We start from the raw sequence: 144,179 nt of genomic DNA, 5'->3' as shown, positions 1-144,179 counted from the left end.
AACTCCTCTACCTTGTGGGATCTTTTCAGGAGAAGAAAAGTCTAAGGAGTAAACTATATACATATCTGGAGTAGAGTCCCTAAGACAGTTGGATGGTGCCTTGTACACCTCCTTTCAGCAACTCCTGCAATCAAGCTGGTGCCCAACATATTGTTCTGCTTGCCTTTGGACCACAGTAAGGACAGGGATGAGGGATCTTGTTGTCTGGGCAGCCCTGAACATAGCTGTCAACTTACAGATTAGAAAATAAGGGACCAGCAGCCTTGAAAATAAGGGATCAGCAGCCAAAATAAGGGATTTTCGGAGCTCGGGTATGTTCAGCTTCTGAGCCCCTTCGAGCCAAAGGCAGAAAGTCCAGCCAGCAGCCAAATGAAGCCTCAAGCAGTGGTTCCCACAGCGCAGCAACCCGGCAAAGGGGATCCAGCAAGGAAACCCACCATCACCTCTCCGCTGGGAAGCGCTGAGCAAAGGCAAGTCCCCAGGCAATGCAGCCGATTTGATCGGCACAAGGCATGTAAGCTCCACCCCCCAGTCGTTCTTAGACTCCTTATTGGGTGAGCAACACAGCCAAGCAACACAGTTGGAGCCTCCCTCCTCCGTGGCCAGCAGGGAGGGAGGGAGAGGAGCTGCTTCCTTTGAAACCCGGGAAATTTAAGGGACATCATCAATAAGGGACAGCAGCGGGACATGGCACTGGGATAAGGGACTTTCCCACCAACTAAGGGACGGTTGACAGCTATGGCCCAGAATCTCCATGTACACTGCCCAGGCTTTCACCCTGGGAAGGTCACTTCAGTGTTGCTAACGCAGCAGTTTGACTTTACCCCCAGAGATACACTCCACTGTCTCTCGAGACAGATGGGATGCCAACGATCCACATGTATGATTGCATACACTTTTATCATTTTAGCCTTGGAGGGCCACAAGTTCCCTGCCCCTGCTACAGAACATGTTTGTGCAAACAAAACCACGAGTGAATTGGCTCCGAGGTGCTGGGATCTTGAAAGCAAGAAAATAGCCTGCCTTAACTTCATCATGCTTTAAAGAAATCCTAATTTAAAATGTCTTGCTTAATTAAATGAACTTGTGGACAGGCAATATTGCACTGGCATGATAAAGGAACTGTAATAACAAAAATATTTGTAACTGCAATTGAAGCTCATCTTTTTCCGGTGCTTCATGCAGCTCACACAATTCATCTGTTTATGCTTCTCCCCCAATCGCCTGCTGTCAGAACGAATTTGAATATTATCCATCAGCTTGGGCTTCATTAAATGGAACGAATTTGTTAAAGTAGCTTCATCAGTTCACAGGTTGATCTCCAAGGTGAGAGGCGTGATGGAAGAACAGGAGACCTGTGGCCTTCCAGTCTCCATCATCCCTGCCTACTGGCCCTGACGAGAGTTGGAAACTAGCAACATCTGGAGGACTAAAGATTTGCCACCCCTGGCCTAATGATTCAGACACGTTGCTCCAAATCCCTCTGCACAGCCCCCTCTTGAAATAACTGGCAGCAGAAGGAGTAAGAACAACAGCAATGTGCAATGTGCAGCCAACTAGTCGGTTTGCTTAGTGGAGCTAAAATATCTTCATTAACTAAGTTTTTATTCAATTTGATTTATGATTATATTTCTATGCTGCTTTACATTCAAATGAAGCCTGAAGAGGCTTACAAAAATAAATAACAATAGCATGATAGAACAAATGCAGCACAAATCATGTAGAATAATTAGCAAGTCATCGGTAAAACAGCATGGCAGCCTAAGTGGGAAGAGCAGTTTTTCACGAATTTCATTAAAAATACAGCGGAACCTCGGGTTGCGAACGTGATCCACACGGGGCAACATGAGAATGGGCCTTCTCTGCAGTTGCTCCCTGTTTGTGGAATGCTCTCCCCAGGGAAGTTTGCCTGGCGCCTTCATTACACACCATTTGTTGTTGTTGTTTAGTCGTTCAGTCGTGTCCGACTCTTCGTGACCCCCTGGACCAGAGCACGCCAGGCACTTCTGTCTTCCACTGCCACCCGCAGTTTGGTCAGATTCATGTTTGTAGCTTCGAGAACACTGTCTAACCATCTCGTCCTCTGTCGTCCTCTTCTCCTTGTGCCCTCCATCTTTCCCAACATCAGGGTCTTTTCCAGTGAGTCTTCTCTTCTCATGAGGTGGCCAAAGTATTGGAGCCTCAGCTTCACGATCTGTCCTTCCAGTGAGCACTGAGGGCTGATTTCCTTAAGAATGGATGCGTTTGATCTTCTTGCAGTCCATGGGACTCTCAAGAGTCTCCTCCAGCACCATAATTCAAAAGCGTCAATTCTTCGGCGATCAGCCTTCTTTATGGTCCAGCTCTCACTTCCATACATCACTACTGGGAAAACCATAGCTTTTACTATACGGACCTTTGTTGGCAAGGTGATGTCTCTACTTTTTAAAATGCTATCTAGGTTTGCCATTGCTTTCCTCCCAAGAAGCAGGCGTCTCTTAATTTCGTGGCTGCTGTCACCATCTGCAGTGATCATGGAGCCCAAGAAAGTAAAATCTCTCACTGCCTCCATTTCCTCCCCTTCTATTTGCCAGGAGGTGATGGGACCAGTGGCCATGATCTTCGTTTTTTTGATGTTGAGCTTCAGACCATATTTTGTGCTCTCCTCTTTCACCCTCAATAAAAGGTTTTTTAAATCCTCCTCACTTTCTGCCATCAAGGTTGTGTCATCTGCATATCTGAGGTTGTTGATATTTCTTCCAGCAATCTTAATTCCGGCTAGGGATTCATCCAGCCCAGCCTTTCGCATGATGAATTCTGCATATAAGTTAAATAAGCAGGGAGACAAAATACAGCCTTGTCGTACTCCTTTCCCAATTTTGAACCAATCAGCTGTTCCATATCCAGTTCTAACTGTAGCTTCTTGTCCCACATAGAGATTTCTCAGGAGACAGATGAGGTGATCAGGCACTCCCATTTCTTTAAGAACTTGCCATAGTTTGCTGTGGTCGACACAGTCAAAGGCTTTTGCATAGTCAATGAAGCAGAAGTAGATGTCTTTCTGGAACTCTCTAGCTTTCTCCATAATCCAGCGCATGTTTGCAATTTGGTCTCTGGTTCCCCTGCCTCTTCTAAATCCAGCTTGCACTTCTGGGAGTTCTCGGTCCACATACTGCTTGAGCCTTCCTTGAAGAATTTTAAGCATAACCTTTAAGCATATATTTTAAGCATAAACACACCATTTGGCGCAAGGCAAAAACATTCCTTTTTAACCAGGCCTTTGGTTGACCTGATCGACATCCCATACACTTAAAAATTTGTGGCTTTTGGGGGAGGGGGGTATTATTGGGTTATTGCTTTTATTTTTATTTTATATACCGTAACCTTTTTATGTGAACTACCCTGAGACCACTGGGTATAGGGTGGTATATAAAACAATGAATGAATGAATGAGTTTTTCTATATGTTGGAAGCTGGGCAGAAGCTGGGGCAACCCAGTCAAATGGATGGGGTATAAATAATAAAATTATTGTTGTTACTGTTATGGAATAGGACTCCCCTATTTTCCTTGCAGAAATGTTGGAGAGTATGCAAACACATGCACACACATCATGAAAAATGAGCCTAAATTTAACAAATAAGAGTGGCAATGCCACAGGGAGATACAAATGCGGGAAACTGGAAGGACGCAGTGGCTCCAATCCAGCAAAGCTCTTAAGGAAGCAGTGGGCCCTGGGTCCATCGGTAGCTCTGCTTAAGGTCTACATTAATCAAGCATGTATGGAGTCATTCCAGTAGGGCAGGGGTCAGCAAACCTTTTCAGCAGGGGGCCGGTCCACTGTCCCTCAGACCTTGTGGGGGCCGGACTGTATTTTTTGGGGGGGAAATGAACGAATTCCTATGCCCCACAAATAACCCAGAGATGCATTTTAAATAAAAGGACACATTCTACTCATGTAAAAACACGCTGATTCCCGGACCGTCCGCGGGCCGGATTTAGAAGGCGATTGGGCCACATCTGGCCCCCGGGCCTTAGTTTGTCTACCTATGCAGTAGGGCCTATTTTCATAAGCAGCACAGTGCATCAGATTTCCTCAATAGGAAAGGGAGCCCTACTCGAAAGTGGAGGGGGAAAGAAGGCAACTTGCTGCTGCTGCCACGGGTGCCGAGATTTATTACTGCGGGGTGTCTCAGAACAGCTGCTTGGGAAGAGCAAGTGAGTAAACCAGCTGCGCGTTTTGCATAAATCCCCAACATTTCGGCATGCTGCAGCCAATCCTCTTGGCCAGGGACCATCTATATTTCCTGGTCCCTGTCCGTGGTAAATCATTATACCAACAGGCAGGGACAGGCAAACCTGTCAATTTCGGTTTCTCTCCATGTCTCGTTTTTCCATTCTTATGTTCAGCTCCCCACATTTCCACATCAGTCTGCTACTTTAAAAAATAAAGAAATCCTTGTGCAGATCCATCAGCATTTCCGTGTGAATTTCCCCCTTTTATATGCAGTTTCCTCTCATATACACATTTTCGAAAAAGCCATTTCCTCCTAATACAACGCATTCTTGTATGCTATTTTCACATATGCATTTGCTTTGGTGGAGAATTGCAATGCAAAATTTGGAGGGCAGTTGTGTGTCTTGTTTTGAAAAGGGAGATTAGGTGTGTTTCCCTTTAAACACAAACTGAATCAAACTATGCCCACCCGCCAGCCCCACCAACATTGCAATATGGAGTGCACCCTGTTCAGGATCCTAGCTACAGTCATTTACAATCCCTTTCCCCTCACCCCCAAATAAAACAGTCAGTGTTTCACAGCCACTGGAAGCACATGGCCCTGAATGGGCTGTTTCACAGACCCTTTAAGGGCTTAAATCTTGTGGTTCCTCAACGCCTCTCATCAGCTTCTTCTTGTGCCTGGGTGGTGCTGCTACAGAAGGAATATTGTCTCTTATTTTTGCCTTTGGTGCATGTGCATCTGTACAATTTTTTCTGGGGTGGAGTGGGAGAGTAAAATGCAGAAACAACAGTGGCATAGCATGGGGGGTGCAGGGGGTGCCGGCCGCACCGGGCGCAACATCTGGGGGTTAGGGTTAGGGGGCGCAAATTCACGGGTTAGGGGCGCAAATCCACGGGTTAGGGGGCGCAAATTACTTGCCTTGCCCCGGGTGCTGACAACCCACGCTACGCCACTGAGAAACAAAAGCAAACTAATTTCTCACAAACAAACAAAAAACAAAAGAATACTCCCCTTACATTTTGCCTCATATATTAGGTTCTACAAATGCTAGAATCTTGCTCTATTTATTTATTTTTTAGCTGGGGATATGGAGATTATGGTTCATCCAGAGGGCAACTGCCTCCTTCCTTGACCACCACGTACCCCCATGCCTTGGGAGAAACCAAAAGCTTTGAACAGCCCATGTTAAAAAAAGGAGAGCTAGAACATATGGCTTAGTTGGTTCTCCAATATTCATCTCTTGACAGGGTGGACTTTGCTTTTATTCAGCCATAGGCATGAGCTGGGGGTGTGCTGGATGTGCCCAGACATAGCCTAATGTTTTAAAAACTGGGGAATATGGTGAGGAGGAGAGCATATGGAGCCACAATCTAGTTTTCTCAGCTGCCGCAACCTGCAAGGAAATAGCAGGGGGAGAGACAAAGGTGGAAGGGAGGAGAAGAGAAGCAGACAGAGAGGGGCACAAGCAGAATTAAAAGGTTGTGATGGATTTGCAGTGGAACCTCTGTTTCTGGAAGAAGCTGCACAGTGATTGGCTGCAACAGGGGCAGGAACTCCCACCTCCTCCCTTGCTGGTGCCGCTGGAGCCCATCACCCCACCATCGCTTCCAGAAGCAGATGCAAGCAGAAGCTGCAGGTCCATTGCAGCCTTTTTCTTCTGCCTGCAGCTGCCTCTGTGTCATGGTTCTTCTGAGCTCTGCTTGCTACCCTTTGTGGAGAGAGATCTGTAGAGATAAGGGACTGCTTTCGTAGCACACAAGCAAGGAGGAGGAGTAGCCTGCCCTTGGTCCTACAAAACTCCTCGGCCTTTGGTCAGCTGGGCATGGGTCTTTTCCTCTGCAGAGAGAATCTCTTGTTTCGTATTCTTGGCCACTCTTCTTGTGATTGTTTTGTTAGCTTTATGCCTCCTTGCCTTTTCCTTGTCCTTATTTGTTTGTCTTGTCATTTCCCTCCTGCCTGCCTTCCTTTGTTGAAAATAGTAATACAGTGGTACCTCGGGTTAAGTACTTAATTCATTCCGGAGGTCTGTTCTTAACCTGAAACTGTTCTTAACTTGAAGCACCACTTTAGCTAATGGGGCCTCCCGCTGCTGCCGTGCCGCTGGAGCACGATGTCTGTTCTCATCCTGAAGCAAAGTTCTTAACCCGAGGTACTATTTCTGGGTTAGCGGAGTCTGTAACCTGAAGCGTATGTAACCCAAGGTATCACAGTAGTAGTAGTAATTCCAAGGGTGGGGTGCACACCCTAATGTGCTCAGCACAGAGATTTTGCTCCTCCAGTCCTAGCACAAACAGTCAGAAGGGTGGGAGTGGTGGAGCAATAAATAAATAAAACACACACACACATTGCCATGTACTTCTGGTGTCATTGTGCTTCTGTGGCTGCATGACAAACATTCACGTCAGAAACTGCTCTTCCATTCCCTTCCTAATTACCTATGGTGGCTGCTGATTCTTAGAAGAATAATGAGGAGGATTTTGCCGATGTGCATTGCCAAGGCTGCAAAGTCTCATATTTTGCCTAGAGAGAGATTTTGGGTTATTAAAAATGAAACATAAGAGAATGATTTGTGATGATGGGGAAAACTTTATTTTTCTCGCTCTCTGCCTCACATTAACTTGAACGGTGTGTGGCAGGGCTGGGGAACCTGTGGCCCTCCAGCTATTTCCAGACTCCAACTCCCATCATCCCAATGGTTGTGTTGGCCGAGGCTGATGGGAGTTGGAGTCCGGCAACAGCTGAAGGGCCACTGGTTGCTGTGCCATGGTCTAAAAGTTACCTAACTGCACCACTGGATAGGAGAGGCTGATTTCTGAATAGGAACAAGTGGGAAGATATGCCTTCTGTCCTAGAAGCTTCGCCTGCAATCCCTGTTAGCTATGGTTACCCAGTGGGAACTTAAAGGCACTTTCCCCATGCTCAGGTTCCCTTCTAATTGCTAGAGCCAATTTGTTTATACAGGAGAACCACGAGCTGCAGCACTTCCTAATGGCATAAGCGTTTTCTTAAATTCACTAAAGTGCTTGCTTGACACATTCTTATCCTGGTGTCAGCGTTCCATCTTGTATTCTTTCCCTCCCTCCCTTCGTACCTCTGATCCACTGGGGAGAAAATGTAGAATGAGGCATGACCTTTTTTTGTCCTGAACCAGAGTGAAAAGGATAGAGAAAGCTGGTGAGGCCAATTATGGAAAGCTCTTGTTCCAGCAAATTTCTGGGGCTCTGTGCATATCTATACTGTCTCATGCTCAGCCAGAATGTGGGTTTAACAAGGGCGAGTTCACTGCTGCCGCACAAAGCAGGTGCAGGGCTATTTGCACAGTGCCAAAAAATCAGAGTCTATTGCACCTCTTCTGTACACCATTCATACTACCTGCTTGTTGCAGGAGCCAATTTCAAGTGCTGGTTTGGGCACTGAACCAGTGTTTCCCAACCTGCGACTTGCTGGACTCCAGCCTCCATCAGCCTCAGACCTCATGGCTGATGGCCACAAAGAACAGAAGTTGGTGTCATGCCGAGCCCTGATCTGGTTCCAGACACTGAGTCCTTGGAGGATGAACCAGACACCACACAGATTTGGGATCTTGAGGAACAGGCAGGGTCCCCTGGCACCACCTCTGAAGATCCCAAGATTCTTTGCCTGAAGCTGAGATGTTTTTTTTTTTATGAATAATTTTTATTAATTTACAACAAAACAAAACAAAACAAAACATACATTATTTTCACACTTCACATTTCAATTTCCAAATCTTTGTTTTGGACTTCCTTCAGCTTTTCCGTAAATCTTTCGTAGTCATTATTAGTTTCCGCATTTCTTTTTTACCATTGTCATTAATTATATCTTTTTTCCCTCTCATTGCTTTTGGCAATGTCTCTCGCATATTCACAGTGCTCTTTTAAAACCTTCTAGCGTTATTTGACCATCACTTATATTCTCCAGATATTTAACAAATTTCCCCCAGTTTCCTGTAAACTTTTGGTCTCTTAGGTATCTAATCTTTCCAGTCATCTTATCCAATTCAGCATAATCTAACAACTTAGATCTCCAATCTTCTATTGTCGGTATTTCCTGTTGTTTCCATTTTTGTGCCAGTAACACTCTTGCGGCAGTCACTGCATATTGGAGAAACTTACTAGCCTTTCTCTTAATCTCCTTTCCTAAAATACCTAACAGCTGAGACGGTTTAAAGTGGGACCACCATGCTTTAAATGTATGGTTTGAACTGATGCAAAAAGTATGTATATCCAAGTCTATATTAAGAAAAAAAATTGATCTAATTATTAATTACAGGAGTGTATGCAGTATATATATCATCATGTGCCATCTCAGTCTAAAGCAGCAGGAGAAAGATCTTCTGTAGGTTTCTAGATTATTTCTCAAAAAGGAGCTGGTGATGTCTTAACGGCAAGTAATAAGGCATCACAATGTTCTTTATGTATTAATGTTCTGTTTGAACTTTCTTTAGGCTTACGGTCTGAAGACTCATGATGCATCCACCTTGCTGAAGCTAAACAAGCAGTGAAGGTTGGTCAATTAGCGCAAATAGGGGACAACCTCAGCCTTGCTTACAAACCAGTCCAGGGGGTGACCTGTCAGCTTTTTTCTTAGACTCATTGTTGCCCCTTAAAGAACTCAGCAGGCAAGAGGATGGGGACGAAATTAGAATTGGCTGGATCTAGCTAACCATCCAAGATGGAATTAAGATTGCCAGAAGAAATATCAACAACCTCAGATATGCAGATGATACAACTTTAATGGCAGAAAGTGAGGAATTAAAGAACATCTCGATGAGGGTGAAAGAGGAGCGTGCAAAATATGGTCTGAAGCTCAACATCAAAAAAACAAAGATCATGGCCACTGGGCCCATCACCTCCAGGCAAATAGAAGGGGAAGAAATGGAGGCAGTGAGAGATTTTACTTTCTTGGGCTCCATGATCACTGCAGATGGTGACAGCAGTCATGAAATTAAAAGACGCCTGCTTCTTGGGAGAAAAGCAATGACAATCCTGGACAGCATCATAAAAAGCAGAATCATCACCTTGCCAACAAAGGTCCGTATAGTTAAAGCTATGGTTTTCCCAGTAGTGATGTATGGAAGTGAGAGCTGGACCATTAAGAAGGCTGGTGGCCAAAGAATTGATGCTTTTGAAATATGGTGCTGGAGGAGACTCTTGAGAGTCCCATGGACTGCAAGAAGATCAAACCTATACATTCTGAAGGAAATCAGCCCTGAGTGCTCACTGGAAGGACTGATCATGAAGCTGAGGCTCCAATACTTTGGCCCCTTCTAGAGAAGAGAAGACTCCCTGGAAAAGACCCTGATGTTGGGAAAGATTGAGGGCACAAGGAGAAGGGGACAACAGAGGATGAGATGGTTGGACAGTGTTCTCGAAGCTACGAACAGGAGTTTGACCAAACTGCGGGAGGCAGTGGAAGACAGGAGTGCCTGGCGTGCTCTGGTCCATGGGGTCACGAAGAGTCAGACATGACTAAACAACAACATCTACCCATGGCTACTCCATTTACCACTAGGCTCCCTGGATTCCACCCTACCAATCCAGAAGTGATAGGGATAGAAGGATAAGCCTTATCTCCCATGACCTCTCCTCTCAGGGAGCTACCTTGGAACTTCCTGCTAAGGAAAGCAGGACTGCTAGGCACGAAAAGATATGTCTTTGGTTGTTGCAAAAGTGGCATTGAACTATTCATGTTAATGGCACACAGTGCTGATTCAAATCAGCAAAAGGACAAGCATCTGAAATTGCAATATGCAGCAGCTGAAACCAAAGATGAACAAATGCCAGCGAGAAAGGGTGCTGAATAGGTCAGATCATATTAAAAGACAGAACATAAATCAAAGATCAGGGTGAGGGGAGAGAAAAAGGAAAGAGACATCAAGGAAATTACTCCCCCCCCCCCCCCTTGATGGAAGAATGAAATCTAAAATCTCACAGAGCAATTTTGTTTGAAGCAGCAAGCCTCCCTTTCTCGTAGTCCAGTCCAGATAAATCGGTGCTCTTTGATTTAAGACTCATGTTGATCCCGTGATTAAATGAGCCTGCAAGCCTGGCTTAGATGTGAAGATAGACTAAGGTACATTCATGAGAACCGCAATTGTTTTACGGTTTTAACCATGCCCCCAAAGCAGGGATGGAGCGAGCAATTGATTGCAGGCTGGGGCATGGAAAATGATAAGCCCTTCCCAATTCAAAGAAGCATGACCCATATCGAGTTGATCCAGAGCCACACAGGTCAGGATCCTTCCTTGAAGTGCATCAATATGTTGGGACTTGAAACAAATCAAGGGCGACTTTACAGTCTGAAGCTGGTGAAGACTGGATGTTTTCATCCCCCCCAAAAAACGTTTTGATTTGAGTTTACATTGAAATGAGGCTGCATTTTAATGTTTTAATGCTGTATTTTAATCTTGTATTTTAAGTTGTATTTCAATCAATTTGTTTTTATATCGGTTGTTAGCCGCCCTGAGCCCGGTCTTGGCTGGGGAGGGTGGAGTATAAATAAAAATTATTATTATTACTATTATTAGGGAAGGGCATAGCTCAGCGAAAGAGCATCTGTATGTTGAGAGCCCCAGGTTCAACCCTGGCATCTCTAGGTAAAGGCAAAAGGTAAAGGATCCTGAACGGTTAAGTCCAGTCAAAGGTGACTATGGTGTTGCGGTGCTCATCTTGCTTTCAGGCTAAGGGAGCCAGCATTTGTCTACAGATAGCTTTCTGGGTCATGTGGCCAGCATGCCTGAACCACTTCTGGCGCAATGGGACACCAAGTGCCAGAGCACACGGAAACACCATTTACCTTCCCGCTGCAGCGATACCTATTTACCTACTTGCACTGGCATGCTTTTGAACTGCTAGGTTGGCAGGAGCAGGGACCGAGCAACGGGAGCTCACTCCGTCGTGGGGATTCGAACCGCCAACCTTCTGATCGGCAACCCCAATAGGCTCAGTGGTTTAGACCACAGCACCACCTGCATCCAGTCCGGGCAGCACTGGGGCACAAGCCCTGCCTAAACTCCCATAGAGCTGCTGCCAGTGTAGGTGACACTGAGCTAGATGGCCAATGGTCTGACTCCATGTAAGGCAGTTTCTTATATTCCTAGCAAGTCTCAAACTTCTGTACGCACAATAGGTCAGTTGGTAGAGCATGAGGCTCTTAATCTCAGGGTTGTGGGTTTGAGCCCCATGTTGGGCAAAAGATTCCTGCATTGCAGGGGGCTTGGCTAGGTCAGGGGGGTCCAACACATGGCCCCATGGCTGCCTGCAGCCCTTGAGGCCTTTATGGTAGCCCTCAGCAACATTTGACACCCCATAGACTAGCCCCCATGCGGCGTACCCAAAGCTGGGCAAGTGAGGTTCTGGGCTTTGGGGAGGAGATGCAAGACTCTGACAGAGTCCTCGAGTCCTCCCACCTCCTTACCAAAGTGTATTTTGCACTTACCCAGCTTTGGGAATAAAGCGGAAGGGCTCTGGGACCATGCCAGAGCCTTGCACCTCCTTAGCAAAGCTCGGCTCCTTGCTTAACTGGCTTTGGGATGTCAGCAAAATGGAGGTGGGTCATCAAATTTTGGCCTGGCTCCATCTCCCTGGCACGACAGAACCCATGGCCTGCACAAGGCAGTGTGCAGGCCATGGGTTCTGTTCCAAAGTACTGTTGTGGCCCACTTGGTATGAGAAGTTGCACTGCCCACGACTAGATGGTTCCTCGTGGTTCCTTCCAACTCTGCAACTCTCTGATTTTATGAAAGCATACACAAGGCATGGCAAACAGCCCATATGATAGGTGCCCTGTCTATTCTTCCCTCCCACCCTTTCTTCTACAGGTGCCACACAATACCACTCTGCATTTGTAAGAACTCAGTTTTTTAGTGTGGCAGCAGCTACCCTTCAGAACTCCCTGCCTATTGATATCAGGCAGACATCTTCACTGAACTCTTCTCAGCACTTGCCAGAAGACAGAGTTTATGCTTTACTTAATACCTGGGTGGAATCTAGACACATGGCGGGGGGGAGGAATCATGGAAACGTTTTTTTAAAAAAAGAAAGTTTTGGAAAATATATATTGAATTTGCCATAGCTCATTATTGCCATCTAGTGTCACGTTTGTATAATGCAATTTACAACACACTTAATACTTTTTACTTGCAGCTGTATAGTCCCAGGCATGAGGAACACTTCTCAGCCTGAGGGCCACATTTTCTTCCAAGCAACCTTCCAGGGGCCACATGCCAGTGGTGGGCAGTTCCCAATAAAAAAATTGGGAGAACAACAAATGTAAATGTTACTGTGGTACAGCAGGCTAATTTCTACAAACATCCATTCCCCCAAGCCCTGCATTCCCCTTTTCTATCTTCCATCCAGACAAGCAAGAAGTATTAAAATAGTTTAAGGATGCATTCTAGCCAAGCAAAAAGACTGGGGGTGAAAAGCAAGGACAGGTGTGGCCTTAGAACAGTTACAGGGACCAGATAGAACGGTCTGGTGGGCCAGATTCAGCCTGAGGTTCCCTACCCCTTCTTTACACTGAGGAATAGTCTAATTAAACATTCCTGGCAGGGCCAGATTTAGGTTTCATGAGGCCATAAGCTACTGAAAGTAATGGGGCCATTTATTTGTCCAGCTGTCCTTTGTCAACAACAAATTGTCACTGTTTTTTTTGTGTGTGAGTTGAATACAGTGGTACCTCTGGATGTGACCGGGATCCGTTCCGGAGCCCCGTTCACATCCTGAAGCGAACGCAACCCACGTCTGCATGTCTGTGGGTTGCGATTCGCCACTTCCGCACGTGTGAGTGATGTCATTTTGAGTGTCTGCGCATGTGCAAGCGGCGAAACCCAGAAGTAATGCGCTCCATTACTTCCGGGTCGCCACGGAGCGCAACCCGAAAATATTCATCCCAAAGCTACTTCAACCCGAGGTATGTATTTTATCAAAGTAATTGTTGAACTGAAATACAATTAAAAAGAAGTATATTAATAGCGAATTTTGGGGGGGCAAGAGAGTGGGGCCCTAAGCTATAGCTCGTTTAGCTTCTATGTAAATCCAGCACTGATTGGGTCCACTCACTCATGCCTCTCTCAAAATAAGAAAGGACAATTGAGAAATGATTGGCTATGGTGAATCCACAAGAGATCATGGTTGCATTCTCCCACAACTAAAGCAGAGTGAGAAAGAGGAAGATGGGAATACTTGTTTCCATAAAAGCTTTCATCAGTTAAACAGCTTTAACAAAAAGGAATCATAGCCAATACCTTGTTACTAGGGAACAGGCACATTCAACAACGTGCTAACCTCCTTCTGTTGCAGTGATATGTTTCCATTGTGATGTGTGCAGAAATCACTGTCCTTTTGCAAAATGTGGGGTTTAACTGTGAGAAGTTTCCCACAGCAGAGAAAGCCAGCTAAAAAAAACCGCCCCCACAAAACCATCTAATCTAACACATTGTCAAGGCACTTTGCAATGCTCTGTTCTTCCTTTCTTTATGGAAGAACCATGAAGCGGAAGCAGGGTCCCCCAGCCCTGTCCTTCAATCTTCCTGCCACACTTGTCGCGCCAGTGTGGGACGCCACACCCTTTGAGAACCACTGAGCTAACTTCTTATGAAATTAAAGTCAGAAAGCAACATTATTGTTCCATGCATAACATGGTCTCAATATGTTTTTGGTCCAGTGGTTGTATTTTTGGCACATTCATCCATTGCTATGGGGCACTGAGTCTATGCTAATGTTCTCCAACCCAGTGCCTGCCAGATGTTTGGATTGCAACTCCTGTAATCGTTAGCCATGCTGGCTGGGACTGAGGGAGTCCATCAACATCTGGAGGGCACAAGATTGGGAAAGGCTGTTCTTTGCTTAGAAAGCAAACCTTCGTACAGTGGTACCTCAGGTTAAGAATTTACCGTATTTTTCGCTCTATAATATGCTCCCAACCATAACACGCACATAGTTTTTAGAGGAGGAAAAAAATGAAAAAAAATATTCTAAATGAAACAGTGGATGTATGATTTTTGTGGTTCATGCTGTGGCCACAGACATGTGATCTGACGGTGAGTTTGGGGTAGCCCAATGCAAAAATCCTGAGGATCCATGTGGATCCGTGCTTTGTAATCACATTTTTGCACCACTGTGGCCCCAGGCGACAGTGGGTGCGTGGTTTTTCTGGTGCAAGCTGTAGCCATGGACATGCTATGTAATCTGATGGTGAATTTAGGGTGACCCAGTGCAAAAATCCTGAGGATCCATGTGGATCCGTGCTTTGTAACCATGTTTTAAGTGGGGAGGGAAGGAAACGCACTCAAGGGACAAGGAACACGCGTGGGGTGGGTGGAGAAGGATGCTGTTAATAATGCAGAAGAGGGGTATAAGAGGAGAAGGCTCTTATAAGAGGAGTGGGGAGGAGAGAGACAGAGAGCCTGCTTGAAGAAACGTTGCTGCTATTTAGCGAGTGGGGAGAAGAGAGGGACAGAAAGCCTGCTTGCTTTAAAGGAGCCAACCGGACACGAGTGTAAGCGGCTCCTCTCCTCTCCCGCTTTGCTCCTTTAAAGCAAGCAGGCTCTCTGTCTCTCTCTCCTCCTCACTCAGCGGCTCTTCTCCCACTTTGCTGTTTCAAAGCGAGCCACGGAGGAGGGAAGGAAGGGGAACCATGGATCCTCTGCTCACGACTGCAGCAGATCCCCCCGCCATCCGTAGGCATTCACTCCATAACACGCACAGACATTTCCCCTTACTTTCTAGGAGGTCTGTTCTTAACCTGAAGCACCACTTTAGCTAATGGGGCCTCCTGCTGCTGCCGTACCACCGGAGCACGATTTCTGTTCTCATCCTGAAGCAAAGTTCTTAACCTGAGGTAATATTTCTGGGTTAGCGGAGTCTGTAACTTGAAGCGTATGTAACCTGAAGCGTATGTAACCCGAGGTACCACTGTAGTCAACAAAAACAACTCTGGTTCATATGTTTGGTCACTGCCACCCGCAGCTGAAGGTATCAAACTGGGAAAGTTCTCTAAAGCTGTCCAACTTGGTGGCAAGCAGTCAGAAATTCTCTGCACTAAATCACAACAATGGAATTAGCTTTGAGGAAATTGACAAATACTTCCCATGAATTCCCCAGTGGCGTCACAGTTTCTCGATCTCATAAGGCCAGAATGAGAGTAATGAAATTTGCCACTAAATAAGTCTGCTGATGGATGAACCAGGAACACATCTTTACTTTCACGTTGCTTGGGGTGTAGTGATCTTGGAGAACATAAAAGGAGCCCTACTGGCCAAAGGCATATCTAGTTCACCATACACTTCTCATAACGCCCGACCAGATGCCCATTAGAAGCCCACAGAGAAGACACATGTGCAATACCCACCAACTGGTATTTAGTGACATAATCCCTCTCCACCCCCATGAGGTCCAGCTCCGAGTACCTTCTGGTGGTTCCCTCACTGCGAGAAGTGAAGCTACAGGGAACCAGGCAGAGGGCCTTCTCAGTAGTGGCACCCGCCCTGTGGAACACCCTCCCAGCAGATGTCAGGGAAATAAACAACTACAGTGGCACCTCGACTTAAGAACTTAATTCGTTCCGGAGGTCCGATCTTAACCTGAAACTGTTCTTAACCTGAAGCACCACTTTAGCTAATGGGGCCTCACACTGCTGCCACCACTATGTGATTTCTGTTCTCATCCTGAAGCAAAGTTCTTAACCCAAGGTACTATTTCTGGGTTAGCGGAGTCTGTAACCTGAAGCGTCTGTAAACTGAAGCATCTGTAACCCAAGGTACCACTGCATCTTATAGAAGACATCTGTTTAGGGAAGTTTTTTATGTTTTATAGCATTATTATTATTATTATTATTATTATTATGGCTGGGGAAACCCAGCCAGATGGGTGGGGTATAAATAAATTATCATCATCATCATCCACAGTTATGATAACTCAAAGCCACTGACAGCCTTGTCTGCTATTAATTTCTCCAGTTACCACCCATGCTGGTGCCCATAACTACATCTTCTGGCAGTGAATTCCATACTTCGACTGTGCACTGTGCAAAGAAATATATCCTTTTGTCTGTCCTGAATTTCCCAACATCCAGCTTGATTGGCTGTCCACAGGTTCTAGTAATTCAAGGGAGGGAGACAAACTCTTGATCCACATCTGCTACATCATGCACAATTTTATACACATTTATCATGTCCCCCACTCACTTGCATCCCCCCCCCCAAAATAAAAAGACCTAAATGTTGCAACCTTTCCTCATTGGAGGGTTGCTCTAGCCCCCTGATCATTTTAGGGTGCTTCCAGCCGGCCACTGTTTGGTATGGGAATCAATTGTATCCTGGGAAATTCAGGCTGGGCAACTAAAGCTAGACCTCTGGCAGAACAAGCCCGCTTCCCACAACAATTGGACTTTTTGCAATAAGGAAAGTCATGGAGAAATGCGCTGGAATGTGTGGGATAACACACGTCTAAAGCAGTATTGACTAATCTCTCCACAAACTAATAGAGATGAAGGCCCATTAAGCATCTGGAAGTAGGGATATATGGTAAGTTCCACCCTGTTCCACCCTGCATTCATCACACACAGCTCTGTTTCTTTTCTGCTGCAGCTCATCTTCCACCAAAGACTGTGTTATTCATCCCGCTGTCCACTGTGGCAAAACTATGTAACTTATATAATCAATTACATGCTTTACATATCACACTGTCATTACATTATCCCCACCACCACCATTCATGTTAATGCAAAGGGAACTCAAGGCCATTGGGGAGGAGACGTAATCAATTACATATCGTTTGTGGGCTGGGACGCAGGTGGCGCTGTGGGTAAAAGCCTCAGCGCCTAGGGCTTGCCGATCGAAAGGTCGGCGGTTCGAATCCCTGCGGCGGGGTGCGCTCCCGTTGTTCGGTCCCAGCGCCTGCCCACCTAGCAGTTCGAAAGCACTCCTGGGTGCAAGTAGATAAATAGGGACCGCTTACTAGCGGGAAGGTAAACTGCGTTTCCGTGTGCGGCTCTGGCTCGCGATGTCACACTGGCCATGTGACCCGGAAGTGTCTCCGGACAGCGCTGGCCCCCGGCCTCTTTGAGTGAGATGAGCGCACAACCCTAGAGTCTGTCAAGACTGGCCCGTACGGGCAGGGGTACCTTTACCTTTACCTTTACCTTTACCTGTGGGCTGAAAGCAGCAACAACACATACCAATTGTACTCACTGGATTTATTTACTTATTACATTTAAACACCACCTTTTTCTCCAAGGAACTCAAGGTAGTGTAACATGGTTCTCCCGCTCATCATTTAATCCTCACAACAGCCCTGGGAGGTAGGTTAGGCTGAGAGGCAGTGATTGGCCCAAAACCACCCAGTGAGCTTCAAGGCTGAGTCAGGATTCGAACCCTGTTCTCCCAGGTCCACTACACCACACTGCCCACTCCAGACATGGGATGAACAAGCAAACACCAGTGATTTCCACTCCATCTCTGTTTTTGTGAGGATTCTGTGATGTCCCTATCTGGAAACAACCCTAGTTGCCCTATCCCAGAGGCGGAGCTAGCTGTTTCAGCACCCGGGGGCAGAGCTAGCCACCCCAGGGGGATGCTGTGATGTCAACTCCCCCCTCAGGGATGTCACCCGGGGCGAGCCGCACCCACAGCACCCCCCTTCCTCCGCCAGTGCCCTTTCCTTGAAATTGGGGCATGCCAAAAGGCAAAATACCGTTTCCCCAAACTCACACTGAACATTTTCTTTTTAGAACTCTCTTTTTTTATATAATAATATTTATTCCTTTTTGAACAATTTAAACACTACAAAACAAGGGAAAAAAACAAAAAAGAACAATACAATACAATACAAAAACACTACACAACACCAACACATTAAACTAACAATACCAAACAAAAACAATTTCAACAATTTAAAACAAACAAACAATTTCAATGTCTTATCTTTCATTCACTTATTTCACCGACCTCCTCACACCTCCCTTTTTGTATTCCACTTCTGTCAATTGTTTCAGCAATTCCTTTCCATCTTCCTCTGTTTTCTGTCCTATGATTATCTTAACACATTCTGACCTTATTTTACCTTTAAAATTCTATTAATCTATTTATACTTAAATCCTTATAACATTTCTACTAAAGCCATATAACTTCATTCCAACAATCTTTTAACATTCATTAATTTTGCACTATTTCTGTAAATAATCTTTAAACTTTTTCCAGTCTTCTTCCACTGACTCTTCTCCCTGGTCTCGGATTCTGCCAGTCATTTCCGCCAATTCCATGTAGTCCATCAACTTCATCTGCCATTCTTCCCGGGTGGGTAGATCTTGTGTCTATTTTCTTTTTTAGAACTCTTAACTCAGCCGTACTTAACATTTTCCTCCACCCCGTTTCATGGCTCTGGCGGTAGCTGAAGCTACATACTGGTTCAGTTTTGTAGCACCCATGGCTCTTTCTAAGCTATGGAAACCAGGCATGCATCACTACAAGACAAACTCAAGGACTCCTGTTGTTTTTCTTCTGTTTATCGCAGGAGGTATGAAGCCTGGGAGGAAGGCAGGGAAGAAAATGAAGTGGGTAACCTGATTACAGAGATGAGGCAATGTGAGCTTCAAATGCCCTTCAGGAATACGAGGTATCTTATCTGATACCATAGTGAAATGTGGAATATACAAGTCACCTCAGTGGGGATCGTGGGGTGGGGCAGAGAAAACTTTCCCACACTATATAGACAGGAAGCTTCTGGTTTCATGGCCCAGAGCTTTTTCAAAATTGAAAACAATACAATTTGTCAAAGACTTGCCATTTGTACTGTATTAGGGGCTTGAGGACAGCCACCAGTCACAGCTTTCAAAGCTCTTGATGAGGGATTACACAGCTATCTTGTTTGATGTTTCAATTGATTTCCCCAGCGCTACAAAACCAGGAGATTTTCCTCCTGCGTGTTGCTGATGGGATTAATAAAGACCTCCTTCTCTTGGTGAGTTTCTTTCTCCTCTGTATTGACTCCTAAACAGCAGAACAAAATCTGTTCAAGTTCTTATTGTTTTGGTTTGCTTTTTTTTTTTTTTATGGCTTATACCTCTCTGCTACACTAACATAGACCTAGACTGATGCTTTTCAGGGTTTATACTAGAGGTGTGAAGCAGCTCCAGTAAAGTCCCAAGCTGAAGAAGTGTTTTGGAAAGGTTCTGTATTTATCCTGTAGCCTTATTGGAGTTCACCAATTGGCTCTGCGTTGCTCCGGGACAGGAGGAAGGAAGTCAAATGACACCGAGGTTGGTTCAAAGAAAGAGTTTATTCTGCTCTCCGGATAGCAGAAGGCACTTGCGTCGTGAGTCCACAGCAAGTCCAAAGAAATCAGAGATTACATGCAGTATATATATCCTCCAGGCACCCTCTCCCCCTTCACCAGCCACGTCAGCTTGTACACGCAGGTTGACATCACAGATCTTCATGCTCCAGCACTCTTAACCATAAAAGGGATTTCCTTCCTGCACTCCTGACCATAAAAGGATATTCCTGTTCCTACTCTTATCTTGGAGCCAGAGGTCACCATTTCCGAGAACACACTCTGGTGTTGTTCCTAGACTTGGGTCTGTGCGTCTTTGTGGTCAGAACATAAGATAAGGCACAGACGTGTTTTATCTGTTCTACTGGTACAGTCAAGGTCATCCTTGACGTCACAAACTGATAAAGGAGAGAGCTATGTTCTTGTTATGCATTTGCTCAACGGCTCAAGTTTATGCATTTTAGCTAAGGAAAAATAGGGATTTTGGTGCAGTTTAAAACTGCCTGCACAGTCAGTTTTGGGTTTTGGGAAACCCATTCCTTCAATCCGTGCCAAAGAGGGATCTCTACAAGGTTTGCTAAGGCACAACAATTTCTCCTGAAGCACTTTGTGACACCTAGGTGGGTTGAATGCCAAAATGTGGTACAGATAAGTGTCTTCTAAAAGCAAAACTAAGATCTCTAACCAGGGGCAAATGAAGGCGTCGTGACACCTGGGGCGGGACGCTGCCACGTAGGGCGCATGTGCGGCGTCTCTACGTACGACGCATGCACCGTACATAGCGACGCCGCACATGCACTGTACATAGCGGCTTGCTGGCGGCGCTACTCCAGCACCGTACGGACTGTGCCGGGATCCTCTGCTTGTGGCTGCAGCTGCGAACGGAGGACCATCTACATGCAGCTGTAGCGGTGATGGAGGGATCCCACCACCGTCCGTACGGTGCTCGAGCCGCAGTAGCGGCAAACCGCTATGTACAGCACATGTGCGGTGGCGTTACGTACAGTGCATGTGTGCGATGCCACACATGCACTGTACATAGTGGTTTGCTGCCGGCACCAGGATCCTCTGCTTGCAGCTGCAGCCGCAAACGGAGGATCCTTCATATGCGGCTGTGGCAGTGTGATGTCTGTTTGTGCCGCTGCCGTGGGGTGAGCCCCCATGGGGTGCCTTCTTATCACCCCCCCAGACATGGCACCCCCACCCCCTTTGTGACGCCACTGTCTCTAACCTTACCAATTAAAGTAAATGCCAAGGTGGAGATGTGTCTCCATTGTGACTGAGAGGACTGAAATGACTGTGCTCAGACTCTTCGATTCCAATGCTTTGGGGAAGGAACGAGAATCCTCTACAGTTCTCTCATCTCTAAAAGCAACTTTAAAGGTGGCTAGCACAACCTCCTGGGTCGCATAGGTTTCTGGGCATGTCCTAGGGTTCACTCCAAGCACAATCCATCTTGTTGACATTTCCGTTGTCCTATCTAAACTAGCACTGTGTCAAGTGTATAAATAGTTGGAAAAAAACAAACCTGAATTTTGCAGCTGTAAGTGTGGAAGAAAGGTGCAAAGCCATGGGGGAGGCCATATTTTTAGGGTGTGAGAGAGTAGAAAATCTAACCGTGGTTCCACTAGCTGCCTCCCTTTGCCTAATGATAGGGCCATCCACGGTTTCCCCAACTAATTCAGCTTACCTAGTGACCCCTTCAGGTGCCACAATAATGAAAGGGGTAAGGGGTAAGAATTCTCCAAAGGGATGTGGCAGCCATGCTTCCAGGCCATCAATTTCTTTCATTATTGTACATAAGGAAGCCCAATGAATCAGTACTGCTCTTTCACTTCCAGAGGCACCATACATTACTTCTCCCACGCCATCATAAATAAATAAATAAATAAATAAATAAATAAATAAATATGGGGGCATCCTCACCTAATACGCTCCTCTCTAATGATGCCACCACTAAATTATCCCCCAAGTTGCTCACATTGGAAAGAGATGCTTATTAGGCACCCACTTCAATTAATCCAATGCGAGCACATTTGAAGACGAGCTTTCTCCATTAGCATTGTAATAAATTCAGGCTGCAAACCCTGTAGACTATGGAGGGGGAAATGCCATTATTCATTTGTCAGAACTTTGCCAGGCAACATATGACCGCCGAGAAATGTGCCTCCTGCTTTGATGGCTTTGACTGTAGCTTCCGTCACCCTCTCTTGTCTCCCGTACACCAGACCTCACTTACTATTCTCAAAAAAGAAAAGAAAAATCACTGAGTGGAAAATGAATGGCCTGCAACCAAGACACTTCAGCTACACAGCCTACTGAATACCCATTTCCCATTGTCATTTTTCCTGCTCATTAATAAGATCATTAAATGCAGCCATAATTGTTTTGCCCGACAATTGGAAGACTCTTGAGAATCCACAGCAAGGGGGCGAAGAAAGCAGGGAGCGAAGGGAAATGGCGTAGCTTCCATTTATTTTAAACGAAAGGCAGAGATCAGGACTGCTTTTCCATTTAGCCTGGGAGATCTCCACTGAACCACATTTTATCGATTCACTTCATTTAGTCGTCTTCAAAAACAAAAAGGGGTGAAAGCTGGCTCCCCAAAGTTTCAAATTTCATAAGCCGCTCCAAATTAAGACTTTGGCAATATGCTTTATGCCTTTGAAAACTGTCCTGAGATTTCAGGTGGTAGAAGATGCTCGTGCCTTCTTGTTAACAGGTACGAGCGCAGCGATGCTCAGCCATCGGTAACAGCCTGGTGAGTTAGAGTGGCACAGGCTTACCCAACTTCCAAGAGACTGCAATCTACTCTCACTATAAAAAAAAAAAACTGGCGGTGATCTATCCACTGGATTGACCAAAGTTCAAAGGGGGAAAGCAAAGTTGTTGAGCTTTTTTTTTTAGGAAGTCAGAGTTGTTGAGCTTTCTTTAGGGAGCTTTCTGCTCTGGTCAGACCTCACCTGGAGTACTGTGTCCAGTTCTGGGCACCACAGTTCAAGAAGGACACTGACAAACTGGAACGTGTCCAGAGGAGGGCAACCAAAATGGTCAAAGGCCTGGAAACGATGCCTTATGAGGAATGGCTAAGGGAGCTGGGCATGTTTAGCCTGGAGAAGAGGAGGTTAAGGGGTGATATGATAGCCATGTTCAAATATATAAAAGGATGTCACATAGAGGAGGGAGAAAGGTTGTTATCTGCTGCTCCAGAGAAGCGGACACGGAGCAATGGATCCAAACTACAAGAAAGAAGATTCCACCTAAACATTAGGAAGAACTTCCTGACAGTAAGAGCTGTTTGACAGTGGAATTTGCTGCCAAGGAGTGTGGTGGAGTCTCCTTCTTTGGAGGTCTTTAAGCAGAGGCTTGACAACCATATGTCAGGAGTGCTCTGATGGTGTTTCCTGCTTGGCAGGGGGTTGGACTCGATGGCCCTTGTGGTCTCTTCCAACTCTATGATTCTATGATTCTAGGGGGGAGGGTTGGAGGGCGATCTACCACAGACACCCCACGATCTACCAGGAGATCACGATCCAACTGTTGGCCATCCCTGGGGTAGCAGAATAGGTGAGCCAGGGACCAGGAGATGTTGGAATAGCCAAGGCAGGTTTGAAAGATGAACTAGGAAGCAGAGTCAAGGGTCAAGCCAGTAGTTAGAGTTCAAAGACTAGCCAAACAGGCAGGAACATACCAGAGTTCAGAAAGACCTTAGTACTTGAGCAATGCTCAACTGGGCCAGGAAGCCTTCTTCCTGTCCAGGAGGACCCAGTGGGGCTGGAGTTAGTCCAGGGCCAAAAGGTACTTCACTGAGAAGTTGCCACCTACAGTTCTGTTGCTCATCACGCCAAAACTGAAACACCCTGGTGTCTTATATGCAAAGAGCTCTTGGATTGGGACCTCTCTGACCCAAGACCACAGCAGCTGCCTGGGTTCTTGGGCAGTTCTCAGACCCCTTCCTTCATCTCCCCTTGGACCACAGGAGATAGTGAGCCGGGACTTGGCTGAGACCCAGGAATGGGTGGAGCCTCCTTCTCCTCCGTAATCACCCAGTCTGAGCTGCTTTCATTGCTGAAGGAATAGTTTCAAGCTCCAGCTTCCCCTCCCTGCCGAACCAGGGAAGCAAACATTGCCATCACAAACTTGGTGGTTGCAGCTATTTGCCCTCTGGGCTCCCATCTGGACAGACAGGTCAGCCTGCCGTGCCTAAATCCGAAACCCAGATCTCATTCATAAGTCAGTAGCCAATACTAGTTCCTCTTGTCCATTCTTGAGGGGTAGGCGACCTTGAGCCAGGGAGCCAAATGTGCCCCTCTGGCCTGTCTGCTTGGCCTTTGAGACTTTCTCCCAGGCTGCCTTGCTTTGCACCTTCCTCAAGTGTTTCTGCCTGGCTGGAATGTGTCCTCGATTCTGATGATGCCTCTTGCTTGCCTGGATGAGGAAGCAGGGTGTGTGAAGCAAGCTCACATCTACAGCAGTAAAATATGCATTAATGACCCTGCCCACTTTTGCCTTTGGCCCCACCCACCACTGGCATGTGATCCCCAGAAGGAAATGCGGTCCTGGGACTGAGAAAGCTTCCCCAGACGTGGCCTAACTGACCACACCCCCATACCCTCCAACATTTCTCCAATGAATATAGGGACGCCCTATTCAATAATTAATAATAATAATAATAATAATAATAATAATAATAATAATAATAATAATACCACCCCACCCATCTGACTGTGTTGCCCAGCCCCTCTGGGTGATTTCCAACATATATTAAAACATCATAATAATAAAATAATAAAAAATAAACCCTTCCCTATACAGGGCTGCCTTCAGATGTTTTCTAAAGGTTGTAATTTACTTATCTCCTTGACTCCTTGGAGGGCATAACTCCATACCCTCCAACATTTCTCCAATAAAAATAGGGACATCCTAAGGAAAAGAGGAGGGACGTGGGTGGCGCTGTGGGTAAAACCTCAGCGACTAGGACTTGCTGATCGTATGGTTGGCGGTTCGAATCCCCGCGGCGGGGTGCGCTCCCGTCATTCGGTCCCAGCGCCTGCCAACCTAGCAGTTCGAAAGCTCCCCCGGGTGCAAGTAGATAAATAGGGACCGCTTACCAGCGGGAAGGTAAACGGTGTTCCGTGTGCTGCGCTGGCTCGCCAGATGCAGCTTGTCACGCTGGCCACGTGACCCGGAAGTGTCTGCTGACAGCGCTGGCTCCCGGCCTATAGAGTGAGATGAGCGCACAACCCTAGAGTCTGGCAAGACTGGCCCGTACGGGCAGGGGTACCTTTACCTTTAAGGAAAAGAGGGACCTTCCAGGATCAAATCAGAAACTGGGGTAGCTTCTGTAAATCAGTGATTGTCCCTGGAAAATAGGGACATTTGGAGGGTCTGTGTACCATGCAAGGCCCTTTAAAATATATATATATTTTTACACCCCCATCTTTAATGTGGGGTTAATCTTGTGCATCTTATAATCTTGTACATCATCGCAAGTGCTCAGGGCATATGAAAGCGTAATGCAGGCAAAGGGGCTTTGCTACTTTATGGTCTGGCAAAATGACATTTACAAACAGGCAGAGTTATATTATTTGGTCAGTTAATTAGCCAGTTGAGTAACTGCTCGCAGATTACTGTCCCCGGAGATATATCAGAGCTTGCAGCAACATATGCCATAGTTTGACTTTTCATTAATGAATGAAAGGGATTTATTTTAGTGTTCAGAAACTGTTACTCCTTATGGATCCGGGGGGCAGGCTGGAGGCAGGCAGTGTTTATTAACTGTCAACATTGGCAGAGCTGGCCCACCCATGAGGCAAGGTGAAGCAACTACCTGAGGCAGCAGGGTCCACAGAAGGCAGCAGATTCCAATATCAATCTTCCTTCCTGCTCCTGTTCCTGATGTAAAGCTCCCTTCACCCCTTATTCCCTGGCAGGGAGGGTTTGTGCGTTATTTTGGGGTCCACCTCAGATGCCAAAATGTCTTGGGCCAGCCCCAATCATCAGAGTAGCCATTGTGGGCCTCTGAAGATACTGTTGGGTCTACAGTGCACATCAGCCAGCATGGCCAATGGTCAATAACTATGGGAGTGTTAGGATATTTCCATTCCACCTTAAAGAGGGGGCGGGCTCTTGTGAGTCACAGCCTGCGTAATTCCTGTTCACAGGATGTTTCTGTTTGTCTATTGCTTTCGTTTCTCTCTCTGTGTCTGAGACACTGAAGCAGGCAGTCATGTTTTCTCTTTGTTCTGACCAACGCTGAATAAAGTTGTAAATATGCTCTCCTGAGTGCATCTTTCGCTGTGCATTATCTGCTGATAGAGCGTGCACCAGTTCTGGAATGTGGCAAGCTCTTTCTGGAGCTCGTGTCGCTAATTGCTGATACTGTATCTACGGGAGATCGATGGATCGTCCGGAGGCGACTTGGGGGCCATAATGGACTTTGTCTCCCTGGCAGTATCCCAACAGGGAGTTGTCATCAAACAACATCAAGATGATACCACATTGGCTCCATCTAGTCCGAGTCTGGAAATCCTCATGACGCCTGGTTTCCAGACCCTTGAACATCTTAGTCACCCTCCTCTGCACGTGTTCCAGCTTGTCAACATCCTTCTTAAACTGTGGTACCCAGAACTGGACACAGTATTCCAGGTGTGGTCTGACCAAGACAGAATAGAGTGGTACTATTACAGTGGTACCATGGTTCTCAAATGCCTTGGTACTCAAACAACTTGGAACCCAAACATTGCAAACCCAGAAGTAAGTGTTCTGGTTTGCAAACTTTTTTCAGAAGCCAAACATGCTCCGTTTTGAGTATTATGCTTCCAGTTTGAGTGCCACACTTCTGTTCTGAGGGCAACATTTCTGTTTTGAGTGTTACGCTGAGGTCTGTCTGTTTTTGCTATTTACCTTGCGTTTTTGTTTTGGCAGCTCTGTTTTGGTTTTGTAACCCAGTTCAGCTACAGTACATTGTACAGTACATTGTTTATTGCTTTCATTTTATGGATCGATGGTCTTGTTAGATAGTAAAATTCATGTTAAGTTGCTGCTTTAGGGGTTGTTTTTAAAAGTCTGTGATGCATTTTGTATTACTTTCTATGGGAAAGCGCGTCTTGCTTTTGGAACGCTTTGGTTTTGGAACGGACTTCCGGAATGGATTAAGTTTGAGAACCAAGGTACCACTGTACTTCCCTTGATCCAGACACTTGACTTCTGCTCTGCGCTGTACAACTGCTCTGTCACTGAGCTGTAACCCCCACTCATAACAGGAGGGGTGGGTGGGAAATCATAAGAAGAGCCAATGGCCCTTCCAGTACAGCATCAGGTGTTTCCCTGTAGACAACCAAATGCCTATGGGAAGCGTGCCTAGAAAGCGTGCCTATCAAGGTTACAGCATTGTAACCTTGGTCCTGGGGTCATCGGGAGACGGCGGCCTTCAATGCGGTCAAGGCTCTCCTTTCATCGGACAGTGTGCTGGTACAGTACAGTGAAGCCAGGCCGCTGGTCCTTGCCTGCGAAGCCTCACCTTTTGGCATTGGCGCTGTCCTTAGTCACCGTTTCCCAGACGAAAGAGAAGCATCGCTCGCCTACTTTTCCAGGACGCTATCTCTGACTGAACAGAATTACAGCCAGCTCGACAAGGAGGCACTGTCACTTGTGGCTGGAGTGAAGAGGTTCCATGAACACCTCTATGGCAGGACTTTCGACCTCATCACCGACCACAAGCCGCTCCTGGGCCTCCTTGCCGGTGATCAACCAACTCCACCGGTCCTCTCGCCGCACATGCTGAGATGGACTATTTTCCTGGCTGCCTACCACTACCAGCTCGTCCATTGCCCGGGGAAATCGATGGGCCATGCCGACGCCCTCAGCCATTGCCCTCTTCCAGTGTTTGTGGGAGACCCGGCTCCTGTTTCATCACTCCTCCTGATTGAGGATCTTCCGGCAGCACCTGTATCAGCTGCCACTGTAGCCTCTGCATCTGCCCAGGATTGCACCATCAGCCGTGTGCTCAACTGGGGGTGGCCACAAGGGCCTTTTGCATTGGAGTTCCAGCCGTTCGCAATCAGACAACACAAACTCTCGGCTCATCGCAGCTGTCTGCTGTGGGGAGACCGCGTCGTAATTCCCCAAAGACTCCGTCAACGTGTCCTTGAGGCTCTGCACGTTGGCCACCCGGGAATCGTCAAAATGAAGGCATTGGCTCGGTGTTACGTCTGGTGGCCTAACATGGACGATGCCATCACTGCCTGGGTTTCTGCCTGTCAAGCGTGCCAAGAATCGAGGACTGCACCACCGGAAGCTAAGGGACATACCTGGGATACGCCCAAGACACCCTGGTCGAGGGTGCACATCGATCTGGCCGGCCCCTTTCACGGCCGGACCTTTATGGTAGTGGTGGACACCTATTCCAAATGGCTGGAAGTGGCCCTGATGCCCTCCACCACTACCAAGGCCGTCATCCGGGTGCTGCGAGGCCTCTTTGCAACGCATGGGTGTCCTGATGTTCTTGTCTCCGACAACAGACCACAGTTCACCTCAGGCACTTTTGAGCGGTACCTTTTGGGACTGGGCATCCGCCATGCCCTAACGGCATCATTTCATCCATCCAGCAACGGGCAAGCAGAGAGAATGGTGTGCTTGGCAAAAGAGGCACTGGCGCGCCTGGACCGCGGAGACTGGCACAAGGGGGTCGCCGAATACTTGTTCGTGCAACACATCACCTCTCATGCAGCCACAGGGCGGAGTCCTGCTGAACTGCTTACGGGCCACCGCCTCAGGTCCCCGCTCGACCGGCTGCACCCAGACTTTGCCGTGGCCGAACCCCCAGGCTGTGCCAACGCGCCACGGTCATTTGTTCCAGGAAACCAGGTCTTTGCCCAGAACTTTGTGGGGGACATTCCTTGGGTACCAGCCACAGTAGTGGGAGTCACTGGACCTCGCTCGTTCAAGGTGGCGCTCGAAGACGGACGCTTGTGGCGCCGGCACATAGACCAGCTTAGGCGCAGGGTTGGGGACTTGGACACTACCGTGGTGCCCCCAGCTGCACTCTTGGCTCCAGAAGAGAAACTTACAGATGGCGAGGCTCCACCTACACCTCTCTCACAAACTGAGGGCGTGGAGCCAAACCAAGCCACTTCTAAGAGTCTGCAGGACTTCCCACATACTCAGACCACTGCCATGCCTGACATTCCGCCAACTCCACTTGCAGAGGTTCCACCTACAGTAGCGGATCCAGGGGACTTGGTTTCAATGCCACCTAGGGTCGCGCCACAGCCTCAGCAAGAATTGGGCAGTCCCCCGGACTTGGGTACCAGTCCCCTGCGGTCTGGCAGAGTTTCCAAGCGCCCAACTTATTTAAAGGACTATGTTGTTGGACATGTAACACTGTTGGTCTAAGTATGTGGAAGTATGTGAAATGTAACCGATATGCTTTTGTGCCTAACTGAACCATTACGTGTAGTGCTGTATATAAGGAAACCATTACGATTGTAACTAACGCCTTATCTCGGTGGGGAGGGGTGTTATGTACTGAAGTTCTCACCCTGGGCCAGCAGGGGGATACTGTAGATAGTTATGCAAATAAGGGATTGAAAGTGACTTTCAGTGATTGGATAGTTTTAGAAATTTGTTACAGTAACGTTGTACTGGAGCTCTATATAAGCAGGCTGACTGAACCCTTCAGTTCAGTTCTGTTCTGGCCTGTGAATAAATAAGAGCTGTTTGAAGAATCGCTGTGTCTGATATGTTCACCCACAACTTAACATTTTCTAACCTGCCTTTCTTCCAAAGATTCCATGGGAGCTTACCTTATAATATAACACAAGAATAAAACCGATCCAACACTGCTTATACAAAACAGATAAAAGCAGAGCACGCTCCATGAACCACCTGGACTCTCCCAATTTCCTTCACCTTCCTGCCCACCCAAAAATCCCAGCCAAACAGGTTCGTTTGCACAGGATAGCAATGCAGATGCTGTTGGAATCCAACTCCCATCGGCATAGCCAACAGTCAGAGATGATAGGAGTTGGGCCAACAACATCTGGAAGGCACCAAGTTGGGGATGGCTGCTACAAGCCTCTTTGCTGGGTCTCTTTTGGCAGCGGGGGCTAGCAAAATTAAGAAGGTGCTGGCAGAAACACAGCGCTGCTGACAAACCTGCCTGAGAAAGTGGTCTGCACAGGAATGTTAAGAGCTCAAAGAAGTCAACATGGCAGAGGCCAAGAGACGGAGGGGAAGCTGCTCCCAGACTCTGCAAGGCCCAGAAAGCTAAATTATCCATCTCTGACCTAGAGGAATCCAGTCTTTTCTAAACCACCTGTGGAGAGGGGAGGGGACTTTGCCCTAAAAAGAGCTGCATCCTAACCCCTTAGACTAAAGCCTGTTTGCTCATTTATCTGTGCATATTATTTATTGACAAGTTTTATATGACTTACTGTATGTTAGGGTTATCTCTCCAGCTGCTGCAGAGAGGGAGGGCGATTCAGGAGTGTTGCTGTTACTTAAAAAATAAAACGAAACAAAACAAAAACGCTGCAAACCCGGAAGTAGGTGTTTTGGGTTGTGAACTTTGCCTTGCATGCAGAACATGTTTCGCTTCCTGTTGAGTGTGTTCCATTTGTAAATTGAGTCCCCTGCTGCTATGGGAAAGCACGTCTTGGTTTAAGAATGCTTTGGTTTAAGAATGGACTTCCGGAACGGATTAAGTTCAAAAACCAACGTACCACTGTATATTGAAATAAGTGCGTTGAATCAAAAGTCTTAACAAAACATCCTTAAACAATGAAAAGGCAACAATCATTTCATTTCCTACACCCTTTATTTTACACCACTGTAAATTGTAAAAAATAAATAATTGGTGTTTGCTATTTAGATCAATCCGTATAGCTCATTGAGTAGAGCACAAGACCCTTAGTCTCAGGGCTGTCCTTTGAGCCCCACGTAGAGCAAAAGATTCCTGCAGGGGCCGGACTTGAAGACCCTCGTGGTCCCGTCTAACTCTCCCATGATTCTGTAATCTAAGGGCATTTCTTTCAAGTGAAATCATTCTCTGCGCACTCAAACACAGTTCAAACACATTCAAAGGTTTTAATAAAAAGTAATCTTTATTAAATAGTTTCCCAGATGAAATACATTGTTTCCAAGAGATTTGCATGGGAAAATCTTTTTGATTCCTCAATAATAAGGGGCAGTGGGGTGAGGGAGGCCAGGGCCACATCCACACCATTTCATGTGCTATGAAGCCGCTTTAAACACTCATGGCTTCTTCCCCCAAAGAATCTGGGAGCTATAGTTTGAAAAGGGTGCAGAGAGTTGTTAGCAGACCCCCTGTTCCCCTCCAAGAGCTACAATCCCCATAGTTCCCTGGCAAAAAGGGAACTCTATCCCTACCCCTACTCCTGACGCTAACCCTAACTCTAACCCTAACCCTTAACCTTTAACTAGAGCTACAATTCCCAGAGTTCCCTGGCAAGAAGGGAACCCCAACCCTACTCCCTAAACAGAGCTAAAATTCCCAGAGTTCCCTGACAAGAATGGAACCCTACCCCTTCCCCTACCCCTGACGCTAACTCTAACCCTGACGCTAACCCTTAACCTTTAACTAGAGCTACAATTCCCAGAGTTTCCTGGCAAGAAAGGAACCCCAACCCTACTCCCTAACCAGAGCTAAAATTCCCAGTTCCCTGACAAGAAGGGAACTTACCCCTACCCCCTAAACAGAGCTACAATTCCCATAGTTCTCTGAAAAGAAGGGAACCCTACCCCTGGTGCTAACTCTAACTCTAACTCTAACGCTAACCCTTAACCTTTAACTAGAGCTACAATTTCCAGAGTTCCCTGGCAAGAAGGGAACCCCAACCCTACTCCCTAAACAGAGCTAAAATTCCCAGAGTTCCCTGACAAGAATGGAACCCTACCCCTTCCCCTACCCCTGACGCTAACTCTAACCCTGACGCTAACCCTTAACCTTTAACTAGAGCTACAATTCCCAGAGTTTCCTGGCAAGAAAGGAACCCCAACCCTACTCCCTAACCAGAGCTAAAATTCCCAGTTCCCTGACAAGAAGGGAACTTACCCCTACCCCCTAAACAGAGCTACAATTCCCATAGTTCTCTGAAAAGAAGGGAACCCTACCCCTGGTGCTAACTCTAACTCTAACTCTAACGCTAACGCTAACCCTTAACCTTTAACTAGAGCTACAATTCCCAGAGTTCCCTGGCAAGAAGGGAACCCCAACCCTACTCCCTAAACAGAGCTAAAATTCCCAGTTCCCTGACAAGAAGGGAACTTACCCCTACCCCCTAAACAGAGCTACAATTCCCATAGTTCTCTGAAAAGAAGGGAACCCTACCCCTGGTGCTAACTCTAACTCTAACTCTAACTCTAACGCTAACCCTTAACCCTTAACTAGAGCTACATTTCCCAAAGTTCCCTGACAAGAAGGGAACCTTACCCCTACCCCATAACTCTTAACTAGAGCTACAATTCCCAGCGTTCCCTGAGAAGGGAACCCTAACCCTAACCCTACCCCAACTTAACCCTACCCCTACCCCTACCCCTACCCCTAAGCCTAAGCCTAACCCTAAGCCTAAGCCTAAGACGCCTAACAACTCTCTGTCCCCTTAACCAACTACAGTTCCCAGAATCCCTGAGGGGAAGCCATTCCTGTTCAAAGCGTCTTCATAGCACTTCCAATGGACGGTGCGCCTAATGTGGCCTAATGTTTCCTCCCTCATTTTCTTCTCTCTCCCCACTGCCCCATCACTTGCAATGCAGCAGATGTCCGCCTGCAGTCTTCCTTCAAAGCTCCTTCTCTCAGGTACAGCCACGGCCTTGTCCATTGTTCACTGCCAGTATTTCGCATTCATTTCTCCGATGTAAATAGGGACGTCCTGCGGTTCTCTTCATGACTTTGAAGGCTGGACTTGGGGAAAACCTCACCGGCTCCGGACATCCCTGTAAGGCAAAGGCAAACAGGTGAGTGGGATGGCCCCCATCCAACAGCGTCCCCCCCAGACTCCTCCTCTGTTTGGCTGCCTGTTAACAAACAAGGCTTCCAAACCCCTTTGCATCCATCTCAGCCAGCGTAGCCTCACGGCATCCACTAGCCTGAACACAAACTCTTCCAACAACCACCCACCAGCTGCAGCCTCGCCAGGTCCATTGCCAGACATCAACCAGCTTCAGAGCTGAATATCCGTCGCCTTCAGGTAGCGATCCCACCAGCAAGTAAACTTTGTACTTGCCTTCTCCTTGCTCCACAGCATCCCAGCACCAGGCGATTGCCTCCTTCCGCTTGTCAGCTTGCTGCCACAGGGCAGGAGATCACTAGGGCTGAGTGCCACCGAGCTGCCCATTTCTCTCTGGAGAGGGCAACTGCCGAGGCTTGAGCCTTGGCCCACATTTATACCCGCTCAGCTGCCAAATGTGTTTGTGGCATCACAGTCAACCCACAGACAATGGCAGCAGCTGGGGAGGCATCACCATTACACCCTCAGCCCTCACAATGGGGAGGGGGGCCACAGCTCAGCAGCCAAAACACCCTCCCCCAAGTTGTGTCTATATCTGTGAAGGCCACACCGGACACCCAAGGGGGCAGGAGGGGGACATTTTTCAGCCCAGGGGCTGCATTTCCCTCCACATGACACTAGTCAAATGTACAAATGAACAGAGCAATGAAAGCAAGCCTTATCTTCACTGTTCAAGGAATGGCATGCAGAGAGAAAGTTAGCATCTCAGTAAAAAAGCACTTTTTCACCGATCAGTCAGCCAATCAATCAATCATTTATTGTATTTGACTAAAAGCCATTACAGATCCAGTTACAAAAGCATCAAACCCAAAGACCCAAACTATAGCTCCCAGATTCATTTGCTCTTCAGATATCTGGGCGCTCCTTTTTTCAGCTTGTCATAGTCTGCATTCACCGCATAGAACTGAAAGAGGGCACCACGGTTAAGCGTTATCTCCAGCTTGGACTACTACCATGCGCTCTATGTGGGGCTACCATTGAAGGTGACTCGGAAGTGGCAGGAAAGGATCTCTAATCATTCAACTTTATTGGGCTTCAAAGCAATTTTGCAGGAAGAACCACAAGTCAATGGCAAAAACTCAGGGATCTATCCTGCTTATTCAGTCAGAGTTTAGAAGATTGAACTGGAGAGGAGAATGAAGAATCATAGAAGGAACCCAAGGGTCATCTAGTCCAACCCCAAATGCTGTGATCACACACACCAGGCCTTCCAAAGCTGAAGCATATTATTCCTCCCACCAAATGGCCATTATTATTATTATTATTATTATTATTAGCCCATCTTCCGTAGATTTCAGGGATGGGGCTGATGGGAGTTGGAGTCCCAACAATCTCTGCTGGACACCAGGCTTCCCATCCCTGGCCTATAAGATAACCAGCATCATAACCCTAGTTAAGTATTTCCTGCCATACCTTGTACTGGTCGTTGGGTCACAGCTTGTTCCAAGGCTCTGGGTTGCTCTTTTTGTCCCAGCCAGGCAGAGAAACATGACAAGAGGCAGACAGCAAGGAGTACATCTTTGGAAGAAGAAGAAAAACATACAGCATAAAGCGTAACGCTCTGTCCAACTGTTGGCACATGGTTCCCACCAAATTTAACAATCATGGCCTCCTCAGTGCCACCAGAAGAGCACTCTTCTTTTATAATGTGGGATGTAAAAAAAGGCCACCGTACCCCAAGTATTTGTAAAAGCCCTTTAAAGCCAGTTAACACATAGTTACATAAATGCAAGGGCAGCTTCTCACTGCCTTGCACCAGAGACAGCGGCAAGTTTGTGAGGCAGTGCTGGACAGAACTCGATGCTGGCAACCCAATCCTACACTTTCTCCATGACAGGTTCCTGATAGACTTTGTGCTTTCTGCTCAGAGAGTTCATTGGCTTTACACTCTTCCCAAATACCCTTTAGCTATGCTGTACCGCTCATTGCAATGCCTTGGATCCAACTTGGCTGAGGAATGGCAATGCTTATATGCCAGAGTGGTATAGTGGTTAAGAGCGGTAGTCTCGTAATCTGGGGAACCGGGTTTGAGTCTCCGCTCCTCCACATGCAGCTGCTGGGTGACCTTGGGCCAGTCACACTTCTTTGAAGTCTCTCAGCCCCACTCACTTCACAGAGTGTTTGTTGTGGGGGAGGAAGGGAAAGGAGAATGTTAGCCGCTTTGAGACTCCTTAAAGGGAATGAAAGGCGGGATATCAAATCCAAACTCTTCTTCTTCTCTAAAGCTAAGAAGCTGACACTCATGTTTTACTGTGGTTTTATAATTTGTTTTATAACTATTATTATTATTATTATTATTATTATTATTATTCTACCTCTGGAGCACAGCAGGCCACAGGTGGCACTTTAGGATGGCAACACTTAAAGAAGTGGCAAAAGCTCTGCCCCCAAGGAGCTTGGAAGGGTGCTTATCAGCCTGGCCCAGCCAGGCCACCAGTCCCTGCCACTGGGTCCCCAGACGCACTTCAGTGGCAGTGTTGCTTCTGAAAAGAAGCCAAGCTCACTCCCATCCACTCAGGCCACAAATCCCTGAGGCTAATTTTGAGTTGCATAAAGTGGTGGGCAGCTGCCACAGATGGGAGTCCAGTTGAGGTCCCATTCAAAAGCGCTTCCTGGCATCCATCAGTGAAGGACACCCAGGGGCCACTGGGAGGCAGGGAGCATGTGACGTGGTTTTGCGGGGATGGCAGTTGTCAGCACCATGCCAAAGGCTGATCCTGCCCTGAGGGGTGGCACTTACCTGGCATCAGGGTTGCGAAGAGCAAGGCGCATGGTGCACAGGCCGGTCCCTCCGATTCCAATAAAGACGAACAGAGGAATCAACTGTGATTAACAGAACGTTTCGAGCTCAAAAGCTGAAGTTGAAAACCGGAGTAAGTTGCCTAAGACAGTGTGCGTGGGAGAGGTCAACTACGAATGACACCAGATTCAGGTGGAAGGCCATGTTGATCTGTCATAGTCATAATAAATAACAAGATGAAAAAATCTTTTTTAATAATTCCAGTGGCACCTTAAAGATCAACTCAATATAAGTTTTCAAGGTATGAGCTTTCGTGTGTAATACACACTTCGTCAGATACTTCAGCCTTATAACTGTTGAGGACTGTTATGGCCAGTTGGTTCCACAGGGAAGGGCAAGGGATTCTTAAAGGGATAGATGACCAAAATTAGCTTCTAACTGCATTCTATACAGGATCTTAAAGTAGCTGTCTTATTGCAGAAGAATTTTAGAAATACACTTGAAAGAGAAGTTGCTGAACTACAACTCATTACCAAACTAAAAACTATGGAGAGCCCTGGTCTGAATGGAGATATTGGATTCATGTCCCATTATACATACTAAAGCTAAATTACTGGAATTATTTAAAAAGATCTTTTCATCTTTCATCTTGTGATGGCCATTATTATTATTATTATTATTAGCCCGTCTGTCTTCGTGCTGAGGAGTCGGTGAAGGGGCTCAGCCACCGTGGCTTTGTGGGGCAGGAACCTGTTATAAAAGTTCAGCAGCCCCAGGAACGCCTGCAACTCCGTCTTGTTCTTTGGGATGGGGGCCTGCTGGATAGCGCGGATCTTGGATGTGGTCGGGTGAAGTCCGGAGGCGTCGATAAGATAGCCCAGGAACTCTACCTGTGGAACGGCGATCTGGCACTTCTCCCTCTTTACCTTGAGCCCGGCCTCTTGGAACCTGGTCAGCACGGCACGGAGGCGCTCAAATAGCTGCTGGTGTGAGTCTGCGGACACCAAGACGTCATCAAAATATGGTACCACGCCCGGAAGTCCTTGCAGGAGACGCTCCATAAGGCTTTGGAAGATGCCAGGAGCCACACTCACCCCGAACTGCAAACGGCGGCAACGGAATGCCCCTCGGTGGGTGACGATCGTCTGGGCTTCAGCGGTGGCATCATCTACGGGCAGTTGTTGATAGACGTGATAGGCAGGACTCAAGCACAAGAGCACTTCCACCTTCTGTGAATGTCAGCAGCTGGTATTCAGAAACAAACTGCTTCCTTTATTTTTGTTTTTAGTCAGCTTGATGTAACACAGAAAATTCCTTTGCATTATTTCAGTGGAGCTCCATATGGAGTTTGCATTTTGTGGGACACAAGGTTTGAATGTCTCCATGGCAACAGAGCATCAGAGGGGAAAGACAAAGCCCAAACTGAAAATATTTAATTATGAAGTGAGTGCTTTGTGCTTTTGTTTACAGGGAAACAACAGAACTCCTCTTGTGGGCTCTTAATATCTTGGGGGGGGGGATATATAAACCCATCGCACAAAGCACAACAGATATTATCAACAAATCCAATTGCAAACTCCTATGGTAATTTTAAATTTATTCATTTCTTTCCACAGCAACATTTATAAAGGTTGATGGGATGTATTGCTCGACACCTCTTGGGTGTTAAGATTTGTAGATCTCTGACTAATTTCGTATCTATTGTGTTGAATTAGAGGTACTAAAGGACTGGTCTCTATTATTCATGGAGTGCTTTTAGTTTGGCAACTGGAGATGAGGGCAGGAGTGTCGCTGGGAAAGGGTTGTGGCCTGGGAAGAGTCTCAAGAACCAAATGGAGAGGCCTGGAGGACCACATTTGGCCCCCAGGCCTGAGATTCCCCAGCCTAGCAGACTCAAGGAAGTGGTGTTGGAAGGAGTAGATCTAGAGGGAAAGCAGGGATGTGGGGACTCTCAGTGCTGGGGAGTGGCTTCAAACCTGAAGACGGATTGGTTCGGAAAGAAGATGATCTCTTCCCTGGATTTGGAGGATAAAGCTTGGCTTTATTTCTGAAAAATTCCAGTTTGAGCCAGGAGGCCTTGCCCATCACTCCCTGAAAAACACTATATGGATATATTTCTTTCCTCAGATGCCCTGGAGGTTGAACTAGTCCGCCCACATACCAAACATGGTATGTTTACCAAAGTGGAAGGCAATATTCTTCAGCATATGACATGAGCAGCAAATGAAAGGCCCAAGGGCAAACGTTGATTTATTCTTAAGTAAACGCATAGTTTTGGCAGGATTCCTTAATGCAAAGAGGCATCGTTGCCCCAGCTCTCTGCCAATGTTTGCAAATCACCTAATCCTACAATCCTTAAATAAAGAATGAAGTCCTTCAGCGACAAGGGAAAGTGCAGCTAACGTAGCGAAGGGGCGACGTGATATGAGTAGCCGATTTCCATCCCTAGGACACTTGTGCAAAATTATTGGCTCCATAGAACTCAGCTAGAGGTCTAGTATCACAAGACAGTGCTCCAACTCCAACCCCTCTAAACCTGGATATTTTCTACCATTGCCTCTGCACTCGGGAAAGTCCTTCTCTCCGCCATATATGTGAAGCATAATCAGTTATTTGCTTCAGGTGTCTTGTTACAGGAGTGGTGAAATACACTCGGAGTCGAAAGTGGATTTCATGCCCTTTATTCAGCTCATAATGGTGAGGAGGAATGGAAGTTCCCCCAGAATATCTCCTTTATATACATTATTTACACAATGGGCCCCACGTGATTGGGTAATTCTGGGATTCTCCTGTAGGCCAATCATGTTGCGGATTCACTTCCACCTGGAGCTGGATTGGGTGGCTCAGACTGCTGCATTCTGGGTCCTATTGTTCTAGGACCAATCAGACTGCTGCATTCTGAATCCTATTGTTCTAGGGCCAATCAGACTGCTGCATTTTGGATCTTATTCAACTCAGTACATAACAGGTGGCTTGTCTCATTTCTTCGCTTGCTATTGCTTCTTCTTCCCAGCTATTGTTTTGTATGAACTCAGCCGATAACGCCACTGGCTTTGCGTAACAGAAAATAAGGGGATGGGGAGGAAATCTACCACAAATAAGCTGTACACAGGTGCTCCCTCCTCTATGACTTCGGGGTACACTTTTTCAAGGGTTAGCGTGCTGGCCATAGGAAGCTATCATTGCTGGAGACTCAAATGGGATAGGAGAGGCACGGCTGGCTGTGGGCAGTCTTTGGGGTTGGGGGAAGTTCTCCAGCAGGACAAACTTGGTTCAGTTGATAGGAGCTCTACTCTGATGCTCTCTCTCCCCCACCACCTGCAACAAAGGTAAAAAACAAAACAATAACCGCCCCCCCCCCAAACGCAAAGAGACTGGAACTACCACCCACTGGTTCTTCCCATTCCCAAGCTTCATTTGGACCCATGGCCAGCCACCTCCTAGTTTTCTCACTTCAGGCAGCAATGCTGTGGTCCTGGAGAAGGTTGGGCGCAGTGTTCTCCATCTTGCCATGGGGGATTGTTCTCACTCGCTCTATCAGGATCCCAGTACATCGTCAATATAGGACAGGGACTGGACTGACTACAGCTGTTTTATCTATTCATTTTAAAACTTTATTTATTTTTTCAAATTTTCACACCACACATTAACCAATACAACCATTGATTAGTCATCAAATTCCCTTCCCCCCTTACATGGTTCATTTTTAATTATCCATTACTACTACATATTCTGATTACTCCATTATTTCCCCCCTTTCTCATTAGTATAAAGGTAAAGGTAAAGGTACCCCTGCCCGTACGGGCCAGTCTTGACAGACTGTAGGGTTGTGCGCCCATCTCACTAAAGAGGCCGGGGGCCAGCGCTGTCCAGAGACATTTCCGGGTCACGTGGCCAGCGTGACATTGCTGCTCTGGTGAGCCAGAGCCGCACACGGAAACGCCTTTTACCTTCCCGCTAGTAAGTGGTCCCTATTTATCTACTTGCACCCGGGAGTGCTTTCGAACTGCTAGGTTGGCAGGCGCTGGGACCGAACAACGGGAGCGCACCCCGCTGCGGGGATTCGAACCGCTGAATTCTACATACTCCATCAGTTTCACCTGCCACTCCTCCCTCATTGGTACTGTTCCCTCCCTCCATTTCTGAACATATTTTCATCTGGGCTGCCGTGGTTGCATAGAGAAACGAATTCTTTCGATCTCTGTGGACATCTGACCCTACTATTCCTAAAATCAAGGCTTCTGGTCTTTTTACAAAACACTTTTTGAACATTTTTTTCATTTCATTATATATAATCTCCCAGAAGTCCTTAACTAATTCACATGTCCACCACATAGGGTAAAATGTTCCCTCTGTTTCTTGACATTTCCAGCAAATACCTGATTCTGATTTACACTTTTTTGCTAAGTTGCTCCGCGTCAAATACCACCTATATATCATTTTCATAATATTGTCTTTTAACGTATAGCAGGCTTTGCAGTAGAAAAGTTCCCATTCCCGTATTTTTTCTGCTGCAATTGCAAACTACCCTGTGATCTTTGGATGAAAGATGACAACATTTTAAAAATAAAATAAAAAATAAATCCCCCTTTACGTTGCTCCATTTATTTACAGTAGAAATTAATATATATATAAAATAAACACGGGGGGGGGGGGAGAATATACTGCACCAAACAACAACAACCCCACATTGGCATCTCTGCTTTGTAGCAAGGACGGCAATTTATGGACCGCCAGATATGCCTGTACTCCAACTCCCTTCAGCCCCAGCCAGCAATGTCCAACAGCCAGGAATGCTGGGAATTGTAGTCTAACAACATCTGGCTCGCGCCGGAGCTCTCTTTACCTTTTCTACTCTCTCTTCAGCCGCTTACCCCTTTTCTTAAACCCCGTTTTCAAGACGGCACTTTCGCCACCACTATCCCTCTCTGCTCCTTTTAACAATGTACTGTACGTATTCACGCTTTTCTCCCTCATCCCCTCCGCACGACACACATCCCCACAAGCAACCGCCCCCTCTTGCTGTGGCTTCGAAACCCCCTACCCTACCCCTTTTCCAACGGACGAATCTGCTGAAGCCCGACTTCCTTTTCTCTTTTTTTGCCCTCTCGGCGTTCGCCTCAGCCGCCGGAAGCGTCCCGGCCGCCATTTTGTCTCGGGCAATGGCGACGCTGCAGGGCCTTGAGAGGAGCCTGTCAGGGGGGATGGAGTCGTCGTCGTGAGTCCGGGGAGATAAGGGAAAACCGGGCGGGCGAGTTAACTTCTCGCCCGCCCCCCTTGATTCGGGCGAGAGCAAGACTAGGCCTCGGCGATGTACGTGGGACGGGGCAGCGTGGCGGAGGCCGGGCCGGCGCCGCGGACCATCCTGTCGGTCGGCGGGGCGGCGTCGCGCCCTGCTGCGGCCGCGGCTGCGGGTCCGAGTAGCGGCGGTGGCAGTAGCAGCAGCAGCAGCAGCGACGGAGGAGGAGGAGGAGGAGGCCGCGTGGAGCTCCTCGTCTTCGGCTACGCGTGCAAGCTGTTCCGCGATGACGAGAAGGCCCTTCAGCAGGAGCAAGGCCGCCACCTCATCCCTTGGATGGGAGAGCCCTCCATCATGATCGATAGGTCGGTGCAAGCCAACCCCCCGCCCGCCTATCGCTTCTTCTTTTTCCGTCGTGGTTTTTGGTGTGTGTGTATGCGTGTGTGTGTATGCGTGTATCTTGCGTGTCACGCTTTCAACGACCCTCTGCCAAGCAGGATCAATAAAGGGAGACCGGGGGCGGGGTTAGGGGAGAGAGAGGGAAAAGGCGACACACACACACATATATATACATACATATACATATACATACACTATGAAGGACTATTTTCATTGTTGCTGATTGGTTTGATGATGGTTATTATTAATTTCATGAAATTTAATGCACTGCTTGAATATTTTTCAAGTACCTCGAAACAGTGTACAGAAAGATAAAACAGGAAAAAGAAATGGGGGAATCACAGCTGTGCGAGAAGTTAAAATACTACAAGTATTAAGATTCACCTCTGCTTTCTAAGCACCTGGGCTGACTTGTCTAAACAGGAATGTTTCCAACAGCGCTGAAAAATGTACAGTGAAAAGGAGGTGTCTGCTTGATCTCAATAGGCAGGGAGTTCCAAAGTGCAGGTGCTGCCACACTAAACGAATGGGTATTATGTGGCACCTGTGTTTTGCTTCGTTTTATTTATTGAACAAGAAGAGTATTGTTTTACTCTCATCACCCAATTTTATAGGCAGCTGTGTTGGTCTGTTTAAGAAAGCGACCGAGGGAAGGAGATAAAACACCCCCAAAAGTTAACAGTAAGGCAGGAGTGGGGAATCTGCATGCTGCCCCCACCAAAAAATGTTTTTGGGACTATAAATCCCATCGCTCTTGACTGCTGGCCACGCAGTTTGAGCCTAGCAATATCTTGGGAAGGCTACACCTTCCCCACCTCTGGTTCAGTGTCTTTATTAAGGCTGTGATCACACTTAATTATCTGGGACTATGCACCTATCAAGTACAGTGGTGCTTGCTTCTGAGTAAACATGTAGGGTTATACTGATGGAGCAGTTAAAAGAGAGTAGTGTTCTTTAGTTCCTAGCCTGTTGCCCTTATTTTACTTTTGGGTGGGTGCAAAAATCTTCCTTTCTGTTATTTGTTTGTGATGCCAAAAGGAGTAGGGAATTAACTTTAAAGTTGAACAGATTTATCAAGGCATAAGCATCCATGGGCTGGAGCCCACTTTATCCTCATTTGGCAGATAATGACAAATTTCCATATATATCTGAATTTGTGTGTGTGTGTGTGTGTATGCATGTATTTAATTTTGGGTCTTTATCTTTTTTGACCAAAGCAGCATTTAAAAAGAACAAAACCATTAATAACAACTAGGTTAAAGTTAAAACAGCAGCACATTGCTAGCTAAGGCTAGCATTTTATGTATTTGGGCTCAAGCCCATGGATGTCTACGCCACAATAAAATTGTTCATCTTTAAGCTGCCACTGGGCTCCTTACTGTGGTTGATGTAGCAGACCAACGTGGCTACCCCTCTGGATTTGGTGGTGGCAGTGATCATACATGATCCATAGAAGTGATGGGGACGATGACACAGGACTCAGTTTGGGAGGGGGGAGTGGGCAGTCTTAGGTAGAAGTGCTTCCTTGCAACATAGGATTCAGGCTTCACTTTTGATGACACTTGGTAATTCTAGAAGCCTCTGGCCTCCCCCAATGTTCACTTCCTTCCTGGCAGAGGGTTAACATATAATGCCCCCCTCCCCCTTGTAGGAGGGTTGTGTATGGTTATATATATTTATATATGCTGGGGTGGGAATAATCTCCTTTTCAAACCAAACCTCATAATGGCTTCTCCTATGAACTGAACGAAGACGAGCTTTTTTGTTTGTGTACTGGAAAATAAACAAAATAACTTGTCTCCTTTTCCCTTGGGTTTTAGATGGGTTTTCAAGTAGCCTAATTTTGGAATGTATCCCTTTTGGTATTGTGTTGTTGGCTGGAACGTTTTGTGATGGTACCTGGAATGTTTTGTATGGAAAATGCCTTTCCATCTTAACTTCCAGCAAGACCTGTAGACTGATGGACTCAGCTGTTGGTGATGTGTCAGCCCTAAAATAAAAGACCTTTTCCCTAGATCACTGTTGAGATTCAGCCTCTTCTGTTGTTTAGCTTATTTCTGTTTCACTCTTCCTTCGCTGCTGTCTAGGTGACATCTTTGCAACACCCCATGTGAGGCAGGTTAAGTTGGTGAATAGTGATAGCTTTGTAGTGAATGAGCATCATAGCTCAACAGGGACCCCAAACCTGCGATTCCTGCTTCTTAACATTTACATCTAGTATTGCTTCTGGCATGTGCCAGCAAATGTTTAAGCAGCTGCTACATATGTTGCTGTTTATCTAATTTGGTTCATTATGTTGCTGATTGGAGGTGCACTTGTAGGATTAGAATCTGATAGTGATTTTTGACTTGTGGAAACCTTTCTGATTGCAATGTTTAGGTAATGGCTTCTGCAATCTTTGTGTATCTTCCTTACGCTTGGTAGTGCTTTCAGTTTTGAACAAAACCTTCTAAATGGAGCTTTGTGTCTGGTTGGATAGTCTCAGTGTTGGAGGATTTTCCGCCTGTGCTTTTAGTGGATGGTTATGTAGGGACTTTTTCACGAATACTAATATACAAGGAGGCTGAACCAGATTTTTAAGTAGTGATGAAATCCCCATAACACTCAGCACAGGAAAGTCTGAATGACTTTGGTTTGAAAAGGGGCACATGGCATATTGTAAATGTTTGCTCCTTCCGTTTCAATTTCACACAAAGCCCTAAATTGAAAACTAATTTTTATGTTATGATAAATAATCCCAAAGTGATAGCACTCCTGAACTTAGGCAAAGCACATGACAAATTACTTTCCGTGGCAATTTCTGTAAAGGACCATTGTATGCCAGTAAAGACTGAAAATGAATTGTATACAGAAAACCTCTATAGATACTAGATAATAAAGTTTCTTTTTCCAGGTACACAACCAAACAAGTGTTTTTTGTTTGAAGGATTGGTGATGAAGTGATAAATTGATTATTGGTTGGAATTCGGTTCCATGCTAAGCAAATTGAATAGCAGTGTAAATTCAAGTGTCTTATGTGCTGGTGGAATTTTCAGTAGGGTTAGGGGTGGGGACACACACACACACACACACACACACTTATTGGGCAGCTTGTAGTCTGGAATGAATCAGCTGTGAAGAACGGTGGGAGCAAATTGTAGCATATGCTCATGGCCTATAAAGTAAACAATCTACATTTGTAAATTAAGGAGGTTTGACAAACATACACACAACTGTAATACAAAATAGCTTTCAGATGGGCAGGAAAATTTATATATTTTTCTAGGAATCCTCATTTTTATCTTGAGCAGTCCAAAATTGTTCATCTTCATCAGAAGATGAAATAACGTTGGTATTGAGATATTCAAGGCCAAAATTCCTGTGGGAAAATACTTTTGGTAATCTGTTGCTTGTTGTGATATTTTTTATTTTAAGCTGGTCAGACTTTTATGCAGTGTCCATCTCGGACTGGTGGAATTCATTGCTGTGTCAACTCACTTTTTCCAAATCACATGGAAACCATTGGATTATTACTAACATTCTTCAATAAACTAAGCTAAACCAATGTTGCACAAATAATTCCACAGAAATTATTAGACAATAAAAATGCTTACAAAGCTACTTGCCAATCATACATTTGTAGCACACACTTCAGTTTACAAAAATATATATGATTGCCTGAGGGTGATTCTTACTTGCCAAAGGTGACTAAATGAAAAGCTGTTTACAAGCCCAAAATAAACCATTTAACTGTATTTAAGGAGACTTCGGTATCTCTTGAGCATTATGGTATTTTTAGTACCCTCTGTAGAGAACCTCCTTAAATTGCACATATGTTACTGTTCCTATATATGTGTGTCTCTCTATCACATAATCAGCACTTCTTTCCTCAGCCAAATGGCTAGGGGTCGAGCCTAGCCATGATTTTACCTCCAATGGACGCAAGTTTCTTTGGTGAAGATTTCTCCTGAGAGTTCGAGACTAGCAGAAAGAAGCGAGGAAATTGCGACCGTTTGGTTCTTACGGATAGGTATTTATGTATTTGGGTTTGTGTAAATGTAACATATTGCCTTTCCACAAAAATATGTATTTTATCAAGGGTGTTGAATGGTTGAACCATAAACGGTAAGAACAATGGAGGAATTGGTTCTTTTTTAACTAGTAAGATCTTTTGTAATAGTCTTAAAGGGGGATTTGAAACCTATATTTTTTTTAAAAAAAACGTAGTGGGTGAGAAGTGATTAGTCAGATTAAAATACTAATTTAATTCATATTAAATCTTCTTCTTTTTCAAATGTGTGTGGTAAGTATTTGTATAGTGGCAGAAACTAAAGCCCAAAGTTCTTCCTTTGACCATATCTTTCATGTTGCAGGTATGATGGGCGTGGTCACCTGCATGACCTTTCTGAATATGATGCTGAATATTCCACATGGAACAGAGATTACCAGTTGTCTGAAGAGGAGGCTAGAATAGAAGCCCTCTGTGATGAAGAGAGGTATTTAGCCTTGCGTACGGACTTGCTTGAGGAGGAGGCAAGGCAAGGTATTGCTCAAGGACAACTTCCTGAGTTAGAACACATTTAATTGAAAATAACTTTTTAAAAAATTCGTTCCCACTCATTATATACTCACTCTTTCTGATATTATTTTGACAGTACCCAGTGGATTCGAAAAGCAAGCGTCTTTGCGTATCTGAGAGGACCTCAGGATAGTTTATATGTAGAGCCACACAGAATTTGCCCAAGTTTTGAGGGCAGGCTGAGAATTGAGACACTTTTAACTGTTCTTCTTTAACAGTATTGTATCAATTAAAAAGTTCATGTCTTTGTCTTTGTTATAAGTAGAATGATTTAACTCTTAAGACACTTATCTCAGCAGGAGAAAACCGATCATCCAGACAAAACCAAAAAAAGCATATGCCCTCTGCCCTCTGGGGCTGACACAAGTCTCAGTGACCACAGATGACCTGTGTGGTGCATTTGCTGTAAATGGTTGTGGTTGAATGTTAGGTTTCAAACCATTAACATACTTTGAAAAAATAAAAGTCTTGTGGGAGTTTTGTGTTCATTTTTTAATTGAATTTTGCATTTTTATTCAAGAGGAAGAATATAAGAGACTGAGTGAAGCTTTGGCAGAAGACGGTACCTATAATGCAGTGGGATTCACTTACAGTAGTGATTATTATGATCCTTCGGAGCCCACTGAGGAGGAGGAACAGCCTTCAAAAGCAAAAGGTAAGAGTCTATGGATTATTCGGGAGAGTACCTTCTTCTTCAGGAAAAATACTTTCAGGCTCAGCATGTGAACTGTATGAGAGATCTAGAAAGAACAATCTTTTTGAAGATGCATTATCATCCCATGCCATTTGTAAAGCTTTATGAGCAAACTGAGAGTTTTGTCATTATGCAAATAGGCAAACTGTTATTTTCTGTGTTTCCTGGGGACTCCAATGTTATGGATGCCAGAGATGTCCCTCTAAAGCAGGAATGAGAAACCTGTGCCTATTCAAAGGTTGTTGAACTCCAGTGATCAGCCCCAGCCAACATAGCCAGTGATCAGGGGTGCTTGGAGTTGTAGTTCAGCAGCATTTGGATGGCAACTGATACTCCATCCTGATTTGAGGAAAGACAAGTAGTAGCAAAGATAGGCATGAACTTCATTCTGAAGCCTTTAGTTTTGCATTAATAGCAAGGAGTCGAGAGTTCAAATGGTTTTGCCTTTTTTTTAAAGTAATTCACCTTTATTGCTTGTCTTTATTTATTTAGTAGTTTTTTAAATCTTTTGGTGATTATCAAAGAGTCATGCATTAACCTCAACACAAAGTTTTTTATTTCCCTTTCTGTTTCTTTTCTGGGAACTTCAGCTGGACAAGAATTATTGAAGTTGGGAAAGGGGCTTGTTAATTGCATAACATGTAATTAACACATTCATCCTAGAAATTAGAAGGTTGTATTTTTTAAAAAAAATACTGGCCTCTAAAAGTAATAAAATTAAATACAGAAACAGAAAACTTCATATTAATCAAGATCTATCAAATGTATGTTTGTTTTAAAAACTAGAATTCCCTTCTTCAGTATTTCATTTTTTGTTATAGTTGACCATGTTTACTTACGTTAATCAATGGAGACACATGGACAAACTGAAATGAAATTATTCAAGGCTGCAAAAGCTTTCTGGGAGGATTCTGCCTTGTCATAGAATATCAAATGTGTGGTTATTTTAAATACCCTCTCCTGAGAGAGAATTGCTTTGCTGCAGTACAGAAGCTCAGTATTCTTTTCCAAACACACAGGAATTTTCTATGCAGTCAGAAACAAGAGAACTCTGTAGTGATTGTCAGCTTTTAGTAAGAACTCTGTTTTTGTTGCTGCCAAAACTACCTGTGGATGAAGGCAAGGGGAACAGTTAGTTAGTTAGTTAGTTAGTTAGTTAGTTAGTTAGTTGTGGCCCAGGTTGTTCAGGTTATCTAAATCCTATTTGAGAATAGCGAGTCAGAATTTTAAACGGCAAAGAAGTAGCTGGTTTTTTTTGTTCAATTAACATGTTTGGTTTCCCTCCCCTAGACGCTCTTTAAGAAACTCAAAACGCTTTTAACACTTAGTAATGGCAAGACTCACTGTTGTGTCAAATCTTACAACACACTTCTAGAGTTTTTAGCGCCACTGGAGTGAAACATGTTCTTAAGGCAGATCATTAAAGCAGGCTCCCTGTAGTGAACTTAGTTGTCTCAAAGTGTCTTCCTAAACAGGAGGTAGAACAGTAGTTTTGCAGAAAACTGTTGAAAATATTGGAGAAGTGTAGGGAGGTTAAGTCTCTTCATCTGCTCCACGTCTTGCAGTCCCTGCAGATTTAGGACGAAAAGCAGACTCAACACTTCCCAGCTCTTTTGGCTTGCATTGTACCATAATAGTTAAGTCAGTGCAGCACAGAATTCTACAATTTAAGCAGAAATCTGACTCTTTATCTGCTTTATCTTTCTCCAGCTATTCTGACAATTGTGTCCCAAAGTGGTGTACATCAATAAAAATTAAAGCAAAATAATCAGGCATGGCCATCAGGCTAACAAATTAAAAGAACAAGGCACATAAGGGAAGGGGAGTCATGGGAAAGGATAGAGGGAACTCTCTTCTTCAAAATTTAGAATTAAGTAGTATGCTGTAAGCAGGCATGTAGCCATATGAGGCCAGGACGATTTCCCCCTTGCTTGAGTTCTCATTTGAATAGCAATGGGTTCTTGTTCCTTTTGGCTGACAAATGGGACCCATGTTTCTGCAGCCTCGGTGCAACTGGCAGTTGAATGAATTGAGTTATTTCTGGGTGTGGAAAGCAAGCTCCCTGCATCTGTTTTTATCTCTGGCCAGTGGATGGGGCTGGTTGAGCTGTCTCTTACCTTTATGTTCTTCCTTGGTTCCCTGGCCAATGTGATGCCTTTCAGCTGTGCCATCCCTGGGCAATCCTATTCTGAGGTGTTCCTGAGCCCATTGATTTTGTGCATCATAATCATATGACCTATACCATCTGTCAGTAGGAGCCATTTTGTATAATGGAGGCATATCTGACTCAAATGAAAAGTCATGCGTGTATTAGAACGATATAGAAATATCAAAAACATTTCAATGAAATTCTTTTGTTGTCAAGTTTGGTATCCTTTTGTGTCCTTATTAGATAGCTCCAAACTCTGGTTGAGCGGGATTGGTGTTAATTATGGCTGTGAGAATTCACAAAGGGGAGGGGAGGCGACATACCAATTCTGTGTTAAGAACTCAGGTTGTTAACACTATGTGTGCCCACTGTGGTTTTCGGTTGTCACAAAAGCACTCGCACAGGTTGCCTTTGCTTGATTTAAAGAGACCTCTTCTCTTGTTCCTCTGCAGCCCTCTGTGCCCATCCTATGCTGGCTCAGGAGGGTCCCCCGCCCTCTGGAGAAGCCTTTCAGATGATGGGGAGGGGGGCAGGGGAGGGAGCAAGTGTCTTTAAAAATAAAAGCAAGTGAAAACCAGTGCAGATCTGGCTTGAAGGATAGTAAACATTGGGTGAAGTTTAATGGCATTATTTATTAACTGCACCTCTGTGCTTTTTGTTGTATTCTTAAGAATGCTTTAAGATTACATGCATTAAAGGACTAGGTACCATTGTACTGGTGAGCCTCTCTGTTTACTGATACTAATTGAGTTGAAAGGAATGAGAATTGTAGGATAGGAAGAGGCAGGGGGCAGGGAGAACAATCAGTTCAAAAGCCATAAGGTGGATTGTATCAAGATTCTCACAAAAGATTTATTTCTAGCCATTTTGAAATAATATGGTTGCATATACACTTTGAAGAGAACATTTTTCTCTTATTAATTGGTTCTGATCCCATGAACCATGTATGCTGGAATGTCACTTCATTGCAGGTGTTCTGTATCAGTTCCAGGAAACACAGTCTTGCTGTGATGGTTTAATTGCTTTGAGATACAAAGAGATATAATTTCTGCCATCCTCCTTTGTAAAGATATGTGTATTTCAGGTGGTGAGGTTGAGAGCTTAATTACAGTCCAGAAAAAAGAACCCCAAAGACAATATATGTAGTAGCATGTCTCCGGCACATGTGGATTTTTAGTTAGATTATCTGCCGTTTGTGGGGGATGGAGTGGGAATTGCTATGAAGTTCCTGGGTGGTTTGAATGTTTCTATTGTAAATAAACCCTGGCAATCTGACTTTATTTGCTGTGCATAATTGCACAATTAATCACAGGCATATTTTGAGATGCAAGGATAGGCCAACCAAATATGAACTATGAAACAAAAATTGGAATTATAAAAAGCATTAAAATATGTAGGAAAAAATTGACTGTCAAACATGTTAAGAATGCTTGTGCTATGGTTTATGTGTGTTGTGTTCAGATTGCAAAACTAGCTGTTATATCATTTTCTTACTAATAGCTGCTGCGGCCAAGGCAGAACATGCAGAGGAAAATGAAGAACCATATATTGCTCCTTTGGGACTGAATGTACCTTCTGACGTGGAGCTGGTAAGTGTAGTATGTGTGTGTTTCAATGTCATATCTGAAACATTTTTGAAATGACCCGAGTTTTTGTTTTTATGGAATTACTTTGTTATGCAGAAAGAGTTTGGCAACCAATTCTAAAAAAAAATGTATTGTAAAATCTTCCTAGGAATCTTGTCAGAAGTCATGCTGCTCAGTGCTTGGTCTTAATTGAAATCAGCAGACTTAGGCTCAAATCATATACACACCTGGCAGTATGCCTCATTGAACACTGGGTGACCTGCTCCCAAGTAAATATGCACAGGATCTGGCTGTTAAATGTTTCCCGTATTAATTCCTAAACTGTCTCCTGGGGAAACATTAGTGTGCTAGGAGGGGAGTACTTGTGTTGCACCGAGTCCACAGTAGAGGCTGCTGCTTGCTATATTGGTAAATGGGAAGTTGCCTTGCACTGAGTCAGACCATTGTTCCATCTAGCTCAGTATTGTGTACCGTTGCTGGCAGCAGCCCTCCAGGTTTTCAGTTGGGGATATTTGTAGCTCTGGCATGCAGCCCCGGGAAGGCTGACCAGGATGGGAAATAGGGCACCAGGCTGGAAAAGGTTCTCCGTTGCTTCTCAAGTGTTGAGTAATTCTTTACACACTCCAGACTTTTCTGGAGGGTTAAATGAACCAAAAATCCATGTTAGTTTAGAGTTTCCTAAATTTGGGAAATGCTGGTCTAGCATATTTATTGAACAGCTGAAATAATGTAAAATGCACATTTATGAATTCCAGTGTATTAAACACTTTGCAAAGTGGATTCTTGACAAATAGAATTCCAACACTAAAAGTGTTGACCTGCTGTCAGGATTGCTCCCTTAACAGCGTGAAGCTGATTAACAGCATGGAATGGATTAACAACTTGTTGATGGAGTCTTAACTTTAAATTGAAAAAACAACAGCGGTATACTTGGTTCCACAATTTAACTGAACAGACATTTGCTATTAGGTATCTTAGGGTAGAACAGGCAGGAGCTGAAGATTTCTTTTTTAATATAGATAACAACAGTAGATGTGCTTCAGCTAACATATCTAATCATGTTTTTCTTTGGAAATTCTTTGGTGTCCTATTGATGCAGATTTTGCTGAAAGAATGCAGAGGTAGGCAATGAAATCAGGTCACTTCTGTGTCTTTGCCCACCTACTGTCTTTCAGCACCTATTGCAAATCTGATCACCCATACATTGGATGCAGTGTTTGGATGGTGCCTACACATGTGAAGTCCAACATGCACAGGCCTGAACAATGTGGTTTTTAACTCCGATAAATTGCAGGAAATAGTTTTGCTGTTTGGTCATCTTTATGTATATAGATTGTGCAAATGTTTTAGCACAGCTTAATAAAACTATGCTTCACCATCTTAAGAATCTGAAGACAGTGTATTTCTTGTAGACATTAGGAACTGCCAAAGTCCCCAGTACTGTTCAGGGATAATCAGCATTAGGTTGTAGTGTGTAGGCTTCTGCCATATCTGTAGTTGCATCCGAAAGCATTTTTTTACAGGTCATTTTTCACTGACGTATCAGTAGTGCTAGCAATCATACCTGCCATATAAGACAACCTGTAATGTCTTTCAGTCAATATCCAGGCTATTTACTGGGGGTTTTTTTCTTCTTAATCTTGCCACAAAAGCAGGTATATATCACAAAAATGTGTGCTTTAAGGTCTTTTCAACTATTGCACATGTCCTTGAGTTAGATTTGTCAGTATGGATTCATCATCTTGTAATTCTTTTCCTCAAATATTGTTCCCCTGTTGCTTTTTAAAATAACCACACAATTGGAGTTATGCTGAGTTGTTACATAAGAAACACATGAAGCTGTCGATATAAAATCTGATGCCAACTGTGTAAAGGAAATTGTGCAAAAGGCTGATTTCAGTAGCAATGCATCATTTTAGAATTATGGAGGTGCGTTTTTTTAAAAAAAGAGGAGGATGAAAATGCGTCTTGTGTAAGTAATTAAGGAAAACAGAGGTAGTGAAGTGGAAAATTAAACAAAAACTCTGAGCAGTGTACTGCCGTAGAGCTCTTAAAGCTCTTAAATGACACATTTCTTTGAATGGTTTAGTTCTTAGAAGGCTAAGTTGTCGTAGTCAGCAATAGTGGATAGTAGTGCAGTCATTCTCTTCTCCGTTTAAGGAGAGTCTAGGATATACATGCATTATGCTTCTAATTGTTCATCTCTGTGCATGGCATGCAGATGAAGGGCAGCTCTGAAACTAATGTTCTGCTATAAATACTGCTCATCGGAAAGTATGTCCTTGTGAAGTTCATTTAGATAGTAGCTGTGCCTGTACTGGAAAAGAATCATAGTTGTTTATTGTTGTGGGAAAGCATGCTGCAGCCAAAATGAGTGTAGAAAAATGAATAACATGATTAGTTTGAGCATCTTGATTGCTTTCTGAGCAGTTGGCATTGCAGTTACCCAAGCTTTCTAATCTAGATTTTGTAAAATGAGGTCTAGGCGCATTGTTTGAAAGGTCTTGTACAGCTTGTCACTCCCCAAGCTGAACATGGTCCACCATCCGTGTATTAAGTAGAATTTCTGCAGTGCTAGGTAGATAGGAGTTTTGAGTCTCTACCAGTCCTCAATAACATAGTTTGGATGATTTGGCATTTCCGTGCTCTCTGACTTCTGTCACTGTGTTTCGTTGCACCAGAAGTGGTTTATTCATGCTGGCCACATGACCTGGAAAGCTGTCTCTGCACAAATGCTGGCTCCCTCAGCCTGAAGCGAGATGAGCGCAGTACCCCATAGTTGCCTTTGACTGGACTTAACCGTCCAGGGGTCCTTTACCTTACCTTTTTTTTAGTTTGGATGATCATATAATGCCTTAATAAATTGAGATAACAGTATGTTTCATTTGCTCCTCTCTTCACCCTATTTGGGAAACATGCCAGAAAATATCCCATTACAGTGGTACCTCAGGTAAAGTACTTAATTATTTCCGGAGGTCCATTCTTAAACTGAAACTGTTCTTAACCTGAAGCACCACTTTAGCTAATGGGGCCTCCCACTGCCGCCGTGCCGCTGGAGCACGATTTTTGTTCTCATCCTGAAGCAAAGTTCTTAATCCGACGTACTATTTCTGGGTTAGTGGAGTCTGTAACCTGAAGCGTATGTAACCCGAGATACCACTGTACACCCAAACCCAGAAACTATCCTGGCTTGTTTCAGATTGGTTGCCTCTGGCAAAATAAGGCTCACTCTTTTTAAGCTGAAATTGTATGCATGTGTCCAGTAGGTTTGGTAAATCAGAAATTCTAAATGCTACTAGGTACTGTGGGCACCAGTAGCTTAAGTTGTAAACTGTATGTTGCCTTGGTATTAGAGTTTAAGAAATTGGAGTATATACTAGCTATTTTCATCTCAAGTGGTGAAGCTCTCAAAAGTGGGGATACATCCTTCTGATTTAGAGGGTGTTTGCTTCAGTGGGGGTGGGGAAACTGTGGACAGATTCTCTAAAAGATAAACTGCACAAGTTTATCATTTTCACTTCTTCTTCTAGCCACCGACAGCCAAAATGCATGCAATCATAGAACGGACTGCAAATTTCGTCTGCAAGCAGGGGGCTCAGTTTGAGATTATGCTGAAGGCAAAACAAGCTCGGAACTCTCAGTTTGACTTTTTGCGGTTTGACCACTACCTCAACCCTTACTACAAGTTTATTCAGAAAGCTATGAAGGAGGGGCGATATGCTGCCACTTCAGAAAAGAAAAAAGAGGAGGAAAAAAGTAAGTTTAGTACTTTTTTAAAATGGCATTGGCTGTGCAGCAGCTTATGCATTTCTTTCTAAATCATTCCAGCATCTTGATGGATAAGAGAAGTGTTCTCTTAATTATCGTTGTAAATATTACATGTAGTAACCAAAGGCTATGTATCTTGCTGGCAGATAATTATGAGAAGTTTAAATATGTTAGAATAATGGGCTTCCAGGGCATAGCCTAATATTCAGCTAAGCTGCTTTTTAATTTAAATCTGTTCTGAAAATACCTAAAGTAGTAACTTCAGTCTTTACCTATTTGATGTGGCTCTCCTAAAGGTATAAGAAAGCGGGCCTTCAGGGAGCACTGTACTTGACACTCCAGTTAGAAAACTAAGTTAGATCATTTAAATAACACAGTAAATGTATGTCATATGTAGTTCTATAATAATAATAATAAGTTGAGAATACTGTGCATTCATTCTGTTCTGCATGGCTACATCATTGCGGACTCATTAGGACTCATACAGGTAGCAAGTTATGCAAGGAGCAAATATAGATGCACAGCTATAGCCACGTGTGGTGGCATAAATAAGATGCACACTATTCGGATGTCTAAAAGGCTTTTGAGGGAAATCTAATGTAACCCTCCTGTTTGCAGGCTTGGTTTGTACTCAGAAGAAATGTTGCATTTCCTGCAGCTCTCCATTCCTCTTTCTGTGCTGTTCTGGACAGCCCTCTAATCCTCTGGAACAGATTTTTTCATAGAGCAGAGGAAGCTGCATTGGGAAGGGGGAATAGGAGAGAATTATTTATCCTCTCTTACATTAGCAGGTGCCTCTACTGGAACAAAAGCTGTTCCATGAGCAGGACAGCAGCCTTGGATTTCACACTTCATTCCTGTGCAACTTATCTAATGTATACATTGGAAAGATTTAGATATAGGGCTTAGGGAATGAATTTGATATAATTATTGATTTCCTTATAAAACCTATAGCCTGTGAATTTTAATATCCTGCAAGTCACTCCCTTCAATATCTCTGAAATGATAAAACACAACCATACAATTTTTAAACAGATGCAGGAGGTACTGATGATGAAGATGATGACTACGATGGAGATAACTACCTGCACCCAAGCCTCTTTGCTTCTAAAAAGCACAGTAGACTTGAAGAGCTTATGAAGGTATTTTGGCATGCAAAATTTCATTTTAGTGTTTTATATCTTGTTGAGCACCTGTTTTCTTTGTGAGACATCTCAGTTGATAGGTGTTCACAAACAGAGTAGTTCCCTGAATCCTAAGTTGGAATTTTATACTCTGAATTAGAGCTCCCTGTAGCGTATCACAAGCTGTTTCTGAAATTCCCACGTGGGTTCTCCACGCAGCTTGGGGAGATGCTTTTTAGAATATACAAGCCCTGAAAGCCTACCTTGGGTTATGTAACAAGTTGTTTAATGAGTTGTGTAGCTTTTATAATCTTGACTAGTGATAACACAGTGTTTTCTAGCTGCCATCAGAAACTTTTTATTTTAATTAAACATATTTAAATAAAATAGCTGTTTAAATAATTTTAGTGACTCAGATGTCAAAAATCACAAGATCAAACAGAAGATTCTTCTTGATTAGATTGACTGAGTTAAAAAACATTTATATTGATTAATCAAGTGCAGTAAGTAAGATACATGTGTATATAGAGCCAGTGTGTAATTCACATTTGCAAAAATTTGAGCTTCTATGGACTAAGATGTCAGTGAAAGAATCCATCCCTCAGTTGCACTATTTCTAGGATATGTATAGTAGACCTGGATCAAATACGATGGGACATATTTTGTTGAGGACAGGCTTAAATCCACAGGTTGTGGCCTTTTGAAATTACTGTTCCTCTAAAGTAGGCAAAAATTGCAGATAGGCATGTTACTCCATTAGAAAATCCACTCGTGGATAAATACATGGTAGTAGGACTAACTAAAATGTTAGTGAGCAAACTTTCAAGACTCTTGCTCAGTCTTAAACAATTTAAAAAACAAACCAAAAACGGAGATGTATTGGAGGAGAAGTCTGCAGCTTGCAATAGTCTTAAAATAGAATTAGATGTTATGGGCTGTCCCACTCACCGCTTCCCGTTTGTTTTGCGGACACTTGGCTTTTTTAAAGATTTGCCCAGCAACATGTTTTTTCTTCCTTCCCATTTTTTCTTAAAGTCCAGTCTGATGAAGCATTTTAATGAACTTGAAAGCTTGCTGACATCTTTGTGACCTTTTTGTTAGCATGGATTTAATAGTATTACCATTGTGCTTGCACTTGTCCTGTTATCCAATTTGTAAAGCAGAACTGGGATGTGCTTTGTAGGATGGGTTGGGCAAAGATTGTGCCGATTTTAATTTTAAAGCATTGTATTAATGGGGAATAATAAACTTCACAGCTTTTATTGCAAATTTATAATAATCGCATTCACAACTCTACAAAGCCTTTTGAAACCAATTCCAGGCATATAAAGTTTAAGTGCCCCTTTTGCAACCTTTTAAAATGCCAATATGGTAAATTAGTGGCAAGGAATCGGGTGGGGTGGGGGCATTGAGAAAGAAATTTTGAACTTTTCATGCTTTGCTTTCCTTCCCCATTAGCCTTTAAAGGTGGTGGACCCTGATCACCCACTGGCAGTGCTTGTTCGCAAGGCTCAGGCTGACAATAACTTGGCTGCCCCACAGCCAGCTGAAGGAGCAGCTGTTCAGTCGTCACAAATAGAATATTCTTCAGATCGTAAGTACATTGGGATAAGCGGATTAAGCATGTGAGAAGATTTTTTATTTATTAACAGGAGCTAGGAGAGGCAGTACTAATAATCACTAAATAGTATTTAGTAGATGTGCCATTGTTGCCTCAACAGTTTTTCCTTCACATTTTCAGTCAAGCTCCCTTAATGTATCTGTCAGGTTTGGAGACATGAATAGAATTCTCTTGTCGTTTCTAATTGATCTGCTGTCTGCTCTGCAAAGTTGCATTTTAAAGGCCAGTTTTTGTTTTCAGCAGGAGCATAGGTGCCCATTGTGTATAAGATCAAACTAATGCTTGCTTTGGAGTCGCTGACAATTTTCCTTGGGGAATATATATTCCCAGTTTTCCGAGAGGTTCAGAGTGACTTGGATATTTGATCGGTATGAAAATGTATTCAGGCATGTAGGGCGAAGTAGGTAACGCCATGGTTAATGTATTCAGTGAAAGACAAAATTAACATTTGATTGAATGATGAGCGTTTTCAGATTGTGCTTGAAGGCATGAAAGAGGTGTTGCTGGCTTTGAAACTTTAGCAAAAATGGAGAGCCAGTGTGGTGTAGTGGTTAAGAGCGGTGGACTCGTAATCTGGTGAACCGGGTTCGCGTCTATGCTCCTCCACATGCAGCTGCTGGGTGACCTTGGGCTAGTCACACTTCTTTGAAGTCTCTCAGCCCCACTCACCTCACAGAGTGTTTGTTGTGGGGGAGGAAGGGAAAGGAGAATGTTAGCCGCTTTGACACTCCTTCGGGTAGTGATAAAGCGGGATATCAAATCCAAACTCCTCTGCTTCTTCCTCAAGAGCATAATTTAGTTTTCTGTTCCTAACTTGTTTAAGAAACCTTTGGCTATGTGTCCCAGGCTTCGGATTCCATGAGCATGTGTGGCAATTTTTTAAAAATAGGTTGAAATAGGAGGCCTTATACACTCAAATGAAAGCATGTTTTCTTGATGAGATTCCAGATAAAGGCAGGCCCCTCTTCAGAGCCCCTGGATATGGGATTCAATATTGCTTTCTAGTATCTGACCGTACCCTTTGCCCAGTCAGTCAGCCAGTGCCTAGAAATGGGATTGTGCGCACCCTTCTCTTTCAACAGATTAGTGTGCCCCAGTCCACAATTTGGACTTGTTTTGCATGCTTTCACCTGGTGTGGAAAGCAGCGGTTGAATCATGAGGTCCGGCATTTATTTTGAATAAAATAAATGTGTAGTTCTTGTACTTTAGTTATTGCCTTCCCTGCACATTAGAAGAGAGGTTGGGAGTTTACAGTCTTTCATTTTCACCATGCAGAGGTCAGCTAGAAGAAACACTTTCATCAAAGTAGCTCTCAAGAAACATGCTTGTCTTGCGACAGTAGACAGTTATTGATAAAAGTTGGCATGGCTATCTCATGAGCACATTATGAAAAACAAAACTGGTCAGACTGTCAGAAAAACAATTCTGACCTCCTTTGAAAGTATGGTTCTGATCTGTAGCTAGAGAATAAAACATGCAATTGTTCTGAACAGCATATAAATTTCAGTACTGCATGTTTAGGTTGACTGTTGCTGCAAGGAAGAGAGCTCGCTTGAATGATTGTTTTTAATGTACACAAAAATATACTTTCCGGCAAACATTCAATCAGATGTCAGAAATTGAGGCTCAGGGGTTTCTGTGGAATCTTGGTAGTGACACAGTAGCAAAAATGCTTTATTGGTGAGACTGCAGTCGGCTAAAGCGCTTCAATACTGCAATTCTAGAGTTATTTCACTGTAGTCAATAGGACGATTTCAAAGTGATTTGAAGAGTGCAAACTCAGCGTATATGCTGCTGATTCTAATTATGCAATCCATACAAAAATTGTTCCGCAGATAATTTGAGTATAATTTCATCTTGTTAAAAGATGAAGAATAGAAGATCTTTGATAAAGGGAGGAAGGCTCAAAGGTTCATGTATTGCCTTTCCTTTGCTCAGTGGTGTTCTTTTCTTTTCTTTTTTCTTAAAAAAAATAGTAACTGAAGGTTGTAATTTCTGGTTACTAATCATGCTGATCTGCAGATACAGTACTGTGCTTGTATAGACAATAGTTCAGTTTAGCTAAGGCAAATGTAGGGCATTATGACTTGAGTGCCATAAATCACAATGATGTAGCCTACATAAGTTAACCGAATGGTAGTGGGGTGGTAAGGGGCTACATAGGGTTCTGAAACCCTGTTGTTTGATGCTATATGTTCTTGGTATACTTAAAGCCATTGCTGCTGCTTTGCAAGGCATTGGTCATACATTTTCGTTCCAGGCCATAGGTGTTGGACAGTCATCTGCAGTTGATCTGCAGTTTAAGTCCCAGGTCATGACATTACCCATTCAGCTCAGTTCTTCTCTGTGGAGTGGAGAGGACTCCGAGGTGGGAGGATTGAGGTGAATGGCTACAAGCATACAGTCTCCCAACAGTGGAGGTAGAACATGGCAATTCACCTTACTCCTCCCATCTCAAAGTTCTGTCCACTCCATAGAGAAGAACACCTATGGCCTGAAACGAAAAGGTATGGCCCCACTACCATTTGAGCCTTCATCCCTTTACCAGAGATCTTCTGTTCTTTGTCTTTTAACAAGATGAAATTACACTCTGTCAGATTATATGCAAAACAGTTTTTGTATGGATCACATACACTGTTGGAGACCGTATGCCTCTGAATGTCAGTCGCTGGGAATCACAAGTGGGGAGAGCGCTGTGACACTCAAGTCCTGTTTGTGGACTTCACATCGGCAACTGGCTTGTTATGAAATTCTGGACTAGATCTAGCAGGCCTCTTCTTATACCCATATGGTGTATGATGCAGCTGAAGCTATGCAGGGATGGTTCTGAATACAATGCCTCTTCCACCTGTGGATGTAAGAGGTCTCTAAATGGGATGTACAAACGGTAAGGCCCTAGGTTTGGCAATGGAAGTCAGGAGGGAGAGGACAAACGTGGTGCAAAACGCAACCCACTTGGTGCCCTTTGTACATTCACAGTGAAATACCTTTTACAGTAAGAACAACTGTCCTCGGTTCCATCATAGAGGAACGATAGTAAATAAATACAAGAGTAAATGAATGTCAAGTCCATCCTACTTGGTGTGCTGTGCCTAATACAGATACTTGATCTTTTACAGGTTGCAAACTTGCAATATTATAAAAAGAAAAAACCCGAGGTGCTCTGGGTGCCATTTAGTACCAAATTTCCACTTGCACGGCACTATGAAGTACACATGACCCTGTTCATAACCAATTACATATTAAGTAGCCTCATTGAAAGTACTTGTGTCTCATTTAAATAACTAATCAATAAGTGTTATAAAACATGGAAGAGTTGGGCAGCTTGGAAATAAAGATAGAAAATTAATCTCAAAACTGTATTCAGAACCTATCAATGATTTCAAAGTACGGTCTTCTCACGCATACACCTCCCTCTGAAAAAAAAAAACTGTTCAAAAATGTAAATTCTCTGGCCTGTAATAGTGTGTAAGTGATTATATTATAAATAAGTTTAGCAGTTTAACTGAGGAAAGGAAAAAGTATCTAGGATAATGTGATATACAGGTGTATATTTTTATACTCATGGAACTTTACTCTCGGTTGGAAGTAACAGCCTAGCATTTTTATAGATAATACTTCTAGACAAACTTGCACAAGCTACAGAAAGACAAGATAACCTTGGGAAATGGATAAATCAATTGAGAAAGTGCTTGCAGCTGATATTTCGAGACAAATGGAAGAGTTCAGTTGGGGGGGGGGGATGTCAACCTGCAAATCGGTCTTTTAAAAGCATGTAGCATAATCCACAAGGCTGTCTCTCTAGGCCGTTAACAAAACTGCTGTGATTTGCAACGAATAGTAAATTTCTCATTGACTTCAGTGAGAACAGGATCAGTGCCATTTAGTTTTGTTACAGGTGACACAGTGAAGAATTTCCTACAGTAGTGACAGGCAATGTCCCATTTATACATGGTATTTTCATCTCTACTTGCAGCCACAGAAGGAATTGGCTTGGCAGATACTGCTGTTTGTAGTAATGTCTGTTGTGATGCATCTTTGGGCGTGATGTGCAGGAAATAATATGGCATCTTGTTATATTAAATAAGTGGAGATTGCATGGGAAATGGAGTAAACTGTCAAGTTTTTTAAATCCTTCCCTAGACTCAGCAGAAATTTGGAATTGAGTCCAACAAAGATAGGTAGTTGCCCCTCCCTTAGGTCTGCTTTAAGCCCATATATTTAAAATGATAATCAACACAAGTGATTAGTGTTGACTGCAGTGTTTTAAATATTGGTCCATTGCTCTGCAGAAATGACTCTGGGCTTCAAACACAAATGTGGTTACAAAAGTTTACTAATTAGTGTTAGTTCCTGTTACATCAGTTTTATGGGGATATGTTTACATTAACAGTATTGCTGTTTAAAAGGTTTCTGTAACTTTTATTAATTGTAAGTGCCCGCTTATAGCAGGGGTTGAAATGCAGTGTGCCTAGAGAGGTAGTTCGTGCTGCCCACAGGATACCCTGCCTCCAACTTGCTGAAATTACGTGTATGCTTGAAAGATGCATCAGATTGTAACCAGTAAAATAGGTTGCAGGGAATTGTGGTGGTGGTGGTGCTCACTGCGCTTTCTGCAGTTTATAGATGACCCCATGGGCCCAGTAAATTTGGCACTCACTGCATTACAGTTTAGTCCTAGGCATTTTAAAATCAATCTTCTGGTTCATAGTCAGTTCATTCCTGTTTCTTCCTGAAGCCGTGATGTTTAGGATGCCATTTCTTCTAGAAAGGAAGGCTGGGTGCAGATTTGTTGCATTTAAAGGTTTTTGGGATATAGCTGTGACCCTGTGCTAATAAGAAAACTCATGAAAACAATGAAATGTTCGAGTGTGTATTTGTAATGTGTTAATCTTCAGAGCATATACAGATTGTTTTCCTAGAAGTTGGCTGTTCAGCAAGAAATTTTAAATACCCATAATCTTCATATAATATACCATATAGGTGCTAACATTTTGAGAGTAAAGCATGAAATGATAGATGCATTTCCCTGGAGTCTTACTCTTTTTCTTACACTCTTCTTTCAAGTGAAGAATGTGTCTTTTGCTCTCTTTATTGTTTGTATTTGTTTCCATTGAGGAAAATATTGATTTAAGTAAAGACAAAGAAGACAAAGAAAGAGTTTCTTGTGTTTATAGTTTTCTCAAAGGAATAACTAATGTGACCATGTTATTTCTATCTGTTCTGTATTATCAGTGGCATAGTCGTTTACTGCATATTAAATATTATAGTGAGTTAAGGGCCAAATGAATGAAGGTCGTAATGCTAATCACCAAATAGTTGTCTTAATAAGTGATTCCTCTATCATTTTGCCTAAACCTAATTTTCTTAGTTATGCTAATTTCCTACAGCGTTGATAAAAAATCCCTGAAGACATAATAAAATGAAAGTGGTATCTGAAAGACAGAATGGGAAAATGTAGTCTAATCACCACAAAGCATATATTTTAATTTCAGTATGCCAGTCTACATTGTAGAGAACTGAGTTGTATTTTGTGTGGGTTTGTGAACATTTGGTTTTCAAGGCTTTAACAATTTTTTGCTTGAAGATCAAAATGGTTGGAGATGTTTGCTATTTGTACATGCAGTCACTGAAAAGTCATAGGAAACCTTATAGTAGGTTTACCTATTAAGAAGATAAGAGCCGTTTTAGATCAGACCAAGGGTCTATTTAGTTTAGTATTCTCTTCCCACATAAGCCTTCTAGGTGACCATGGGAAGTGCAGTGATGGGCTTCAAGTTGCCCATGATGGGGATCAGCTCATCTAGCCCAGTAGTGTCTGTTAGATCTCCAGTGTCTCAGCCAGAGGCACTTCCCATTACTTTCTTGCTATTTAGTAATTGGAGAGCTGGGGAGTAAACATGTAAAGCTCACACTCTACCAATGAGCTATGGTCCATTCTCATAATGGATATACGATGAGCCACTGAAAGTCCACCCAGTGATAAGTAAGCACCTATCATTCTTGGTTTTTGACCATTCACTGTATGTAGTGAATGACCCCATACTAGAGGGCTTAAAAAGCATATGGTAGCTAAGATTCCCAGAATGCTAAACTCTGCATATTGAGTTACTCATAATACAGAGCAATTTCCACACACTCCCAACTATTACAGGGTATATCACTGTATTTGGTTTAGGTTATCTTAACCGCCACTAAGCAAAACAAGGTCCAAATTCTTCCTACCAGAACCAGTGCCTAAAACCAGTGTTATTTGATAAAAAACTGCCTGTCTGAACCCTGCCAGACTCTGTTGTATAATTCAGTCTGCAACTGCAACTCACTCTCGGCAAAAACTTCAGATGCAATCTAATATGATTCAGTCAGCACCAGATGATAAATTAAACATGCAAATAGGGTCTTATGCATTTTTAATCATGTAATGCTATTGTGTATGGAGTCAAATATTGAATATTCCCCACAAGCTTGGTTTGCAGTTTTAGGCTCACATACTGGAGCCCCTTTTCCATAGCGTATTTCTGGCATGTTGAACATGTCTGTCAGCATAAGTAGTCCTTCATATGCTGTTTTTGCAAATATAGTAATTCAGATATGAAAGATGATAAGTATTTAAATTCCTGTTTTCCCTTCTCATATCTCTTCCCCCTGTACTCATATGCACATGCATTGATACTCTTTTGGGAATGTTTGGCCTCCCTCGAAACCACTAGTGAGCAACATTCTCTGTCTCTCTAAGGAGGGGGATTCAGATCATCAAGGAAAAGGAGTATTTTTAAATCAACAGTTTGAATAAAACTTCCTGCTTTGTTCCTTGACAAGCAAGTGTATTTGTGGTTACAGCAGTTAAAACATTCTGGTTTGTAACTACAGTTGTACCTTGGTTGCTGAATGTCTTGAAGCTCGTACATTTCGGCTCCTGAACAATCAAAAACTGGAAGTGAGTGTTCTGGTTTTTGAATGATTTTCAGAAGCCGAATGTCTGGCACAGCTTCCAATTGGCTGCAAGACACTCCTGCAGCCAATCGGAAGCCACGCCTTGGTTTTCGAAAGGTTCTGGTAGTCAATGGACTGCTGGAACGCATTCTGTTTGAGAACCAAGGTACGACTGTACCTTTGGGAACCAAATGTACCTTGGTTTTTGAACAGCTTAGTTCTTGAACATTTTGGCTCCCAAACACCACAAACCTGGAAGTGAGTGTTGCGGTTTGTGAACTATTTTGGGAAGCTAAATGTCCGACGGGGCTTCCATGGCTTCCAATCAGAAGCCGTGCTTTGGTTTTCGAAGTCAGAACGGATTTCTGGAATGGATTCCATTCAACTTCCAAGGTACAACTGTAAATCATTTCTACTAAATTTTGGAGGAATGGCCATGTTTGGCTGTTGCATCAAAAACAGCATTGTCGTACCGTACCTTAAATACTAAATAGATGTAATCTGACATAAACTTTTGTGAATGTATTATAGTGCACTGGAATGCCAGAGTACATTTTCTTTTATCACAAGACTTTTTGTTCCTTAACACTACCTAGGAACACAATCCAAAAATAAAACCTACATGGCTTTTGCGCTAATGCTTTATACCTGGAGATGAACAGGGCAGCGGAAATTAATGGATTTCTGTTTTGGTTCTCTGTACGCTTGCCAAATACATTAATCTGGTTCACTTCAGTACAGAAAAGGGCCACATTTCAGTACAGAGTTGGTTTGTTGAAGTTTCCAGATGCAATGGGTGGTAATTATCAATGTTTCTCCATGAGATAGAAAGCAATATCCACACTCTTTGGATTGATGGTAATAAATATGCATAATTTGTCACAATAATAAATACAACATATGATTTTCTTCAGATTGACTTAAAACTAAGAATTCTTCTAACAACGCATACTGGAATATGTTATGCATTTGGAATACCAATTTGGATAACCAAAGAGGTGCTTTTCTCTAATTTCCAGTCTACTGTGTATTCCTACACTGAATTCTTTTAACTATACAAGCTTATGTGCGTGATTCACATTTGAGCATTTATTTAGAGGGCTAAACTTGTATTTTCTTTTGTCTAGAAATTCTAATGTGTTTTTTTGCATTCCAAACTTGTAGAGGTCAAATATTTGCCCCTCTCCTAAATTTAATGGTTCTTTTGAAGGTGTGCAGCCAGTCATAGCGCATTCACAAGTACAGTGTGTGGTACCATGAAACTGAGGTACATGTTATACCCCCCCAAATTATAAATGTCTTGCTCGTTCTTTGGCCAAAATAGCAGAAGATTTGGAGTACAGTTGCTACTGCCAGGTCATTCAGTTTTACCTTTGCTTAAGCTCTGGCTGGTTCTTCACCTTCTCCACACCTTTCTTCAGTTTCAAGTGCAGATAAGAAACTTGCTGGTCCCAGCAAGAAGCACTCACTCGCTTTTGCTAACATGCTTTTGATGCTTTGCCCATTCTTTCCAGCAGCAATACAGTGGTGCCCCGCAAGACAAATGCCTCACAAGACGGAAAATCCGCTAGACGAAAGGGTTTTCCGTTTTGGAGGTGCTTCGCAAAACAAATTTGCTATGGGATTGCTTCGCAAGACGAAAATGTCTTGCGAGTTCCTGCGGGGGTTTTTCCCCTCCCCCCCCTTTTCCCCAAGCCGCTAAGCCGCTTAACAGCTGATCGCTAAGCTGCTTATCAGCTGATCCACTAAGCCGCTAATAGCCTTTTAGCAGCTAATCCGCTAATCCCTTAAGCCTTTAATAGCCGCTAATAGCGCTAAGCCGCTAAGCCGCTAATGGGCTTGCTTCGCAAGACGAAAAAACCCGCAAGACGAAGAGACTCGCGGAACGGATTCTTTTCGTCTTGCGAGGCACCACTGTACTGGTTCATTTACACAGGCCATTGTAAACAGTCTTATGGTTTAAATAGCTTCATTTATTTAAAACAGTGTTTCTCAACCTTGGGTCCCCAACTGTTGTTGGACTACATCATCTCTGACCACTGGTCCTGCTAGCTATGGATGATAAGAGTTGTAGTCCAACAACAGCTGGGGATCCAAGTTTGAGAAACACTGCTTCAAATTTTTCCCTGGTTGAAATTAATAAAAAGTTGAGATCAATAGAAAGCAAACAGTGCCTTCCCTCAGAGTTAAATCTGAAAGAGATGTCACCAAATGAAAAAGGGGAGAGAGGAGGAAACAAAATACAAACACAGATACCAAGTTACAACATCTCCCCTTCCTAATGGTAATATTTTGATAGATCCAGAATTGGCCTCCACAGTCATTGTTAAAACTGTGTTTATGGAAGACAGTCTTACTCGGCTACGAGTGATCGCCAAAGAAGAAGATTTTGATAGACTTGCTATGTGGATTCAGTTAACATTTTGGTGGTGTCTTACTGGATTTGATGGGGTGTTAAAGTGTGCTGTACTCAAACCAATTTACCCTGATGATTTCCTTGTTGAAAGCACTGAAAATTAAGTTGTGCCCCTCCTCTTAAAAGGGCAAATAAGTGTTTGTTAATTCCTTTTGTCTCTAATCATTCACAGCCCAGAGTTGCATTCGAGTGCCAATAACTCAGTGCTGGTGTATGTTGTTGCCTGTAAAAGGCTTCTTGTCCACTGTTCACCTTTTTCTTACTATTAGAAGTATGGCACACTTTAGCCCAAAGGGGGATTTTTTTCTCTCTCTCTTTGAAAATTATTTTGCTTCTGAGACTTAATTTTTATCAGAACTCTGCAGATGTAGGTTTGTCAACATGGCACAGCATGAGATTGCCTTCTGCTGTTAACACTGCAGAGCTTAGCTTGACACCATACTGTATTTAGGGAACAAAGCATTTGTATACATACTAGCGAATTGTTTTGCTTAGCGCACTTAATTAAATGGGTGTGTTCTTAGCTTTCGTGCGTGTGCACACACCCATCTTCATCAGGAACATTATAACATTAATGGTGAATTGTACAAAAGGCATGTGTTTTCAACAGAGAGGCCATAATTCAGTGGTAAATCACCTGCTTTCCACGCAGAAGGTGCTAGTTTAAGTCTCAGGCACCTCCAGTAGAAGGATCAGGTGGCAAACTATGGGAATGATCCTTCCTCTGCCTCAGACTTGGAATAATAATAATAATTTAAGTAATAATAATAATAGTAACTTGGAAGTGTTGCTGGTGGTCAGAGTAGACAACCCTGGACTAGAATGACTAATAGTCTGAGCTAGTACAAGGGATTTTCCAGTAACCACTCTGTTCAAGATGCATTTTTTTTTAAATAACAAAAAAAAACTATTTAAAAAGCGACTTAAGAGAATATTGCTCAATGGCAAATGGGAAACTGAAATGAATCTTAAATTGTAACACTTCAATCTATTTCATGTGGCACCTTGTCAGTCTTAAAATTCTTCAAGAAAACTTCATAAAAGAGGGTGGGAATAGAGAGAGAGCTGCAATAAAGGAATGCTGCTTGAAATCTGCTCTTTAACCTTCAGTTTTAGGAGCAATTAACAAATGCTTTGGTGTAAAAAAATTAGTAACTAGGCCACTTCGTATATGCATATTTAATAAAAAAAGACTTTGCAGGTCATAAAACTTTCAAACATACAAAAAGCTTACACTATAACACTGTTTACACTGTCAATGATTCTCAAGGTGGTACTCCCAATTTGTGTGGGAAGACAGCAAGGCAAGTTGGGCTCTACTGGTGTACTCTAGAAAATGTTCAGTATTTCCCTAGAACTAAGCACTATAGGAAAAAAGTATTAAGGGCCACAGGTTTTCATTGCTGTTCTTTCATCAAGCAATCTGGCTCTAGGAGTTCACCCAGAATTCCTAGAATTTTGAAACTATACACCTCCCAAACAAAGTTCATAGCTAACGCCCTCCTGGTGAGTTAAATGCAGCTGCATCTCAGGACTCGACAAGATAGAAGGCAAACAGGATGGGAAAGTACAAATGAGCCCAGTGTCAAAGCTTGACATGACTAAAATTTCCATGTTTGCAAGCATTTTGTTATTTTATCATCACTGCTACCTGTGTTACAGGAATGCCAATATAAAATAGCCCAGCTGTTTATGGAATAATCCCCCTGCTGTCGTGCGTAGTGAAAGGTTTGCATAATTCATGCATTTTACAGGCACAAAAGAAATGAAGGTTTGTACCCTCCTGAGACAAAAAAGGACCTTTAAGTTCACAGCTGTTAACGTGCTATTCAATTAAATATGCATGTAGGAATTCCTCATTTGTGAACTAGTATGTTACTGGAAACAGTTGTTCGTGGAAATTGATTCCTTTGAACTACGGCTTCTCAAACCGGGCAACAGGGAGACACCCCATCCCCCTAGAAATTATGCTCCTGAGTTAATAAATACAACCATTGGAAAAGCACAACCAACAACTGAGCACAGGTAATTTCCATCTTATATGAGCGTTTGCTTCTGGGAAGCCACGCTTATTCGCAAAAATGCCTAAAGTCAGAAACCTGCAGAACCACCCTGCCCACCCCCAGCAAGGAGGGCTGCTTAGCTGGCTTCGGGAAGACACATGCTCAGCTTGGGAGAGGATTCGTAAAGGCTCTGGCAGCGTCTTGGAGTCCTCCCTCCTCCTTTCCAAAGTCTTTTAAGTGCTTGCCCTGCCAGAGCCCTTGCACTGACTTCCCTAAGCTGGGTAAACCCGCGATCGCAGCTTTGTAGGGGCACGTGGAAACAAGTAAATGGAGAATGGGTTTCTTCCGCCCTCCATTCATTTAATTATTTTCCACCCATCCATGTAAGCTGCGATCATGCAAGTTAAATAAGTGTAAGATGTGAGATACCTGTACAACTGAGCACACATCAGTATAAGTGTTGCAAGAATAGAGACAATGAATCTCTAACAAAATACTGTTTTTGCTTGCTGGAAAAGTAGAATTTTGTATGGTGAGTCGGCTACTTTGGCATCTATAGTGCAAACACAGTAACACTGAATTATTCAATAAAACTGAATGTTGGTAGCAGAGGGAGAACAGACTACAGTTTTTAAATAACTTAGCTTAACTTAAGATTATCCGGAGCTTTGGGCTGGGCTGTCACCAATACGCTGATGACACTCAGCTCTATCTGCTGATGGATGGCCACACCGACTCGGCCCCGAACACACTGACCAGATGCTTGGAAACTGTGGCTGGATGGTTTCGTGGGAGCCGATTGAAACTAAATCCTTCGAAGACAGAGGTCCTATGGCTGGGTCGGGATGGCATCTGGATGAGGGACCAACTCCCTTCTCTTGCGGGGGCCCAATTAATGCCATTGCCTTCCGTTAAGAGTTTGGGTGTAATCCTTGACGCCTCCCTTTCCATGGAGGCGCAAGTTACAGCAACAGCCAAGGCGACATTTTTCCACCTTCGCCGCATCAAGCAGTTGGTCCCTTACCTTTCCTGCCCCGACCTGGCCACAGTGATCCATGCGACGGTCATCTCCAGGCTTGACTACTGTAATTTGCTCTACGCGGGGCTGCCCTTGAAACTGTCCCAGAAACTCCAGCGGGTGCAGAATGCTGCAGCGAGACTCCTCACGTGGTCCCTGCCATGGGAGCATATTCACCCAGTGCTTTTCAAGCTGCACTGGCTCCCGGTGGAGTACAGGGTCAGATTTAAGGTGCTGCTTTTGACCTTTAAAGCCCTTCACGGCCTAGGACCCTCGTACCTACGGGACCGCCTCTCCCGGTATGCCCCACGGAGAGCCTCAAGGTCCATAAATAGCAACACTCTTGTGGTCCCGGGCCCTAAGGAAGTTAGATTGGCTTCAACCAGAGCCAGGGCCTTTTCAACTCTGGCTCCAGTCTGGTGGAACGCTCTGCCTCACAAGACCAGGGCCCTGCGGGATCTGATTTCTTTCTTCAGGGCCTGTAAGACAGAGTTGTTCTGCCTGGCCTTTGGCTTGGAGCCAATTTGATTCCCTCCCCGTCTTTCTTTTTTCTTTTCCTTTCTCCTCCTGCGATGAGGCTACATTTTAATATTTTAATGTTTCAGTATTTTAATGTTGTATTTTTTAATGTTGTTTTTAAGTTGTAATCATTTAACTTGTTTTTATTATTGCTTGTAAGCCGCTCTGAGCCCAGCCTTGGCTGGGGAGGGCAGGGTATAAATAAAAATTATTATTATTATTATTATTATTATTATTATTACACAGCCAATACTTTGCCACTGCAAACAAACATTAACTCAAAGGCTATTTTTTTTAAAAAAAAGTTTCCCGATTAAAATAAGTCATTCAGCAAATATCAGTTCACAATCCGTTGTCACTTGACATGACAAAGCCATCTCTCAGTGGCAGAATACATGCTTTGCACACAGAAGGTCCCAGGCCCAGTCCTGGCATCTCCAGTTAATCATAATCACAGGCAGATAAAGTCAAAGTCCAGGGAGAGTGGATTAGATCAGGGGTCACCAACCCAGTGCCGATAGATGCAATGGGACCCGCAAAGGCTTTTACTTCTGCTCATGGGAAGGGGCTCCAGACCCTAAGCTTTCTTTTTATTTTATTCTTAAAGTAAATCTCTAGCCCCTAAAGAAATGTGCAGGTACTTTCTAAGTGATTTCTGTGAAATGAGAATGAGTGTGATGTGGTTATCTTGGTTGTGGGGAAGCTCCGTGTTGCTATTAAGGCAACAACACAATTACAGCAAGTGTGCGTGCGTGCGTGTAAAATCAATATTATGTTATCAGGACCAACAGGACATAGCTGACTTCCTACGATAAGTAGAAGGTTCATAGAATCACAGAATTGTAATAATAATAATTTTTTAATTTATATCCCACCCTCCCCAGCCAAGGCCTGGCTCAGGGCAGCTAACAGGTCCTCTAGTCCAACCCCCCTGCAATTTAGGAATCTCAACTAGATCATACATGACAGGTGGCCATTCAATCTCTGCTTTAAAACCTCCAAGGAACAAGAGTCCATCTCCTCTTGTGAGAGTCTGTTCCATTGTTGAACAGCTGTCAGGAAGTTCTTCCTGGTGTTTAGTTGGAATCTCCTTTCTCATAACTTGAATCCAATGGTTTTGGTCCTAGCCTCTGCAGCAGGAGTAAACAAGATGGATGCTCCATCCTCCATGTGACAAACACTTTCGATATTTGAAGATGGCTATCATGAAAGATCAATCGGTAGAGCATGAGACTCTTAATCTCAGGGTTCGAACCCCATGTTTGGCGAAAGATTCCGGTATTTCAGGAGGTTGCACTAGATCAGGGGTCAGCAACCCGCGGCTCCGGAGCCGCATGTGGCTCTTTTACACCTTTGCCGCGGCTCCGGAGCGGATACTAGCGAGGGGAGGAGGCGCATTGTGCGCCCCAACACTCCCCACTGTGGCAGGCGCTGTACAGGCTGTGACGTCGCATGGGGGCGGTGCGTGCGTTAGTCACGCACCGTCCCGACGCCACCTTCCCGCCCGCTGTCAGATCGCGGCTCTGGAGATATATTTGTTTAAAATGTCGCAATGGTTTTGCGGCTCCCAGTTTTTTTTTCTTTGGAAACGGGTCCAAGTGGCTCTTTTTGTCTTAAAGGTTGCAGACCCCTGCACTAGATGATCCTTGTGGTCTTTTCCAACTCTATGATACTATAATCTCCTCTCACACTCTTCTTTACTAGACTAAACATACCCAGGTTCCCTCAACCTCATGATGCTTGGTTTGTGGACGCTTTTTCATCTTGGTCACCCTCTTCTGTTCATGTTCCAGCTTGCCAAAATCCTTCTCAAATTGTGGTGCCCAGAATTCATCATGGGTTGCCGTCTCTCTGATTTTGTATTATGCCATGCTCCCCATCACAGCCATTTTGTGACTGTTGCCCCCAGCACTTTGTGACTGTTGCCCCCACGTATTGGTCATTTAAAAAACCCAAACATCTCTTTCTCTACCAAATGATAATTTTTGCTGAAGCTGTTCTCTTTTTTGGGGGGGGGGGGGAGGTGGGTATTAGGAGTATATCCTTTACCCAAATATAACTCAAGTTACTGAAAAATGATCCTGCAGGAAACCTAAAACTTCTGTGTGCACTCTGACATTATCTATCTTTCATATATCGAGTATGATGAGTTTCCCACTCGAAATTGTCTTATCTGAACAGCCCAATTGCTGCTTAAGGATTTCCCTGCTCAAAGATAATCACATCTCTACCACATTCCTTTAAAGTAAGCAATGTGGAGTCACAAGAGACTGATCCATGCCCAGCATCTTAAAATGAATTGAATTTACCAGTACCAAGTCATCTAGAAACTTCATTTTAAGAGATGAGAAAAAGGTCAGCCTTCAGCTGTTATGCTCACAAGCTTGTCAAGGAAAGATGCAGACAAAAACAATTTGCCCCAAAATGTAATAATGCTACAACTTCTGCCTGGAAAGGATGAGGCTTCATGCTTTAACTACTGGATTCCAGGGGAACCATTTTTCCTTGAAGTAAAGCTAGCAGCCATAGCACAGAAAGGCTATATATGCCAACAACAAACCTGACACACTTACCTATTTTTATTTAAAGTATTTCTATATGCCCTTCATCAGATTTCTCCCATGGCAGCTTATGACATAGCTTATTGCTTGTTAAGCAAGCTTTCTCCAATCTGTGAGCTTTTCATGAGAATTTTAAGCAAACAAAGGGTACCTGGAAGCCTTAAAAATAAAATACATGTTTCAGAACCGTCCAGAGCTGATGCATCAAAATTGCAAGGCTTTTAGGAAGAAATCAAACATTTTCCCACTCTGACTTCTAAGCAATCTAGCTTAAGCTAAGTTGAATAACACATTTTCAAACCAACTTGACAGGTAACTTTCTGTCTTACTGACAAAATCACAATCAGCTGCCCTGTGGGAAAAGAGGGAAACACCAACTAACACCAGTATCAGCTGCTTTTGCAAGTTGAGGATACAAGCCAACACGGGGTGAAAATTAAGTTTCTAGTGAGAAGTACTATACCTTACATGATTCCTGGTGATTCAAATCATAGGGCTTCAGCCACCCTAGCTTTTATCAAACCAATATTAATGTCAGAAGAAACAGCTGTACAGTAGGCATGCCTGGTACCGAAGTCAAACAACAAAAAGTCAGTCTGTTTAATGTATGATTCTAATGTATTTTACCCACCTACATAGTCATTACTTAGGTTAGGTTACTTATCCTGGAGCAGTTGCTATTTTGCATATGTTATTCTGGTTTTGCTAGAGATGAGAAGGGGGACAGGAAGCAGGGCAGGGCACCAGGGCTCCACCCACAAAAGAAGAACAGTTAATCAGCCATCCCTCTGGCTTTGGAGAGTTTGGAAAGCACATGCCATGCATCTTAATTTTTATTTATTTTATTTTATTGGCAACCACAAGGGCTGGAAAGCTGAGGGTAGTCTGAGGTTTTTAGAACAATGAATCCTGCACTTTTTATGTGCCTGCATGGAATCAGAGCATGCATACAAGTCTGGACATGATGGACAAGGAGGGGAGGATTATTTGGAAATTCTTGCTGGTTCCAAAGTGACTGAATAGTGCACTTTTATAATTTCATTCTTGACATTTTAGCAAAATTGACTTTGACATCCATGAAAAGGGTTCCCAAAATTTGTTTTACATGAAGGTGGCCAACTCATGTCAAAACCAGTTTGCAGTACCAATGTTAAAGTTACTATAGTAGTGGGTTTCAAATCCCTGCACTGTCACCTTTTTTGTTTCTTAACCTACTCCTTATTCTCCCCAATCTGATTACAGTGGTGCCCCGCAAGACAAATGCCTCGCAAGACGGAAAACCCGCTAGAAGAAAGGGTTTTCCATTTTGGAGGTGCTTCGCAGGACAAATTTGCTATGGGCTTGCTTCGCAAGACGAAAATGCCTTGCGATTCCTGGGGTTTTTTCCCCCCTCCCAGCCTTTTTCCCAAGCCCCTAAGCCGCTTAACAGCTGTTCGCTACGCCGCTTATCAGCTGATCTAAACCGCTAATAGCCTTTTAGCAGCTAATCCGCTAATCCCTTAAACCTTTAATAGCCGCTAATAGCCTTTTAGCAGCTAATCCGCTAATCCCTTAAGCCTTTAATAGCCGCTAATAGCGCTAATCCGCTAATGGGCTTGCTTCGCAAGACGGAAAAAAACGCAGGACGAAGAGACTCGCGGAATGGATTCTTTTCGTCTTGGGAGGCACCACTGTACTTCTCTAGGTCCTCTCATAATCATCCTAAATGCTCACCTAAGAAACATTCATGTCTAAACAGAAAGGGCTGGCTGTTAACACTTGTTTCCAAGCAACTTATTCTCCTGCTGGCTGGGAGTAGCTACCCAAAATATTTTTGTTCTTTTTCCTTTCCTTTTTTTCAGATGGGGGCTGGGATCATAACTGTCCCGTGGGTAATCGCTAGGTTTGACAATAGTAGCGACTACATTTCTGTATTGTTGATTAATTGAAAGTAGTAATAAAAACTGTGTAGTAATTTTGGATTCCTTTATATGTATTAGCGGCATTGTACCTAACATGGTTCAGGAATTCTAAGAATCTCACCCCAGATCAGTGTGGTCCTGCTTTTTTACCTTAGGAAGCAACTTGCAAAAATTTGTTTTGATCCTTTAAGAGGTAACCAAATGCATAGCAAATATATAGGAGATAAGCATATACAAAGCAGGTTTTGAGCACTGTGCAGGCATGCTTGAAAGGCCTTATGAAATTGATGCTGGGGAGAGTTCTAGTGGTTGAATACAGGGCTCCAGAATAGACACATACTGGATTATATGCAAAATTGTTCACGTTGGGCAATGTATGCAAATTGTACCTTTACTTGGTGCAGAATTTTAATGATGCTGAAAAGTCCAAATCCTAGCTGTATAACTTTATACAGTCAGAAAGAGAGCTACTGCATTTTCCTAATTTTAATCAGGCAAGCATGGCTTTAATATACCTAAAAGGGCACACGAAAGTGAATTAAGTTGTGAAGGGGGGAGATGGCAATTTCTTTAGATTCTTTGCACGTCTCTCCACTTCCTCATTCACTACAGTGCTGTTTCCATTTGGCCTTGGATGTGTCTGCCTCATTTCACCCGAATGTGTTGACAAAATGCTATTTCTCATTTTCTGCACAAGAAAAATGGATAACGCATTAGGAAGTTGGAAATTTTAACATAAGCGATGTTCCACTTGTGGTAGCAACAGTGCAGGGGATGGGCTGTGGGACCTTTCTGATTTTTGTTGTTGTTGTTGTTGTTCCCTCTTCAAACTGCTTGAAATATTAATCATAAACCTTTTTTTTACAGCAGCTATGGCAGCCATGTATTACAGTTACTACATGCTGCCAGATGGATCATATTGCCTCGCCCCTCCACCCCCAGGAATTGACATGGCAACTTATTACAATGCACTACCAGCAGGAGTGACTGTGTCTAGCACTACAGGAGTAGCCACAATGACAGCACCACCTCCTCCTGGTACTACACCACCACCATCTTCAGAGGCAACTGATGACACCAGTGGTGTAATGCCTGCCACAACTACTTCAACAAGGTATCCTATTTTTTGCCTGTCCCTTTGAGCTTGGCTTTGAGCAAAAGCATTTCCTATGGTTTCTGGTAATCCCAGGTCATGTTCAACAAAGGCCACATTGACACCACACATTTACAGCACTGTGATGCCACTTTACACCATTATGGAATTCCGGGAGCTGTAGCTTGTTAAGGGGTCAAGGTAAGGGGACCCCTGACAGTTAAGTCCAGTTGTGAACAACTCTGGGGTTGTGGCGCTCATCTCGCTTTACAGGCCAAAGTAGCAGGCATTTGTCCACTCCGCAGACAGTTTTTCTGGGTCATGTAGCCAGCATGACTAAGCCGCTTCTGGCGCAACAGAACACTGACATCAGAGCAGCGCACAGAAACGCCGTTTACCTTCCTGCCGGAGTGGTACCTATTAATCTACTTGCACTTTTTGGCGTGCTTTCGAACTGCTAGGTTGGCAGGAGCTGAGAAAGAGCAATGGAAGCTCACCCCATCGCGGGGATTCGAACCACCGACCTTTTGATTGGCAAGCCCAAAGGCTCAGTGGTTTTGGAGACAGCTATTTACTTCCCAAGGTTACAGTTCCCAGAGAGGCTTAACAATCCCTCATCACAGGGAACCCTGGGAATTGTAGTTGTTAATTGATGTGCACTGGAAGTAAGGATGTCTCCCTGCTGCCTTAAGATGTTTGGGCTTTGTTATGTCTCTAAGGAAAAAAGCACCAAATGGTTGGCATACCCTTGCTGTCTTGCTTTGGTTCATGCATGGCATACTCAGGGGTGTTCTCTATGTTTACTATTCTCAAATTAATCTTTACAGTACACATAAACATTTTTTCCCCCTTGACCGCAGTGGCTTGTAGCTTTGTTTGTTCGGTTCATTGTAGCTGTGGCCCCATTATAAATCCTCAGCTAGTTAATCGTTGTCTGAAATCTGTTCCAAGCACTAATGTTTTCTTGTTTGAAATTGATCTCGGCTTGGTCAATGTGTTAATTTAGCAAAACAATAAGCTGTGTGACATTAAGAGCACATTACGCAAGTAGGAGTGGGCTTTTGTTTAGATTCTCATCAACTTACAATCTACCAGCAGTTATGCCAGTACATCTGTAAAAGGTGTTCCAACACTTCTGTTATTCTTCCTGTTTATTGTGAAGGTTCTCTGAATGCCTTACCATGTTATAACAGTGGACTATATTAAAAATGATAGTTGAGTAAAATGGGATCAGGATTGTATAAATGGTGCAAACCAGCATGCTTGAAAATCCACCTGGAGTACTGTGTCCAGTTCTGGGCACCACAGTTCAAGAAGGACACTGACAAACTAGAACGTGTCCAGAGGAGGGCAACCAAAATGGTCAAAGGCCTGGAAACAATGCCTTATGAGGATCGGCTAAGGGAGCTGGGCATGTTTAGCCTGGAGAAGAGGAGGTTAAGGGGTGATATGATAGCCATGTTCAAATATATAAAAGGATGTCACATAGAGGAGGGAGAAAGGTTGTTTTCTGCTGCTCCAGAGAAGCGGACACGGAGCAATGGATCCAAACTACAAGAAAGAAGATTCCACCTAAACATTAGGAAGAACTTCCTGACAGTAAGAGCTGTCCGACAGTGGAATTTGCTGCCAAGGAGTGTGGTGGAGTCTCCTTCTTTGGAGGTCTTTAAGCAGAGGCTTGACAACCATATGTCAGGAGTGCTCTGATGGTGTTTCCTGCTTGGCAGGGGGTTGGACTCGATGACCCTTGTGGTCTCTTCCAACTCTATGATTCTATGATTCTATTCTATGATTCTATGATTCTATGAAAATATTTTGGACTGAAGTAAGTTGCTGGCCTTTATGATTGCACAGGAAACTTTCACGTATACAGCTGTTTTCTGATGAAAGTTGTGAAATTGGAATGGTTTTAAAGAGGCCTTCAGATTTCTCTCACTCCGTTCTGCCCGGCACTGCAGTTGAAAAACTTTTAAAACCTTGTAAAGCCATAAATCTTGGTGCCCCAAAATGACCTGCTCAAATAAAGTGATGTTAGGCAGATTATAAAAAGTTTTAAATGTTTGCCTGGATTTTTCTAATGCAAAAGAGATAGCTCTGGCTTCTTTAATAAGCTCGTTTTGGGGGATCAAATATTTCATAACTTAAAAATCAGTGGTGATTTTTAAAAAGTAAGTGCCGCCTCTGGCTGCATGTTATGTTCTCTGCCTATGTAAATAATAAAATGCTAATTTTTTCAGCACAATTCCTTCTGTGGTTACCATCATCCCCCCACCTCCAGACATCCAGCCCGTGATTGACAAGTTAGCTGAATATGTTGCTAGGAATGGGATTAAATTTGAGACCAGTGTCCGTGCCAAGAATGATCTAAGGTGAGTGCAAGTGCCTTTTTTCTTAATTACTTCATTTTATGATGTGGTGTAAGTGAGCAGCTTGTCCCTCTCTTATTGACAGTCTGTTTTGCAAAGAAAGCTGTTGAGTGTAATGTGTTGTAATTTGTTTTATTAAAATTCAAGGGACTACTTGAAGTTAATGATAAAGCATTATTGCCTAAGAATCTTGAAGGTTTTGCTTCTGAATGTATACCTTCTGGGCATTTAGGCATAAATTATTCTATTTCAGAATATCAGATAGCTTTTCAGTGCTTGGGGTACTGGAATATTAAATGATGGTTGATGTTTGCTATGTTGTGGTGTGTTTTTCCACAAATTGCATTTTTGTTCCTTAACAGGTTTGAGTTCCTGCAACCTTGGCACCAGTATAATGCCTACTATGAATTTAAGAAACAGTTTTTCCTTCAGAAAGAGGCCAGTGACAGCTCAAAGGTAGGCTTCTAAGAGTAGGAAGCAACAGTGGGACATCTTGCTTTATATGCTACGTACATAGGAACCTGACTAGAGCAGCCAGGAAGAGAGAAACCACCTCTAGTAAATTTATTTTTAAAAAAATTATATCCCACTTTTCCTTGCCAAACAACTTGCAGGAGCTAGCAACATGCAACTATGAACCCAGTAATAAAGGCTAAGTTGCTTCAATTCATTTTATGCGGGTCTGCCATTAAGAACATAAGAACAGCCTGCAGGCCCATCTAGTCCAGCAACCAGGTGCCTCTGGGAAGCCCAAAATGCACACCTGAGTGCAGCAAAACACTCTTCATTTGTGATTCCCAGCAACTGGCTTTTAAGATGGGTGCTGCCATAAGATGGGTGCTGTTGAGGCAAAGCTTAGTCATCATGGGTTGCAGCTGTTACTAGCCCTTCCTCCATGAACATGTTTTAAAATTGTTAAAAAACAAAATGCTGAAGATCAAAGCAAATTTTAAGCAGCATATTACTTTGTTTCTGTGTCATCTTTACTCAATGCTGGATTGTTTGCATGTGTATATAAGATGCTCGTCATTACCTTTTAAACCTCCTAAATAGATTTAGGGGTAAAGGTAAAGGGACCCCTGATAAGTACAGTTGCAGACAACTTTGGGGTTGCGGCGCTTATCTCGCTTTATTGGCTGAGGGAGCTGGCGTTTTGTCCGCAGACGGCTTCCGGGTCATGCGGACAGCATGACAAAGCCGTTTCTGGCGAACCAGAACAGTGCACGGAAACGCCATTTACCATCCCGCCAGAGTGGTACCTATTTATCTACTTGCACTTTGACGTGCTTTCAAACTGCTAGGTTGGCAGGAGCAGGGACCGAACAAATGGAGCTCACCCAGTCGCGGGGATTTGTACCGCCGACCTTCTGGTCGGCAAGCCCTAGACCCTGTGGTTTAGACATTAAATACCATCTCCTGTTGCATGTTCCATCACCAGCTGAGCTACAGCTAGTGTGAAGCAAAAGAAAGTGCCTTCCCTGTAACAACACCCAGACTGTGGAACAGTCACCTTTCTTTATAGGAACCATTTGGCTTGCCTCATCTTTAGATGTTTTTTTTGCCTTCCAGGTGGTGTGTTCTTGTTCCGCTGTGATTTAGTTTTAATCGTATTTTTGTATTGCTTTTATTGTACAGTAAAGCCACCTTGAGCACTCTGTTGGAGGAGATATAAATTCTGTAAATAAATAGAAGCCAGACACAACAAGAAAATCATAACTCTGAAACTTTAGTATGTGATTGCATAAATCCAAGCTGGTGATCTTAAATCAGGTGTTGGTCATCTTAAATCAAAGAGAATTAAATATTGCAATGTACGGGTCAAAAATGAAACATGCTGCAATTGAGATGTTAAGCCTGTTTAATTCCTTGACATGTTTTTCTTTCACTTTGTTTATAGCTACTCTTTTCAGCCAAAATTTTTCCCCAAAGTGGCTTATGATAGAAGTCAGATATGTAGATATTGGATATACATGGATATCTCTGTGGCAGGCTTTTTTGGCCTATGGCTGTTGAGAGGTTTGGCGCTAAAAGAGCAGCAACTGGAGTCATGGGTTAGCAGCAGATAAAGATAGAAACCCATACAAATAGCCCTTCTATTGATTTGAAATCTCCACTGGGATTTGCACAATACTGTACACAAAGAAATGTCCCATACTTTGGGCCATAGGAGAATGTTTGGATGGGTGCCTGTTTATTAGGGACAGATAGCTGGTGCCTTAGAAGCTCAAAGGGTACTGCTGTACTCTAGGATGAATATGAGAATTGTTCCACCTGTTCTGTAGCAGATGTAGGATGGATTCAATTGTCCACTCTGAGTGAAGTGTCCACTTGTAAACTCAAATTGTGGGGCAGCTGGAGCAGAGTTATGCTAGCTTCTCCTGGTGTCTTATGTACTACTGATGATTAACTCTCCATGTTCTCACAGATGCCATGCAAACCACCAGTTGAAATAAACTGCATATGCCCTTCCAGCAAAGATGTGATGTTTTAGTCTATAAAATTGTATTCAAGGCTAAAAATTTGCCCAAGTTGTCTCTCTGCCCTCTCTCTGCCAGCATAAACTTTTTCTAGGCAGCATTTTGAAGTGGCATATCGACACAAAGAGTTCCATTAAATGAAACCTGTGCATGAGTTACCTTCGTATTTTCAGTTTATTTGGATTGAATAGTTCATGTTTATAAAGCAGACTAAAGTTGCTAGGAAACCATTTTACACATTTTCCCATAATGTGGATGAGGTTAGTTTTTAAATTAGTAGTGGGTGTCCTAATAAATTAGTAGTGGGTTACACAGTTTCACTACTTACTTAAGTGCTGTGTATAACAACTCTTCATGTTTTCAGATGAAATATAGTTAATATATTTTTCACTTAATCATGTTGATCTTTTTAAAAACCCTTTATTTAGTTTCCACCTGAATTTTATTTTCTGTTGACTAAAGGGTGCTAGTACATGACCAGGAAGGTCTAATGGCCAGGTGCCAGAGGGCTCAGGGGGGGTTTAGGCCAGACTTGCAAATAGTTTGTTACCTGTAGCAATTCAACAAATGTCTCTATGCACTAGGCAAAGAGGCTTCCTGATTTAAGAAATTGAGAACCGCTGGTGGATAATACCATCAGGGGACTGATCATCTTCACTTGATTGACCCTCTGCTTGAATATCCTGTTTCATATGGTAGCCAATCAGTCCTTCAAAATGCCACAGGCAGAATGTCAAGACAAAAGCTTTTTTCCTGCTGTAACTTTCCCCAGCAACTAGCACACTCCCTCGAAACATGGAATTTTATTATTATTATTCATTTCATTTCTGTACCACTTTACATTTTTAAGAAAAATATCTCTAAAACAAGAAAATATCCAGAATAAAACATTACTGAAGAAAGTCAAATACAGTGGTACCTCAGGTTACAGACGCTTCGGGTTACAGACTCTGCTAACCCAGAAATAGTACCTCAGGTTAAGAACTTTGCTTCAGGATTAGAACAGAAATAACACGGCGGCGGGAGTCCCCGTTAGCTAAAGTAGTACCTCAGGATAAGAATGGTTTCAGGTTAAGAATGGACCTCCAGAACGAATTATGTTCTTAACCTGAGGTACCACTGTAGTTGCTCACTGGAAGCACAGATCCTGAAGCTGAGGCTCCAATACTTTGGCCACCTCATGAGAAGACTCTCTGGAAAAGACCCTGATGTGGGAAAGATGGAGGGCACAAGGCGAAGGGGACAACAGAGGATGAGATGGTTGGATAGTGTTCTCGAAGCTACTAACATGATTTTGACCAAACTGCGGGAGGCAGCGGAAGACAGGAATGCCTGGCATGCTCTTGTTCATGGGGTAATAAAGAGTTGGACACAACTAAACGTCTAAGCAATAACAACAACACATTCAAAGCAACATACGGTAATTAACAGAAACTGAAATAATATCTTAAAGGTTTCAAAATAAAAGATTACAGAGGAGGTCAACTACAGAATGCACATTTAACACAGCAAAGTTAACAAAAAAATTATCTTAAACATTCCAAAAGAAAATGTTACTAAAGGAAGTCAGCTATAAAATGCACATTTAAGACAGCATTATTAACAAGAGCATAAAACATTAGCATAGGCATAGTACATACCTGCTGCTGCTGTTGCCAATCCTGCCAATGGTGGTTCATGGTGGGTGGCAGCTGTGGAAGTTCAGGCTCAATGATCTGCAGCTGCACTAAGAGACAGACAGAATTCCATATAGCTATCAAAATTAATATAGGTCTGCCATACGTCCGGATTTTCCCAGACATTACTGGAATTTCGAAAACATTTGGTTTTTTTTTTTCAAAACAAACAAAGCAAAAAAGCTCAACAATTTGGGGGGTCTTCCGGAGTGTCGTGGTTTTTACTTTTTGAAATATGGCAACTCTAAACTGATAGCCATTAATGAGCCCATTCTCCTTGAAATTGAATAGAGAATTTGCTGAGGTCCACTATCATTGGTGTGGCTTCAATTTTGGCTTTCCACTCCACTTCTTTAAATTATTATTGTTTAAGTGCCTACAATCTGAAATCCTGTAATATGAGCCCCTCTCCATAATTGAAAATCCTCAAACCTTGTTTGTAGATTTTTTTTTTAATCGCTACTTAGAGGCAGTCAAAGAACCTTTTAAAGAAAGGAACATTACTTTTTCTAAAGTACAGTTTTCAATTCGTACATCAATTCTTGAACCTTTTAGTTTCTGAGAGCCTTCTCTGAGCAGTGCATTGTGGTAATTAAATGGTTCTTAGTCGCTTTATTTCTCCACCAGTCTTGTTGAAGTGACAGTAAAACCACTATTGCCTCTTATAACAGGGCTTTCCATTGAGAACTTTCAAAACATTTTAAGGTTCTAAAATACCATTGATGGCTCATATTCATTGTTCCTAAGAAAGAGGGTTCCAGTTTTGTTAGTAAAGTATGTTGGTAATGATTTCACTTACACCATTGACTTCCGGCATTTCTCAAAGCTCAAGCATCTGTGATTTACAAACCTGCAGAGTTCACCTTGCTGTTTTCCATTAGTGAGTTACCTGATTTTTGTGGGGATAAACTCATCCAGCGAATATTAGGTGGGAGTAGCAAATCACAGGGCCAGTCTTGAATCCATCTGCTTCATTCCAGTACCACTTCCTTTCCTCCTCACTCTCTAGCACAATCAAAGAAAACATTCCAGCCTTCTCAGGTGGCATAAAAGATATGCTTTGGCCCCCAAAGAATATCATTAAAATTGTTGTCACGGATTATCTCAGGGTGGGGTTACAAGTCAAAGGATCTGGGGTTTTGGCTTTTTTAAGTTTCCCCCAATTTCAGTTAATTGGTTTACAGGGGTCTTAGGCTCCAGAAATTGAGCTACTGGGATTTAGCACTTTATTGGTTCTTGCAAGAAAGGAAAAAGTAGAGGTGGCCTTATTCTAGGGGCAGTTAGTAGTTTAAGTGTAGATATGCAGGTAACTGAATCCAGTTCATCTTGCTTTATCCACCTGAAAAGACATAGGGAATCTGAATCAATTTGCATAAATATGTATGTCCTGCCTAGAGACTCTATAAAGATCATAATTTCAGTATACAATATGGGGCTCCCTAGAACAGGGGTAGGCAACCTAAGGCCCGGGGGCCAGATGCGGCCCAATCACCTTCTCAATCTGGCCTCCATACAGTCCGGGAATCAGCATGTTTTTACATGAGTACAATTTGTCCTTTTATTTAAAATGCATCTCTGGATTTTTTGTGGAGGCCTGCCTGGTGTTTTTACATGAGTGGTATGTGTGCTTTTATTTAAAATGCATCTGTGGGTTATTTGTGGAGCATAGGAATTGGTTCATATTTTTTTTCCAAAATATAGTTCGGCCCACCACATGGTCTGAGGGTCAGCCCACAGCTGAAAAAGGTTGCTGACCCCTGCCCTAGAATCTCATTTAAAATTGATTAACCAATGCTTCCCAACATCTCTTGATGATTGTGCTGGGAGATTTCAGTGCAGGAATGGATGATGAGCGTGCAATAAGCCAGTGAGAGGCTTGGTCTGAATTTAGAGGATATTAATCTGTAGATGAATAAATTCTGCAGGCATTTATTTAAATTAGTTTATAAACTTGGGCTGTTCCTCTGTAATGGTTCCAGGCAGGATAACCGAGCCAGGAAGTTTACATACAACCCCCTTAAAGGGTGGGAGCACCATAAATTATTTTTTGTGCAATGACTAATGTGCCCGTTATGTAGAGAATTTTGCAGTGTGAGGCCAACCAGCAAGTGATTTACCAGCGTATGACGCTGGCAGGTTTTCAGGGCATTATAAAAGGTCTGGCTTATAAGCATGCAGCAAAGGAAGTACAGTTTGAGGTGGACTCTGCATATTCAGCTAAAATTAGAGGAATCTACTCAGTGAACAGATGAAATAGGCTGCTAGGGGCAGCAGAGACCTATGATGCTGTCCGTGGGAATGCTTATAAACAGGAACTGAGCATAACAGCACTTTCCCAGCTTTGGGCCTGAAACCTTTGAAAGCTGCTGTCAGTTAGAGTAAACGATAGCGGTCTGTGGTCTGTGCAATATTCACATTCCCCCCCCCCCACTCCCTTTCAGAATCAGTTTTAAATTGCTTCCATTGCCTGTGTTTCACAAATCATACGTTTGGGAGGTTTTTTTTACACACTAAACAATCTCTGGCATAAGTCTGCTCTGCCATGAATAAATTAGACCAATTAACTCAAGTGCCCCTTTCTCTTCTGAAGATAAATTCTTACTACTGAAGTTTTATTATGTGTTCATCTTTTTTTTTTCTAACAGTGGGAGTTGCTAACGCTTAAAACTCCATGCCAAAAATACTCTTAGATTTTATTGGTATCATTAGCTGCAGCCAATAAGTGAAACTAAACTTTAAGATTGTTCCTTAAAGATTTCAACATTTTTTTAAGAAAAGAAAAACCTTACGCTTAGCCATTTTGTATATTAGACTTTCATTGTACATTCTTATTACAAAGCTGTTAGTACAGTGCTTTTTAATGACTCTCTTGACTACCATAATGGGCATGAAATAGCAATGTCAAATATACTTGAATCATCGCAAGCTTTTTGGTCTGGTGCTATGCTTTCTTAAAAATCTCCAAGCTCATTAATAACTGGTACATAAAATGAAAGTTTCACAGCAAGTAAATGGGCAGGTCAGCTAGTATCAGTTTGGTAATGGGTGTATTACGAAGAACTGAAGCCACTGTGTTGCAGTTGTTAGATCATTTTTGACTGTGATAGGAGAGAATCAAATTCCATGTCTCTGATTTGCACATGTCAGGTCATTGTTTGTAGCCAATATACAGTGGTGCCCCGCAAGACGAATGCCTCGCAAGACGGAAAACCCGCAAGACGAAAGGGTTTTCCGTTTTCAGAGGTGCTTCGCAGGACAAATTTCCCTATGGGCTTGCTTTGCAAGACGAAAATGTCTTGCGATTCTTGCGATTTTTTTTCTCTCCCCAACCCCTTTTTCTGAAGCGCTAAGCTGCTAATAGCCTTTTAGCAGCTAATCCGCTAATCCCTTCAGCCTTTAATAGCCGTTAATAGCCCTTAAACTGCTAATAGCGCTAATCCGCTAATGGGCTTGCTTCGCAAGACGAAAAAACCGCAAGACGAAAAGACTCGCGGAACGGATTCTTTTCGTCTTGCGAGGCACCACTGTAGTATTCTCTTCATTGGGTGTGGGGAAACCTTTGGTCCTCCAGATGTTGCTGAACTACAATTCCTTTAGCCATTGGTCTTGTTTGCTGGAACTAATGGGAGTTGTAGTTCAGTAACATCATACACTCTCATACATTGCATGTTTGGCCTCATTTTGCTGGCATAAGAAATTGGGGCTGTGACATGTAAAGCAGTCTCATTGTGATGTACAGAGACAGCTTTGAAATTTATAAGATCAAATATGGAACCTAGTATGCAGTGCAGACTTAGTCTTAGAGGAAGCATACTAGGCTTAGTCATGCCACATGACCCAGAAGCTGTACGCCGGCTCCCTCGGCCAATAAAGCAAGATGAGCGCCGCAACCCTAGAGTCGGTCATGACTAAGACCTAATGGTCAGGGGGTCCTTTATCTGTGAGGTATTTTTCTTGCCTTACCCCACAATAGGAATTCTGTGTGCTGTGCAATCCTATCATGTCAACTCAGAAGTAAGCTTCATTAACTTCAGTGAGGCTTACTCCAAGATAAGTAAATGTAGGATTGCAACCTTACTCTTTTTCCAGGGACTGCTCAGGAAGAAGCATCTAGTTTCATACTCCTATGATGGTACTGCTTTATAGTACAGGACCTTGAAGGACTACTTTGCGCTGCTTCTGAACATGTAAATGACCTCTTATAAAGGTGCTTTAAAGTTATGAAGTACTTAAAATAGCCCAGGGATGCGTTCTTTTCAATTGAGAATACATAGAAACCTGAATGAAATGTAAAGGGATGCCATATTCTAGATTTCGTGTGGTATGTTCAGTTGTATGCTTGAAGCCTAGTTCTTTATGAGCTTTGTGTGCTGTTCTGTCCAAGAGGTGCCACTTTGTGGCTTTTTTAAAATGCCATCCATTTTAATTGTATTCCATAGGCTTTCATTTTTAGCTGGAAAGTGAGGTTGTCTTGTATTTTCCCACCTTTAAGCAGGTAGCAACTTTATCGGAGGATGTCCCTGCTGATACTGCTAACACTGAACCTGGAGAAGCCCAGTTTCCCACTGACAACATGTCTGAAGATGTAGAATCTGCTGCCCAAGGAAATGATAAACAAGATGCACTGGCCATTAAAATTTCCAATGATGGCAAACTGATAAAAGGTATGCCTGTAGGTGTGGGAACCAGAGACACCCCCCCAACACCGTGTGTGTGTGTGTGTGTGTGTGTGTGTGTGTGTGTAACAAATAAATACATCCATAAGTAGCATTAAAGAATGTTTCACTCATCTGAAGGGTGGAGGGAAAACTCTGAACTGAGTAATGGATCCAAATTTATGTCTTGATGTTCTCTCAATATCATACAACTTAATAGAACATACCTGCTTGAAAGATCTCTCGTCTTTCATTCAAGGCTGATAGAGAGCAGTCTTCCTCAGCCTGGTGTAGTGCTAGCAGGGTTTGATGGGAGTTGTAGTCCAAAACATAGGTAGGGCACCAGATTGGGGAAGGGTGATACAGAAACTTGGGTGGATTAGTTCAGTTCTTTATCAAAGCCATTCCAGAGGACGATTTCCCCAAGTGCAGCGTGACTGCTTGAGAATTGGCTGTAGTGTAGCTTCTTAGTGGAGGCTCATAGCTCAGCTGCTGATGGAACAGAAGGTCCCAAGTTCAGTCCTTGTAAAGAGTTGTGTAGCGAGGCTGGGAAATTATTGGTTTCTTTCTGCCTGGAACGCAAGAGAACTTCTGTTAAGTCCTGGGGTGGGGGGGTAGGGGGGCAATGGCCTGACTTGGTTCAATGAAGCATCAAGTATTCATGTGACCAGTGATTAGATTGCAGCACCACAGAGCTGGAAACTCTATTTTGATAAGTAGCAGAACGCTTGCCAGACGAAACTCCTGTATTCTTTGTTCCAATAAAATCAAACCTTTGAATTTCAGGAGCTTTTCGCAGCAGGCAGCAGTTAAACTGAAAGAAATTTGTGTAGGCAATCCCTTGCACGTGTTTAATTTAGAGGAAGCTGCTGCCAGACCATAGCTGTGTAAAATGGTTTGGCTTCTTTTTTTTGGGGGGGGGGTCATAGTGATGGAGGAGTCGTTCATCAGTTTTCATTTCCAGTAGAGGTTGGGAACAAATGTTCCAATACGACAAGAGTTTCTGCCAGTTGCAAGGCAAGCTGTGAAATGCTGTGGATAGGAGGAAATGCATAGGCTTCGCCTTTCTTTCTGCTGTGCTGCAATGCAATTAATTCCTCAAAAGTAATTATTTTTTTGTAGGCTGGTATTAAATGAAATCTTCCAAGTACCATTGGGTGAGCTAGCAAATCCTCTTGATGTCAGATTTCGTGGGGGAAAGGTGAAAAAGTATTTTGGTTTTTTTAAAGTTGCAAGTGGTTTAGGCTAATTAAGAGGTCAGGTTTGAAAATGGCCTTTTGAAAAGATAATAAACCACAAAGGGCCAAAAATTGAATTACATTGTTTGTAGCATGGGGGGGGGGGGGGGAGATCAACCGATGGATCCAAGTTTGAGGATTAGGAATGTATGAAGTTGCCGTATACCAGGTTAGACTATTTGCCCAATTAGCCTGATATCTTCTATTCTGACCGGGAATGGCTCTCCAGGGTCCCCAGCAGAAGAATGTTATTTCTATCATTTGCTCCCTGACATATTGTTAACTAGAGAGCCAAGGAGTGAACCTGGGACGTTCTACATGCAATTGAGGTTCTGTTATCACTGATGTATATGCCCTCTCCAAATCAGTAATGGTAGAGGTTGCATAAAGCAGGAGTTACGTGTGGCTAGATCTCTTTAGACTATCAAAGACGAATCTAGAAAACCTGGATTCATATTCTGAGTCAGCTTACCACCTTTATACCTTGTTTTCCTTCCAAAAAGCTCAAGTACCTTAAGTGCGGTTCCCAGGGAGTCTCCCATCCAAGCAGTTTGATGGGCCAGAATTGCTTAAGCTTCAGCAGCAGAACGGCATTACAGGCATTCACGGCCAGTTTATCTCTCTGTCAGCTCCATTTTACCAATTGCCTGAGAATCGTTACCAAGACTGAACAAGGCAAAGCCTTTTAAGCAGTTGCCCGTTAGGACTGCTATATAAATGAGTGATAGAGCTAGCCCTAGCGGCCTCCACGGTTAAGGCTTCTATAAAGTTTCCATTCTAAATGCTTTGTGTCCGTTCATAATTCTTTTTCCAAAACACAAAGGCAGGCTGCCTATATTTGGCTAGGGCTCAAAGCACAAATGCTTATAAGGAAAGCTTCAACTGCTTGCATGCCTGCAAGGAGGGGCGGGTGACATTATCTTTAAAAAGCGAGCATCATTCTATCCCTGCCTTCTAAAAGGCTTTTGTAGTAGCTCCAAATCTTCAGATCAGAATTTACCCTTTAACCATGAGGGTAAGGTAATGATTCCCCTCACTACCACCAACTTAAGGGGATCATTTATTTTTCCACTGTTTTTACGGGACCATTTAAATGTGGTGGAGAGAGATGTTTTGGTGCTGGTTTACATGCTGGCTCTTCCATCCTGTTCAGCAGGATGATTTTCAGCCTCAAAAGAATGTGCTTTACAGAACATTCAGTCTGCAGAGGGGAAGAAAAGGAGCAAGAAGTCGGGGCACTGCAAATTATTTCTTTTCTTTTCTCCAGAGACAAGAGTGAACTAAAACCAAGTTCCTAGCCTGTAATCCTTCCCCCACCCTTCTTATCAGTGGTTTTGATTATTAAGACAACTATAGAAGTAAATAGCAGACTATTAGTTTCAATATTTGTTCTGTTTAATATTTGAAATCCTCTTTTAAGCCATAAAAACCCACAAAGTGACAAACAATGAGATAAAACCATAATACTGTATTGTTTTTAACACTTGATTGGAAGCCGCCCAGAGTGGCTGGGGAAACTCAGCCAGATGGGCGGGGTATAAATTATTATTATTATTATTGTTATTGTTATTGTTATTGTTATTATTATTATTATTACATAAGCAACGATGAACAGCCTCTGTTAGAAAGCTACACCAGCTGCACAATGTAGCACAGATGGGACCCAGGGCAACATGTTGCAGTGTAGAATGCTCCTGTTCAGGTTTCAAGCCAGCCAGTTGTGCCTGCTTTCTGGTTACTCTGTTCTGCCCCACCCGTTAGCTAAGTATTTGTTGTTCTCTGCACATCTTGGGAGTTGTCTCTAGCCTACTGCTACTTCCCCTCTTCTGTACAGGTGCAGCTGTTTTCATTGCAAAATGATTCATAGATTGCCTAGTCAACAATATCTCACTAGTTGTCACTTCCTTTTTAATAGCATCCTTTGCACCAATAAGCTTTGCAATCAGGGCCAAAGAAAATGACATGCTCCCCTTGGAGAAAAACCGTGTGAAGCTTGATGATGACAGCGACGAGGAGGGGGAAGAAGGCAAGGAAGGCCAAGAGAATGCCAGTAGCACCTCAAACAGCCATTCAGCGTTTGCCATGTCCAGTGGGGCTGCTGAAGAGAAGAGGCCTCAGCTGACACAGGAGGAGCTGGAAGCCAAACAAGGTAAATGCATCAGCACTGTGGAGAGGAGAGGAAATGCTTGGAGCTTGTAAATGTGTACTGTTGGCAGACTTCTTGTTTTGAGGGTGGACTTAAAGGGAAGGAAATGGATAGTAAACAAAAAACCAGGGAGTTGCTACTTTTTGTTATGTCTTATAGTTATGATTTGATTTTTTTAAAAATCTTGAATTCCGGAACTCTTTTGTAAACTACAGTGGCCTATGGCTGATACAAATAAATTGCTGATGTTCTGAGGTGAATAAAATTATCCACAGTGTACTAACTAGATGTAATTATTGAAATGTTGTATTTCATGCTCAGGGGCTTGTCAGCAGTAGCGTACAAAGGCCCCAGGAACGCTGTGAATTGGCCACAGCGTGCACTGCAAGCTTTGAGCTGAGTTGGACCATAACAACTTCTCATTCATGTTTTTTTTTTCTTTGCTAAAAATGGATTGTGTTTCAGAGATGCTGATTGTCAAAGTAGCTGTAGTCTTAGTCGTGCATCTAGTGTGTGGTGCTAGGGAAGCACATTTAAGAATTGGTCTGTAAACTCCTACTCAACAATTTTATATGTGTTGTAATGTTCTCATAATTAAACAAATTGAGTTTTAATTGTTCCTTCAGGTCTGGAGTAGTAGCTGTCACAAAAATGCATTGCCACCATCACTTTGGCAGCATAACTTCAGAGACTATATTACTATAGCCATCAGTACACAACTTAAAAATGCAGACTTCATATTTCTTCAAAGTCTTGAAATATTCTGAGGCAGTGCTTAGTGCATTTTGATTTTGGAGGGCTCATCTGTAAGGCCAGGGGTGCACTGCATCCCAGGCTGATATGAAATACAATGGAGTTGTGGGTGCACAGACTCAGATTAGTGTATTACTCTCCTGGCTATGTGCTATTCCTTCAGCAACTAGGTCAGGTGGCTGGGTTATCCCTGCAAGTGCTCAGTGCTTCATTTAAGAATGTTAGAAACTTCTGACATTGTGAGCTGACCTGGCAGCTGTGAACACTGCACACTCAGGCCTCAGAGGCTTTCAGGTACAGAAAGAGCCCTATGACTGACTACCAGTATGAAGCCTCTACTTGGCCAAACCTGGCAAAACTACAAAGACCCTAGCCATCTGGTCAGCAGGGCAGCACATCCTGTTTACATGCTGCAAATTCTAGCTCAGACCACTTAATTTAGAGACCCTGCATTGGCAAACATATCTTCCTGGTGCAGCCATCCATGGCCTTGCCCTTGTGCTTTGTACTCCAACACCATTTGCTTTAATGCTGCATAGAAGAACAACATAATCATGTAATGGCTCAAACAGTATACTCTGGTATGCTTACATTTTGCCTTTTCAGAATCTACATGCCACATAAATGGCAGTACTGGGCTATGTGAAGGAGATGCTCAACTTGTGGGCAAATAAATGGTTGATGAGTGCAGTGTCCTTGGCCATCTGCTATAGAGTCCTGGGTCTTCTCTACCCACTTTTCAGCAATCAGCAGCATGTGAATATCATCCTGGGTCTAACGGGTCATTATTGATAATTCATTCAGTAGAGCTCTTTCAAGGGCAGGGGTTGGAATCCAGCCATTCCAGGATTACTGGAAAAGATTTTGACTTAAAGGAAGTAAATGAGGCAATATATGTCATATTCAGGGAAGTTTTTAATCTGTGATATTTTACTGTATTTTTTTGTTTCTATGGAAGCCGCCCAGAGTGGCTGGGGAAACCCAGCCAGATGGGCGGGGTACAAATAATAAATTATTATTATTATTATTATTATTATTATATTGAAACTTTAAAAATAAGGGCACATTGCAGCCTTACTGTGAAAGCCTTTAATTTGATCCTGATGCTGCTGGTGAGTGTTTGTCCATAGCAGGTACTAGATGCAGGTGAATGAAAGATTCTTTAAGAACTCGTATGTGAAGGTATTTTTAGCTTAGAAAAAAAGGAGGGGGAGATATGAGAGAGGTGTATTTAAAAAGCAAAGCAAAACTTTGCAGAGTGTGAGGCAGTGGCTAAGGAGAAGTTTTGGCCATCCAGTGAAACTGAAGATGAGGAGATTCAGAGCAGGCAAAAGAAAGTACTTCTTCACACAACACCAAGTTAAACTGGAATTTACTGCCACAGGATAGTACGAAGTTGGGTAGCGTTAAAACAGAATTAGACAGATTCATGGAGGCTGTGATGGCTTTGTACTACCTCCAATACTGGAGGCAGTATGTCTTTTAATACCAAGGACTGTGTTTCTCCACAGCATTGCTGTTGTGCTCATGTCCTCCTTGCACATTTCCCATTAACATGTGGTCGGAGAACACAATTCTGAACTGAAGGGGCTGACATAATGTCATCATGCTTTGCGACCTGGGAAACAAAAGCACATTATAGATGGTGTTTGGGCTAAAAAGCCCTGGGGTGCTTCTGGTCCTGTTGTTGCTCATCATGGATGCTTACGATAGTATTGACAGCAGCCAGAGGTGTCTATGTCAAGTTTTGTCAGATTACAATGCTTGACCCCTGTGAAATTTTCTTCACCTTTTAATGCCTTTCCTGTAACCTTGTGTTGCATAATATTTTTGTGTGTATAGCACATACAGAAAGAAACAAGCCCCTGTCAAAAAAAAGCTTGCATTATATTAATTCTGTGTTTTAGCATAGACTTTTTTTTAAAAAACAAACAAACAAAATTCTTATAAAGTTCTGGCTGGTAAATTATGTTACCTTCTCCAGACTTTGACATTTGATTTATTAGAAATCAAATAATGGAAGCAGCTGGGGGAAAGGGCATTTGTTTCCTCATTTTCAGTAATTTTCTGAAAACCTTATGTTGAATTGGATTATACTTTTAATCTGCATCTGTGCATCTTAATTCAGTAAAATATAAAAGTTTAATTTGATGAAGAATTCATAATGTCGCTGCAGAGAATATGTTGCCTTTCAGATCTTATAAATAGGCATCTAACTGAGATGCAAAGATATGATTTTTAATAAAAAAAATGAAGTCACTTCCAAATAGAATTATTTATTAAAAACTCTCCTACAGGAAGTATCTTTTGGAGTGTCAGGTTCTATAGTTAACTATGAATTCATTATTTCATGTCTGCAGGTAAAAAAACAACTGCTAAACATCAAATTAAAGGAGGAATGTTTCTCATTTTGAAAATGGATCTATAATATATTTAAATATATTTGCTAATCTTTCGTAAAAACTCTGTAACATTCTTGAAAGAGAACTAACAGTCAGGAAAGCTGTATGTTTAGTTTTCAAAGTTAAATGGTAGGTCTTCGTGAAAAAAGAACTATTTTAGTGGTTACTTGTTTTTAAAATGCTCATATTAAATACATATATAAATCCCAAAAGGTGTGCCCAAACTTGAAATGAGAAAATTGAAACAGACATAATATACTTGTGATTAGCCACAGCTGAGCATTATAGAATCAAAAGCGTGAAATGCTGAAAAATGTGATATTTGGAACTTTAATGATGAGCTTGAAGGAATTTAGCTGCTTAGAAATGTTGATGGTGGTGCCACAGAATTAGAAATATTTTACTGCTCTTGCGTTGGGTTCTTGTGTAAAAATGTGCTTCTTGCTTTTAAAGTAATGCTAGGATGTAGGATAATAGCTCTGTTCCCAGTGCATTTCTGAAAACACTTCCCTTACTCCTTGTTCAATTTTATTTGCTGGGGTGTTAATGATTGTTCCTCTGTGAAAATGTTTCCACGTGAGCTGTTAATCCATGGAACATGCTAAAGTTTACTCTACTGAAGACATCATTATTCTGTAACTGCACATCCTAGGCATATCTGTTCAGTCCCATTCAATTCATTGGAGCTTACTCCCATGTAAATTAGTGTAAAAGAGCAATCCCATTAATCCATAGTAGCATGATCCACAATCCAAGAAACATATAATCCACAAATCAATTAAGCTATTTCATTCAGCTAATAGTGGGATTTAAGGCATTATAAGTTCAAGTTCATTGGCATGTCGTTTGAATTTGACCAATTACCTCTTTACAGGCTTGGGATTCACGGCCCACAGTTCCATGTTTTCCATTGTTCAAGTAGCTAAATTACCACATTGTCCCTCCCACTGTAAACTCTTGTCCATCAGTAATTCTGAACGTTTTGTTCCATTTACTCACATTTTCAGTTGTGGGTATTCCCAAACCCTAACCTCCACCGCTTCAAAATTGCTGAGGCTCTTAATGGCTCACTTAATGGTTTTTCTACCTTTTGTTTATCAATTATAACAATATATGCTAAAACTTAGTCACCACAGCAGACTACCTGAATGAAGCTGATGGACTACACTTTGGGAACCACTCCTATAGAGACTTCTCTTTGCTGGGTTTGGAAATAGACCCGGGGGCATGGGAGAGTTTGCTATTTTCTTTTGTCCTCCTCATCTCAGCAAGCGTTTGACATAGTCGCAAATTACGTTAAGCACATTTAAAAGTAGCCAAGATAAGAGTTTAATGAAAGGCACAACAGACAGAGCAGAAGCAGGGGTAGACAGTGCAGGTATAAACCAGGGATGTAATTATTCCTGGGTGGTGGTAACAGCAGACACATGCACAAAATGTGGGAGATGTCTTAATTCAGTTAAAGGATTTTTGAGCTGATAATTTTCTCCATGGGCACCTTTAATGCAGAGATGATCCTGAAAGAGAAATGAAAGTGGTTGGGGACACAAAAGGCTACCATATCCACAAGGAATTCTATAACCTAACTTGTGGCAAGTCTTCAGTTGCACTTACATGCTGCTGTTCTTTCTGATAATTCTGAAATGCCAGTGGTGATGTATTGAAGCTGTTGCAGCCATATGGTCTGTAAGATACTCAAGAGTGAAGAATTTAGGTGCCTCTGTATACACTGAGGAATTATAGCATACTATTGCATAATGCAAGAGATAGGTTCTGTCAATGCTTTGAGAAATCTGTGCTCTGAAATGATTGGTTTCGAGGCTAATTCATCAGGTATATTTCTAAAACCATGTGGCTTATACATACACCCTGCAAACTCTGTGTGGGGAGCCCCCTCCACATTCCTCTCCAACCATCTTAATTAGGTAGTCGGGGAGAGTCAGTGGGCATGAAATTATATACAAGTAGATCTCAAATCAAGGGCCAAAAGCCCAAGTAAAGAAAAAAGTTGTTTCTGGATACCTAAAAAGATATAAAGATGGCACCAGTTATGCCTCCCTTCCACAAGCATAGTGCCACCACTGAAATGGCCTGAGCTGCATACAGCTCTTGTCAGTCAAAACCAGCACCTCAAATTAGCCCCGAAACTAGTTGGGCCAGAAATGGTGTTGTATGTTCAGACTGCCTTGCCCCTGTCAGCAGTCTAGCTGCCAAATTGTGCTTCAGCTGTACTTTTTGAACTGTTTTAAAAGGCAACCCAACCTATAACACATTGCAGTAATTCAACCTAGTGGTTACCAGGGCATAGACAGTGGAGGTTAGGCTGTCCCTGTCCAGAAGGGTGCACTGATCCACCAGTCGAAGCTGATGGAAGGCAATCCACACCACCAAAGCTACTTGAGCCTCAAACAAAAGTAATACACCCAGAAAAAAACCAAGCTATGTATTGGCTGCTTCTGAGGGAGTGTGACCCCATCCAGAGCAGATCACATCCAGTCCTATCTATTCATAAGCAAGAATGCACCCCACAAAATTTTGCAGCATGCACCTTTATCCAAAAGGATTTCTCAGGCTGTTAACTTTTTCTTCTTCTTACTTAAATCATGTTACTCTCTATATGTTTCACTCCACTGGCTTCCTCTATTGTTTTGTATTAAGTTTCAATTTCTTCCTTTTAACCTTTAAGTCTCGCCATGGTCTTGTGCCTTCTTATCTATCTATGTTGCATGCTCCCTGTTCCCCATCTCAGTCTCTCCATTCATCAGACACTAATTTAAGGCTTGTAGTTCAGTTCCTTGCATTTGAAAAGCCATTCTGTGGTATCTACATAGAACTGGGAAGAATCCCTGGCTGAAACCCTGAATAGTTGTTGCTTGTCTTTATAGACATTTCTGAGTTAGGTGAGCCAGTGGTCCTGACATTCCTATTAAACCTCCTCTCCTGTTCTGTTGTTCATTTCTGTGACTTATCTCTCTCTTGGTGAACTGAACTCTCAGTTTCTGTTGCACTCTATTACAAACCTCATCTTTCTTTCCTTTTTCCCTAGTCTAGTGTCCATAATCTTGCATTGCTTTGTCTTTTAATCTCTCCCAACCAAATGGTTTCTCCCTTCTGCTTTAATTTTGTACAACTTCCACTGCATTTTAAGTTGTTGCCGAGACAACAACTTAATTCCCACATGCTTCCAACTTAAATTCCACTCTAAAACCCCAGCTACCGAAAGGATCCTGAAACGAACTGAACTATCTCTAATCAGAAACGAACTACACAAGAAAAGATACCTACTAAACCAAACCAACAAAGATCTACTCACTCTTCACCTCAAACTCTGTAACAAAATCCACCCTGCACTCTGGGACAAATGCAAACAACTAGCCGTCTGGAGAGCTGAAACGGAGACCTCACACAAGACAGACACACACACCAACAAACTCCACAAACTAGAGAAACGCCAGAAGCCCAGCCACCCTCCACAACAACCCATGAAACAAACAGTACATAACATATCAGACAGGATCCTCACCTCAACTGAAACCAAAGTACTCTCCAAAGGTTTCAACTTTGCAGTCGCCCCGAGACGCATCCCCACGGAAAACATCATATGCGGAGTCGAAGCTAGCCTAACCAAAATCAATCCAGATGAAGCCAATAAAATCAGACTTGAAGTCACCAACATCCTCTGCTCCAGCAAACCACCCAGAAGCAATTTACACAAAGAAGAACAGAAAGCACTCACCAACCTGAGGAAAGACAACAACATAATCATTCTCCCAGCAGACAAAGGTAATGCCACTGTTGTGATGAACACATCGGACTACCAAGCAAAACTATCAAATCTACTCCAAGACCCTACCTACCAACCTATAAAAACAGATCCCACCACCTATCTGGAAAAAACCACCAAATCCAAAATAAAAGCCTCTCCTATCAGTGAAGAAATCCAGCTAAGAATCATCCCCAGAGAAAAATCATCCAGATGCCCCAAACTCTACGGCCTCCCCAAGATACACAAAGAAGGAACACCACTCAGACCAATAGTCAGCTCCATAGGCTCACCTCTACAAAATCTCGCTAAATTTCTCGCCAAGCAACTTCAGCCCTATGCAGAATCCATCTCTTCACACGTTCCAAACTCCTTCCAGTTCATAGAAACAATAAAGAAGCAAAACCTACAACCCAATGACCTACTTGTGAGCTTCGATGTTGTATCTCTCTTCACACAAGTGCCCATTAATGAAGCCTTGACAGCCATTCAAAACAAATACAATCCCCCCGAATACATCTTGGACCTGACCAACCACTGCCTAACCAACACGTACTTCATCCACAATGGACAAAGATACAAACAGATAGAAGGAGCACCTATGGGATCACCCCTCTCACCGGTCATCGCTAACCTGTACATGGAACACTTTGAAACCAATGCTTTAGACAAGTCAGAACACAAACCCAAACTTTGGCTCAGATATGTTGACGACACCTTTGTAATTTGGCCACACGGGAAGGAAAAACTGGATAGCTTCCTCACACATCTCAACAGCCTACACCCCAAAATACAATTCACTATGGAAATAGAAGCCAACAACCAACTTCCCTTCCTTGACGTCCTAATCTACAAAAAACCTGATGGCTCCCTAGGACACACTATCTACCGGAAAAAAACACACACCAACCGCTACTTACATGCACAATCACACCACCACCCTGCACAAATAAACTCCGTAGCCAAGACTCTCATCTCCAGAACCAAACGCCTGGCTGACGAAGACCACTTGACAACTGAGTTACAGAATCTCTCAAATGTGTTAATTGCCAATGGATACCAGCAAAACAGGGTTACGAAGCTAATCCAAAAAGAAACACCCCCCAAAAACCAAGACACAGAAGAAAACAATGGCATAGCCCTCCTTCCTTATATCAAGGGCACTACAGATAAAATTAGCAAAATCCTCCATAAACACAATATCAAAACAGCCTTTTGCACCAACCAAAAAATAGCCAATATCCTCAGAAACCCCAAGGATAAAATTCAGTTGGAAAACCAAGGGGTCTATGAAATACCCTGCAAAGTCTGCCCAGCCACGTACATTGGACAAACAAACAGACGAATAAATGCACGGATCGCAGAACACAAGAATGCCGTCAAAAAAGAAGAAAAAACTTCCTCTCTTTTCCAACACATGAAAGAAACAGGACACGAAATTAATTTTGCAGATTCCAAATTGCTCTTTAACATGGAACATCACCACAAGAGAATAATCATGGAAGCCATCGAGATAGAGAAACACCCTCACAACATGAACAAGCGTGACGACACATCCCGCTTGCCAGACATCTGGAAATTAGCCCTCCCCACAAAATCTGACACCAGATCCAGAGGCACACAGAACGCCATCACCAATCAACCACACCAGACCCAAACCCAGACCCTCTCCACAGATAAATTACAGACACCATCCAGTAGCCAAACCAGGGTGGCACCTCCGGATGCTGCACCCCCCTGCAATCCCTACACAGATCTGGCTGGCACAGGCCACAAAACCACAGCTCGCCCCTATACACGAAGCCAAGCCAGAGCACAACCAAGTGCTGTACAGCCATCTTCTCAGAAAAACTCTTCACAAAGTTCAAGAGTTCAAGACACGAAGGCTTTAGCAACTAATCCACACCTAATGACCCACCTAAGTGGGATTCAGGAAATCACTCAAGAAATCACTCAAGATATCCCTCAAGTAATTAAGGAACAAAAGAAGAAAAGGCACACTAGCCTGGGAACCTCCTCTCTGCCCAGAACATTGGAGGCTATACACCACACCTCCTCAACAGTATTTATAGGAACTCAAACACTGAGATCCTGCTCTGTTCCAGTAACAAGAAGCCGAAAGCACCAGCCTGAAGATGACGAGTGAGACCTCGTCGAAACGTCGCCTAGACACCCCAACTTTTACACGGGAAGACACCCGAGGACACCAAAACCTGCATATATATATATATATATATATCCCAAGGTGCTCTTTAGGAGCTACATAGATGTGCATTTTCTAGACTCAAGGGTGCAGCTCAGGCTAAAAAAACTGTTGACCTCCTAATGTGATAAGCAAGTTACCTCCTTGTAAACTCTCCACATTCTGTATCCCTGTTTTTCCCTAGCAAAGCAGAAACTAGAGGACAGATTAGCGGCGGCGGCAAGGGAAAAGCTAGCCCAAGCCTCCAAGGAATCGAAAGAAAAGCAGCTTCAGGCGGAACGAAAAAGAAAAGCTGCACTGTTTTTGCAGAACCTGAAGAATCCCCTGGCAGATTCAGAGGTTGAGAAAATGGAGGAGCATGCCTTCAATATAGAGGTGAGCAAAGCAAAGGTGTTTTTAACCATAGTAGCATATACTCCAAAGAACTTTGCTTGGGGCAGGGTAGGAGAGAGAAGCCAGCATTGCTTGAAATGTTAGTATTTATTAGACTTGAATGAAAGCTTTTTCCAGAGGGGAAAATAGATCTGAAATTAATAGCATGTTGGGCTACATCAAAGTTGCTGAAATGATATAAAAGAAATATTAAATTGGGCCAATACTCTCTGTTTCCAGTGTTCCCCCTTTTTTAAAAAAGTGATAAGTTTGCTTCCCCACCCTTCACTATACATGCTTTGAAGTTTCAGCAGTGGCACCCCCAGATTCCATGTGTACACCTTTTGCATCTTGTGTTCTGACGCGAATCACATCCATGGTTAATTTCTCATTCTCTTTAACATTTGTACCCCACCCTTCCTCCGTGGAGCTCATTTTGGGGCTATTCTATTTTTTCCTTACGATAATCCTGTAGTTCAACTTCAGCTGGATATTGACTCACCTGAAGTCATCCAACGAGCTTCATGACTGAGCAGGGATTTGAACTCTGCTGTCCCTTGTCCAGTGCTCTAACCACTACGGTGGATGTTCATGTGTCATAAAATAAGGCTAGCTCACGTTAGAGCTAGCATTTGAAATTCTGATGTAGTTTAAAAGCACTAAGGAAAAAAATAAGCGCGTGCCCCCCCCCCAAAAAAAACCCTCCCGCAAATAACTAAATGGTACCTGAATAACTTGAGAATTCACATTGTTGTGTAAACTGAATATTTTATGTGAATCTCTCTTTTTAAAAGCTACAAATGTTGTGAGACACCCCCCCCCCAATTCCTTCAGGCTTCACTTAAATTCAAGATTCAGAAGTGCTTTTATCAGAATCAAGGCATTTAAGGCAAAATGCAAGCTTTTGCTGGTGTTTCTGGACAAGGATAAGGACACAGTTGGCCCTAGGCAAGTAGTGTGAGAGAGGGGGGCTGTCTGAGAGGCTATGGGGGTGCAGCCACTCTGCCAGTTGCACATCATTTGATTTCAGTAGTGTCTGTGCATTCAGGAGTGATGTAAGCATCTGGCTTTTGTTTTATTAATTACTTTTATCTGCCAAGGTTGCTTGTACAGAGTACTCACAAGAGTTACAATTGGTGCCCACCTTAATATCTTCTTGGTACTAGGCAAAGGCCTTTTTATTTTCTCAGGCCTTTTAAATCTTTAGATTTAAATCTCTAAACGTTTAATCTTCACATTACACTGTGGTTTTAGCATGCTTCTACAGCTGTGTGAAATTTATTGCTTTGACTCTGTATTAATTGTGTGTGATGTTTCAATCTTCATATATCTTCTTCAAAATGGTTTTTTTGTATCATTAAAGTGTTTGTTGCTCAAATTTTTGTTGAGTTTTTAAAAATGTATTTAAAAAATAAATTGGTGTGTCACCCAGAGAACTATTGTGTTTGGGTGGCTCTTAAATGAAATAAATAATATTTGAGATGAGCACTTAAATGTACTAGGTTGCCAGGAGCAACCTCAGAAGATCCTTGGGAGCTGAAATATCCGATGGGCTGGAGCAGGCCTAGCTGATGAAAGTTGGAAGCATGTGGCAAAAAAATTAGCAAAGTCAAATTAAATTAGTAAGAAGATGAAACTGCGTATTGCTCAGTCTTTGGAGCAAGTGAATATTGGATGGCTAGCAGCAGCCATCCAAGGGCTTCTGTTTGAAGCAGGAGAAAACAGGAAGGAAGGAAACAGTTCTGTAGCTAAGATCAGTAGGTTGTGGGGAAGAGGAGAATCCTCTGAGTATTCCTCATGGACAGTGTATCTAATTATGCATACATGAAGCTCAGTATCTGACACAGAAGTGATCATTTTGAGAATCTCTTTTAAAAAAACATTATGGTGAGGGGAAATGTAAGGATTTGTGTGGAAGGACATTTGTGGGCTCAGGTGCAAAGGCCATTACTGTGGTAGGTCAAGCTGTTTTCAAGCTGTTTATCACCACTTATGGGGTGGGGAGAGTGTTGACCAGTAAGTGTCAGCATCTTCCACCTGTGACACATGGTCCACCCAATCAAAATAATAATGAAGTGTGGGATCCAGTTCCTTTAGAAGTTGCAAGTGGGGTAAGGTGAGTCAGTTCTCCCACGGTCTTCGTGCAAATACGTTGCACAACCCAGTTTCCTGATCTGCTTTGACCAGAGAGAGCAGAGTTTATGCCCGGGGTCCTCCGATGCAAAGCATATTCTGAGCTATGGCCCCTCCTCCTCCTTAAGGTAATGCTTGGAATGTTTCACAAGGGGCTCTAATAGGGCTGTGGTCCAGAGATAGAGCATCTGCTTTGCATCTAGGTTCAATCCACAGCATCTCCAGGTTGGGCTGGGAAAGATTCCAGGTCTCAAGCCCTGCAGATAGATGGTTGGTCTTACTCAGTAAAGATTGAATGGGAATTTTTTTTAAAAAAAATCTAGGATACTATATTGCTGTTGTTTTTTTAAACTCTAAACACTGTCTTCGTATTGAGCAAGGAAATACCTTGGGCTTCGCGAGTTGTCCTCCATATCCCTCAAAGAAATGCGGCAGGTTGTTGGAGGAGGGAACAGAGCCGACATCCCCTCCCAACAGGCAATTAAGGTTTATTGTTCTTGCTTTTGAGGCTAGTAACGTTTATTTAATTTATTTTACTAGATTTCTTATGCACCCTTCACCACACCGTCCCAGGATGGGTTGCAGCAATAAAGTATGCAACTATAAACAAAACTATCGCAACCATAAAATAAATGTAAAACAATAACAAAAATTTAAAATAGCTCAAATACAGATGCAGACTATGGGCTTATTTATAAGCCTGGTTTAAAAGGTACAGTGGTACCTCGGGTTAAGTACTTAATTCGTTCTGGAGGTCCATTCTTAACCTGAAACTGTTCTTAACCTGAAGCACCACTTTAGCTAATGGGGCCTCCTGCTGCCGCTGTGCCGCCGGAGCACAATTTCTGTTCTCATCCTGAAGCAAAGTTCTTAACCCAAGGTACTATTTCTGGGTTAGTGGAGTCTGTAACCTGAAGCGTATGTAACCTGAAGCATATGTAACCCGAGGTACCACTGTATTCTAAATGCTTGTTTTAAGTACTTAAGCAAATTTTCACATCAGAATTTCTGGCAGAACTGGGAGCTTCTAGATTCCTGTTTATTTGGAGGGGGGGATATATTTTTAGTATTCTGCACATGTTTGCAGTATTGAACAAGAATTTGAAAATTATAACTCTGGGCAGTAAAACAAGTGTGGCAATTTACTCTTTTAAGCGACTATGGGTCAGTGAAATGAGGGACAGTTGTCTTCTAGAAGGGCAGTTGCCTTCTATTACTGAACATGATGATTATTAGAACTACCACACTGCAATTAAAACTGAATCATTAAACAATTTTTACAGGCGGCTGCCACAGCCAGCTGCCTTGTAGTTAATGGACCATATTGAAAGAATTTCTTGTGATCAATACTCCTAAAGCCTTTTGTGATATCTTGCTGACCATACCCAGTTGTGGGCTAATTTTATTCCCATTTTATTTCATTTGCTTTCCTACAATCTTTTGTGCAAAAATAGCTTTAAACACTTGCCCATGTTGAAAGTATGTGTTGTATTTTACCATGTGTACTATTCTAAATCAGATTGCCGTTTGGTTTATTGATTTTAAAATAGTATATGATCTCCTAAAAAAATGGTCTACAGCTGTACAGGTATATTTTTAGTTCTGACGTATTTTGAAATAACAGCCCTATAAATCAATAGTAAAGAATTTCTGTAATTCAATTTCATGAAATACTGGTTGCAGCAGTGGCATAATCAAGCACTTATTTAATCTACAGCTACTCTTTAATATTGCCCCTCTCTTTTTTAGTCATTCTGTTGGTGGCATAGTCTACCCCCCCTTTTTTTTCTTTAATATAGAAAATGGTGAAGCTACCAGTTTGCCTTTTTGATAAGGATGTCTTGAGCTGGTTCAGTCAAAATATAATTTTTATTTTATTATTTATTTAACGCCCTACACCCGTAGAACTCAGGGTGGTTTACAACATAAAATTACAATATCAACAAAGACAACTCAATAACCCCCCCTTTCCACAATACATTTAAAAGGGCATTAATTGTCAATCAGCCAAAGGCCTGGTTAAAGAGGTGCGTTTTCACCTAGCACCTAAAAGTGTGTAAGGAAGGCGCCAGATGAACCTCCCTGGAGAGAGGATTCCACAAACTGGGAGCCACAGCAGAAAAGGCCCGTTCTCTTTTTGCTACTCTCTGGAGCTCTAGCAGAGGAGGTACATGCAGAATGGCCTCAGTGAATGATCTCAGGGTCCAGGCGGGGTTCATATGGCGAGAGGCGGTCCTTGAGGTATAGTGATTTTTTGCCATCATGGAGAAGTAAACATCATTTTGGACAGAAAGCGATGCTTATGGGATTTGTCGCTGGAAAATCTGTACTGCAAGCTTGTATTTCACAATAATGAAGGTAGAGCTGTGCCAAAACCTTGACATATCAGTTGTACCTTTGTAAACTCATGTAGCATAGAGGCTGTAGTACAAATAAGGAATTCCCTGGGTTTGAATCTTCCCTATGCAGTACGGGGGTAATAATAAAGGCACGCCAACATAAAAAAGTCTTCAAGAGACACAAGTCAAAACCAGTCTCTGCTTCAAGAGTGTTTATAACGTGGGACTAGCAATAATAAATGCCCAACTTCTGACTAAGACAGTTAAACATCTGTAACATGGGGAAGATACATGTATAAAGTGTTTTGAACACTCTAAAGTTCTTTTAAAAATTGCCCACTATTATTGGTATTGCTGTTTTATCTTAAATGAAGGAAACCATTGTAGGCTAGTGAATTTCCTTCCACTTTAATTTTCTAATTGTGTCCGTACAATGTATGTTCAGTAGCTTTAAGTCTTTAATTAATGCCAAGGAATCTTTTTCGAAAACCTTTCTCTTCCCTTCTTGTATTCACCTAAACCAGAGTTGCTTTTCTTGCTGAAGGATGAAAATTATTAATGAGCTGCCTCAGAGAATTATACTTCTGAGGCAGAGTCCGTAGGCTACCTTTGTGTTTCTCTTACATTAACTAGCAAGCACAGCGGGGGTGGAAGCTACCTTTTCCATAGGATGTCACTTCTCTTTATCTAGGGCAGCTCCTGTCTCATAATTGAAGGCAGTGGGCTGTCCAGATGTATTTTTACATGGGAATTCTTCTGATCAAAACCGCAGCTCAGGTTCACACATGCCCTTTCCCATTCTGCTTTTCGCAGGCGGGAAATGGCTCTAGGTGGTGAGGATGAAGGATGTGCATGCAGCTGGTGTTGGTGGTATTATGGTTTCCCTTCTTGCACTTTCCAGAGGTGCAGAGGAGAGTTCCTAAGAGGTGCCTGACACGCTTGCAGAACTGTAACTCCAAGCATTCATTAGGAGAAGCTGTGGCAGTGTAAACACATGCCTTGTGGTTCCTGATAATGCCACAGTCTGCATACTTGCAAATGCAGGCATCTTTCCTTGAAGGCAAATTATTAGTACCCATGTGCAGTCACTTAATCTGTTGGGTATGAAACAAAGGTTTTAGGCTCCTGTTGGGCGTTTGTTCGCATGGTTTCCTTTGGGTCCCCCCATTTGAGTTTACAAGTCTGTGTCTGGAAAACACTGGCCCACCTGCTTTTATCTGGCAAATCAGGTTAGCCTTAATAGGGAGGAGTTCTTGGCTTCTTTGGAAGTGTGATGGTAAAAAATACGACAAATCTTTAGCACTTGGCTTCTTGTCATAGGGTTCTCTGCTCTTCAGTTCTGCTAACACTTCTTTATGCTCTAGAAAAAGAGCTTCCTTCAATGTTTGTGGAATTTCCTTACTGCTAGGTTCTGCTCTTGCTACTCAGCGCACACATTTTTAGTCATCTTGTTTTATGGGCTGCCGGTAGAATCCTAGAAGTGTGTTTTGGTCACAAGTGGGACCTGGGAGTGCTCTGTTCAGGGTGCCTACCAGCCAGCATTCAAGTCTCACAGAAGCCACCTATGGGTCAAGGAAAATGGAGACACTCTTTTATTGCTTAGTAATGTCAACTTGCCGAATGAAGGTGAAGTTGGAAGACAAACACAATGGCATTTTACAGTTATTTAGGCTACGGTCTACAAATCAGATTAAGCCTTCCTGGAAATAAGCAGTAAATTAACTATATACATTCTGAGATTGGCCACCTCTATTCCCCTTGCTCAGCCATACCTTCTCCTTTCCCTAGCACCATCTCCCTCTTGTAGCCCTTTATTAGGAGAGAGAAATGCCAGCCCTGCATGAATCCTTTTCACTAATCTCCATGCTTAACGCAGAGCTTTCCAAACTGTGTGTCATGACATGTTAGTGTGTCGGCTGCAGCTAGTTTAACCTCCAGTTTGCTAGTAAAACTGAATTACTGTGTCATGAAATGATGCATGTCTGAAAAGTGTGTCACCAACATGAAAAGTTTGGAAAGCTCTGCCCTAGCCTATGTTAAAGGGGTACAGTGGTGCCCCGCAAGACGAATGCCTCGCAAGACGGAAAACCCGCTAGACGAAAGGGTTTTCTGTTTTGGAGGTGCTTCGCAAAACGAATTTCCCTATGGGCTTGCTTCGCAAGACGAAAATGTCTTGCGAGTTCCTGCGGGGGGGTTTTCCTCCCCCCCCCCTTTTTCCCAAGCTGCTAAGCCGCTTAACAGCTGATCCGCTAAGCCGCTTAACAGCTGATCCGCTAAGCCGCTAATAGCGCTAATCCGCTAAGCCGCTAATGGGCTTGCTTTGCAAGCCGAAAAAAACCGCAAGACGAAGAGACTCGCGGAACAGATTCTTTTCATCTTGCGAGGCACCACTGTATTTTCTTATTTTTAACCTGTTGGGACCTTGAACCCCATGGATATATTCCTTGTTAAAACACAGCATCACTCTGCAGAGAATGAAGCTGTTGCCCCTCCTTTCCTTGTGACCTACTGCATATTTTATATGGAATAACTAGCTGTTTACAAATGTGTTCCAATACACTAGAAGTACAATTGAAGAATATATGACAGCCAATGTCCACTTTAGTTTTTACTCGGTAGCTCTCACATTCTTGGGTTCTCACAGGAGCCCCTAAGTATATCTTATTGTGCCTAGGAGTATAGAGCGAGTATGGAAGCATAAAGCTTTGGGGCAGCGGGGAGGGCTGGAGAGAGATGTCTTATTTCCCTCCAGCATGAAAGAGAACTCTTGAGGAGATGGCAGAAGACTGGCACTGTGATCCCTGACTCAATCAGCTAACAGATAGGAAGGGAATAAATGTGTCTTTGTCTCTCCAAGAAACTGTTCACGCATCCCTGAGGTTACCGTTCACTTTTAAGAGTGAATGGTCTGGGAGAAAAGAGACTAAAATATTTGAACTGTGGGAAGAGAGGTGTATCTGTGACAGCCAGTTACATAGCACTTACGTGTCCACTGAACTGGGACTTGTGTTAATGCCCCAGCCAAGTAACGGTTCCAAGCAAGGCAGCTTTACCCAACTTGGTGCCAGATGTTTTAGGCTACAATTCCCATCAGCTCCAACCAGAACAGATGGCACCAGGTTGGGAAAGGTTGCCTTAAGAGCTCAGCTCCTCACTCCCACGAAAAATTAGTCCTATGAATGAGACTTCAGAAATGTTCCATGCCTGAGCTAAAAATAACTGGAATTGTATGCAAATGAGATGTCTTTGTTTTAAATCTTTCTTAATAGCTTTTGTTTTTTTAATAGCACTGTTCATGGTTATTAATGAGCACATGGAAATGCAAATTTAAAGTTAGACAATGAATATCTTCAATTGCTCCCGAACAACAATACTTGTAATTAAATTGGTTGCTGTGAATGACATGGCAAATTGTATATTATTAGCCACCAGCGACTCTCAAGTTCTCCCCCCGTTCTGAAATTTTGCTTTGTTCCAAAGTACTTTGAGAGCTTATTCCTTGATCACCCAGTTCAGCAGTACCCACACTGTGATCTTTCTGGTTCTCTTTCTGCTTTTGGGTGAATGATACATGATGTATCTGACACAGTCAAGCAAAGCTGTATCCTGATGAAGACCTAAGTGGACTTATGATTATGAAGGAGTCAAGTCCACCTTGTTCTCCAAGGTGGGAATGGCTTTGAAAATTGAGATAAAAAGCACCGGCTTTATCTGGCAAAATCAGACTTACTAGTATGATTTGCAGGTATCAAATTGTGCAGTTTGAAATATCTAAAGGATGCGTGTGTTATAATTTTTTGTTCTGCTTAATATAATTTTTAAAAAATCTTGTAAGTGGCTTACCTAAAAACGATAAAAGTATAGTAGTGACATTCATTAAAAAAATCCTTAAAAGGTACAGGCGATTAGCAAGCTGCATGGTGAAAGAAGAACACCCTGTATCCATCTCTACCAGATATTGTTCAAAGACTGTTGTAGGGGGGGGGTCATTGGGATGCAGTGGCCCAATGCAAGGCTCCTTTCTTATGTACATTCTCTTCCTATGAATAGAAGTTTTTTCTAGTGAAAGGAGTTTTCGAAGGCAGGAAAGTAGTGGGAGGTTTTCTCCCCACTGCAAAACAAGAGGTTGTGGCCCACGGCACCTTGCAGCACATTTGCTGGACGGAAAGAATGTACAGTGGTGCCCCACAAGACGAATGCCTCGCAAGACGGAAAACCCGCTAGATGAAAGGGTTTTCCGTTTTGGAGGTGCTTCGCAGGACGAATTTCTCTATGGGCTTGCTTCGCAAGACGAAAATGTCTTGCGATTCCTGGGGGGGGGGGGTTCGCTCACCACCCCCTTTTTCTAAGGCACTAAGCTGCTAATAGCCTTTTAGCAGCTAATCCCTTAAGCCTTTAATAGCCGCTAATAGCGCTAATCCGCTAATGGGCTTGCTTCTCAAGACAAAAAAACCGCTAGACGAAGAGACTCACGGAATGGATTCTTTTCGTCTTGCGAGGCACCACTGTAGTCCATTTCACTTCTCTCCCCCCAAGCTTTTTGCTTGTACGTTAACATCTATCCTCCTAGGCAGATTAAAACCTTTTGTTGGTTATGCGGTACCAAACATCCTTTAACATGCTTGGCCCGAGAACTGGAGCACTGGTCTTGTCCTTCAGATTTGAAACAGGTTTATACCAAACAGTTCAGTGATATGAGACAGTAAGCTGTGAACGCCAAGCAGGACTGTGTGTATTCGCATGCACCAGCAGCTGCAATCTTTATAGGGTGATGCTATTCAGTGCATAACTTCTCTGAGAAAGCACTTTGAGAAGGTAGACAAGAGACTTGACCTGCCACCCTTCAGTATTCCTTGCTAATGGTAGTCTTTGTTACCACCCACAGGGTGTATGCTTGATTTAATCCCTTTACTCGTCGTGATACGCTGCTGTGTCAGGAACTGATCCTGGCCCAGAACAGTTATTTCTGGAAGGGTATTCAATTGCCTTATCAACCCAGTGAATTAAAATTCCAACATCAGCAGTGGACAAACTTTACGCCATCTGTTTGTTTTGTTTTGTTGGGGGGGGGGGGTCTTCGTTATCAACTTGTCTTTTGTATTTTCTAATATAGTAATGGTCTGTCATAATAAACCTGATTTGCTACAGGTTTATAAATGTTAGTATGCACTTACCCTGCTTCACATCTGAGGCTTAGCTTACACTTTCCATTCACTGTATATCAACTAGGTACGTCGATAACTAGACCACAGTAAATGGTTTCTGCCCATAATAGGCATTGGAGCAAAGCCTGCATTTCTCATAAAGGAGGAATAATTGACATTCAGAGGAGGAGAACTGATTAAATAAATGCCTCTAAGAGCTCAGGAGAGATCTGTCCTCTGACTTTCTGTTGAAATAACTCTTGTAAGATATTTGTGCAGAAGTATGGGGCAGCCTTGGAACTTTCTTGCTTTTATTTTATCACTTCTCTAGTGTTTGCTTTTCATTAACCTCTCTGAGATGATGATGATGATGATGATGATAATGATGATGATGATGATGATGATACAACTTTTATTTATACCCCGTCTTCCCCAGCCGAGACTGGGCTCAGGGCGGCTAACATCAAATATATAACATTGGTATAAAATCAAACAATAATTAAATTACCTCCTAAAAACAAGTCAGGATCAAATTAAAATCTAATTAGATGGCTTTCAGCAGGATTAGGATTAGGGTTGGTAAATAGTTTTCAGTTCATCCTTACTGTTTACCGTCTGGACTCTGGTGGCTACAGCTTCCTATTTCCTCATCCTTAGAAACCATGTCTTCACAAAATCCTGATTGTGTGTGTGTGTGTACACAAGTACAAGTGCAGTCAATTTGCAGTGGTACCTGAAACAGTTCAGGTCTGCTTGTGGTACACTGTATGACTCCATGTGGATGGAGATTTTTTTAAAATTTGCACTTTTAACATAGCAACCAGCAGAAGTTATGTTCTAAGCAGTACATTGGAATTATCTCAGAAATCCTGTAGCTAACTTACTTGCTAATTATGTAATTGCTAATTGCTCATCCCTTTCTCTTCTTCCCATCCATTCTTGGTGGCTGGCTGTGGCTGTCTGTCTTAGACACACACACACACACACACAGTATTTATAATATGAAAACCATCCGGATTCTTCTTGGACTCCATATAGTTTTGATCCTTTTTTTAAACCCATAACTTCTCCCAACTCTAAATCACCAGATGTGGTGAAAAGGTACGCATGTCACAGCTGTGTGGAAAGGTGCCAAAATGAAACACTTCTTATCAGATCTTACCACAGTATTACTGAACTAAAACTCGCGTTGTTTGTGTTTGAACTGTGTCAAATATTTTTATGCCTTCAAACAAAATATTGATTCCTCTGAGACGACTGATAAAAATGTTTCTGTGCTCTAGTTTCTGACATTTTCAGGACTACTTGCCTGAAACAATATTTCCCAAACAAAATAGTTGGGTTTTTGCTTTTGCTGTCACCACATTTTTGTCAACAGTAGGCCTTTCCTGCTCCCCTGCTCAGGAAAAAACATATATTGTTTACACTAGAAGCTGAAACCAGGGCTTTAAGAGGGCTGCAGCAATTTTTTAGGCTACTTTATTTCCAAGTTATTACTGTATTGTCAAACTTCTGCTAAAGTGAACTCCAAATAAGAGTGGCAAAAACTAAGTTTGGAGTGCCGTATGTATTAACTGTAAATGGTGCTGAGACTTGACTTTGTCTGGAAGCCCCATCCCATCTGAAAGACTTGCTCCCTAATCTTAGAAAGTGGGGCTAGTATTCCTGATGGCCTTTATTACTGTCCACAATTCAAGATTGACTCTCAAATATACTCCTTGCCCCCTCAATAGGAACTTTGCTCTGCATTATAAGTTGTAGTAGGAGGGGTGGATGTCTTAGTGGAAGAGTACATGCTTTGTATGCAAAAGGTCCAAGGCTTAAACCCCAGAGTAGGGCTTGGAAAAATTCCTGTCTGAAACCCCCCAGTTGGTGGGAACCAGGCTTCCACAACCTGATGTTTTGAATGACAAGTCCCACCCTCTCTATTGACCATTATAGCTAGACCCAGTTTGAACTTCAGATAATTGGGGGGGAAATCAGTGTAGCCCTAGGGCAGTTGCTCTGTCAGCATAAACATTTCATCTTGCCATATGGAACAATCCCCTCTCTCTTTCCCCAGCCTGCTGTTGTGCTGTCTCTCCCAACCTCAGCACCAGTTTGGGGGGGGGGGGCAGTAAAGCCTCATCACACTAGTGGAAAACCTATAAAATCAGAATTTGCTATAAAGGTTGACTTTCTTTCATACTTTATAAGATCAGTTTCTCTAGGAAAATTATAAGGTGGGGAAGGGTTCCATTTTGTCTTTAGAAGTTTTAGCACAGTGCATTTTCTGAATTCTGCTGTTTGTGGGGTAAATGAAGGCTTTTTGGGGGGGGGGGGTTGCCCTGAACTTTTATATGGATGAATCCTGATTTCTCTGCTGCAGTCTGAAAATCAAATTGAAAAGGTATTAGCAGAGCAACCAAATTGTGCATTTTGTTAACATGGCAACTGTTCAAATAGCTGCTTTGCATTTCTTGGCACCTCTCCACCTAGATAACTCTGGTCACAGCTAATTTCCACAGGTGGTAGAAGTAATGGAAAGCTTCTATGTGTCTCTGTTATTGTGCCCCCCCCCCCCGCAGTTTTATACTTCCTCTGCCCTGACTTGTCTCTTGTGCAGTTCTATCAGCTACACTTCAGGGAACATTTTGGCATTTTAATGAGAGCTTCTGTGCTCCCCTGCCAGATATCTCAGCACTGGGGACCCACTTTGATTCCCTGCCCCAGCCTTTCTTGAGATTCAGCTGTGAAACCTCAGAAAATGCCATTCAAAATACGGGTCATTTTTTCTGCTCCTTTCATATATCGAAAATCTCTACCACTTTATCTCAGCTTCCCATTTCTCTAGTCTTCTGCCCTTTTAAGTTTCAAAAATCTTACTTTGTTTTCAGGACTGTTCTCTTTGACCAGTTTCTTACAATATCAATATCTGAAGGGGCTCTGTGGCAAAAACTGTTGATAGGAATACTTCAATTTAATAATAAAGTCCAAGTCTTTAGTACAGTGCTCAAAATAGGGTCTTAATCTTTTGATTTCTCATGTTTTTCATTTTTACCATGGTGGTCATTAAAATAAATTCAGTAGAGTACTTTACTACATTTCATGACTGGATTATTAAATACATCCTCGTTGCATCCAGAAAAAAGCATTTACAGCATTAGTCTGAACTACGAATAATCTTACAGTTTGAAATTATTTTCCTTTTCCTTTGAATAGTAATTACCGTTACTGACTCTATGACACTCTGTCTGTCTGTCTGTCTGTCTGTCTCTCCTTCTCCCTCCCTCCCCCCTACCTTTTGTAAATTGTCATAGAGGAACATTCCCCAAACAAAGAAGCATTGAATTTTATGACATTTCACATGTACCTGGGCTTTTAAAACTAGAGTGTGTGTCAAGTTGTGTAGTATTAAGGTCATCCTTACTGCAAAAGGCTGTGATTCAGAGCACGATTTAAGGTATGCCTTGAGAGTGCACGTGTGTCCAGTAGAAGTTTTTAGTATGATAAAAAGGTGGAATACATTCTTTTGCTATGGTTGATTTTATTTCTTCCAAATATGCCATTTATAATGTATATCTATAGTATCTACAGTTTCTTGGTTCATATGTAACGGGAAACTGATTATCTAATCCAGAAGTGTTGAATTACAACATGTTGAGGCCATGCAAATGTGGAGCCGAGTGTCCTGGCTCCTGCAGGACAAAGGACTCTTAACTCGGATCTCATTTACTACTGTATGATTGCTCAGTACTGTACAAAATCAATGCAAGGATCACCAACACAGCAGTTACAGGTGACCAGGTGAGCTGAAACATTGTTCCAACAGTTGACACCCCCCCCCCTGGGCTCCTGTAATAGAGAGAGGTGGTCACGACTTTAGCACAGCAAACAAGGTGGGACCTGGCTTTGTGCCTGCAAACAGGAACTCCATCTAAGGGGCTGGGCTGTCTGTTTACACTGGTGTTTGCATCCTAGACGATGGAGAGGTTTCATACTGGACATTGAGCACTTCCTGGGTGGGTGGTGGCTTGTCAGCAGAGGCTGGTGGGGGCTAGTAGCGTGGCAATCTAGTGGGCCCATCCTCAGGGTCAAGTTACTCACCCCAGAACGAATTCCCTAACAGCTCAGATGACTCCTAGGGTCCCGATATGACTTACCTTAACCTGCTGGGGTCTTCCCCAGGGTAATCTTTGGGCACCTCAACCCACCCCTGCCCCCCGTTGAAACAGCCCCTCCAGGATGCTGTCTTGGGACTCATTACACTGAGACTCATTCATATTTCACATAAAACCAAGATGCATACATCCCAACTGAGTTATCTGGGGTACTCAGAATCACCTGCTGACTTTGAAATACTAAATAATAATAAAATTATTGATTGTGGCTGCATACATTATAGCAACAATTCACAGCTCTTGTGCAGAACCATATGGAACATTTGTTAAATTCTTCTATGACATGGTTATCTCTTTGTGTGTTTGCAGTTGTGGTTTTAACCCTTCTTTGCAAGGTGAACCTTTCACTTTTTTTTCAATGTAGGGATGTGCTAGAAGAACCTCTTAAGAGGCTGCTAAAGTTAGAAGTGTTCAATACATCCAGCAATTACCATGTCCTCTTACAGCTTTTTGAAACACAATTTCTTATTGATCCTGTACCTTAGAGGTCTTGCAGAGCTTCAAGGCACACCAGTGGGTAGAATTTCAGCATAGGCCTGAAGTAATTCCAGGGCACAGCTAGAGTAATGGAAATTGCATATCCGCTTTGAAGTTCTCCTTCTGACAACCCTCAGATTTTTCGCATCGGAATAAGTCAGCACTTTTTGTGAATATTGCAGGGACGTTTGCATTTGTGTTAGATTAGGAAAGGTCACCTTAGAAAACCAACAGACCGCCTATCAGCCCCCTTTTTTCAGTTGACTTTGGAGAGCATTTCCATTCTCTGAATATTAAAGCTAAGCCACAACATTCTGTTATTGCCCAGCTTGGTGGCAGTTGTCTGGAAGGAGCAATTCTGCTACTACGTGTGCTGCATGACTCCTCAGAATCAAAAACCCTTGCTTAAGCAGCCTATTTGCTTCCTTGTTTGAGGCAGTCCTTCCATGTTTAAAATCCACAAGCTCATTGCAGGGGAACATGAGAAGTGCCTTATACGGAATCAGACCATTGATCCATCTAGCTTAGTACTGTGCACACTGGCTGGCAGCAGCTCCCCAGGATTTCAGACCCAGGAGTCACTTCCAGCCATACCTGGAGATGCCAAGAATTGAACTGCGATCATCTGCATGCAAAGGTGGAGCTCTTGAGTTACAGCCCTTCCCTTGTATATAAATGCTATACCCATTTCCTGTTCTGCTGTAGATCACATGTTACGTGTGGTGGGGAATCTTTCAGTGGAAATGCAGGGTCAAATTTTATAAATATATTAAATGCACTTTGTTCAATAGTAGTTTGCCGCAGCAGATCAGCTGAGGTTTTTTATCCAACTGAGTTATACTCAGTGACCCACCTAAGTTGGCCGTGTGCATTTATTTTGCAGGGGTCTTCTCTGAGTAGGCCTAACATTGGATGCAATTCCTGATGTCTTGCAATGTATTAAGGTTGTTACGAGTGCCTGCTTTGATACAGGTGTACAGTAAAAGGTTGGCAATAGCAAGCATGTCTTCCTGTCCGCTTCATCCTGAGCATTGCTTAACAGGCCAGTACAGTAGCGCAAATTAGACACATCTTTCTAGCCGATACAGTATTCTCCTCTGCTCTAAATGTGTGGACTGTCTGACCACCCGAACGTCCTCCACGGGTTCCGATTGTCTGCAGGAGCTTCCTGCAGCCAATCGGAGGCCGCACCTTAGTTTCAGAACATTTTGGAAGTCAAGCATTCTTCCGGAACAGATTCTGTTCGACTTCCAAGGTACAACTGTATTTGGATTTGGAGGATGTGTACTGTAACAGAGTATTTTTTGGGGGGGTTGGAATCCTGAAGTTGAAAGGGGGATATAAAGCATTTGAGGTGATACAAATATGGTTGAGAGAGAAAAAAACATGTGAATGAGAAGTAATAGATGATCTCTTACTTTATATAGTTTAAAATACATTGTTTTATGTAAGATTATTGCAAACTGCTCTGCTAATTTTGCATGAATAGCAATCCAGATATTTATAAACAAGTGTAAATGCAAAGACAATTTCAGCATTTGTTACTACTAAAAATAATATGTGCACCAGTGGACTTATTCCATGTGTTCTGCTTCTGTCTCAATTAACTGTTTACATTGTCAGCATCTCATATTCTTTTCACTGAAGCCCTTTCAGTTCTGATTCATTGCTTCTAGCATTTGTGCCTTCCATTTTTGCTTGTTTTATTTGCTAGGAGCCTCCAGTAAGCCAGTCATCCTGAGATGAGGGGGATAGTTGCATTTAATTCACATGGCAATGCTGTAAAATTCTTTATGATCCTTGAAGCAAAATTACCAAAGGGTAGCTTTATTACTGTGTGGCGCTCCCCCCCCCCCCCGAAACATGGTCATAAAAAACCACTGTCAATTAGCACTCAAAGAGAGATGTGTCTCCCTCATATCTGAAATTTGGCTTTCCATTACCTTTGTGTATTGTCCAACATAATCACAGTTGAAGAAGCAGAAGGCAAACCTAGAGCCATCATTTTTAATTGGTTTTCTTTATTGTAAGAGATTCTTACTAAAATTCTTCTAAGTCTTTCCATGTTAAGTAAGGCAAGGATAAGATAGGCAAAGTTGGGAACCAGTGACCCTCCAGTTGATGTTGGACTGCAACTCCCATCATCCCTGATGGTTGTCCAGGCTGGCTGGGGTCGATGGATTCCAACAACAATTAAAGAGGCCACATGTTCCCCAATCCTGGTTTATAGCAGATGCATAGAATTTCTCCAGCTTAAAATAGCAGATGAGATCTTAATGGAACATTTCATATGGAAGGTGGCTGTTGGGGGAGGAGGAAGGCCTGTGGTGCTAGATTTCTTTTTCTCTTCATTTTTTGTAGAGGCACAAAATGGCAATTTGCTAATTTCCTGGTACATTATGCTATATTAAATTGACTGAAGTTTAGGGACACTTTATAAGTTACTTCTTTATTTTAAGTTTACAAATGAAAAATATAGGGGAGGATGCAACAAATGCATGTTGCTATGCAGGTGTACTTGGCAAGAATCTGTTATTGTCTGCAGGTCTCTGAGTTGATGTTCGGTGACAAGCCAGGTTTTGGTGTTCCTTAATGGTCCAGTTTGCGCATAGCACTACGTCACTTGCATGCACAAACTGGAACGAGGCAGACTAAAGCCTCGGGCTCACATGCTCCTTTTCCCTCCTCCTACACTGTGTGGATAAGAACTTGGCTGGTCTTTCATTTCAGTTAATCTTGGCTTGCTGCCTATGAACACAGACCATGGTTTTAATCCAGACTCTTGCCAGTCTCTGTTCAGCAGGCTTATTTAACTAACCAGAATTTGTGATATGCCCTGGATTTGGTTCACGAAAAATTTCAGAGGAAAGTGAAACTAAATGCTAGCGAATTGCTGTTCCCAGCCACTCAGAAGGAATGGGGGGGGGGGGAGTGACCAAACCCTAGATTTTTTAATTAGACTCATTTCACTTTGTGTATTAGCAGTAAAACATGGTTTAGTGTGAAGTGCTGGTGCATCCAGTGTGAGGAATGTTAGAATGTTCATTTAACTTCACATGGGTGTTGGTTGGATAAAACCATTTCTAGGGTATCTCTCATACATATTATTATATATTTACACCAGCACAGGTTCATGTTGGGAGATCACTGTGGCAACAGTGACTTGACTGAGGTAGTACTATGTCTTAAGTTTAACCTTGTTGCATTCGCTGAACATCAGGTGTCCATATGTGTAGACAAGATGGGGGAGAGGCTTATTATTAGCATCTCCATGTAGAAGTGGGAAAGCCCCTTCTATGAAACTCTGGAGAGCTGCCCACCAAGTGTAGACAGTACTGACAGTCTGAATCTTTGTAGAAAAGCTTTATATGTAATTTACTTTTTCATCAGGAATACGTCAGCTGCACTGTGAAACAAGTATAACTTTACATTACTATGCCATTTGAATGTGAAGGGTGGTTGAGAAACCTGATGGTGTTTTTTTTACATGGGGGGCAGGTGAGAAATCACATAGGCTTCTGAAGATGAAACCATTTATTTGGCTGAGGAATTACTGCTGAATATGTATGCAATGCTTGTGAAAATTAGAAAGTTATATTCTGTCTTGCTGGATGTGAGGTGTCTCATCAAAACCAGCACATAAAGTACAGATTATTCCTTTTTATTGGGTCATCTCTTGCTCTGAGCAAGATTGTCCAAGTTTCCCAAGCCTTGCAGACTGCTGCAGCAGATAAATGTTGCTGTGCTTCAGTCCCTCATAGAAAGTGACCTTGTTAGAATAAGATTGAGAAAATGAGAAGAAAGTAGCATCCAAATGCAAAAAAAGGACAGGGTAATAATAATTGTGACAGTTTCTTTCTTTATTTGGGTCTCTTCCCAGAAAATGTCAAGAAGCAATGAAAGATCAAAATTCAGCAAATAGAACTTTTCATTCTTGCCTCCCAATACTTTATACATTATTAAAGTCCTTTCCCTGTAGTCTGTCTAGCTCTCAGAAACATGTTGAAAATGGGTATGTGGGGTAAAAATATTAAATGTGGATCCCATGTTATAGGTTGATGTTCTAGATGAGCCTTGGGTTTGAAAGAGTGAAAGATGGCTGCACTAAGTTTATTTTATTTCCTTTAAAACAATTATACACTCCTTTACAAATTCCAAGGCAGCTGGCATCCTGAAACAATACGTGGAGCAGAATTCTGAAAGAAGCAGTAATAGGTGAAAAAATGTGATTTCAGGAGGTGCTGATTAAGCCTTGTGCCCACTTTATTTCCAGTTGAAAGTTGAATGTGCAGTGGGTATCACAGTGAGGCAGTAGAGCACTTTAAACATTCTGCTCTCTACTCTTGTTTGGAAGCTAGATATCTAAAGTAGATGCCAGATCTACCATTACAAACCTGCTCTGCTTCTTTTTGTAAAATAACTTCAGCTAGTCAGTCACACATTTCTCACGTAATACAAAGTCACTACAACAAACTTTCCTGACCTACAACGTAGGAAGGGTGGAGAGATGCCAGCTACTGACTTTTGTACTCTGGTGTAAAGTTTCGCAACATGTTCGTTACCTGTTAGGACCTCTGCTGAGTTACTCTTCTGGCAAGGATGGAAACTTTTTGTTTGGAGAAGTATTCTAGTAAGAGATGTAGATACAACACTGGTGTTATTCCTCTCATCTTAGGTCAAAGTGTGACCCACTTCTGGGTTCCAACTCTCAGGTGACATCCAGTGATTCAGCATACTCAGTTCCTACTTAGTTACTCCTTGTCTGATTACTTTTGACTTAGAAGTGGGAAGCTGAATGTGATGGGGCTCATTGCTAGTGAAAAGCCTTCCTTTTCTTTCTTCTTTGGTAATCACTCATAGCCAAGTAAGATTGTCTTCCATGAACACGGTTTTAACAGTGAGGCCGTAAGTGACTGTGGAGGCCAATTCTGGAGCTACATGTCCTTCCACAATGAGGCCATAGCCTTCTGGGCAGGAGTTGATCATGGTGAGGGTTTGCCAAACGTGCCTTCCTCTTGGAACGTTTCTGGCTTTCGTCCTGAGTTCAAGTGTCTTCAAAGTCCATTATATCTTTGGTAAAGGCTGTTCTCCAATTGGAGCACTCGCAGGCCAGTGTTTCCCAATTGTTGGTTTTATACTACATTTTTAAAAATTTGTCTTGAGAATCTTTAAACCCCTTTTGTTGACCATCAGCATTACGCTTTCCATTTTTAAGCTTGGAATAGAGTAGTTGCTTTGGAAGAAATTGATGTTGGAGAATAGTTGCTTCAACACTGGTGATCTTCGCTTCTTCCAGTACACTGGCATTAGTTTGCTTGTCTTCCCAAGTGATGTGTAAAAAAAATTTGGAGACACCGTTGATGGAATATTTCAAGGAGTTGGAGATGGGGTTTATGTAGTCCATGTTTCACAAGCATACAGTAAGGTTGGTAGTACAGTAGCTTTGTAAACAAGCATTTTGGTTTCCCTGTGAATGTTCTGGTCCTCAAACACTCTGCACTTCATTTGGGAGAAAGCTACACTCGCAGAGCTCAGGCGATGCTGGATTTTGGCATCAATGTTGGCCCTTGTGGAAAGATAATGTTACACCATTGAGTTGGTGTTCCTTTACAGGTCATGTGATGGGCCAGATTGTTGAATTGAGTCTGATTTGATGCGCACATGGACTCAACTTTATTCATGATTGACTGAAAAATCCTGGGCTGATTTCTTCAGTTTATCACTGTTAAATATGCAAAATGTTTCCTCCATCTCCATTCTCAGAGCAGCCATGGAACAATAGGTCATTAATGATCCCTTTTTACAGTTAGGAGATTTAGGCTAATTACTGGCCAAAGATTAACAAGGGACTGCAAAGGGGTTTTTCGATTTTAACCTAGACTTCCAAACTAATGTATATACTGTGTACATATTGACACAATGCTAAAACCTGCCTGGCTTTATTTCAGACTGTTGGTAACATGCAGTGTCCCCTGTTGACTGGCATCAGGACATTGCCAACCTTGGAAGCAAAGGCACCTGAAAGGCCTTCAAGCAGAAGCAGAGATCTGCCCAGGGAAGAAGAGCGGGAGAAAAAGAAAAAAAAGCACAAGAAAAGATCCCGGTCAAGGTCAAGGTCGCCTCCTTCCAAATATCACTCTTCGTCTAAATCCAGGGTTCGATCACATTCAAAAGCCAAGCACTCACTTCCCACTGCCTATAGAACTGTCCGGCATTCCAGGTGGGTTTTCTGAACTGATGTTATTGTTAAGTGCTTTTCTACGCTCATTTCTTTTTCTTCGGCAGTGCCACCTTTGTGAGGCTGCCATACATGCTATCTATTCACCAGGTTCAGATTAGATCTTTATGATATATTGCCTAAAACTGTAATGTCTCAAGCAAATGCATGTTTTGTATAGAGAGCTGCAGCTGATCACATGGGGCCCACACGCCTTATGCTGTTTTGGAAGCAAGGTGTGTCATTTTAAAATAAAGCACTACTTCTGTGGCCTCAGAGAAGCCACCATTTCTCAGCCTCCCCATCCCCCCCAAAAAACCTACCCTCTAGCATTGTAATATGGGAATTAAAATACAGGCCTCCTGCTTTACAGGGTTGCTATAAAGATTACAGAAGCTCAGTACTTGAGATATTCTGAGTGTTAACCTATATTGAACTTTTTTTTAATTGGGCATAGCCACCAGCAGTTTTGCTTTTGCTTTCAGGAGCACAACTTAACTTGGTTTTGTTCTAATAAGTTGGCACACATTTTGTTAGGAGCTGGTGTTAAAACTTTGTTTTGATTTGATTAAACAACCTTTAGGACTCATTTACCTCGAGAAGATGAATTGAAGTTCGGGTAGTCTGTGAGTTTGAAAGCTAAAGATTAAAGGGCTTTTGGAACAAATGGCACTGTGCACAATGCATACCTTCCACAAAGTGATATTCAGAGTCCTTCTAGGGGCATCCTGCTGCTCCTTTTCTTCTTCTTCGCTGAGTTACCAGGCCAATTTTGAAAGCAGGCATGGTCTTGTTCTAAAATAAACCCAACAACGTTGTGTGGGAATGTGGTGTTATTTGGAACAAGGGGCATTCCTTGCATAAGAGAGCCCTAGCAAAGCTTTATGTGTTCTCAGCATATATTTACCACTCTGTGGTCCCTGAAATAGATGTGTTTCATGTTTTTGGACTAAAGCTCCCATCAGTCATGGCCAGCATGGCCCTTGATCGGGGATGATGAGAGTTGTAGTTCAAAACATCTAGAGGGCATCAAATTGGGAAAGACTAGTGTACACAGCCCTGAGCTAGTCAGACAAATAATCCAACCTAATAAAAGGCAGCTTCCTGTGTTCCAGCACTAGCATATATGGGGCTAGAGGGCCTCTGGCAGCAAATGGTTCCTCAAACCTCATGCAGCTTCAGATACACCTTGGAAACCTGATAGCTGTTAGCTTAGAACTACAGTTACAACTTTTAAAGGACCACACCATTGTAGATAGAAGTGTGAAAATATGCCTAAAAGGGCCAGACACAAAGAGAGCATGACTGGGGAATGGCTGTACAAGTGCTGAGTCACTTGTTCCCATTTGGACCTGTTGCCAGCGGGAAGATATTGGGGGGGGGGGGCAAGAATATTGAGGGGTTCTGGGTTCCTATCTTATATTAATCAGATTTCTCAAAGACCAGAAGAAGAAGAGTTTGGATTTGATAACCCGCCTTTCACTCCCTTTAAGGAGTCTCAAAGCGGCTAACATTCTCCTTTCCCTTCCTCCCCCACAACAAACACCCTGTGAGGTGAGTGGGGCTGAGAGACTTCAAAGAAGTATGACTGGCCCAAGGTCACCCAGCAGCTGCATGTGGAGGAGCGGAGACGCGAACCCGGTTCCCCAGATTACGAGACTACCGCTCTTAACCACTACACCACACTGGCTCAGGTGCTGGTCTGCAAATCAGGCCATATGTGCAGCATATACGTACGCCCTTTTTAATCAACTTTTCCCTGTAGAGATTTTTGCTGCATAGCAAAGCCATTCATGGATAGCAAATATGAATTCATTTCGGTAGAAATTTTTGTCCTGCCTTTATAGTGCTGAAGCGCTACTCAGGGCAGCTTACAACTATTTGAAATCAAAATGTCATAACAAAACAATAAAAGACATTTTAATACACATTAAGTATGCTAGCAAGGCAGCATTAAAAATGCAGCCAGATCACAGATAAAAGCATAACCTTTATATAAAACAGAATATACTTAGCAGGCAAAAAGCCTGCAGGAATGTCTCTTATCTTTCATCAGCTGGTAAAGTGAACCTTCTGCATTTCAGCATGGCAAGATACTCCACAGTATCAGTATGTCCTGTTGTTGGGTGGCCATATTAATATGTTTCAGATACATTACTGTGAGGAAAACCTCAAGTTTTCTTTCCTTGTCAGCTTTCTAGACTCATTCCAGCTTTTCCCTATTGGCTCATGCCCCAGTGGAGGATCTTTTCCCCTAACACATAGGAAAAATGATCACTTTGGGGCCCCTTTTGTTGAGCTGAATCCAGCACCTGATCCTTGTGTTTGCTCAGTTGGCCTCACACATAAGCATAAAATGGATCTCAACATTACAGTGCTTTAGTAGCTGTGAACCGTCAGTCTTGGAATACCTAATGCATGGTATCCTGGTTGAGAAAACTCACAGTTAATAGAAATAAGGAACATATTAATTATGAATATGTAAATGTTCTTTATTTTTGCTTACAAAGTTCGTTGAATGAAGTTGGCATTGTATGTCAAAGGGTGGAGGCAGAGATAAGATCATAAAAATAAGTGGTTACACAATGAGTGATTTAATTTTGCAGTTAGATTTTACACCTGAAAATCCTCAGGCCACTTGTTCACAAAGTCCCACCTACAGAAGGATACGACACTTGTTCTGGGGGCCTATCTATCTCAGGCTGCTCCTGATAAATGGGTGTGGAGGATTGTCAGACTCCCAAGTTTGCATTTCAGTTCAGCCAAGAATTTCATTTCACATTAATTTTCTTTATGTCTTTCACTAATAGATTACTTTGCTAAGCCACCTACTCTGTTTACCCAGCTAACAAACCCTGTATAGTAATTAGCAGAGAGAGGCATGATTAAAGGATTACTTTTAAGATTAGCTGATTGGCAGAGGTAAAGTTAACATGCTTATTGTCTCAGTTTCAAAGAATCAACTAGGCTAGGGCGCAAAATGGTTTCCCTTTGTTAAAATGGTGCAAATTTGTGTGCTGCGTTGCTTCAAAATCCATTCATTTCCCTTGGAGGCAACATCTTTTCGCACCAGTGCTACTCCTTAAGATGTAGGATTATATGCCAAATCTTTCCAACATAATAGAACTTTAAACAGACCTTGTTTAGCAACACAATTGAAAGGGAAGGCCTTATTAATATTTCACACCTTATCAAATAATATCCTTAGGATTTATCATGTTAAAATAGGGCTTTTATTCAAGCTAGTAAAAGCAGCTCTTCTCTATTTAATACTGTGGGGTGGGGCGGGAAAGCACCATAGTCAAAGCGGTGTTTGTTTTTAGATAGATAGATAGATAGAGAGATAGATAGAGGTTTTTTTCTATAAAAAATGTTTATAGAAACATTTTTTCTATATACAGTAGAACATACAGTACTCTCATTTTGACTCAAGAAAATCACCATTTTATACTTCAAATTGGGAAAAATAAATGCAGTAAATGGACAAAAGTTCAAAGATTCACAAAATGTTTAGGGGTATGTGTACCCCTGCGTACCCCCAGAAGAAAGCAGAACCACTTGAAATTAAAGAGCATGACACAGCTACTTACAAAGAAGTTTAAGCAAATAGCTTCCTTATTCGTCTGATCCCTTGTAGGCTGAAACAGTTGTAATCCCGCTTCCCTTAAAAATTCAGCTGCAGTTGAGGGATCTGAGCCCTTTTAGTGACCCTTCTTAACTTCCCAAAGCAGCCTATTTATTACTATTATGAAGGTGAAGTGTGTGCATCCATATCTAATCCCAGAATCCGCAGGGATGTAGAGCATGGCGCCATGGCTGAGCAGCCCACCAGTGGGAGCAGCATCTGAGTGCAAGAGCTCTCAGGCAGCTTCATTAGTGCAAAGAGATGACTGCTGAGCCTTTAGAGGAAAATCCTGCTAAACCATCAGGGTTCTGACTGATCTCCAGCTTCTTCAGTCTTGGTTTTTATCCCTCTTTACTATTACCGCTATCACTGTCCTTCTGTGAAAGATCGGGGATAAGATCAGATTTTCAAGGCAAACTGCAGTCACTCTGCAGTGCAGTACATAGCAGCTCCCCCCCCCCCAAAAAAAAATTCTTAGCACCTCTAGGTTAGGACTGCGAAAGAACCGTGTCTGAAATTCTGGAGTGCTGCTGCCAGTCTGGGTAGGCAGTCTTGAGCTAGATAGACCAGTGGTCTGATTCAGTATAAGGCAGCTTCGTTTGCTCACCTGCTTAACCTGTCAAATCACTGCTTATAAATCTTAAAATGCATATGGCTTTGGAATCAAATAATTGAGAACTCAAAACATGTGTGGAAGAAGGACCCTCAGGAAGCTGACAGTATCTCCAGTGAACAATATGTTGTCATAGAATTGTAGAGTTGTAAGAGACCCAGAGGATCATCCAGACCAACCCCCTGCAATGCAGGAATAATCAGCTGGCCCATACCGGTTATCGGAACCCATGATGACCTTGGCATTATCAGCACCACGCCCTAACCAACTGAGCCACCTATCTGCCGGTTCTTTAAATATATGTATATATATATTTGTGGTGTAACAGGATGTACATCTTGTAATGAGGTTTGAAGATAATGCACACCTACTGAAATCAGGTAATGAAATTAAGGCCCATCCCTTCCCACTCGGGATTTTGAACATTTCCCTCTTCCGCCTCCTGTTCAGGTCTCGCTCACGATCACCCAGGAGAAGAGCTCACACACCTGAAAGGCGCAGGGAGGAGAGGAGCGTCCCAACTGCATATCGTGTCAGCAACAGTCCAGGAATGAGTAGGCGGCGCACACGTTCCAGGTATGAGGCTGTGTTTCAGTTGAAGGTTTCCCTGGCTTTTTTTTGGCTCTTTACTTCTTTAAAATATTCCTATTTGCAAAGTGGCTTACAACATTGCTTGCTTGTTTGATATGCCGCCCTCCATCCAGGTATCACTGGGAGGTTTACAATATAAAAACACAAGGTTGCATAACATAATGACAAGCAAAACAACAACACACACACACACACACCACACCACACACAGAGAGCTTAAAAGGCCATGGGTAGGTTAATTAGTCAAAAGGTCCAGGAGAAGAGGAATGTTTTTGCCTGGTTCCTAAAGGTACATAATGAAGGCACCAGCTGAACCTTCCTGGGGGCAGGGTGTTGCCATCCTCCAGACCTGTCACGTAGGGGGCACAAGAAGATACAAGGGGGCCTTGTATGATGATTGCAATCACTTAAAATAACATGCAACTTTAAAAAAATGAATTAATGCAGCAGCAGCCCCATTTCAGAAATTTAGCTGTAACATTCTAAAACAAGTTTGTCTTTTGGAATGTTAGAGGTTTTCTTCGTTAATTTCCAGCTTGCATGCTGGCTGGAAATGTTGGAAGTTAGGAGTCCAAAGTATCGGGGGGGTGGCATCACCTTAAATACAAAATACAGTGTTTTCTTCCTTTCAAATGCACCTTCCTAATTTCAGAGTGCTTCCTTGTAACAAGGAACAGCACAGCCTTCATAGTCTTTTATGTGCAACAAAAGCAAAAAGTACTCTCAAATTGGATGTACAGTTGCTTGGCAGAGTTGAACAGAAGAAAGGGCCTTATGTTTTTATTATTCATCTTGGGTTTATCAACTTCCTGGTTACACAACTTGTGCACTGGATCTATTGTAAAAGTAGTGTGCTGTTGAGAGTCCAACACTGTCTATGTATGTGGTGGAGTTGTGAGTAATGGGGGGGGGGTGTTACCCCCTGAAGTTGCAGACTGCCACTTTCCAAGCTGTTAATTTTTATATCTGTTGGGGACATCTGCCACTGACAGCTTAAAAGTCCTTTCCCTTTTATAGTTTTGCTAACTGCTATATTGTGACTGCATGATTTGCTCTGTGATCTCAGAAAGTAAATAAAAATTCTTTTACCTTTTTCATCTTTCTCATTGTACATAAAAGACCGATATGGAGGCAAGCAAAATGCATGCCACAAAGCTGGTGGCTGAGGAGATAATGGGGATAATTAATAATGGCCAAACAATAAATCCTGCAGTGGTAATACCATGGTCATAGGAACACATAGCTATGGTTCCTTAATAACACAGGAGCCTACCCATCCCAGTACTCTGTGTGCATTGGATTATCAGCTTTCTGGACAATGTCTGGGTATTTGTGGGTTGCCAGCAGTCTCTTTTTTCTGGAAAGCTTTCAGTTGCAGAAATCACTTGCCAGTTAACTGGCAGCAAGCTGGAACAGACGGGATAAATATGTGTCTTATCTAAGACATAAATGTGTCATTCACAGAATATCCACATTTTGAGCATAATGCCAGTAAATTGTCTTAGACATTAAAAACAAATAGAAGTTAGACTTGAGTGCATTCTCTTCATGCTAGGTTGTCAACATACCCCAGCATGAACAGTTTGTACTCTGAGAGAGGGTAAGCCTTTGGATAATATGTGAACTGGCACAATTGTTGTTGATTAGTCGTTTAGTCGTGTCCGACTCTTCGTGACCCCATGGACCAGAGCACGCCAGGCACTCCTGTCTTCCACTGCCTCCCGCAGTTTGGTCAAACTCATGTTCATAGCTTCAAGAACACTGTTCAACCATCTTGTCCTCTGTCGTTCCCTTCTCTTTGTGCCCTCAGTCTTTCCCAACATCAGGGTCTTTTCCACGGAGTCTTCTCTTCTCATGAGGTGGCCAAAGAATTGGAGCCTCAGCTTCACGATCTGTCCTTCCAGTGAGCACTCAGGGCTGATTTCCTTCAGAATGGACAGGTTTGATCTTCTTGTAGTCCATGGGCCTCTCAAGAGTCTCCTCCAGCACCATAATTCAAAAGCATCAATTCTTCGGTGATCAGCCTTCTTTATGGTCCAGCTCTCACTTTCATACATCACTACTGGGAAAACCATAGCTTTAACTATACAGGCCTTTGTTGGCAAGGTGATGTCTCTGCTTTTTAAGATGCTCTCTGGGTTTGTCATTGCTTTTCTCCCAAGAAGCAGGCGTCTTTTAATTTCGTGACTGCTGTCACCATCTGCAGTGATCATGGAGCCCAAGAAAGTAAAACTTCTCACTGCCTCCATTTCTTCCCCTTCTATTTGCCAGGAGGTGGTGGGACCAGTGGCCATGATCTTAGTTTTTTTTATATTGAGCTTCATCTCTCAGAACCCTCCATTTTTAATAGTCTCTTTCTTCAATAGAGATTGGATATCCTGTTAGAGATTCAACATGGTACTGTATTTCATTATATTTGGCTTTCTATCCAGACGAAGGAGGAGGAGAAGTGAAGGCACACATAGGCCCTAGATTGGCTTCCCTATCGTAAGAGTGCTAAATTTTTCATGCAAGAAAATGAACAACAACAAAAAATGGCTTCCCCCCTGTAATCTCTGAGAAATGCCACGGGCTTTTACAAGCAGGCATCCATGGTAAGCATATACTGCTGAAATCACATTCACCATAGAAACAGAAATAATATTTCCTTCCCTCAACCTTTTCTGTATATTATGGACTAATTATCTGCATATTTCTTGTCTGCACTGCTAGTGCTTGGTTTGCTTTTCTCTGTTCATGTGACATTCCGTCTCAGCATGTGGTATATGATTCTTGAAAGTTGCTTCTGACACACTTCTGAGCAAAGAAATCAACTTATTTTAAGTAGGCCTGTTTGGTTTCTGTGCTTGTTGCCTGTTTCCCCTCCTTTGCCCCTGCCCAAATCACACACAAAGGGTACAGAAAGCCTAGCTTTAAAAAGGTGATGATCTTACGTTAATATATTTTGAAGTTACTTATTTTATTGGAGCAAAAGGTGGGTGGCTAAAAAATAAACTATGTTGAGTCTTGGTGGGATCTTTGTCTCATCTGGATGGAGCTTCAGTTTCTTGGCTGTCATCCAGTCCATTACTGAGGCAAGACGAAGAGCATACTCCAAACCTCCAGATAACCCCACTCAGTGTTTTCATGTAGATGTTTACAAGCAATAGGGGGTAAAATTGAACCCCAAGAAACCCCACATTGACAGCTTCACAGGGCTGGCGAACACTCCCAAAGCAATCCCGTCTGGAAACATCCATCCAGGTAGGACCAGAACTACCGCAAAGTGGTTCTACCAACCCCTAACTGACAGCTGCTTCAGAAGGTGGATGGTATCAAAAGCCACTGAGAGGTCGAGGGGAATACCATGTTCTTTGCTGTGGCTTGTATATACCTTTTGCTGTTGCTTTCCCAATGAGATGTGAGCTGGGTAGCGAAGCATTATTCTTAATTAGCCACTTGGCCTCCCAATGTACTTGCTTCTGTGTACATCTTGGTTGGTGAACTTTTGACAAATTCATGGAGGATAAGGCTTTAACAGTGGCTACCCATCATAATGGTGTTTTCTCCAGCTCCAGTAGCAGAGGCAGTATTAATTATTTAAAGGCATTTACAAGCCTCTTAATGTTTAATATCTCTTTAAGTGGTATACAAAAATACAAGTGTTTGAACAGAAAAAAGATTAGAAAACAGAAATCAAGTTATAAAATAGTCTAGTCTTACGAGTCAGCAAAAGACTAGGCAAAATACCCTACCAATCAAGTGAGGCAACTGCTGGATGATGTTTCATTTATGGTAGAGGGAAGATCATTACAGTGCAGGGCAGTGGCCAAAAATCCTTGTTTTTGTGTTACCACCCTATGATGTTCCGTGCCACAAGTAAAATTTCTTCATAAAATCTCTCTTTCCAGGAGTAGGTGGGCCTTCAGGCGACCTATTTCTGAGTTTATGGCTTTAAATGATAGCAACGCGACCTTGAACACAGCCCAGTAGCTCATCCGTAGCAAGTGCACTTGCTTCACCATAAGCGCAACTTGTTCATCTCCAAATTCTACGCTTAGTATGGCGCAGCTTTCTGCACCAACTGCAAGTGTCCAAACAAATCCCAAACAAAGCCCCACGTAGATGTTCCAAACGCTTGAATCATATCTACACCTTATATTTAAAGCACTATACTATTTGAACAGTCATGGTTTCCCCCAAAGAATCCTGGTAAATGTAGTTTGTAAGGAGCGTTGTTAGGAGACTCCTGCTCCCCTCCTGGAGCTACAGCAGGCATGGCCAAACGTGGCCCTCCAGCTGTTTTGGGACTACAACTACCATCATCCCTAGCTAACAGGACAAGTGGTCAGGGATGATGGAAATTGTAGTCCCAAAACAGCTGGAGGACCAAATTTGGCCATGCCAGAGCTACAGTATCCAGAGTTCTCTGGGAAGAGGCATTGATTTTTAAACCACTCTGGGAATTGCAGCTCTGTGATGGGATTCGGGGCCTCCTCACTGTCAGCACCTTTGAAAATGACAGTTCCCTGGAAGCCATTACTGTTAAAGTGGCTTATTAGTGCTTTAATAGTAAGGTGTGGGTGTGACTTTCAGAAAAAACGGGGACTTATGCAAACTTGCTTATCTAGCTTGTTCCTTAAACTATTCTGTTCTCCAGCAGCAGCTACTGGGGCGGCTCAGAAAGAAATGCGCAGGAGTTGGTATGCTCACTCCATGGATAGCTCTGACTTTTCAGACTGAAGGTGATCTTTTGGTTAGCAAGTGCCTTTTAAAACAGTTCATTAGTTGGGATTTTAATAGGAGGGACAATTCCATGGAGACGGTTCCTTTCATCTGCCGCACATACATTTAGAAAATGACACTTCGCAGTTTGTTTAGCGGGCCCCGTTAAAGCAATCAACCTCATACAGTTGCCTCAAGTGTATAGCTTGTAAAAAGTTAGAGCAAGGCACCTTGGCTGCCACAGCTAAGGTTAATACTTGGGGTTGTTCATCATACTTGTAAAAAAAGGGGGGGAAAGCACAACACAGCAGGCAAGAGAAATGTAAATGTGTTGAGTTTCAGCTTAGAAGGTTGAACTGGTAATCTTAATTAAAAGTAATTTGATGCTGGCAAGTTGTTAGGTAGCTCAGGGTGGCCTGTAAAAAGTCTGTGCAGCTGGTATGTGTTGGGCACCTGGGCAAGTGTTGGAAAACCAACAAGAAGAAACTGCAGCTGCCAACCATGTGCAAGATTCAGGCTTTTCTCCCCCTTATCGGTACAAATGCCATTTTTCAGACAGCCTGCTTATAATCTTGCGTGTGGTGGCAGCTGTACACAATCAGCCGGCTGTGTAAGAAGCTGTCACAGCAGGATTGCTAAAGCAGCTCTAATACGGTTGTGTTGCGTGCTGTCAGCCTGCAGAGTTTCTGGTGTAGGAGCTACTGTTTAGTTTTATTTAGAGCATCATTATGCATGTTCCACTTCTCCAGAAGGAGTGTTGACACTCTTGGCTCCCAGGACAGATTCTTCAGCTTCTCTTTAAGAGAGCACGAGTGAATGATGCTTTTCCCCTTCAGGGCTAGGTTCACATTGTGAACTCCTGTATTAGGGCATGTAGCCCAGTATTGCGTGCTCTGACTGGCAGCAGCTCCCCAGAATCTCAGATAGAGACAGATAGACACTCCCTGCTGAAATACAAGGGGCATCTGGTTGGCCACTGTGAAAACAGGACGCTGAACTAGATGGTCTGTTGTTCTGATCCAGCAAACTATTCTTATGTTCTTATCTCTGTTGGCATTCCACCAGCTTTTGAAGATGTGCCTGTTTACACAGTCATCTCTTGCATCAATAATAATAATAATAATAATAATTATCTATACCCTGCCCTCCCTGGCCAAGGCTGGGCTCAGGGCGGCTAACACCAAATATATAATACATTAAAAACACAAAATCAAACAATTGATTAAAACACAGCTCAAAATCACAGTAAAATCAGAATAAAATTAAGTGGCCAACCCACGAATCACAGCCATGAAGGTAGGAATATGAAATATTCGCCAGGCCCTGTTCTGGTCCCATATGGGCCGATAGAAAGGACCACTTACATACAGGGTTTCATGGAAAGAAGGGGTCAGACTGAGCCGGACCAAAAGCCTAGCGGAACAGCTCCATCTTTCAGGCCCTGCGGAAAGATGTCAAATCCCGCATTGTCCTATTGACCTGAGTGTACTATTTTCATTTCTGTACTGTTTTTAATGGGATTGATTTTTTTTAAAGGTATTTTAATATGGCTGTTAATTTTAATCTTTTGAGTGGAATTCGAACAATAGAATCATAGAATTGTAGAGTTGGAAGGGACTCTGGGGGTCATCTAGCCCAACCCTCTGGAATGCAGGAATCTCAGCTAAATCATCCATGACAGATGTGGCTTCCCCATCTCTGCTTTAAAAATCTCCAATGAAGGAGAGTTCAGAGCCTCCCAAGGGAGTCCATTCCACTGTTGAATAGCTCTTACTGTCAGAAAGTTCTTGCTGGTTTTTTTATATTTAAATTATGGATGGTTATATTTAAACTTTGCACAACTGGCTTTTATGCTGCAGAAGTGATGTAAGTCAGTAGTAGATCATCTCATTTGTGTGCAGACAGTTCCAGGTTCTATCCCCAACATCTGCATGTAGGGCTGGGAGAGTACTCCTGTCTGAAACCCTGAAGAGCCACTGCCGGTCAGTGTAGACAATACCAGTTCCTCTAATGGTATGACTCAGTTATAAGGCAGCTTTCTATGTTCCTGCTTTTTAAACCTCTCAGAAGCCTATTCTGGCATTTAAGTGCATATTAATTGAGGTGGTGGTGCTGGTGATGCCAAGGAGACTGAACTTCGGGCCTACTGCAGCCATGGTCCTGCCTATAAATGCTTGAGCCTTTAGCTGTGCTACTACTTGTTGTAGCATGGCACTCAAAGGGTACTTGAAATTCAAGTGCAATATCTAGAACAGAGGTCCCCAAACTTATAGGGCCTACCGCCCCCCTTTTAGAAAAAAAATTACTCTGCGCCCCCCTGCAAATTTACCTCCTTTAAGCAAACAAGCAGAAAGATGCAGTGACAAATTTGCGTTCTTTTATGGATCTGTATTTCTACCTGTGTACGCATGGTTTTTCAAAGCTGGATGAGGATGGGGACTAGGCCCCACGGGGTAGACCCAAGTGAAGCTGGCTGGCTCAGTCTGATCCACTCCAGGCACAGGGCCAGCACCGAAGCCTGCAGTGAGGGGGGAAGGTATTTGATCCCCTGCTAAATTTGCCCATTTGCCCCCTGACAAAGAAATGACCAGTTCATAATTTTAATGGTGGGATTATTTCTGGGCGTTTTCCTGTTGTTATTCTGTCTCTCACAGCTACAATAAACCTACCATTAAAATTATGGACTGGTCAAATTTAGCAGGGGATCCAATACTTTTTCTCTCACTGTAACTGCCATTGGCCAAATAGTCAGGCAAGCTGCGGTCCAATTCCTGGGCACAGGTGAAGACTAAAAGGGTTCACTCAAGCATGGGGAAACCCCTCACCTCCAGCACGACTGTTATATCCAGGGGAGGTTGCCGTCCCACAGTGGCGCCCGACCTGGCGGTAAGCATCATTACACAACAGATGAAACATGTACAAATGGTTTCTCAAAATCTCTTCTTTCTCTATGTTTTCACCACCCCCTTATTTTTATTCAATGTCCCCCTATTGCACCTAAGGCTACTACTGCCCCCCTTGGGTTCCAGCATGCCCAAGGAGCAGCACCGCCCATTTTGGGAAACATTCATCTAGAAGTTCTCCCTACTTCATTGCCTACCAGTAGTGCAGAATACTGGGGTTGTCTTCTCTCTGTCCAGTAGGTGGCAGGACCTAGAAGAAAGATACTCCCCTGGGAATTGCACTTCCTGGCCAGAGCTAGCCTTTCCCTTGCCTTATCAGGAAATGCATGCTGGTCTGCCCCTGAGTTGAATGTCCTGATGAAGCAATTGGGACAACTTCACCAAGAGTATGTGGCACAAGTCATCCCTTGGAGACAGACGCTATCATGGAAGCTGTATGCTACAGGGCTGGTAGCTGTCTCAGCCCTGTGATAGATTGCCAAGTACTTTGTTCTGTCCTTTTGTTAAATCTACAGTAAAAAGGGTTTTATGTGACCATAAAACTTCTGCCTCCTATGCTAGCAATTTTCACTTATGTCTGCCAGTTACATTACCAATTCAAAACAACCTCATGCTGACTGCTGCAGCGAGATGGTTTGAATTAGTGTTTTTATATTCCCATGCGAAATGTTGTTTTATTTGGAAGCTTTTTATAAGAATAACCCTGTGTTTCTTGGATTTAAGAGGCCATCTTATGTAAAAACACAGCGTGCACAACTGTGTAGCAAAGCTGCAAAGTCTGCATGTTGGCCATATTGTCTAGGTGTGGGGGCTTCCCAAAATGGGCTGTGCCATGGGCACAGATGGTGCCTTCATAGATTAGGTGTCTGACAACCAAAGAAAAGACTTGCCCTTGTGAAGATGCCTCCCAGTTCCAGGTACATATATTTCAATCTGCCTGGGTCTTTTCATTACATTATTGGATTAGAACTTCGATTAAGAACTTGCTTTCTTATTTGACAGCATTTATATACGGCTCAATAACAGTGTTCTCTGGGTAGCAACTGTGCACTGGTTAATTTTATTATTTTTAATTCATTGTTTTTATCATTTTATATTCATTGTTCACAACTCACTGATCATAAGCCACCCTGGAAGCATGTCAAACTGAAAAGCCATGGTGTTTACACTTGCTAAATTTATTCTTAATTTCCATTGTGCCTTAAGTGTGCATAGCACTTTACAATATGCAGTTGGAAAGGTCTCTACCCCAAGGAGTTTACAATCTCAAATTTAGCCCAGAGGAGACCAGAGAAGGGGAGGCAAAAACAGGAAAGCAATTTGCAGTTGTTTTAGTTTTATGTACTTAGGCTCAGTTCACACTGGGTTACAGTAGGACATAGATCTTCAACCAGAGGGTTAGGATGTACAGGAATGTCAAGCAGACGAGAACTGAGCCGGCAGAGTTAACAGGGGCTGGAGCAATTGAGAAATGCATTGGCTGGCTTCACAGTTTTCTCCACGTTTTGATTTTTGCATAGCATACATATTCTCTCTCTCTCTCTCTCTCTCTCTCTCACACACACACACACACACACACACACATATGATTCGCAATATATTGCCAGGTCAAAAATTATGAAACCGCAATCACGATTTGGACTTCAAACCGGTTTTGGACGGTATATCAATATTCTGCCCATCCCTAGCTTCTACAGCATGGGTAGGCAAACTAAGGCCCGGGGGCCAGATCCAGCCCAATCGCCTTCTAAATCCAGGTTTTTACATGAGTAGAATGTGCCCTTTTATTTAAAATGCATCTCTGGATTATTTGTGGGGCATAGGAATTTGTTCATTATTATTTTTTCAAAATATAGTCCAGCCCCCCACAAGGTCTGAGGGACAGTAGACCAGCTCCCTGCTAGAAAAGTTTGCTGACCCCTGTTCAACAGCTTTGTAGACTTCCTGGAAGGAATCTATGCTGGAGCCAGAATGCACAGGTATCAGCTGTGCCCACTTCAGACAGTCTCGTATATTCTGGTGGGCTATAAGGAAAGAGCACAGAGCTGTGAATGTATGTCAGAGGGATATTTTAGTGTGTTGAAGAGGATGGAAAGAGATTTGTAGCTGGCTCTGTTCTAATCACGGGAGTGGAACGGAATGGCTGTGAATACCTGTAGGAATCCAACAGCAGGTGAAAGAAACTAGAAGAAGGTGAGAGAAGGAAATGATTGAAATGTGTGGGAAGGGAAAGTGGAATAAGATGTCAGCAGAGAGAGAAAGGCAACAGGCTGACAGCTGGAGCGTAGAGAATTGTGAAAGAAGGCAAGAATGGCAACAGAAGGGACTGGGTGAATGCAAGAAGGAGGCAAAAAGAAGGCAGAAGGTGTGAACAGGTGACAGAGGACAAAAAGTGCAAGGAGGTAGGGAGGGGCAAAGTGAGAGAAAGAAAGGCAGTGGCAAAAGAAATGGAAGGGAAGGGGAGATGCAGGAAGTGAGGGAAAGTTCATAGAATTGTAGAGTTGGAAGGGACCCCTAGTGTCATTTAGTCCAACCCCCTTCAATGCAGGAATCCTGCCCTGGATGCGCTTGAATCTCCAACCTTCTGGTTAACAGCCAAATTAACTGGTACCTCTGGATGTGAACAGGATCCGTTCTGGAGCCCCGTTCGTATTCTGAGCAGAATGCGACCCGCGTGCACGGGTTGCGATTCACCACTTCTGCGCATGCACATGATGTGCAATTTGAGCATCTGCGCATGTGTGAGCGGCGAAACCCGGACGTGACGTGTTCCGTTACTTCCGGGTCGCAGCAGAGTGTAACTTGAAAATGCTCAACCTGAAGCGACTTTAACCCGAGGTATGACTGTACCACAGAATCCTGTTGGATGCCTCAAATTATTATTTTTATAATAAAATACAAACATAACAATTATGACTTGCCCTCTTGCTCTGTATTGAAGACAGGCTTGACTGAAAGGGGAGCAGAGAGAGGGCAGAACTATTAAAGGTGTGTGAAATGTGGCAAGATGCCAGCAGATCAAAGTGATCGAAGTTGTTGTGGCATTTAGAAACAAAGCGTGCCCGTTTTCCAAACAAGCCACTTGAGATATTTTTTCAATGAAAGGACAACTAGTTTTTGAAGAGCAGGAAAACTTTGTTCCATCTGTGACAGGAAGAGGAAGTGTTCTGATCTACTTTGCTCACAAATCTGCTCCAAATCAAATTTTACAGTTTGGGCTATGTTTTTGTTTTTTTAAAAAAGTCATTCAAAGAAAAATACTGAGACTTTGGTTGAGGTGCTATTTGGAAAATGTCCTTGACAGGTTTCTGACTGTTGCACCATTTTTTCAAATGAAGATCAAACAGTAAATTTTGCTTCTTTCAAAAGAAATTTTATTTCTCTCAAAAAAAATGTGTGAAGATTCATAGCGGATATGATCATGATTCACTGTGGGTGCACAAGTCATTAGAATTAAGCTTTGAGTTGCAGAAATAATTCCTTGAACTGTCTTGTTACACAAGTGTAAAAGTGCAAGTTCAACAGATAACATTACTGAAGTTCTGGATTTTGGTTAGTAAAGACCTTGGAAGCTGCCATTTATCTGCTGCCATTTGGTACTACCTATCTTTGAGATGCTACCTATCTTTGTGAACAAGACTTCTCAACAGTGGTAACCGTAAAAACAAAAAGCAAAAAAAGCCCCAGAGTTTCGCTGTAGGAAATGAGATAGGGGTTAGCCTTTCTAATATCACCCCTCACCAGAATGAAATCTGGAGAACATAGCCAGACATCCCACTGAAATTGTGAGGGGGTCTATTTTTAAGTCACTGCTTCTTGATAAAGTATAAAAATCACTGGGTTTTTATTTAGGAGCAATGCTAAGGTAACACTATGTATATTGCTTTGTGAATTGCCATTTTAGGATCGATAAAGTGCGTTAACACCAGTAAGTATAAACCGAAAGTGAAAGTTTGAAAGTGAGTCCATCTTGCAGGTTGTAAGTCAGAGGTGGGTCTTCGGTGTGGTCCAGCTGAAGACCACTGCAGTAGGGCATGGAAACCAGGGGGTTGTGTCATATGGAGGCAGCAGGAGGGGATGGAGTTGCCTATAGATACAGCTACTTGCCACATGCTTTGGTTTCTGTGCTACAGTTTCTTTCGCCATCTGCAAAACCAAATACAGTGGTGCCTCGCAAGACGAAAAGAATCCGTTCCGCGAGTCTCTTCGTCTTGCGGTTTTTTTCGTCTTGCGAAGCAAGCCCATTAGCGGATTAGCGCTATTAGCGGTTATTAAGGGATTAGCGGCTATTAAGGGATTAGAGGCTATTAAGGGATTAGCGGCTATTAAGGGATTAGCGGCTATTAAGGGATTAGCGGATTAGCTGCTAAAAGGCTATTAGCGGCTTAGTGGATCAGCTGTTAAGCGGCTTAGCATCAGCTGTTAAGCGGCTTAGAGAACAGCTGTTAAGCGGCTTAGGGGCTGGGGGAAAAGGGGGGGAGGGGAAAAAACCCCGCAGAACTCGCAAGACATTTTCGTCTTGCGAAGCAAGCCCATAGCAAATTCGTTTTGCGAAGCACCTCCAAAACGGAAAACCCTTTCGTCTAGCGGGTTTTCCGTCTTGCGGGGCACCACTGTATTTATAGATGATTAGGTATGATCATTGCAATTTTCATTATATAAGTTAAAAGGGTAAATAATTATTCAGGGTCCAAACTAAAGTTATATTTTGTGGAGGGTTGTGGGTCTCACTATATTTTAACATTGGCATTAAAAAAAGAGTTGTATTTGATGCAGAGAATGGGTGTCTGTTTCGGTGGAGCTGAAAAGACCTGGGAGATTACATTCTTTCTATAGCTAATGGCACAGCTTTATATTAATCAATATATTATTTTCTCTTTTCCCCCCCAGAAGTCCCCATGAAAAGAAGAAAAGGAGATCTCACTCCCACACCAAGTCCAAAGCGAGGTCTCATTCGCCATCCATCTCTCCAGGCAAACAATCTGCACATAAGAACTCCACCCATTCAGCCAGTGTCTCTCCTGTGGAGAGTAGGGGATCCAGCCAAGAACGTTCTGGGTAATGAGCCCTTTCTAAATTCTAGGCACTGGCACTTCCCTGGTGCAAAACACTGCAGCTAGACTGCTGATGGGAAATTTGAGGAACCAGGGCAGTGACTTGATCCTTTTTACTGCTTAGCAGGATAATACAGAAGGATTCATACACACAGCAAATGAGGCAGGATTGTATAATGTTGTGCAGCAGGTGAGGCGTCCTAATTTTTGGAAGCTCTCCTGCGTTTAAAGTCCCAGCAGCACACTACTTCTTGCAAGTGGAAAACCAGCACTTCTCCATGATGTGCCAGTTTTCTACTTGCAAGAATTTTTATTTTTTGCATGATAGCATTTAATTAAGGATTTTCTTCAGTCAGAAGTCAAATACAGTCATACCTTGGTTCTTGAACAGAATGCGTTCCAGGAGTCGGTTCAACTTGCAGAACTGTTCGAAAACCAAGACGTGGCTTCCAGTTGGCTGCAGGAGTATCCTGCAGCCAATCAATCAAAAGCTGCGCCAGACATTTGGCTTCTGAAAATCGTTCAAAAACTGGAACGCTCACTTCCAGTTTTTGATCATTTGGGAGCCAAAATGTACGAGTTCCAAGGCGTTTGGCAACCAAGGTAAACCTGTAGTTCACTTTTCACGAGCATATCTATACCTACTGTTTCCAAGCAGCTGCAGCTTCTCCTTGCATTAATTTTAGGAATGAAATGCTTAGCCTCTGTCCTGTGAATACAACCACCTCACTGGATTCATCACGGTTTAATCGTGGGTTCCCTAGGTTCTCCATAGTGGTGGGTTTTGTTTTGTTTTGTTTTTCTATTCTCCTGCTTTGAATGAGAGAGCACTGGATGCTGGGCTAGGATGTTGCAAGTCACTGCTGCTGCTGCTGCGAGAACTTGACATATCTCTCAAGTGCATGGGGAAAGTGGTAGTCGGTGTCCTTTGGCTCTCTTTCAGCCGTAACTTAGCACCAACTGCAGTCATAAACTGCTTATGAGAATCCACATAGCTCAGAACGGCATCCATTTATCTAGATATGTTTTAAATCATGGCACCTCCATTTGATGATACCCAATTATGTTTAGCCTTACTTAAACCTTAACCTGACTACTCATAGGTACCCACATCAATTGTCTCATTAATCTTTACAAGAAGCCTAGAAGGCAGACCAGTATCATCAATACGGGGACAGGGAGGTGGTGGGATGACAGGCTTCGAGGGGCTTGTTAAGACTTTCTGCTGAATTCATGGCAGAGTTGAGATTTGAACTTAAAGCTCATTCTCTTAGCCAATACATTTCACTCACTTGGGGATTTTTTCATGCTGTTTGAAGTATCTGGATATATTATATCTGTGCATTAATTGTCTATTACTTGACTGTCTTGACTGAATGTCCCCCTTTTAAAAATTCTTTTAGGGGAGTTTCTTTGGAAAAAGACGGCCAGATCTCTTCAGCGATTGTGTCGTCAGTGCAGAGTAAAATAACTCAGGTACCACTTGAAACGTTCCATTTAGTAATGATTACTAAATTGTCTCAATTTTGTAATGCTCACATTGCATTTTGTTTGAATTGCTGTTTTCAGTATTGAAAAGAGCACTGCAAATGGTATGTAATCAGCATATACTTCCAGATTTTAAACTTGCTTTGTTACAAAGCTGTAGTCTCTGGTATTGCTCCCTTGAATGACTCTTCCCATTCCCCTTTTCTGCCTCTTAACACCTGGAATTCTCTCCCAACTCTATAGTGTTCTCATCTCATCCCTTCCCTCCCCTGCTTCAAACCCATCCACAGACCCTTGCTTTTCCACAAATACCCTCCAACACTCACATGCACACACACACAGAACAAAGTCTTTGTAATGTACCCAGCCCCACAGCCTCTTTCCCAAGGTTCTTGTGTCACTGTAGTTTTGACCAAAAAGCAAGGTAAGCTTGATCATTAATGGCTTGGATCACAGGGAGGGAAGGAAAACAGAGTGGGTGTAGCCCTCCAACTGTGTCCCCCACATGCACCCCTTCTTCCCATATATGCAAGTGGCTTCCAGTCTCCTGCTTGGGAGAAGCAAACCACCGCACTTGGACAAAATTCTCTTTCCCCAACCATGGCAAATCCAGCTCTACCTGGCGCAGCTTGCTGCAACCCCTCCCTGTGAGTCCTTGCATCACACACACATCACTTCCCAGACTCCCTCCCGTTCATCATGGTGATAAGCATTTTGCTAGTTGTAAACTTACAGAATATTTCTAATTAAAGCTGATGAGTACTTTGGAAATAATTAGAATATGTTGTTAACTAGAATAGTGCAAGAACCACTGCACTGTCAAAAGATACAGTGAGGTTTGTTTACTGATCTGGGTATAATAAGCGCACCCCCTACTTCGTTGTGGGTCACCATTTTAGTGCAGTGCCTTGAATCATCACATCTAGCCTTCGGCACACTAAGCAAAGTGCATAGAATGTGTTCAATTTCCTTCACGCAATATAGTCAAGAAAACAATAATTCTGTGATCACACTGTTCAGTTTCACTTGTCTTAAAAATGCATCTTTTTGTTTTGCTTATTGCAAATTTAATTTGACTCGGCAGGATAGCTCCTAAACGGATATTTGAATTTCTCTTAATATGTTAGTCTTGAGAAATTGTGTTTGGTGCTTTTAATAATTTGTGTCATTTTTCAAGAGTGCAATTATTGAACAAGCAGCGTTCTGGTTGCTGTTTTTGTTAGATGTGATCCTTTTACACTTAAATGGATAGAACTTGGTGGAGTTTTGATTAAGAGAATTAACTCTTCTAAAGGAGATGCAGCCCAATCCCGTAGGGCCTTGCGTGGCTTTCAAAGTCTCCTCACACTCCCTCTTTAAACCTATGAGGTTTAAAGGGGAAGCATGGGGAGACTTGCAGAGCCCTTAGCATGTGGGAGGCGGCGGGGGGGTGTTTTCAGTGTACAGCATATTTTTTCATCTTCCCCACCCGCCACCTGCTTGCTCATCTGTTCAGATATTTAAAGGGGCAGGTGGGAGAGAGCAGAAAGAGAAATTGGACCCACTGGCATGCCAGTATTACCCGTAGAGACAGGTTCCTCACCCCTGAAATAAACTATCATTCATACGTGTCCTGCAGCCCATTTCTCTGCCTTCAGTAAAAGTGTGGCTCTTTCAAACCATAGTGAGTAATTTAGACCTTTCAGACTATAGCAAGTGAGTAATTTAAGACTGCCACAGTTCTCAGTTTACCTAAAAGATTACATTGTGCTCTGGGATATCTCCTGCATAAAGTGCAAGCAGAGTTGCAATTCAGTGCCTTTGGCTTCTTTAGAAATTTGTTTGAAAATGCTTCTCGGCATCCTGGAATAGCTCACTTTACAGTGGACGTTTTAAGTCCTCCGTGTTTCACCTGTTTGCCTCAGGATTTAGAAACTGTGTCTTTGCTGAGAAATTCTGTATGCAAGTTCAGGCGTTGGAAGGTTAGGGCCACGCATACAAGCCCTGCCGTCAGTTTACCCACACCTGTGGTCCCCCATCTACTCAGGTCCCCAGCTTCCCTGTGTTGAGTGGGGAAGATCTGCAGGGGGCTGGTACTCATGTAGGACATCTTGTGAATTGGGAGCCCTGATACATCAGGGTCACCGGTCAGGTGCAGTGTTCTGCTGGTGTTCAGGCAAACACAATAACAAGCCACCAGCAGACCTTCCCGCTCAACACAGGGAAGACCTGTTCACAAATTCAGTTTTGTGTGTTCAGGAAAATGCCTGGAACACCCTTTGTATTACTTTTTCTACATTTTGCCTTTTATCAGTTGAGAAAAATCTCCTTTTTTTGTATGGTACATGCAATTTCCTCCTGCCAACCTAGCAGTTCGAAAGCCTGTCAAAGTGCAAGTAGATAAATAGGTACCACTCCAGTGGGAAGGTAAACGGTGTTTACGTGCGCTTCTCTGGTTTGCCAGAAGCGGCTTAGTCATGCTGGCCACATGACCCAGAAGCTGTACGCCGGCTCCCTCGGTCAGTACAGCGAGATGAGCGCCACAACCCCAGAGTCGGTCACAACTGGACCTAATGGTCAGTGGTCCCTTTACCTTTACTTACATGCAATTTCTGTCTCTATATCAGAGGTATCCAATGTGTTACTCTCCAGATGTTCCTGGAGTCCAGTTCCCATCATCCCTGACGGTTGGTCTAGGTTGGCTAGGGCTGATGGGAGCCACCACATTGACTTTTCCTGCTGTGTACAATGTGAACATCCTCAGCATGACTTTTCTGAAAAGCTCTCAATGTTTCCTGTATTCGTTGCAGGATCTTATGGCCAAGGTGAGGGCAATGCTCGCAGCTTCCAAAAACATCCCAACTAGTGCCTCCTGAGACCAGAAGGAGGGACTCTTCCGAATACCGTGTACAGAAGGAAACTTGGTTCCAGCGGTTCCCAACAACAGAGTTCAAGGAGCTGACAGCCTTGTTGTGTACAGAAGATCTCATTGGAACTTCAATGATTTTTCCACGTCAAACTTCCTTTTGATAAAATAAGCCTTTGGGGGTTTTGTAAATTACGTTTTGACCAGTTCTTCAGTAAGAATCTTACCATGAGCAATGTCTGTATATTTGTAAATAAAATGTTCCTGCGGATGTTAACACAAATTAAAATGCAGATAAACCATTTTTATTAGATACTTTCTGGAAATTAGTTTTTTTTTTTTCTCTTACTTGATTACTTTGGATCCACTTTTCAGTCCGGGTTCTCCAAAGCGGTGTGAACAAATGAGAAATTGCAGCATAAAGCCATAAAAAAACTGTAAAGGCAAAGGGGCATTGTTTATGAAGACCCTGACCCAAAGGAAAACTCTTTAACTGTCTAGACAGGTGCCCATTTTATAGTAGTGTATGGTACTCTAGTGAAGAGTCTGTTCTGGAGTTTAAGGACCATATCTGGGGGGGATCTTGTTCTTAATAAGGCTGGGGGCCACTAAGAGAGTAGTTCCACTCTTGAACAAGAATTGAGTTTCCTCAAATATACCAGATTCTGATTAGAAAGGGCTTTAAAGGTAAGCATCAGTGCTTTGAATTTAGCCTGAAAACTAGTCAGCAGCCAATGGAGTTCATATAAAATCGGCATGTTAATTCCCCTTCCGATATCAAAGGTGTACAGTCTGAATCTAATTTTATTAGAGCTTCTGCCACTTGGTACTAACTGTAGTCAATGGAAGAGTGAATTCCGTCTGGAATAAGAGTTATAATAACATGAATACAAAAAAATATAATTAATCCGACTTTGACGGGTAAAATATAAAAAAAATCTCCTAAAGCTTTTAGCATTAACCATTTTGATATCTGAAAAACTGTTCAGTGTGTCATTGAAGCATACCACTTCACATACCCTTAGTCACTGACCTATTTTTCTTTGACATGTTCTTAGATCTGCCATCATTTCCCCAAATGCAAAATAGCTACCATTCTCCAAAGATCCAAGACTTCTCTTATTTAACTCCCCACTCCATGCTAAAGGGAGAAATAGTCTTGAAAGTTAGTGAAGATGCTATCTTGCTTTTATAAATGGCTAGTGGCAAATAGCAATTATATGCTAAATCTTGTGAGCTTCCTATAATTACAAATTCATTTATCATACAGATTGAAGTTCAGTGCAATAACCCTTTTCAAAATAAAATGGCAATATTTGAAACAGTGGCTTGGGGGGGGGCAACCAGGAGATAAAAATGTTAATCAGTGACCTGTTTCCATAGTTCTTAAGCAATATAGTTTTACAGTATACTGTGTGATAATAACCCTTTAAATTGGACTGTTTAAAAGTAAGAGAGAAGACAACCAATTCTTTAGGCTGGATATGATCTATAGAAAGAACAGTTCCCTTAATTAAAAGGTCAAGTATTTTGTCCTCCTGTTAATTTATTTCAACTGGTAGAGCAGGTGGAGTGTTTCACATTGTGAAACTGATAATAGGGAAGAGTAGGATTAACCATTACTACATCCTGTTAAGGAAATGATCCATTTAATACTCTATTTCAGAACAGTTTAGTCTATCAAAACTAGTTTCATTATCAAGATCTGAGATGACGATCAACGCAAGAATCCTCAAAAACTTGTTGCTCAGACAAGACTAGCATCACGTGAGGAAGGACACAGTTTGACAGTCCTCAAAAGGAAGTTTCCCACCTGCTAAACAACCATTTAATGGGTTTATTTATTACTAAAATTTATGTCCCGCTAGCCTGCGGGATTTTTACAGCAGCTTGCAGTCACACTTCTAAAATATTCCAAAAGCACCATGCAAAACCAGAGCAGAAAATCTAAACAGCAGCAATTCAGCATCATCAGCCATTTCCATCCCCTTTAAAACGAGTGGATAACCATCAGTTCAACAACCAAAATACTTGTGCAAAAAGAGTGCATTTGTTTTTTAAAAAAACAACAACATGAAAAGCATGATCATCTAATCCAGGTTTAGTCCTTTTAAAGCAGGCATGGCCAAACTTGGCCCTCCAGCTGTTTTGGGACTACAACTCTCATCACCCCTAGCTAACAGGACCCAGTGGTCAGGGATGATGGGAACTGTAGTCCCCAAACAGCTGGAGGTCCAAGTTTGGCCATGCCTGTTCTAAAGAGAGTACACCTCTTAACGCATGGTGGTCAACTTGACTTGCGTTGGTGGGGGAAACTGTGTGGGTATCAAGCAGTGGCTTAGCTCAGGATCTGTTCCATCTGTTCATGTTGTGCGTTAGCTTCAGGTACTGCATGAATTGCTTGGGCGCAATTAATCTTTGCAAATGTATCGGCTACATTAACAAACATTGCATTTGTCTAATAAGCTCAAGATGGCCAGTGCTGTGTAGTATTCTCAGAGACCCCACCCCTTACTTTGGTCTCCTTTGCAGCCTAGTTGAGTGCTTTTATCTGGCTGAAATGAGTTGAATGCTGACAGTACTACTTGCTTGCTTGGTTGAATGATACGGAAGGGTGTACAAGTGTGTAAAGGTAAAATTAACATCCACTACTCTACCCACTTTTGTCTCTGGTCCTGCCCAACACTGACATATGGCCCTCTGAAAGGGCTTGAAAAATGTTCATAACCCCTGATTTAAAGCAATAGTGGGAATGATGAGAAATATAGACTAGACTAAGCCAGATCTCGATACTAGAAAGAGAAAGAAAGAAAGAAAGAAAGAAAGAAAGAAAGAAAGAAAGAAAGAAAGAACTTCATTGTCATTTTGTTATGAGAGGAGAAGCACAAGTTACATAGACTTTTCCCAATAAATGGGACAGCAATAAAACACCACGAATCGGGAGGGGAAAACCAGGATGTTGCAGAAGCA

The 144,179-nt window shown here is 42.9% G+C and overlaps 1 protein-coding gene and 4 long non-coding RNA genes across 17 annotated transcripts; 1 reads left to right on the top strand and 4 right to left on the bottom strand.

Moving 5' to 3' along the window:
- Positions 1–30,593: 30,593 nt before the first annotated feature.
- LOC310666911 lies at positions 30,594–32,012 on the bottom strand. Its single transcript, XR_014506095.1, has 2 exons — positions 31,895–32,012; positions 30,594–31,017 (listed from the first exon to the last, which is right to left on the bottom strand). It is a non-coding gene; the product is annotated as an uncharacterized lncRNA (long non-coding RNA).
- Positions 32,013–32,230: 218 nt separating this feature from the next.
- On the bottom strand, positions 32,231–36,786 carry LOC310666900. Of its 2 annotated transcripts, XR_014506076.1 has the most exons (5): positions 35,553–36,786; positions 35,283–35,365; positions 33,956–34,060; positions 32,759–33,446; positions 32,231–32,468 (listed from the first exon to the last, which is right to left on the bottom strand). It is a non-coding gene; the product is annotated as an uncharacterized lncRNA (long non-coding RNA). The 2 variants fall into 2 exon arrangements; XR_014506077.1 differs by lacking the exons at positions 32,759–33,446; positions 35,283–35,365; positions 35,553–36,786 and having other exon boundaries at positions 33,956–34,082.
- Positions 36,787–40,389: 3,603 nt separating this feature from the next.
- On the top strand, positions 40,390–141,522 carry SFSWAP (splicing factor SWAP). Of its 12 annotated transcripts, none has more exons than XM_083418230.1 (19): positions 40,405–40,886; positions 44,793–44,929; positions 45,273–45,395; positions 45,999–46,133; positions 49,822–49,910; positions 53,438–53,663; positions 54,711–54,817; positions 56,258–56,393; positions 74,643–74,886; positions 77,103–77,234; positions 77,594–77,687; positions 85,877–86,048; positions 89,193–89,426; positions 98,729–98,919; positions 119,118–119,389; positions 124,075–124,200; positions 136,713–136,880; positions 138,280–138,352; positions 141,154–141,522. In XM_083418230.1, the coding sequence occupies exons 3-19, from the start codon at positions 45,386–45,388 to the stop codon at positions 141,217–141,219; spliced, it is 2,475 nt and encodes an 824-aa protein (XP_083274356.1). In that variant the 5' UTR covers positions 40,405–40,886; positions 44,793–44,929; positions 45,273–45,385; the 3' UTR covers positions 141,220–141,522. The 12 variants fall into 12 exon arrangements, with proteins under 12 accessions (XP_083274359.1, XP_083274356.1, XP_083274364.1 ...); XM_083418238.1 differs by having other exon boundaries at positions 74,640–74,886; XM_083418233.1 differs by lacking the exon at positions 44,793–44,929 and having other exon boundaries at positions 40,390–40,886; positions 45,273–45,442.
- Positions 40,431–49,662, bottom strand: LOC310666919. The gene is made up of 2 exons (XR_014506103.1): positions 48,510–49,662; positions 40,431–47,882 (listed from the first exon to the last, which is right to left on the bottom strand). It is a non-coding gene; the product is annotated as an uncharacterized lncRNA (long non-coding RNA).
- On the bottom strand, positions 71,324–73,826 carry LOC310667270. Its single transcript, XR_014506249.1, has 2 exons — positions 73,540–73,826; positions 71,324–73,103 (listed from the first exon to the last, which is right to left on the bottom strand). It is a non-coding gene; the product is annotated as an uncharacterized lncRNA (long non-coding RNA).
- Positions 141,523–144,179: the final 2,657 nt, after the last annotated feature.

The sequence above is a fragment of the Podarcis tiliguerta genome, assembly GCF_965153285.1.
Source record: "Podarcis tiliguerta genome assembly, chromosome: 16".
Classification (NCBI taxonomy): Eukaryota; Metazoa; Chordata; class Lepidosauria; order Squamata; family Lacertidae; genus Podarcis; species Podarcis tiliguerta.
Note: the sequence above shows the minus strand (reverse complement) of the source record. Positions and strands in the feature narration are given on the sequence as shown.

What these genes read in the sequence shown, in the direction of transcription:
- SFSWAP (XM_083418228.1), top strand. Translation starts at nt 40,594, where the DNA reads ATGTACGTGGGACGGGGCAGCGTGGCGGAGGCCGGGCCGGCGCCGCGG. An exon ending in GAAAAAAGAGGAGGAAAAAA is followed by an intron (nt 53,664 to 54,710) that starts GTAAGTTTAGTA and finishes ATTTTTAAACAG; the next exon opens with ATGCAGGAGGTACTGATGAT. An exon ending in GCCACAACTACTTCAACAAG is followed by an intron (nt 74,887 to 77,102) that starts GTATCCTATTTT and finishes TAATTTTTTCAG; the next exon opens with CACAATTCCTTCTGTGGTTA.